This window comes from Ovis aries, chromosome 3, assembly GCF_016772045.2.
Source record: "Ovis aries strain OAR_USU_Benz2616 breed Rambouillet chromosome 3, ARS-UI_Ramb_v3.0, whole genome shotgun sequence".
In the NCBI taxonomy this organism is placed as follows: Eukaryota; Metazoa; Chordata; class Mammalia; order Artiodactyla; family Bovidae; genus Ovis; species Ovis aries.
The window spans coordinates 61,134,472-61,278,650 of NC_056056.1; the positions used below are offsets into that span (position 1 = coordinate 61,134,472).

General features: G+C 45.0%; 2 protein-coding genes across 6 annotated transcripts; both read right to left on the reverse strand.

The window, feature by feature from the left end:
* Positions 1-5,728: 5,728 nt before the first annotated feature.
* Positions 5,729-7,288, reverse strand: LOC101108040 (interferon regulatory factor 6-like). Its single transcript, XM_042245253.2, is given in 2 exon segments — positions 5,729-5,999; positions 6,002-7,288. Coding segments are annotated over 2 exon segments (1,284 nt in total). The 5' UTR covers positions 7,020-7,288; the 3' UTR covers positions 5,729-5,733.
* An 11,658-nt stretch (positions 7,289-18,946) lies between these two features.
* On the reverse strand, positions 18,947-76,481 carry ST6GAL2 (ST6 beta-galactoside alpha-2,6-sialyltransferase 2). Of its 5 annotated transcripts, none has more exons than XM_042246090.2 (6): positions 76,132-76,481; positions 46,809-47,715; positions 40,211-40,308; positions 38,480-38,581; positions 33,979-34,153; positions 18,947-23,638 (listed from the first exon to the last, which is right to left on the reverse strand). In XM_042246090.2, exons 2-6 carry the CDS (start codon positions 47,665-47,667, stop codon positions 23,385-23,387), a joined length of 1,488 nt encoding a protein of 495 aa, XP_042102024.1. In that variant the 5' UTR covers positions 47,668-47,715; positions 76,132-76,481; the 3' UTR covers positions 18,947-23,384. The 5 variants fall into 5 exon arrangements, with proteins under 5 accessions (XP_042102024.1, XP_060269856.1, XP_027822581.1 ...); XM_060413873.1 differs by lacking the exon at positions 76,132-76,481 and adding an exon at positions 75,738-75,997; XM_027966780.3 differs by lacking the exon at positions 76,132-76,481 and adding an exon at positions 75,618-75,742.
* Positions 76,482-144,179: the final 67,698 nt, after the last annotated feature.

The following is a 144,179-nucleotide window of genomic DNA, read 5'->3' on the forward strand; positions in this document are numbered from 1 at the left end:
TCATGTTTGACTTTGCAACCCCATTGAGTATAGCTTGCTAGGTTCCTCTGTCCATGGGATTCTCCAAGCAAGAATACTGGAGTGAGTTGCTATGCCCTCCTCCAGGGGATCTTTCCAACCCAGGTATCGAACCTGTATCTGTTGCATCTCCTCCACTGGCAGGTGAATTCTTTACCACTGAGCCACCTGCGAAGCCCTAAGCTTACCTAAGTTCAGTTCAGTTCAGTTGCTCAGTCGTGTCCAACTCTTTGCGACTCCATGAAACTCAGCACACCAGTCCTCCCTGTCCATCACCAACTCCCGAAGTCCACTCAAACCCATGTGCATTGAGTCGGTGATGCCATCCAACCATCTCATCCTCTGTTGTCCCCTTCTCCTCTTGTCCTCAATCTCTCCCAGCATCAGGGTCTTTTCAAATGAGTTAACTCTTTGCATCAGGTGGCCAAAGTATTGGAGTTTCAGCTTCAACATCAGTTCTTCCAATGAATACCCAGGACTGATCTCCTTTAGGATGGACTGGTTGGATCTCCTGGCAGTCCAAGGGACTCTCAAGAGTCTTCTCCAACACCACAGTTCTAAAGCATCAATTCTTTGGTGCTCAGCTTTCTTTATAGTTCAACTCTCACATCCGTACATGACCACTGGAACAACCATAGCCTTGACTAGACGGAGCTTTGTTGACAAAGTAATGTCTCTGCTTTTTAATATGCTGTCTAGATTGGTCATAACTTTCCTTCCAAGGAGTAAGTGTCTTTTAATTTCATGGCTGCAGTCATGTGCAGAAGCACGGTGGCTGCGACAATGCAGGAGCGGCTGAGAGGAGCTACCCCACATCCAAAGTCGGGGCAGTGGCTGACAGGGGCTACCCCATGTCCAAGGTAAGGAGTGGCAGCTGCACTTTGCTGGAGCAGCCATGAAGAGATACCCCATGTCTAAGGTAAGAGAAACCCAAGTAAGACAATAGGTGCTGAGGGAGGGCATCAGAGGGCAGACAGACTGAAATCACAATCACAACTAGCCAATCTGTTCACACAGTCCACAGCCTTGTCTAACTCAACGAAACTAAACCATGCCATGTGGGGCCACCCAAGATGAAAGGGTCATGGTGGAGAAGTCTGACAGAATGTGGGCCACTGGAGAAGGGAATGGCAAACCACTTCAGTATTCTTATCTTAAGAACCCCAGGAACCATATGAAAAGGCAAAAAGATAGGACACTGAAAGATGAACTCCCCAGGTTGATAGGTGCCCAATATGCTACTGGAGATCAATGGAGAAATAACTCCAGAAAGAATGAAGGGATGGAGCCAAAGCAAAAACAACACCCAGTTGTGGATGGGACTGGTGATAGAAGCAAGGTTTGATGCTGTAAAGAGCAATATTGCATAGGAACCTGGAATGTCAGCTCCATTAACCAAGGCAAATTGGAAGTGGTCAAACAAGAGATGGCAAGAGTAAACATCAACATTCTAAGAATCAGTGAACTAAGATGGACTGGAATGGGTGAATTTAACTCAGATGACTGTTATATCTACTACTGTGGGCAGGAATCCCTTAGAAGAAATGGAGTAGCCATCATAGTCAACAAAAGAGTCTGAAATGCAGTACTTGGATGCAATCTCAAAAACGACAGAATGATCTCTGTTCGTTTCCAAGGCAAACCATTCAATATCATGGCAATCCAAGTCTATGCCCTGACCAGTAATGCTGAAGAAGCTGAAGTTGAATGGTTCTATGAAGACCTACAAGACCTTCTAGAACTAACACCCTCCCCTCCCCTACAAAGAAAGCTTACCCATGTAGAGTACATTATAGTGAAGAAACTGTCATTGGAAAAGGAGCATAAAATGGCTTCTGAAATGTCTATAAGGTTTAAGGATCTTTAAAAAGTCTAGTGAAGATGTAAGATGCCAAGGAGTGAAGTATTTTCAAATGCAAATTAAGTGCACGAATTTGTTTTTCACTTGCATGATTCCTCAGTCACAGTAAGACCTTGCCTGAGAAGTAGCAGAGTTACAGAGGGGTGATGGGGCTTTCCACTGTCCCTGAGTGAGTGCGGCGAGTGTGTAGCGATGGAGGGGCATCACCCTGGCCTCTCTCTTTTTTATAACCATAGGCAAAATAGATGATTTCCTTTTAGTTACTATTTCTGTGCATTCTAAGCTAGATTTTTTTTTTTTTGAGCTGGAGGATATGATTAACCTGTCAATAGCCTTTATATATTTTTTATAAAATTATAGTAGTTGGTGCACATAAAATGATAAGTTGAGTATCATACACTCTTTTTCAGAAATCTTCCGATTTGATGCGTGGAGCTGGGCTCTGAAGGTGAGGAGATGCTTCTGTCGTTTCCAGGAGCTCAGCTCTGATAACTGATGTGTGCTTCTTCTTCTTCTTCTTTTTTTTTCTTTTGAAGATTTTTTTGATGTGGACTATGTTTAAAGTCTTTATTGAATTTGTTACAATAGTGCTTCTGTTTTATGCTTCGGTTTTTTGGCCTCAAGGCCTGTGGGATCTTAGCTCCCCAACCATGAATTGAACCCTCACCCCCCTGTGCTGGAAGGCCAAGTCTTCACCCTTGGGCCTTCATGGAAGTCCCCAACCTCTACTTCTTTAAAAGACATTTTCACGCATCCTTCCCTGTGGCATTTCTCCTGTAGGTACCAAGTCTTGGAAGTTTTGGCTTTTGCAAGTTCAGTAAATTGAATAATTACCCTCCTTAAACCTGACATTCCTGTTTGTGATTATTCCCTATTTGTCAGGGTTTTTTCTAAAAACAATATTTATTTATTTATTTATTTGATTGTGCCAGGTCTTAGCTGTAGTACGTGGGATCTAGTTCCCCAGCCAGGGATCAAATCCTGGCCCTTGCATTGGGAGTATGCAATCTGAGCCACCAGGCCACCAGGGAAGCTCCTGTCAGTGTTTTAAAACTCAGTGAAGTAAGTAATCATGCATCATAAAGGTGGTGGGTGGGCAGAAGGGCCTGGAAGTGGGAAGTCTGGCTAATGCACGTTTCTCTTGGGTGGTGAAATTGAATTCATACTTTGTGAAGTTGAGCATTCTTCTTTGCCTCTTTGGGTCTCCGCTCTCCCCTTTAGCGTGCACTGTGCATCTGCGTTCAGCTCCCTCCTTGGGGCTAGTGTTCCTTCATCTCACAAAGGTCAGACCCCTTAAGAGGCGGTCTTCCTTCCTGAGGGCTTCCCCGTGCGCTCAGTGGTGAAGAGTCCACCTGCCAATGCAGGAGGCCTGGGTTCGATCCCTGGTCGGGAAGGTCCCATCCCTGGTCGGGAAGGTCCCCTGGCAAAAGGAACGACAGCCCACTCCAGTGTTCTTGCCTGGAGAATCCCATGGGCAGAGGAGCCTGGTGGGTCACAGTCCATGGGATCACAAGGAGCTGGACATGACTGAGTGACTTAGCACACACATGTTACAGTCTGTGGGATCACACAGAGTTGGACACAACTGAGCACACACACACGTGTTACTCAGAATAGGCCCCACAGTTTGGAGACACAGATGCAGATGCTAGAAAAGCTGAGATGTGCATTTTAACATTTTCTGAAGATTCAAGTACATCTGGCTAGAATGTGCAGGAAGAGACTTTCATTTGAGCTCTGATTTATCCAGTGATCTCTGGGCCTCTAGTGTTAATAATTGTTTTGAACACTGCTCTTCTCTTTCAAGTTGCCTTTTCAATCAGCATTTGTACAGCTGCATCATCATAGCCATTTGTCTGCTGCTCTTTCAAGTTGGAACATTTCAGGCCCTCTCTCTTTTTATTTTGTTTTTTAGAGTCAGCTTTGTGTTTGCAGTGTCAAGATTTACATTTGAAAGAAACAAGCAGTGAAAGGAGACAAGATAAAAATCAGTTTCGCAGAGATCCCCTCCTCCCTTTTTTTAATTGAAGTATAGTTGATTTACAATGTTGTGATAATTTCTGTTGCACAGCACAGTGATTCAGTTACATTCAGATAAAGTCTTTTTTTATATTCTATTCCATTATGGTTTATCTCTGGATATTCAGTAGAGTTTCCTGGACTATACTCTAGGACCTTGTTGCCAAGGGGGAAGTGGTAGGGGAGGGATGGGCTGTGAGTCTGGAGTTAGTAAATGAAAACTATTACATACAGAATGGATAAATGATCTCTCATTTTCTTTGAGTTAAACTTCACATGAAAAGACTCCTTCCTCCCAGTGCAGAGGGCCCAGGCCTGATCCTATATGCTGCAACTTAAGATCCCACTTGCCGCAACTAAGACCTTCGTGTGTGTGCATGCTTAGTCGCTCAGTCGAGTCTGACTCTTTGCAGTCCTAGGGACTGGAGCCCGCCAGGCTTCTCTGTCCACGGGATTGTTAGGTAGTTAGAACAGGAAAAAGGAGTCCAAAATGGCGGTGGCTAGAAGACAAGGAAGGGAAAAGCCCACGAAAATAGAACAAAGGACTGTCCAAGGATCAGAGTGAGGACCTCAAGTAGAACAAACGGCACTCCTGGCCAGCCCAGTTTACATAGGGCAGGCCCAGGGCGGAGGAAAGAACATATAAAAAGAGGAGCCAAAGGGCCAGGGGCCTCTCTCCCATGCTTGCGTGCACTCTCTGTCTCTCTTTCTCCCTTTCTCTCTCACTTCTCTGTGTGTCTTTTGGGTTGGCATGCCCTCATGCCTCATGGATGTATTTTCCTTTAATTTTCTAAATAAAACTGAGCTGTAACATGGAGCTGTAACACGGACTGTCTGAGAGCTGTGATGCGCTGAGGGCTTTAATGTCTGTCGCTTCAAATTTTTGTTGTGACGAGACAGAACTAAGGAAATTACATGCTCCCCTGACAGGATTCTCCAGGAAAGAATACTGGAATGGGTTGCCATGCCCTCCTCCAGGGGATTTTCTCAACCCAGGAATCGAACTGGCATCTTTTATATCTCTTGCATTGGCAGGCAAGTTCTTTACCACTAGCACCACCTGGGAAGCCCAACTAAGACCTGGTGCAGCCAAGTAAATAAGTAAAATATTTATTTATTTATTTAGGCTGTGCTGAGTCTTAGTTCGGAGAAGGCAATGGCACCCCACTCCAGTACTCTTGCCTGGGAAATCCCATGGACGGAGGAGCCTGGTGGGCTGCCGTCTATGGGGTTGCACAGAGTCGGACACGACTGATGCGACTTAGCAGCAGCAGCAGCAGCAGCAGCAGAGTCTTAGTTACTATTCAGGCTTTTCTTTTTTTTTCAGTGCTTCAGGGGACTTTAATGAAAGCAAAAAAAAGAAAAAAAAGAAAAGTCACAAGAACAAGGCAGAAGGGTTCTGTTCCAGGCAGTTTTGCCTTATACAAATAGAATGAAGTCATCAAGTCAGAGTCTTAAAGCTGGCATTATTTCAGGCATCATTCTAACTCCTTCACTTTACAGCAACGAATATGAAGCCCAGAGTTTAAATGACTTGGTTCAAGGTCACCCCATTGGAAGCAAAGCTGCAGTTAGAACCCTGTTGTCCAGACTCCAGGCTAAATCTCCTTCTATTGATACTACATGATACTACCTTGGGAGGTTTAAAGAAGAAGAGGAAAGTATGAAGGGTGATTTTTTTCATAAATTAAATCAATTTTAAAAGCTAGGCATACTTGGAGAGTCAGAGACTACTAATATTGTTAGAAGGAAGAAAGGCTTGAAAGCTGGTTAAATCTGAAAAATAAAAACTATTCATGTAAAATATTGTAAAAAAAGGAAGATGGTATTCATGATTACTGGGTTGGCAGGGCAGCGGGCAGTTGCATGCTGGGGCCGGGCTGCATGGGCTGCCAGCTTTCCTGGGTTTGCAGGATGCGGTACAGCTGCTTCAGATGAGCAACGATGTTATCCTTGATGTCTGGAGTTGATATCTGTAGGCAGACACTGCCACCATCAAAGGATCGTGTGAAGTCACCAGAAAACATCCCATAGATCATCCGAGCCACCACCGGAATGACCTGAACCAAGATGAGTTTCCTTTTCTGGGGTTTCCTATCTTTTGTCTCTCAATCAGGTTGGGGGCAACAAGTGATGGGGCACATGGCCCAGACCAGTACACCTTGCACTGGCACAGCCTGATGGCATAGATGGTGTGCCTGCTGACCTCCAGAATCAGTCCTCTATCCATGACGTCTAGCAGCTTGCTGGTGAACAGCTTCTGCTTCTTATTGGTGATGTGCTCTGGCCCTGGGAACTTGACCTGTTCCAGGCTGATGGGACCAAAGAGCTCCTCCTGGTCAGGCATGGGACCCAGGTCCCCATAGAAGAGCCAGCAGCCTTGGGGGTTGCTCACGGTCATGGTCTGCCCATACTCCTTCCCACGGTACTGAAACTTGATGTCCAGGTCAGTCGTTGGGAGTGAGCTGATCCACAGCTCTGGAGAGCTATAGAAAGGCTGTATAGGTGCCTGGGGCACTTCCATCTCCAGAGGTTCCGTTTTGGGCCACACTGCTTCAGGGCTGCAGTTGCCCACACTGCAGTTGCCCGCACTGGCTGGTGCTATGGGAGAACCACTGATGTTCAGGAAGGGGAAGGTGTCCTGGATGGGGACGTGGTGCTGTGACTGGTCCAGCTCATCTTCCTCATCTTCTTCATCCACATCATTGTCTTCCTCATCCCAAGGAGCAGACCCAGTGGATCCTGGGTTCATGATCAAGCCCTGGGGTTGGGGGATGTCACACACTTGATATATCTTCACTGGGTTCATGGGCACCTCCTTGGTGCCATCATACATCAGGTTGAATTCTCTGCTCTTGTTGAGAGCATAGCGGAGTTGGGCCTTCTGTTTAGCTGGGTCAGGGTCATCCACCCCTTCCTGGTACTTCCCTGTCTCCACAGCCCAGGCCTTGAAAATGGTGTTTTCCTCCTCTTGCTGGGGGCTGTGCCGGGTGGCATGTTTCCAGGGGATCTGGAAGCATTTAGAGTCCCTGTGTAGCCAGATGAGCCCTGGGTACAGGCCACTATCCACTTGGGCCACCAGCCAGGGCTTCAGCCGAACTCTGCAGGGGTGGAGGGCCATGATATAGATGAGCAGGTGGTGTATCCACAGGAATCTGAGAGCTGGGCCTCAAGTCAGGTTCCTGTTCTCTGGGCCACCCAAAGGTTCTGTCTTCAATCCGGCTGCCAGAAGTGAATGTCCCTCTGAACCAAGTCCCCAGGTACGATCACCCACCGCCACGGTGCTCCTCGACCCGCAGGGCGAGCAACGCCTGGCTGTGCGCTGGTAGGGACTGCGGGCTCCTCTCCCTGCCCCAGCGCCGGCCCTCACCTGCCCGGCCCAGGTGAGCCTATTCAGGGTTTTCTCTAGTTTCGGGGAGTGGGAGATACTCTCTTGCAGTGCCAGGGCTTCTCACTGTGGCGGCTTCCTTTGTTGCAGAGCAAAGGCTCTAGGGTACATGGGCTCAGGAGTTGAAGCTCCTGGGCTCTAGAGCACAGGCTCAGCAGTTGTGCACACGGGCTTAGTTGCTCTGGGATCTTCCTGGACCAGGGATCAAACCCATGTCTTCTGCATTGGCAGGCAGATTCTTTACCACTGAGCCACCAGAAGTCCCTGAATAAAATAAATAATGATAATAATAAAAGAACGTCGGGCACTCCTTCTGTTTACTTCCAGAAAATTTCAAGGGTATGATTTTAACAATGCTCTGTTTTTCTTATTTTCTTTTCCTTTTAAAAAAACATGAACATAGCTAATAGTGGGTTGGAGAAGGAAATGGTAACCCACTCCAGTGCTCTTGCCTAGAGAATCCCATGGACGGAGAAGCCTGGTAGGCTACAGTCCACGGGGTCGCAAAGAGTCGGACATGACTAGGCGACTTCACTTTCACTTTTCAATTATTTCATTGTATCAAGTAAACATTCAGAACCAATGCCTGGGTGACATGCTCCAGACAGTTTTAACAGGAAAGGCACCTGTATTTCAGTCCATCAGGGTGACCAGGTGTACTTTAGAGAATGATGGTGTTGCTTCTAAAGGCTGTTGTTTATTCCCCTGACAGCACAGATTCCTATTTTTATAATAAGAGTTTCCAACTGGTGGAGGCATTGTCTTGTCCAGATAAAATTAATATATCATGAGAAAGTTCCAATGCTGGGAGTAAAGTGTCTAGTGGAAAGGGCACTTCTTAAATTTTTACAAAGTAGGGGAAAACTCTGGTTACCGAGGTGAGGCTCATGGTGGGTAGAACTCTTTGGGAAAAGAAAGATCTTGGGTTCCATGTTGATCTGTTAAAATAGTTCAATGGCATAGTCAAGAAGGAATTGAATAGATTCAACTAAAATTAAGTTAGAGATGAAGATAAAGGGAAGAACAGCACCTAGACCATGGCGGTGATGTGATGTGGATGGAACCACCCAGAGACAGACTATAGAGTCATAGGAGAGGGCCAGCTTTGGAGGAGATCCAGAGTTTTATACAGAGCAGAGGTGGAATCAACCAACAGAGTCAGGTTGCAGGTACAATCAGAGTCAGGAAGAAGAGTCCTAGAGGGCTTCATGGAGGAGGTGGGAATTGAGCTTGGTCTAGTGTGTGTGTGCGTATAGTTGATCAGTTGCGTCTGACTCTTTGTGACCCCATGGACTGTAGCCCTCCAGGCTCCTCTCTCCATGGGATTTTCCATGGAGTGGGTTGCTGTTTCCTTCTCCAGGGGATCTTCCCAATCCAGGGATTGAACTTGTGTTTCTTATGTCTCCTGTTTGGCAGGTGAGTTCTTTACCCTGTGCCACCTGGGATGCTCTCAGCTTGGTCTTAGTGGATGGTTAGTATCTGAGCACCTGGAGGGGAGAACAAAGGGAAGGCACAGGAGACATGGAATGAGATGAATAAAGCATGGAGGTGAGCAGGGGTCTATGTGCTTGTTTCAGGCAATCCTGATGAACCCAAGTGATGAATTCAGAACCGCTCCCTGTGGAGGAGTCACCTCCACCCTCCAGGAGCCCAGGCCTGGAGGCAGAGGACAGACAACAGAGGCATGAGCTCAGCCCTGTTTCAGAGGAAAGGCTGATCCACAGCAGCGGGAGGGGGAGGCCGATGGGGAGGGCTCTGTGGACGGAGGGACGTTCAGTCGGGGACCGAGCTGGGCAGATGATGGCAGTGAAGGGTGGGGCGTGGGAACAGTGAGATCAGAGGCGCGGAAGCCATCAGAGCTTAGCCCAGCCTGTGCACCACCCAGAGAAAGGCAGCTCCCCCCTTGTCCCTCCCTAGGAGGCAGGTGGACAGAGGCCAAGCTGGAGACATAGGCTCAGCACTGGGCTCGCACCTACATTTCATTAATCCTTAAATAGGTCAAATCCCTTTCCCACCGTCCATGGGGTTCATCGATTTTTGTGGTACAGAATTTCACTGTGTTACAAAAAATCTATTTCCAATTTATAAGAGCAAGAGATGAAACAGCTGTTACTCAGCTTTTCTTTATTGACTGAGGAAGTGGAAAAAAAGAAAATGCTTCAGAAAACAGGAGAAGAGGAGGAAATTGGATGGATTCTTCAAACCATAGATCCCACAGACAAAATCTTTTCTTTATCTCCACTTTCCAAGTATTTAGTGCAGGGTCAGGGGGCGAGGTTTTGTCTGCTTCTATTTCATCTTTCCCAAGCCTGTTTGACTCGGATGCTAGAGGTGAGTTGAGCGGGTAATTTATGCTTTTGGAAGAACATCAAACAGATGCAAGTAGCTCATTCCATCCATCTCTGAAAGACAGGCAGTTAATTAGGATAGGCCTGCAGCTTTGATGTGAGGCAGAAGAATCATAAGGAGTTCAGAAGTTCTCAATTCAGAGACATTTTCAGAAGGAGAGCTAGCTCACAGTTGTGCTGTGATTCCAAATAGCAAAAAGAGCTGGACCATCCAGTCAACCAGATCTGAGAACCATGGCTTTAAGATGTGGGTAACTGCCTGAGTGCCCCTCCCTAAGGAAATGGCAACTCATGCCAGTATTCTTGCCGGGAGAATCCCATGGACAGAGGAGCCTGGTGGGAGTCAATAGGGTTGCAAAGAGTTCAACATGACTGAAATGATTTAGCCCGCATGCACATAGCTGATTAACAACCTCGTGGTAGTTTCCGGTGAACAGCAAAGGGACTCAGCCACACATGTACAGAGACACAGGGATTTTAATGATGTTGCAACTTTGCCATCAGCTTGTAGGTTGAGGAACCTTGATTCTGTAAGCCCATCTTACAGTTAATCCTAGCCCGAGAGGAAAAACCTTCATTATGATCCCTAGAGTCTGGAATGTTGGAGCCTGAAGGCGTTTGTTTCCAAGAGCCCACAGTCCTGCAGGAGGATTTGTCCTTTTTACTCACAAACAGAACACCTGGCTGTCTGGGTTTTTCTGGTTTCCTAGTAATTCTGTATGAGTTTGAGTGCTGCCTTTTCCATTTCTACAGAAAAAGGCATTGATATTTCAGTAGAGGTGGCATTGAATCTGTAGATTGCTTTGACAAGTGTTATCATCTTGGAATTTTGCTTCCGGAACATGTTTTTTTCAAGGTGTAGATTATTGAATTACTTGAGTTTTTAATTTCATGTTTCCATAAATACAACCTCACACTGATGACTAATCTTTATCTACCAAGCAGCATGTTCAATGACACTGTCGACGTGTCAAGCACATGTAATAAGCTTCATAAGCTTCAAATGGCAGTTACTGCCAACATAAGTTACAGGGGAAAATCAACTCTCAAAACCTTCCGATGGAAGCAGAACATATTATGCCTTTAAAAATAGATGTCTTTTCACAATGGTTCAGAAATTTTCAAATGGAGAGAAGAAATTCAAAAAATTGTTTACGGAGGTGTCAGATGTTCATTAAATGTCATGTAAAATTAGCAGGATGATAAATCTGATTCTGCAGCTCTGGAAAAAGTACAAGGAAATCTGTGTTTGGGAGGAAAGTATATAACCCTGCCCCCCCCACACTTGTATATGTACATGTGTATATAAATTATATATGTAATTTATATAGTTATTTTTATTGTATAAGTAAATTATATGATTATGTATATGTATTTATACCTTGTATATGTAATTTATACCTTATCTCATTTCTGATTTTACAATAGCCAAAGTATTTTAGCTTTCCATCAGCCTACTCTGAAATTTTGCAGCAAATTATAATTTATATTTACAATACTAACTTTAATAAACTTTCTAATTTTTCCATTTAAGTGAATTTCTTACTTACAAAAACTTTTCTAGTGAACATGATGTCAAATGATGTTATCAAAATATTTCAATAGTTGTGATCAAAAGAGGTTGCTAGAAAGATACAGAAAAAAATCTTTGCTAGAAAATAGTCTCGTTTTTGAGGAGCGCTTTTGGTTGCTTGGGGTACTAGTCAATCCTTGGTTGCAAGAGATAGAAACAGACTTAGGCAAGTTCATCAGAAGAGGAAGGATGTTGAGCTGTTGATGACAACAGTGAGAGGGCTGAGTGAGAATCAGCCTTTTTTAAAAAAATTGGAGGATAATTGCTTTACAACGTTGTATCAGTTTTTGCTGTACAACAGTGTGAATCAGGTACATGTGTATGTATACCCCCCCTCCCTCTTGGACCTCCCTCTCGTCCTCTTCCATCCCACCCTCTAGGTCATCACGGAGCACTGAGCTGAGCTCCCTGTGTTTTGCAGCAGCTTCCCACTAGTTATCTGTATGTATGTCAATGCTGCTCTCTTGATTCGTCACACCCTCACCTTCCCCTGCTGTGTCTACAAGTTCATTCTCTACATCTGCGCCTCCATTTCTTCTCTGTAAATAGGTTCATCAGTACTATTTTTCTAGATTCCACATACATGCATTAGTCAATAATTGAAAATGAAGCAACTGACAAAGGATTAATCTCCCATATTAATCTCAGAGAGCTCAGTATTAGGGATGTAGTCCTGAGAAAAGTAGGAGGGGGGGCTGTGGACGGAGCCCAGCTCGGGGCCACTGGTGGCCTGGCCAAGATGCTGTCAGGGCTCATGTCTCGATGATCTTGCGGACTTTGTGCCACAAACGCAAACCTCAGAGTCCAGGGGCAGAACATGCAGTTGGTCAGTGCACGGGTGTGTGCCCACCCTCCCGGTTGTAGGCTGGGAGAGGAAGCATGCATTGTTGCCAGTTTCCCTACTGCTTCCCATGAAAACTTGTAAGGAGGAATTCCTTCCAACTTGAAAGAATATGTGAATCAGATGGGCACATCCTCAAAACTGTGAGCTATTTCCTGCACCCACACCTTTGATTACTCAGCACCTGCCTAAACCTTCCTTCTAACCTCACACTTTTGAAGTGACAGCTCCCACCTGAAACAACATGGCCCTTCCCCACAGGATCCAGTCCAAGCCACCATCACTCAATCAACCAGCTCCAGGCATCTCAGGAGACACAGGGGTTTCTGCAGCAGTTGTAATGCCCTTGGAATATTCTGCAACTTATAGTCACAGTTTCAACATGAATATCACTAGAATACCTGTTATGCCAGGGCTTCCCAACCTCCAGAATCTAGTTCCTGATAATCTGAGATGGGGCTGATGTAATAATAATAGAAGCTTCCCAACCTCCAGAATCTAGTTCCTGATAATCTGAGATGGGGCTGATGTAATAATAATAGAAATAAAGTGCACAATAAATGCCATGTGTTTGAATCATCCTGAAACCATCCCTGTCCATGGAAAAATTGTCTTCCATGAAATTTGCCCCAGGGACCTCTGCCTCATACAATGTGGGGAAGAAGGCAGGGAAGAGAAAGGAGACCATTAAAAAATACGAACAGATGCTCCTCCGGGCAGGGAAGGAAGCATGCACATAGGCCACACTCCCATTCCATTTTCCCGGGGATAACTTAGCTTTTCATTTGCATCTCAGCCTCAGTAAACTGGCCTGTGTTCAGGTGTCACACAAGGCGTGGCAGCCTAAGGACCAGGGGTCGTCTGGGCTCCATTCTCTTCTTCCTGCCCCCATAGTGTAACAGCTCCCACTGTCTCCTCCATGGCAGGACCATGGTACCCCAGCAGACTCTGCAACCTCTCTTCTCTGCTCACTTTTTTGACCAAATGACCTGAGAACACAAATGGCTAAGATGCTGGTGACATTCCTGTGTCCCCCATTGGAAGCCTTCCTCTCTTGGTTAGGAAGCCTCCAAACAAGAAAAGCACTGGGACTTCCCTGGCAGGCCAGTTGCGAAGTCTTTGCACTTCCAGTGCAGAGGGGGCATGGGTATGATCCCTGATCGGAGAACTAATTCCACATGCCTCATGGTGTGGTCAAAAATAATGAATAAATAAAATTTTAAAAATGAAAGGTTTAAAAAGAAACAAAAAAAAGCACTGAACTGCAGTAATCAGCAATAAAAATATTTCACCGGGTCTGTCGAGAAGGCCAAGCTTTATCTTGACTATTGGACTACGGGCTCCAATTAGGCTGAGAATTAAGTTGACAAACAGTAGGTTTACAGAAGGGTGTGCAGATTCATGGGCTTCCTTGATGGCTCAGACAGTAAAGAATCCACCTGCAATGTGGGAGACCTGGGTTCAATCCCTGGGTTGGGAAAGTCCCCTGGAGGAAGGCATGGCAACCCACTCCAGTATTCTTTCCTGGAGAATCCCATGGACAGAGGAGCCTTGTGAGCTACAGTCCATGGGGTCACAAAGAGTTGGACACAACTGAACAGCTAAGCACAGCACACAGCACAGTGCAGATTCTTGCAGGCACGTGGGAGCCTCCGGAGGCCTCGGTGCTCATACAGCAGGTTGAACAGAGTTTCCGTCGTGCGGAAGAAACTAAAATACTGAGGCTAAAGGAAGGTCAAGGTCAAACTTCATCAGAGTTTGTACAGATTACTCTCCACCTCGACTCCCCTTCTCAGGGAATGGGAATGCTTCTTTTCTCCTAGAACCAGAGGGCATCATTCATAGCAAAGCTTCATTTCCTGCCTCCAGGAGGAAAATAGGTGATCTGAGCACACTTCTTGCACCTGCTGTCTTTCAGGTGCCTTTAGATCAAAATGATCCTTAAGCCAAAGTGGTCTGTTTGGAATGGCCTATTCTGCTAGCCTCAGACATGAGGCGTGATCATAAGATGGGTACCCTCATTTTCACCTTAGAACTATTTATTTTGGCCAAGGATGAGAAAGCACCACATACTGATGACTGGTTCACCACATACATCAAAACCCTGGACAGCATCCCAAACTTGTGTTAGCGCAAGTCTGTGTGCCCACACACAGTGAGGCCAAGCAAATTGAAACATTGGAGTTTGAAGCAGAGGTTTGTTGCAGGGCCCTACAAGCAGAAGGGCGGTTCATGCCCTAAAAAGCCCCTAGCTCCCCCAAACTGCCTGAAGGCTTTCAGCAAAACACTTTTAAAAGCAGGTAAGGGAGAGGGTCTCAGGGTGTGTGATTAGCTCGCCCACAATCCTCTGATTGGCTGATGGGGAGGCTGCTGGTGGTGTCACAGGGTGAACATCGTTAGTCCTTAGGCTATAGGAGGCCTGGGCTGTGTGTTCAGGGTCTCATGTAGTTAACACCTTCCACTTAGTGCTCAGGAAACATGCATCAAATACTGCCGTCTATGTATTTCAGAGGAGCTGCAGCAGAGAATGTGGGGGAGGGGTTCTGTCCCCACCCCATCCCCAAGGCCCTATGAGTCCTGCTCAGTAGCTCCAGCCACTGCCCCTCATGTCCTCTGGACCACACTCAGACCTGAGATCACACGCCCCTGCTGGGACACAAAGGGATTGAACCTGGGTCTCCTGCATTACAGGCAGATTCTTTACCACTGAGTCACCAGGGTATAAAGGCTCAAAGTGGAAGCTATGTGTTGTTCCTCCCACTCTGCAGGTCTGTCGGCCAGTTCCTCTACTGGCTTCTCCTGGGTGGTTCCAGGGCTACATGCAGCTGTGGAGTCACCCAGACTGGATGGTTCACCTCATCCCCACCTCTGATAGATGGTGTTAGGCCAACAGGCCCTGATGTTTCTTGTAGGCCAGCATGACTGAGAGACAGACACTTCCTCTTTGACTACTTTCAGCTTGCTTTGCAGCACTTGCTCTGCAGATAACTGCTGTACTAACAGTGCAAATGTTCAAAGAGAGCAGAAAACTGTAAAGAAGAGGAAATAATAGGAACTGAGCTATTGACAACACTCCCCCGTTTGCCGATTTATTCTGTTCAGTGAGAGTTTGTGCAGATTCTGACCAGCATCACTGAGAGGTGATTAGCTCCTTCCTGGGGGCAATGCAATGCAGATCTCCTTACAGCAGGCACAGATCCTTTGTAGGCAGGAAAAGGGTCAGAAAGAAGAAAAAAAATTTCTTTCATATTTACCTGGGCTTCCTTATTTCATGCAAGAGGAGGATTCCTGTTGTACTTTGTTTAGAGAGAGTTGAAAACAAATCATCCCCACAAAGACATAGTTTCATTTTACTTTAAAATTTAAACATCTGAAACGTCTGTGAAAAAGCAAGCATCTGCTCTGTTTAGCATCCGTGAATGTCCTCTTCTATTAATTATTTAGATATATTAGACTGAGGAGATCAAAATATAAAAATAATAACAAGACCAGCAACGATTCATTTCGTTAGCTATCAGACCCTGTGCTAAATAATTTACACACACTGTCTAAATTAATCATTGCAATAATTCAATGAGTAGGTGCTGTTATGACCTCTTTTTTCACACATGAAGAAACAAACGTCAGAGAAAATAAATGCTGTACTCAAGGTTGCCTAGCTAGTGAGGAGGTAGGCACGGACCTGGTCTTTCTCATCAATAACATGATCCCGTGCTGTTGGTGGTGACATTACAGGGTGCTGGGTGCTGAACTTGCCTGTATAGCAGTGAGCGTCTGGGGGTTCTGATCCCCACCACATCTGGATCAATTAAATGAATAAAGCAAAGCAGGAGAGGGGTTCTCTTCTCTGACCAGCCACTCTGTTTGATGCTCATCTCTTCCCACTAGACCACAAGATCTCCTGAATACTGTTAAAATTTGTTTTTTTGTTGTTATGTTTATAGATCTTTTAAAAATATGTTAAGTATCAGGATAAAGATAAGCTCCTCATTTTCTCATCATGCCCATGCAGAGATAATCACTAGTTAATTATTTGGGCACTTAAAATTATTTTTAAGTCATGTATGTATTTATGTATGATATAAAGGTCTTCCCCAGTGGCTCAGATGGTAAAGAATCTGCTTGACAATGCAGGAGACGTGGTTTCTATCCCTGGGTCAGGAAGATCCCTTGGAGAAGGAAATGGCAACCCACTCCAGTATTCTTGCCTGCAGAGGCAACTATACTGAGGAGCCTGGTGGGCTACAGTCATGGGGTCACAAACAGTCAGACAAGACTTAGTCACTAAACAGTAACAACAGCAGCCATCAAGCGCGGCGGTCTAGCGGGCCTAGCAGCTCAGGGGTAGGTGGGGAGGCCAGGAACACTGAAGCAGCACAACAAAGTGAACAAAGGCCGAGGGCCTAGAAGCTTGGATTGGATCTTGCTCCTGCAGCATATCAGTTTTCCATTTTTTTTTATTGCAGTATAGTTGCTTTGCAATGCTGTGTTAGCTCCTGCTGTACAGTAAAGTGAATCAGCTATACATATACATATATCCTTTCCCTCTTCAGCTTCCCTCTCACCCCCAGCTTTCTCATTTTTGTTGTTATTTTGCCTTCCAGTCTCTACAAATTCCCCTTATATCCATTGATTTTTCTGTTCCTTTGACTTTTGTGATCATTTCACGTGTAGTGTCTCATTCTTCAAGGTGGTTTCTCCAGCACAACACCGAGGAGTTAGGATGGGAGCTGTGTATGTGTTGGGGGGAGTTTATGGGATGTTGGCTTTCTCTTTGCATATGAGACCTGCTCCTTCCACTGGGCTGTGACAAGAGATGGGAAGTAGAAATTGCACTTGACACACGCAGCTCAGGGGTTTAGGAGTTTTGGGGGTATTTGAGCAGCAGAGTAGTGTCGCAGGGAGAAAAGGCTCTAAAAAGCCTGACACAGGACTTCCCTGTTGGTCTAGTGGCTGAGACTCCACGCTCCCAATGAAGGGGGCCCAGTTTCGATCCCTAATCAAGGAACTAGATCCCACATGCCAATAACTAAGACTTCGCATTCTGTGAGCATGCCGCAACTAGGAACCAGGGTAACAAAATAAATATATAAATATTGAGAAGAAAAAGAAAGCCTGACCTAAGAGTCCCAAGTAGAGGCTTTGAGTCAGATGGGTACTGCAAGCTGGACTCTATCACTTTCTGGCTGTGGGGTTGCAGGCTGGTGAATTAACCTCTGTAATCCCAATATTCTTGAGGCTAATATTATAACTACCTTAGAAGGTGGTTTGGGAGGACCACCTGCCCGCCATTAACACAATGCTTGCCTAAACGAGCTCTTGTATTTTGTATCTAAAATTGAGACTCTGCAGATCCTTTCTGTAAAGAACCAGATAATACATATTTTAGGATCGGCGGCTATTAGGTCTCTGTAGCAACTATTCGAATCTGTATGGAGTAGCCATGGCTAAGACGTCAACACGAGTGTGGCTGCAGCCCAATAAAACTTTACTGACAAAGGAGGCTGTGGGCTGTAGTTTGCCAACCCCTGCTCAGATGAAGGCTCAGCGGAGATTTGCCGCCAGAGGGCTTCCCTCCTGCCAGATTCTGTATACCTGGGGTTTTGTAAGCACAGCATGGAGCGCCCAGGGCTGTCTCCCCTGGCACCTCTAGCCTGAGGCAGGTGGAGTTGGCCTCCTGCTCCCCACTCTTTGGCCTCATCTTTGTCCCAGGCCGCCTCATCTCAGCATCCTTGCAGGGCCCCAGCTCTAGTATTCCCGAATCAGGCCTGCATTTCAATGACCTGGAAGCTGGCATCTTGCACCTTGTGGGGAAAGAAAACTGATGGCGAGTTACAGTGTGGGTTCCCTGTGACTTAGCACATCACTCAGAGGGAATTCAGGGCCTCCCGGCTGCTCACGTCAGTCCTCACAGTCAACCCTGGACACTTCCACTCCAGGATTCCTTCACATTCTAACCGGAAAATCTCTGGGAATTTCCTTCCGGGGGCCTAACTAACTAATTTCCCTTCATGAGGAAAGGGCAAAGACACTAAGGATAACGTGACATAGTAGTGGGTAAGGTGACTTCAGTGGCTCCAGGCCTCTCTCTGCTGCTGCTGCTGCTGCTAAGTCGCTTCAGTTGTGTCCGAATCTGTGAGACCCCAGAGATGGCAGCCCACCAGGCTCCCCCATCCCTGGGATTCTCCAGGCAAGAACACTGGAATGGGTTGTCATTGCCTTCTCCAAGGCCTCCTTCTAACCATTCATTTATCATGTGTGCAGGCATCCTAAGTTGCTTAGTTGTGTCTAACTCTTTGCAACCTCATGGACTGTAGCCCACCAGGCTCCTCTGTCCATGGGATTCTCCAGGCAAGAATACTGGAGTGGGTTGCCATGCCCTCCTCCAGGGGATCTTCCCGACCCAGGGATCGAACCTGTGTCTCCTGTTTCCTGTATCGGCAGACAGGTTCTTTACCACTGAGTCACCTGGGAAGCCCTTATTTGTAGTCTCTAAGACTAAAAGCTCTGTCATGCTGGTGACAATAAATTAATCAATGTGCTGGCCTTTAAGTAACATTAGGACCCCTCTGCCTAATTTTGCCTTTTGTGCTGGAGGGCTTCCCTCCTGCCGGATTCTGTGCACTTGTGGTTTCCTGAGCATGGCATGGAATGCCTAGGGCTGTCCCTCCTCTGAATTTCATGCCCAATCTCCTGGTCTGGCAGGTAACCCGCAGGTAACTACCTGTTTCAGGCCGGGTGTGTCCAGGTTCAGAGCGGGAAGGCCTGCTGTCCTTACTCCTTTCACAATCTTCCAGTTAGATCTCGGCTCTGTGCCATTTTTTTTCTTGAGACGCCTCATGATTTTGCCCCTCATTCATTACTTTGTGCAACTTCTACTAATTAAAACAGAGACGAATTTAGACAAATGAAAACATGTTTTATTTACAGGGAAAAAAGTCTGTACATTGTGTACACATAAAAATATACAAAACCAAACTAGAAAATATCAAAGTGTTAAACTGTGTACAAACACGTTTAAAAGGTGACTCCTGGAAAACCTCAAGCCTTAATTCATGTTGAAGAGTACACATTTCATTTTAAAAAGTATCATACAAAAAAATTCCCAAAGCTGTTAAAAAAGTTGACTGGTTTCCAAGGATTTTTTTTCCAAGAAAAATTTCACAAGGATTTTTATCTAGACTATAACATGATGTGTGGTGTCATAAATGTTAGGTTTTAACAGTTCTGATGCAGTTAATTTGTGTGAAACCTAAGCTGGGAGACTATTTTCCATAGATCCAAATGAGCATTTCTTCCCCTAATCTTGCAAAAACCATGAATTCTAGATCAACTTCTCATCAAAGGTCAGAGTTCAATTAGGTTTCTGATGAGGACACAACCGTTAGGTTGTAGTTCTACCCTCAGAGCACCTTGTAAATATTTCTGCCATACTTTTTAATGTAGCCAAAAGGTGAGAGATATGAGTGCATGGGAGAACTGGATTTTTTTGTTTCACAGAAAGACATATAACATTTGCTTACTTCTCTTAAAAAACTGGTGCTTGCATAATTTAAAAAATTTATTGTCAAGGTTTTAGAAATAAAGTTTGATGAAAAAAAATGTTTAAAAGCAACCATGTATGTAGATATGTATATATACAATTATATAACTATATCTACATGCACACTTGTTATAACAAGAGTCAGGACTGTATCAGTATCTTTCATTCCTTAAATTCCATTAGCCTGAGCTCACAGAGAAATTTTCTGTATTTCTTCTTACTAAAAGGCTTCAGTTACTTAATAAAACAAGAATCAGAACTTAGAATTTATTCCCTCAACCGATTAATATCTTTCATTTACCAGTTGTATAAATAATGCCTGAGAGACAGACACACAGACACATGCAGAATAATTTCATGATGGAAATATCTGGAGGATAACACCCAAGTGTGAACTCAGGCACACTTTCCCTAAGCACTGAATGTCTACAACTGCCCTCATTGGCTGTGGAACCTCTGGGTAAGAGTCGTCAACGATCAGAAAGTGAGAAGTCGACATAGGCAATCTCGTTGAATATATTCAGACACCACGTGGCTTGCACACTCAGCCACGGGTTTCTCGGTCATCACCCTACCTCCTAGCTCTGCCTCTCGCCATAGTTAAGCAGCAGTGGGACCGGGTCACTTTGGGCACCACCCTCAACCATGCCTAGTGCCTTGATCTCCAAGAGAAAGGCTGGAGAGGGTGCTTTCATCATGACATCATCTGTGCACACGAAATCCTCCATCACCTACCATCCCTCACGTGATCCTGACCTCACTCTACACCGCCAGACTGGACCTAATTAATTCTGTGGCTGTGAGTGTTCCCATCCTTAAGGGACAGCCCACAACATCAGGAATTAATCTGTTCCACCAGAAGGAACTGGCTCATGGTCATGTAACAGAGTGACCCCAGGTGGCTTTAAACACTTTCATTTCCCAGCTTTGAGAAGGCTGACCATTACTTCAGCATGGCTTTGTCTAGATGCTACAGCTACTGTGATGATGATACTGGGGAGCCCAGGGTTGATTAAAGGAGGGTGTGGGACATGCGGGGAGGGTGGGGCTGAGGTTCCCTGTGGCCTGCATACTGTGGACAATGACAGACCCTGGGACCGAAGCTGAACCAAAACCCCTCGCCAGCCCTGACGGAGGAGGGTACTTATGTAATCCCTTCCTGTCCACCTGTGGGCCTTTCGCCCTTAAGGTGATGCATAGGGCCAGCACTGGCATCCCTGGGGCAGCGAGGATGCTCTACCTATCAGACCCTCCCTTCCTACCTGCGGAAGGGCTGGAGAGCCTCAAGGGGAGGACCTGGGACCTGGACTCGAGTGAGTTGTCATGTCTGGTCAACATTTCATTGTGACAACAGCAACAACAAAAGATGGAATGAAGTTACCTCAATAAGTGACGCAGTCTTCAGTCCTGAGAGAGAAGAAAGGACCACCTAACGGCCTCAGTTTATGGAGCATCTCTTTACAGCAAGGGTGGAAGGTCTGGAAGGGGTGAAGCCTGAAAGAAATGCAGTGGGCACCATTTCCTTTAATTCCTTCATGGAAAGGCCAGCTGCTTATTGCCATTTGTGTATTTAGAGGGCTTAATCACTGTCTGCAGACATGAAGAGTCAACACATCAACTATAACTGCCTAATAGTTTCAAGGAGCTAAACAACTTAAACTCTTAAGCAGAAGAATGCCCAGCCTGCAATGTATGAATACTTGTACCACGTTGTCTCAGTGTTTTTAACAGACCCTGGTTCCCAAGAGTCTTTAAGGCCATAATAAATCCAAAACCTTTAATTAAATTTTCTTTATCCTCTTCAGTCTTTCTTATAACCTCTGTGAGCTAAAGGTACATTTTAAAAGTGCATGGGTTACAACAAAATGTATTTGGAGGCCTTTGAAGTGTTTTCTGGGGCTTCTGAACTTTATCTATGCTGACCCGCCAGCAAATTTCCTTTTGCCCAGTATCTCATGCCAGCAGAAGGGGCTGTTCTGGACACAAGGAGGCCCAGAGGGAAACCCAGAAGGAAGATGAGTAAAGAAACTTCAGTGTCACGGCCATCTGAGGTCAGAGCCTGCACAGTGTGGGAAGGGCCCAGGGTCACCCTGCACCAGCCACTTCCCAGCGTCAGGACTCACTGGACACTGCACAGGGCTGTGTCCCTTCAGGAAACGAGGGAGAAAAGTGGCCTGCTCATATCTGCTTGGATATTAGTTGGCAGGCTGGACAGAATTATCCACCCCTTATCATAAAGCTGGAAGTGAGGCTTTCACAGTAGGCTTATAGTGGATATTGTCACAATCAAAGCTTTTCAATGACCCCAAATTCACTGTGACAATAAGCCACAGGAGATGTCTGGGACTTGGCCCGATTTCTGCTGAGTAGGCTGACCAGAGAGGCCAGTTTCTGTCAACCATTCTTGCTCAGGAAAAAAAAAAAAAAAATCCTGGAACAAAAAAACCTTCTGTACTAAACTTTCCTGATGTTGACACACTTGTGGAGAACACAATTAATGAAGCTGTGCCTGTTCTGGCCAAGAAGTTGTAACTGGACCGTTGAGATAGGTGTTGGGTATGGACTGAAACTGTACGTTGAACTAAGGTATTCCATGTTTCTGGTTTACTACACGTATGGAGAAAAAAATTTTATGCTTTTGTGACAAAAATTGAGATTACAACAAAATGAGCTGCTACAGCTAACATACTTGGCTGACTCTCCCCTCTCACTGTCTTTCCCTCTGAATCATATACTTTTGTTGTTGTTGTTAAAGAACAGTGCTTTCACGCAAATGTATTTAATTATATGGCTTTGTTACGTTACTGACGTACAACAGATCTGTGAAGATGACGGTGGGATTCCTAACCATCTGACTGTAGGAAGAATTAGCGGAAGTCAGTGTAACACCGTCAGGATCCCAACAGATGATATGAACCTGCGAGGAAAACACATGGAAGAGATGGGTGTGCAGCCATAGAAGCACAGGGGGCCGGCTCTCGGCTGGAAGGACCCCCCCCCCACCTCGGGGAGTCCTAACTGTCAGTGCCTGTAGACACGCAGGCTGTGTGGAGGGCTGGCGGGTGCTGAGGCCAGAAGAGCTGGGGCCTGGGGCCGTGCTGCCCACGGCCACCTGCTGCCCCATTCCCTGCGCACCTGCCGCGATGTTCCTGCGTGCCCGGAGATTCTAGTCAAGCAAGGAAATGCTGCAGGAGAGCAAAGTGCTTCCCCTGGGTGCTGCCTGGAGCTGGCTTCTTCCTGGACTATCCAGGAAGGGGGCTTCATGCTTTTAGAAATGTGTCCTCATACACAAACCGCAAAGCCTTCGGTGGCAGCTGGGAGCAGAGGTGGAGAAAACACCTCACAGGATATCCTGTGGGGTCTGCTGTTCCTATAAACAGGTCTGAGTGATAATCCAGACGTTCGTCATCAGCTGTGGGCTCTTTCACGACAAATGACACACAAATGACACCGCAGATGTGTCAGGCACTGTCCCGAAGCAAGGCTGCTGCCAGGTACAAACCACGTCATCCACTAGGTGTGTCAGCTGGAAGGAAAGACCAACATTCTGGAGCTAGTTATCCATTTCTTACACATTTTTCCCCCCTAGTTATCCTTGAAAATTTTTCTTTTGTATCTTTCTGGAGTCTGTTTCTTTGAATTCCATTTCTATGTTCTGAATAGTCGGACACACTCAATGGCTTAGAAAGGGAAGGATCCCTGTGGTCAGCACAAAGTCACAGCTGCAGACACGGGGTCACGCCGCCTCCAGGGTGCCTCCAGCATCTCCGCGATGCAGAGCCCGGCCGGCCCCTCAGGCACCTGGTGGGCAGCGCACGGCCTGCAACCCGGGCAGCACGACCTTGCCTTTGCGGTGCAGGTCCCCATGGGTGCCCACGTTGAGCCGCTGCACCAGCAGCTTCTCGTAGAGCAGCGGGTGGTAGGCGCCCAGTGTGCAGGCGGCGTCATGGTAGGGCTCGTGGTAGTGACACAGGTCTGTCTGCCGCACTGATGGGACGTATTCATACACGTGCACCTCGCCACACAGGTTCATCATCAGCAGGATGCCTGGTGGGGGAGGGGGAAGCAGAGCCATGAGCAACTCGGGGAGGGGGAGGCATCAGTCCTCAAGGGTGGCGGATTCCTCCGTCGTTTCTTCCTTGTCTACGTGTCTCTCTGTCCTAACCATGTATCTGCTTAGAGTCTCTTTCCCACCAGACAGCAGAGGATTTGAGGGTGAGGGCTGGGTCACTTATCCATCTTCTTGTCATTAATAGCATGCACAGTATTGGTGGAGAGTTAAGGATCCATGTTTGTTGAATGACTATAAGACCTATTTTCTTTTTTTTAATTTTAAATTTATTTTTTAAATGAAGGATAATTTGCTTTACAGAATTGTGTTGGTTTCTGCTCAACATCAACATGAGTCAGCTATAAATATATATATGCCCCCTCTCTCTTGAACTTCTCTCCCACCTTCCTTCCCATACCACATCTCTAGGTTGTCACAGTCTTGGTTTGAGTTCCCCGAGTCCTATATGACCTACTTTCTTAAGGAGAAGTAATGGGGGGGGCATTTTTAGATGGGGTGGAGGGTCACAATTGGGGCAGGAGATACCTGCTTTGTGCCCCCTGCCTTGTCAGCTTCACCTTGTGACTCTAGCTTCCAGTGAGTGGCATGTGTGAGGTCTGGGGACCGGGGCCATGCTAAGACACGATGCTATTACACATTCACCCATCCAGCTGACCCTGGGGACCTGGGAATGAGAGAAGAAAAGACCAAGCAATCAGACTTAAGCAGAGGACAGTTGGGGCCAGATCTGCATCCCCAAGTCCGAATATACTGTCTCATTCCACACCCAGGTCCACCTGATTTACAACAGGAGGACTGTGATGTAACAAAGAAATGTGTGTAATGTGAAAGAAAATTATTATAAAACTGTTAAAAGGAAAGAGATGGAGACACAGAGTTCAAGATTCATATTAAAAGTGTCTTTCTCACTGGAACTATCCATTTTAAAGTTTCTTTGATTTCTTTTTTATTTTTAATATTTCAAATAGCTACAAAACTGCATCATCATAAGAGGAAGTCTCATCTGGATCTATGCTAAAAGGGTGTTATTTTCCGAGCTCTGTTATTTTCCCCATCACCTCTGTTAACACTCTTTACACTTGATCTTAGCTGAAAGGGTGAGAAGCGATGTAGTAACACCTTTTAAACTTAAAATTATGTATGTGTGTGTGCTAAGTCGCTCAGTTGTGTCTGATTCTGCGACCCTATGGACTGTAGCCTGCAAGGCTCCTTGGTGCATGGGATTCTCTAGGCAAGAATACTGGAGTAGGTTGCCATTTCCTTCTCTCTTTTAGGAAAGGATAATCCTCGTTATGAAAAAGACATGAAATCACACAATCAGTTCCTGTTATAGACAAGGCTGGTCTGCAGAGGACAAGTGTATTTCTAAGTAATCAACTGTGTTTGCAGCATGACAATGCTCACAACTGGGCAAAGTCCAGCACAAGGGTCTGAGAGAGCAGTGGGAAGGGCTTGGGGATGCAGAGAAAGATTCCTGGGGGAGGTGAGGGCTGAATCTGTAGGCACCACCTGGGTGGAGGGGGAGGGGAGACAGGATGACAGAGAGGACCCGGTGTCCTGTTCAGAAGACATCAGGACAGGCCTCGACGGCCATGAAGCTGCTTGTGGCTGCAAGTAAACGGTGCTCCTTACAAGAGACACGGAGATTCTTCAGGTCGGCTTCTAGGAAGTCAAGCTGTTCCCAAGAGCTATGTGGAAACACCAAGTCCCAGCTCAGTACCCCTCCTTCCTCCCAGCTCTGCTGGCTCCCTCCTCCCCGCCCCCTTCCACGGGCCCCTCAGTGTGACCCAGATCCGGGTAGGGCCAGAGAGAACCAAGAACCAGTGCCTTCATATATAAATATATTTCAAAACAACTCTTAGAGCTTCAGAACTACAGAAATTTGCTACATATTTCATGGCCATCCCAACTGAAGGCCGACAGAGGTTTAGAAGTAGGGTCCTTATCTTGAGTTATCTGCATTCTTCCTCCTGGTTTTTGCATCTCATTTTGTGTTCTTGTATGAACTTGCTTCCCTTGTGGCTCAGGTGGTAAACAATCCTCCTCCAATGCAGGAGACCCAGGTTCAGTCCCTGGGTCTGGAAGATCCCCTGGAGAAGGGAATAGCAACCCACTGCAGTATTCTTTCCTGGAGAATTCCAAGGACAGAGGAGCCTGGCTGTAGTCCATGGGGTCACAAAAGAGTCGGCCATGACTGAGTGACTAACACACACACATATGAACTTGTGAGTTCCTGTAACCACAAGCCTTGGTCCAGAGCATTCTAAAATTTAAGCTAGGGCCGATTCTGCCCCAAGTGTTTAAATGACAGGCAGTTGTAGCACTGATATCAAATCGTCAGGGTTACACCTTCAAAGGGAGGAAAAAATCAGTTTGCAACTTGTAGAGTACATGTGAAGGGTGGACAAGATTTAGAAAACCAAGTGGAGAATATTTTTAATTATTTCAAAAATTTTCAGACATCGTGGTCATTTCATTTAGCATAGCATAGCATATACTCTGCTTTTTAATTTACCAAGCCGATACTACACATAAATTTGAGTTTAAATTTAAACTCTATCATATAATAAATACTGAACATCATTATGAAATGTGGTTAAATCTGCACATCACTTTTCACAGGAGTTTAGAGTACTTAGCCACACATTAAATCCTGAAATGAAACTTCTGCATGTGTTGCAAAGAGGAAGTGGGTGGACCATGATGTCTGGAGTGCGTACCAGCCCTGGCACAGCTGGGGGCTTGAGTTGGGAGATGGGGTGTGAGGAGGAAAGACTGCAGGAGGTGGGGTTGGGACCACACTGGGAGGGACCAGGCCGTTAGGCACTGTTGGAAGCCTCTTCAGTTAAACTCACTCTGTATTCAACTGGGCACAGGCTGAGGACTGGGATTTATAAAAAGTTTCTTTAAGAAAAAAAAAGTAGGGTTTTCCCTGGTGGTCCAGTGGTTAAGAATCTGCCTGCCAGTGTAGGTGACACACGTTTGATTCCTGGTCCAGGAAGATCCCACATACCATGGGGGCAACTAAGCCTGTGCGCCACAACTATTGAGCCTGTTCTCTAAAGCCTATGAGCTGCAACAAGAGAAGCCCCTGCAATGAGAAGCCCGAGCCCCACAACTAGAGACTGGCCCCCGCTCGTTGCAACTGGAAAAAGCCTGAGTGCAGCAATGAAGACCCCACACAGCCAAAAAATAAATACGTAAATCTTAAAAAAAGTAAACTAAACTAAAGAACGAATGTTTACATTTAAAAACAGGTGGCAGGCCCATGACCTACCATCCTGAGGATGACTGAAGAGAGTGTCTTCACTATGGTCTGAGACAGACGCCTGCACTGCCAGCAGCATCTCTTCTGACCTGCGATGATGCTGCTCTATCACCATGGTGACGTCAACGCCAACAACACGTGGTCCACAGACATTTTCTCTGTGCTAAGCTGACCAGGGACCAGGTCTGAGTTCCCCAGCCTGCCTCCAGGTTTGATGACTTGCCAGAGGGACCTACAGGACCCAGCAGAGAGTCAGTGATTTATTACAAACCTGGCTCACACTGTCCAGACTCCAGAAGGATGCAGGTGCTGGGGAGAGGCCCCACTGCTGCAAGAGCATCTGGGCACAGTGACCCACCCTGTCAGAAGGGAGGGTCTCCCCAAACCCAGGCTCCCAGAAGCCAGCCAAGGGTCAACCCTGCAGGCAGGGGTCCCTGGTGGTCAGCAGGCAGGCCAGCGAGGCTGCAGCCTGTCTGCACAGATACCCTGTATGTCTAAACTCACAGCATCACATTGTTCCTCATCATTCCCCGAAGTCAGACCCATATGGGGAATTCACATCTGGCTACACTAAAAAAATTTTTTTTCATTTCCTTTCTTAGGACTGCTCAGGATTACCCCCAGAGCAAAAATGAATACAAATCATCTCATGCTATTTTATTCAGTAAAGAATTTTTAGAAAAATCACTTAAGGAACTTTTATGTTACATAATTTCATTTATGGACTATCCAAAATAACTGCTTTCAGCACTAATAAAATTTTACTGCTTTCAGTGTGGAGCCAGACTTTTTGATAAGTGGATCAATATTTAGACACTTTTTAATGTATTTTTCCAAACCAATCAAATGGGCATGCAGGCAGTTCCTAAAAAATCTTTGAACATAATTCATGTTAAGTTTTTTGGCCAGGTTTTACAAATGAGTAGGGATTCATTTGAAGAAAAAAAAGTGCAAATTTTTCTGGGCCATTATGACTCAAGAGCCATTCATTTGTCAAATTATATGTTTTAAAATATTGTATAATTCAATATAATTATCTAACCAATTAAAAAGCATTTCCACTGGTCTTAATAAAATGTCATAGTCTATGACTCAGCTTAACAAGCAGTATGTACACTTATTCATTTTTCCAAAACCTGGATAAAAAGCAAACTTCCACCTGCATGTTTGCATGTTATGTTCAGATGACCACAGATTCTGAATAAACAAAGTTCTCCTATAAAAACTCTACTTCTGGGGCTTCTTTGGTGTCCAGTGGTTGACAATCTGCCTTCCAATGCAGGGGACGCTGGTTCAGCACCTGCGTGGGGAACTAAGAGTCCACATAAGCAACTAAACCCCCTCCACATCCACAACTAGAGAGCCCACACCCTGCAACAAAGACCCAGCCCAGTGCAACCAAACAAACAAACAAAAAAGAAACCCAAACCTCTACTTTGCAGATACATAAGATGTGTTTGATGTGTTAGAGTCTAACAGAATTTAATCATTTAGACTTTAATTGTGATCACACCAAGTTATCTTACTTTGCACCTGGCAAAATATTTAAAATGATACCCCAAATTGTTAATAGAATTTTCTCCTTGATGAATGTATCTTTTTAACATGGGGCAAAATAAGCCATGGACATAAATAGAACCTAATGCAAGTGATGGCAAAAATATAGGCTCTCATCAATTTCAGGTTAACACTTGAACATAATTCACATGTCAGGTAAATGAGAACTTTCTGAGAATATCCAATAAACCCTGCAAAACATGTTTCTGAATGAGGGGTGAGGGTGAAAAGTTAAGGGTACTGAATGTGCTGGTCTAATGGAAATGTAGTAGCTATTCTGTGGTTTCTCCATAAATTCATCATAAGATGGAAAATTATGAAAACTGTACTTAAGATTACTGAAGGAGAAAAAATGACATTTTAAGCAACATTTCCAGAAGATATCTGTGATTAAAATGTGGTTTCTATGGGGATGAGATGAATTGGGAAATTGGAGTATATATACTATTGATACTATTTATAAAATAGATAACTAATGAGAACCTATTGTGTAACACAGGGAACTGTGGTGAATGGGAAGGAAATGGGAAGGAAATACAAAAAAGAGGGGATATGTTGTATGGTAGAAACTAACAGGCTGTAAGGCAATTATACTCCAATAAAAATTAATTTAAAAAAATCAAAGACAATATTCACAATAGCTCAACAAAATGAGTTACTTAAATTGTAAAAAAAAGTGGTTTGGAAATTTGCATTTCATGTAATAAAATAATAATTTAACAAGCATCTACTATATTAAGTAAAATCAGGTAATGCATGAATAATACTTGAAAATCAATTTTTTAGCCCATTTATATTGTATTATTTGATGGTAACATACATTCAGGATTCACTGTTTACAGGGAAATGTAAAAAGTTGTTCCTTGTCAACATAATAAGGATTAGTTTTACACAGTCATGTATAGAGATGTTAAGCAGCTTATTATTTTGAGTTAACATGTTATTATTTTGTGTTACCATCTGAGTTTGGATGATATATTGGAAAATTAGAGTCCTGAATGCAAAATAAAGTGGAAAAGAAACAAAGTTATGACTTGTTTTTAAGCATATTATTCTTGCCTGTATATTCAATAGCCTGAAATTACAGCATTTGCATCTGTGAAGTCTAGAAATAGTACTTATGCTATAAACAATTGAGGCTGCCTTTTCCAAAGGTGTGAGGGGGTGTTGGTGGTTTGTACAATGAAAGCATTGTCGACCGTAGGCTAAAGCAAGTTCCCTGTCAGTGCTGGTCAGGCTGGTGCACCAGGCTAGTCTGCCTGACATGCTCAGCCTGGAGCCCCCTGGGGTGAAGCTGGACGGCCTCCTGCATCAGAGGGCAGAACCATCCAGCCAGGCTTCAGGACTCAGGATGAACTCACACACCTCCCACATATCAGTGTGTATGAAGGCAATGTGGAAACCATGGAATTCCTAGGAAATGACTCTCCATCCTCAGCCGGGCCTCAGTGCTGTCAGAACCACCTCCCAGTACCGGGTAATGAGAGAAGGCCTCCAGCATCCAGACAGGGATGAAAAAGAGAGATGTTCTTGCCATGTGAACAAGTGGCTCCCCGTGGACTGAGGGGAAGGGTCCTGACACTGAGGAACAAATGTTCCAAAGAAATGGGTCCTGTGGAGCATCCAAATTACCTGGATGTATGCTACTTCTTTCTATAAAAAAAGATTTTTTTTTAATGTGGACCATTTTTAAAGTCCTTACTGAACTTGTTACAATATTGCTTCTGTTTCATTTATTTATTTATTTATTTTTGCCACCTGGCATGTGGGATTTTAGCTACTGACCAGGGATTGAAAGCATACCCCCTACACTGGAAGGCAAAGTCTTCATCACTGGACCACCAGGGAAGTCCTATGTTACTTCCTTTTAATTAAAAAAATATAAAGCACAAAAAACTCAGGTTGGTGCTCTGTGATGACAGAGAACAGTGGGATAGAGAGCAGGTGGGAGGAAGAACCAAGAGGGAGGGGATACATGTATGTTGCTGTTTTGTCCCTCAGTCGTGTCTGACTCTTTGTTACCCCATGGATTGTAGCCCACCAGGCTCCTCTGTCCATGGGATTTCCCATGGACAAACATACTGAAGTGGGTTGCCATTTCCTTCTCCAGGGGATCTTCCTGACCCAGGGACTGAACCCAGGTCTCCTGCATTGACAGGCAGATTCTTTACTACTGAGCCACCAGGAAAGCCCAGATACACAGATGCTGCTGCTGCTAAGTCACTTCAGTTGTGTCTGACTCTGTGCGACCCCATAGACAGCAGCCCACCAGGCTCCCCTGTCCCTGGGATTCTCCAGGCAAGAACACTGGAGTGGGTTGCCATTTCCTTCTCCAATGCATGAAAGTGAAAAGTGAAAGGGAAGTCACTCAGTTGTGTCCGACCCTTAGCGTGGACTGCAGCCTACCAGGCTTCTCCATCCATGGGATTTTCTAGGCAAGAGTACTGGAGTGGGGTGCCACTGCCTTCTCCGAGATACACATATACATATAGCTAAAACAAAATTCTACTCTTAAAAAAAAAATACATGTGCCATGCATGAGGGGTAAGCATCTCTTTGCTGCTGCTCTGGACAAGGGGATGTTACACAGAGTACATCTCTGACGCACATAAGGATGTCCTTCTATGACCCGGAAGTACAAATACGGCCTCTGGTCAGAAGTCAGGGAAAAAGCAGTAAGTTGGCACTTCCTATAGTGATCAACATACCACACCCTCTCCTCAGCACTCATATACACCTGGGAATTTATCTTAAGGAAATAGTTTAAAGGGAAGAAAAGTCTGCATGTTCACGTATAGAATAAATTATAGTATGTATTAGAATTGACATGTGGATGTAGTGACAATGCATCAATACGATGGATAACATCAAACGTCTTCCGTCAGAGAGGTCCCTGCCCACAGAGCGCAGCGTCCAGTAGGAACTGGTTGCTCCTCCAAAAGTTCCTTTTCTTCCTGCTGTCCTTCGTAACTTTCCCTGTGGTGATGATGGTCACCATCCACACTGCCCAGGGCCATAGCCACTGGGAGCACGGGACTTTAAGAGCCTGAAATGGGGCTCAAGCACTGAGGGAGACATTTTCCTCCTGTTTAATCCTAATTAACTTACACTTGAGCAGCCACCGGTGCCTAAGAGCTGCCAGCCTGGACAGAAGGGAGCTAGAAAATGACCACAGGTATGAACTGGCCCCATAAAAAGGTGTTGCTATGACTCTCCTTTCTCCCAGGAGCATGAGGACATTCACAGGAGCAAGTGACTCGCCTGCGACTGGAAAGCTAGCAACATCAGAGGACTGTCATTCAGCTCAGCCCCCACTCCTGAAATGACCCCCAACTGCAGTTCCCTTGTCCTGGAAAAGAAGCCACACAGGCAAGCAGTGTCCCTGAAAACTCTAAATGCTCAGCACATAGCTGTGAAAGGAAGCTGGCCACAAGTGGCAGGATTTCTTTCAACAGGGAAAACACACGGGAAATGTTGTTCCCCTGCTATGACTATGTCAGAGGAAACTTTCAAACTTCGCTTCGGTGGTTAAGTGCATCTGAGAGCCCCTACTGTGCTCCCAAGCTCTTGCTGTGATCAGATTTTCGCCACAGGAATTCCCAGGGAGACTTGATCGGATGGCCAGGTTCTGTTATGCTGTCTCAGCATCATTCCATCCTGTTCCACGTTCTTCCCTAGGTCAGCAGGATTCCATGACACCACACGAAAGACAAATCATAGTCCACCCTGGTTTTTCTGACCTATTCTAATCCCAGATGTCTGTGCCTAAGACTGACACTTTGTAGTTTGTTCCACTCATACTGGAGCTCCAGAATCCTTATGTGGTAGCTTGGATTTCTGTATCTAACGTGCCACTTGTGGTTATAATATAATTACATATCTGTACCCTTTGCTCTGGGAATTTTGCAGTGTCTCCTAGCAGAATACCCAGAGTAATCTTTCACTCACAGAAAAAACAGAACACAACATGGACTTCCCTGGTGGCACAGTGGCTAAGAATCCACCTGCCAATGCAGGAGACACAGGTTCGATCCCTGGTCCAGGAAGATCCCACATGTCACAGGGCAACTAAGCCCGTGCGCCACAACAAGAGAAGCCACTGGAATGAGCAGCTTGCGCACCACAACCAGAAAGTATCCCCTCTCTCCACAACTAGAGAAAACCTGCATACAGCAATGAAGACCCAGCTCAGCTAAAAATAAATAAATACATGTTAAAAAAAAACACTTTAGAATCTGACAAAGTGCCTTGGAAACAAAGTGCATCAAAGGCATGACGTAAAGTGGGTGAGGGAGCTCTGCTTAAGGAAAATAACATGCAGTCATGAATTTTGTCTTGAATTCTGCATAAAATATTTCATATTATTATAATACCTCAAAACTGCTCTAAACCCACAAGCCTCACTTTGCATGCTTCTTGGGCATGTATTGCTGACCAACCCACGTCACTTCCATAAACGTTCCTTTAGTCATGGTTACCACCTGTGCAGCCCAAGTCAGCGTGCAGGTTGTAAATTCATCAATATTAGGGTAGAGACTGCTATCAGTGTTTTATGGACAAAATTCCTATCCTGTGTTCCACTGCAGCTTTCATACGCCAAGGGGAGCTAAGGTCTTCCTTAATATCACCCTATTCAGGTACCACCAAGACAATAACAGGGCAAGAGGCTGAAACATGGGAAAAGAAATGGGTTAAGACCACATTTGAGGATAAAAACCTGACTGCAAACAATACACTAGGCCACGTGTGATGCCTTTGTTACATGAAGTCTATTATCTGGTGGAGAGAGTGGAGCTCAGCCCGAGAATCCTGCTACTCAAAGCCCAGACCCACTGGTGACCTTGCAACCCTCAGGGGGTGGTCCAGTGGCCATGAAATCCCGTCCTCGACCTGGCCCCACATCAACAATGTGCATGCGAGTGGTGGTGGTTCTGGACGGCCCTGGGGTCTCCACCCCTTGAGTCTGGGGGCCTCTAATGGCTGTGACCCACAGAGAGTCCCTCAGGCTTCTGCCCTGAGAAAGCCCGCTTCCACTTCCTATCACTGGAACACCTGCCAGGAGCCCTGAGCTTCCATCAAGAGTCCAGTTACCATGAGGCCACCACCTGCAGGCACATGGTCATCAGTCCAGCTGAGCTATACCCCCAAGGCGTTCCAGCAGATGGGCCCAACAGGGGAGCAAGGTCACCCCATGGGGCAGCTGAATGGCCACAAGTGACTCCATGAGTCTGGAACAAAGGGGTCACCTAGCTGGGCCCTTCCTGACCCACTCCACCATGAGAGAAAATGAAGCAGTTCGTTTCAGACCTTGGAATGTTGGGGTAGTTTCTTACTCGCCCGTAGAAACTGAAACAGAGTCTTTGCACTCTTTTTACTGAATCTATCCCCCCTCTAAAGACACCCTCTAGATGTTCTTATATAGCACAAATGTACATTCACTTAGCATGAACCTTCACCTGCGGCTAGTCACCCAGCCTGACAGTCACATACCGATAAAGCCAGAGGATGGTGGGTTGGGTTGGATCTTCTCCTTCGTGTTCTCCTGGATGATGTCCCAAAGCTGCCAGATAAACTTGGGGTGAAGAATGTAAAATGGCTGGTTCGGATTTCTCTGACGATGCTGGACATACGGTGTGAACAGGTTGTAATCTGGCTTCTTGTACCACTAAGAGAAAAACACACAGTCAAGGCAGAGGTCCACACTGTGAAAAGGAAACCGGGAAGTGCTGGGGTTGTGGGTATTTAGAGGCTGGGGATCAGGTTGGGAGGGGGGTTAGGATGCCCCTTCTCTAGGTACTTCTACACTGGATGAGGGGTGAGTGAGTATAGGGGCTGGGGTCCAGCCTGGGGGACTGGTGCTTATTCTTTAGTAAAATGAGAGAGAAGGGCTAGAGCAAGGTCAGTGGACTTTTCTAAAAGGGGCCAGGTAGTAAAAGAGGTTTGGGGCCATGGGGTCTCTGCTGCAACTCCTGGGCTTCACTGTTTACTTACATGCAAAGCAGCCACAGATGGTACAATATGTGGCTGTGTTTAAATAAAACTTTATTTACAAAAACAGAGGCAAACAAACAAACAAAAAAGAAGTAAAGAAAAACAAAAATAAAAAGAAGGAAAAAAATGAAAACAAAAAACAGGGTCAGATGGCCCATGGCCATGGTTTCAATCACTGTATTTCAGAAATATGCTTTCCCCATCTAATGTCTAGTGCAAAAACATGTCAGCTGTTGCCTGGGTTGGGGCCAGGTCTGGGAGGTGAATGAGTGACACACAGGACTCTGCAATGATGGGGAGATTCTGTTCCTTCGTTGTGGTGCTGAATACAGGACTGTATACATTCACTACTGCCCAGCAACACATACATGTACAAAGATTACACATAAATGATTGTATGAAACCTCTTCATGGAGGGGTTGGTGGAGGGGCTTATGTAACTCAGTGAAGCTATGAGCCATGCTGTGCAGGGCCACTCAAGACTGATGGGTCATAGTAAAGACTTCTGACAAACCGTGGTCCACTAGAGAAGGGAATGGCAATCTGTCCCAGTATTCTTGCCTCAAGAACCCCAGGAAGGGCATGAAAAGTCGAAAAGATAAGGCATCAGAAGATGAGCTCGCCCATGCACTCCATTGGGTGGCAATGAGTTGCACACAACTTAGCAACTGAACAACAACAATTATATGAAAACATACACACTAAGGTTGATTTTTAAAAAGTCTTCAGAAGCATCTCAGGCGCCACCAAGAAGCGGGGTTTGGAGAAGGTGTGTGGGGAGGGGCTCATCCGGCTGACCGTCCCTTCAAATAGACACCTCGGGCAAAGTACTGGTGTTTCTGCTCAATGGCGTCTGACACTTTGCGACCCCATGGACCATAGCCCATGAGGTTCCTCTGTCCATGGGATTCTCCAGGCAAGAATACTGGAGTGGGTAGCCATCCCCTCCTCCAGCAGATCATCCCAACCCAGGGATCAAACTTGGGTCTCCTGCATTGCATGCAGATTTTTTACCTTCTGAGCCACCAAGGAAGCCCAGGCTTGTATTACGATCCTACTTAACAGTCCCTGGTTGAATGTGGTCTGTGGCTTTAAACATTTTGGGAAGAATAATTTGAACTGTGGCCCCCAGACCCCAGGGGCAGTGAGAGACAAGCTCAGGGTCTTTTCCACCTCCTCCAGACCCTCATGGAGCAGAAGCAGAGCCTAGCCTCCCAAGAGCAGCACAGTCACTGCCCCTGTCTATTGATCAGACAGCTCACGCCCTGAGCTGGGAAGCTTCCAAATCAGGAGGAAACAAGGCCCATAGCCAGAGACTCTCATGGGTCCAAAACAGCAAGAAAGCTGTCAGAACTTAAAACCACAGAACCTCAGACTGGAAGGAAGCTGACAAGTGCAAACATCCACTCGATGCTGGTTCTCGGTAGATGGTGTGTGTGAGAATTGATTAGAGAGCTATCTCAAAATCACAGGTGGAGGCTGGATACGGCTGGATTCCTGGGAACAGGGCTTTGGAGATGTGTGGGATAAGACTTCAGGAGATGCTGATGTACACTCCTGGGTGAGAATAGTTATAGCCATGCCAGGTGTGTGTCCAGCCTCTGTCTCAGAATGCACGGTGACAGAATGCTTCTTCCAGAGGGAACAGTCCACCATGGGCGGCTCTTTTGGAAAGTTGCCCCCCAATAGGGCTGAAATCTGTTCCCATCTTCATCGGAGGAAGCTGGCATCCTCTGGGGTCACGGAGAACAAGTCCACAGCCAGTGGCACAGCTTACAGCATTGCTCATGGGGATAAAGTGCAGCCTATCTTCCTAGCCCCCTTTCAGAACAAGTAGACTGGCTTTTCACGCCAGGCTTCCCCAAAGTACAGAGGCTGTGAATGTAATTCTCTTATATATGTATTTTTTTTTCAAATAAAGAGCTGACTCACTGGAAAAGACCCAACTCATTGGAAAAGACCCTGATGCTGGGAAAGACTGAGGGCAGGAGGAGAACGGGGTGGCAGAGAATGAGATGGTTGGATGGCACCACTGACTCAATAGAAATGAGTCTGAGCAAACTCTGGGAAATGGTGAAGGACAGAGAAGCCTGGCGTGTGCAGTTCATGGGGAAGCAGAGTTGGACGTGACTAGCGACTGAGCAACAACAACTTACTTTTGGCTGTATTGGGTCTTTGTTGCTATGCACAGGCTTTCTGTAGTTGCGGGGAGCAGGGGCTACTCTCTAGCTGTGGTACTCGGGCTTCTCATCCAGGTGGCTTTCCTTGTGGAGCACAGGCTCTAGGTCACCTGGGCTTCAGTAGCTGCAGCACCTGGGCTCAGGAGTTGTGGCTCCCAGGCTCTAGAGCACAAGTCCAGTAGTTGCAGAGCATGGGCTTAGCTGCTCTGTGGCATCTTCTGGGATCAGGGATCAAACCCATGTCTTCTGCATTGGCAGGGGGATTCTTTACCCCTGAGCCACCTGGGAAGCCCACTCCCTTATAGTTTGCTGGCTGGCAAGAGTTTTTTTTGCCTTTTTATACTGCTCACGGGGTTCTCAAGGCAAGAATACTGAAGTGATTTGCCATTCCCTTCTCCAGTGGACCATATTTTGTCAGAACTCTCTGCCACAACCTGTCCATCTTGGGTGGCCTTGCACAGCATGGCTCATAGTTTCATTGAATTAGACAAGCCTGTGGTCCATGTGACCAGTTTGGTTAGTTGACTGTGATTGTGGTTTTCATTCTGTCTGCCCTCTGATGGATAAGGATAAGAGGCTTATGGAAGCTTCCTGATAGAAAAGAAGGTCTTGTTCTGATGGGTGGGGCCATGTTCAGTAAATCTTTAATCAAATTTTCTATTGCTGGGTGGGGCTGTGTTCCCTCCCTGTTGCTTGATCTGAGGCCAAACTATGAAGTGAAGTGAAGTTGCTCAGTCTTGTCCAACTCTTTTCGACCCCATGGACTGTAGCCTACCAGGCTCCTCTGTCCATGGGATTTTCCAGGCAATAGTACTGGAGTGGATTGCCATTTCCTTCTCCAGGGGATCTTCCCAACCCAGGGACTGAACCCGGGTCTCCCGCATTGTAGACAGACGCTTTACCATCTGAGCCACCAGGGAGGCCAAACTATGGCGGAGGTAATGAAGATAATGGTGACCTCCTTCAAAAGGTTCCATGCACGCACTGCTGAACTCAGTGCCTCAGACCCTGCAGCAGGCCACTGCCAACCCACACCTCCCCCGGATATTCTTTGGAAGGACTGATGCTGAAGCTGAAACTCCATTACTTTGGCCACCTGATGAGAAGAACCAACTCATTGGAAAAGACCCTGATGCTGGGAAAGATTGAAGGCGGGAGGAGAAGGGGACGGCAGAGGATGAGATGGTTGGATGGCATCACAGATGGGATGGACATGAGTTTGAGTAGGTTCTGGGAGTTGATGATGGACAGGGAAGCCTGCGTGCCCTAGGGGTCACAAAGGCAGGACTGAGTAACTTGAACTAAATAATCTTGTTTATCCTCTCTTGTATAAGATTAAGAAGGTTTGGAGGCAGAAGCCAAAGAGCTGCACACTTAGGAAAAAACTGTGACAGGCTCCATTTCAATAGTAATAAGTTGTGGAGTCACAAAGCTTAGCCTGTCCCGCCAAGAACTTCCCATTTATTTCAAAATATCTTTTAACAAATGGGAAGGTGATGTAATTGTGCTACAATGGAAAAATTCAGCATGTAAGCAGGCCAATTTCCGGTATGACTAGGACTTTCCTAGCATCTAGATGTTGTACGTTTTGTTTTTTTTAAGTCCTCCAGAACAAAAACACTTGATAGTCAGAGAGCTGATGCTCACCATGGAGCTACTGCAACTGGGAGTCAACCAGTATGAGCATACATGAGTTTAATTAGCGTCTATGATCAGTTTCATTCTGCCTGTCCAAGTTCAGTCCCTGACTTCTTCCTGTTATGTATCAGTCAAAGGTACCGTCTGACCTGCAAGGGTCAGGGCACCAAGGAAATACTCACCAGGTTAAGATTTGCAGAATAAGGAGCTGGGTCCCAGGCCACCAAGATGACATCTTTATACAATGCACTGTCCATGAAGTGATAGCTGGGGTTGGTTAGAATCTGCAAATATATACAAAAATCACTGCAAAGTAAGGGCTTATGTCTTCAGAATCAGTATTTTTTAAAAGGTGGAAACTTGTCTTTTATGATCTTATTTGTTTTTGACGGTGCTGGGTCTTGGTTGCTGTGCAGGCGTTTCTCTAGCTGTGCTGTGAGGGCTTCTCAGAGCGGAGGCTTCTCTTGCTGCAGAGCACAGGCTCCAGGGCATGCAGGCTTCAGTAGCCGTGGCGCTTGGGCTCCGTAATTGCAGCTCCCAGGCTCCAGAGCACAGGCCCAGTAGTTGTGGCATGCGGGCTCGGCTGCTCTGCAGCATGCGGGATCTTCCTGGACCAGGGATCGAACCTGTGTCTCCTGCATTGGCAGGTGGATTCTTTATCACTGAGTCACCACAGAAGCCCAAGAAGTGAACATTTAAAAGAGGAATTGGAAAAAAATGTTCCTCAGATTTTCTGGGGGAGGGAGAGAGGCAGGCTTTACATACTAGAAATTTAGAAAATATCTGGAGAAAGGGGGAGTGGGTTCCTTTTTTAAGAAAAGAGCCTGCAATGGACCCATCTAAAGATAGCAGCTCTGGATTGAATCCCCTGGCTCCTTGGCTACCCCAAAAGCCTCTTCCTCAGTGGCTTTCACAGGTCATTGAGGGTGAGCTGCAGACCTAGAAGAACCAGAATCTTCAGGTGCCCCCCTGTGACAAACAGCCTCAGAACAAACAGCCCAGAGATCTGGAGACTGGAGCCCTCTCTGGCCCTGGGTGAGTCCTTCAATTTCATCTGCCCATCACCTTTTTAAAACTATAGTTTGGTGGTGGTGGTGGTGGGTGGGGTGGGGGGGGGGGGGGGGCAGGGGGAATGATGCATTGATTTGTCTCAGTTTTAAGACACTCTTCTTCACATCTTAGTATTTCTAAAGTTAGGGTGTATCTCACAGTGACAGGTGTCTTAATTTGCTGGAGCTTATCTTCTCTTTGAAAAGCTGTCATCAGACAGAAGAGGAATCTTCAATCAGTGGCGTCTCTGAATTCAGGAAGCAGGGCCTGACTCTCACCTCTCTCAGGCTGCGAGCCCAGGGCCTGATGCAGAAAACACACCTTTTTTTCCGATAAGAAACTCACTATAAATTTCTCATCACTCCATTTTTTACATATAGTTTGAAATGCTAGAAATTGTTGTGGTTTGTTCTGAGAATAATTTTGTTATGAATTTTGGAAAACATTCTTCTTAAGAACACACAAAAAAGAAACATCCTTTTTAAAATTTTCAAATGACAATGACAAAGTGAAATTTCTGAGGTGTTCTGCTGCCTCTTGAATTCTGTATCTTTGCCTTTCTGCCCTCCACCCCTGATTTATTCTGTTTAACTGCCTTTTTCACAGTTCACAGCACTCAGTGTGCTACCTATATATATTTCTACCTCTACCCTGATTTTTCCTTTTGATCTTATTTACCGCTTTTTCCCCTCTTCACGGTGGCACACATGAATTCCCATGTCTCTGCATTTTTTCTCAGTAATTCTTTATTATTACAAAACCCCGAGATCATGGTCATGGAGAGCTGGGTGATTTCTCTTCATTCACCCAGTTGAGCTATTTACCGGTAAAATGTACATCCATGAAAAGTCTACCCAGCTTACCTGGGAATTAATGATTCGGATGGTGGTTTTATTTCCGACATCTTTCTCGTAGCCACGTGTAGGAGCAGAGTTAAACCTCAAAACCGCATCGTGGGAATCTGAGGGCACACACGTGACAAAATGACTTTTTTGCCTCTGCATAAAAATCAGCAATATCTAGGAAAATATCTTAAAGCAAATCTTTCAATACCTGAAACTAACTGGACCCCAGTAAAGTTCAGACACTCCTCCCCCCCTCCACACACATTGTTCGGTATACTGTTTATTTAGAATGAGATCCTGGCTGGGGGCGAATAAACGTGAAACCATATCAATCCATTACAAGTCGTCCTGCAACATCTAAGTTATATTTAGATGCTTGGTGTGCATTCACAGTCTTTAAGGACGTGCTTTATGTTCGCAGGAAATGTCAAGATACGTGTATGTATCTAGACTGCTCTGTGGAGTCTCATGTGATTCCTAGAAACAGGGCTGAAACCACAGTTAATCAGCAATAGGGAATTTCTATGGGTCTTCTCCAGTTTCAAAACAGTATGGAGGTTCCTTAAAAAACTAAAACCAGAGCTACCATATGACCCAGCAATCTCACTCCCGGGCATATGTCAGAGAAAACTCTAATTTGAAAAGATACAGGCACCCCAGTGTTCACAGCAGCACTGTTTACAACAGCCAAGACATGGAAGCAACCTGAGTGTCCACCAACAGATGAACAGAAAAAGGCATGGTACATCTATACAGCGGAATACTCCTCAGCCATAAAAAGGAATGAAAAATGCCATTTGCAGCAACATGGATGGACTGAGAGATCATACCAAGTGAAGAAAGTCAGACAGAAAAAGACAAATCTATGATATTTATATGTGGAATCTTAAAAAATGATGACAGATGAACTTATTTATAAAATGCAAACAGGCTCACAGACATGGAAAACAAGCTTATGGTTACCAAAGGGAAAGTGAGTAGGGAAGGGACACATTAGGAGTTTGAGATTAACAGATAGACAGTACTATATATAAAATAGATAACTAATAAGGACCTACTGCATAGCACAGGGAACCATATTCAATACCTTGCAATAACCTATAATGGAAACGACTCTGAAAAAGAATATATGTATGTATAACTGAATCACTTTGATGTACACCAGAAACTAACACAGAATTGTACATCAACTGTATTTCAAGTTTTAAAAAATGATATATCGTTTGTAACACTGTATAAGGGTCATTTGGAAATTATCAGCTCATTAAGTCATGCAGATCTTTCAAATATCTATGCATTTCATTATAAAGTACCAAATATCATATATATCACCATGGATATCATCACTTTTTAACTTTGGGAAGCTTCTAAGCTCATGGTTGAAAGCTTTGTCCCTGGCAATGAATACTGTCGGTTATGTTCCTAGGCTTACTTACTTCCTTTTTGAGAGAATACCTGCCGAATGTCCAAGTCTAAATTAAGTATATCTGTCTATCAGTCATCTGTCCCAAGTATAACTGTGTTTCGTGACAAAAGGGGCTTGTTCCACTCACAGCTCAATCACAAAAGTGCTTTTCCACCGGGGGCTGGTTTGCAGAAATGCTTTCATTGTTATTTCCCATTTGGTCTTAAAAACACATGTACTTCAAAGACTGAAATCTAATAAAACCAATCATTTTTACTGCTTCATCAAGGACATCCATATTTGGAACTGGCACCCTTTCCTGTTACTGTTAAGCTTGGCAGCAAAGCATTGCATGAAGGCTAATACCATTGGTTACCACTGCTTTGATCTGTTTTATCCACTGTTGCTCCTGCATCTTCCTATTCAACTGCCAACAGCTAAAAGGACCTGTGAGTACTATAATGGAAATAGTTCTCACCTTGCGAACCCCTGAAAGGGTCTTGGGGACTCCGAGTGCAAGGTCACACACTCTATGAACTGCTGACCTGGGGCAAAAGTGGGGTGGGCTCCAGGCACCGAGAGGTAATCAGGGTGGGCACCAGGGCCAGAGGTAGGATGCTAGCTCTCCTGGACCAGTTCTCTCTCTAAACCATGCCCCCTCAACACAGTCTCCATCTAGAGGTAAGGTGAACAAACTGAGGAGGCCAGACAGTGGGTGCATTTCTAACAGATTATGTAGAAACTTCAGATTAATCGATCACTGCAGCAAAAGCCCCAGTTTTTAAAAGCTGGTGTTCTACACTGAAAGTGTTAGTTGCTCAGTCATATCTGGCTCTTTGCAACCCTATGGACTGTAACCCACCAGGCTTCTCTGTCCATGGGATTCTCCAGGCAAGAATACTGGAGTGGGTAGCCATTTCCTTCTCCATGGGATTTTTCCCAACCCAGAGATCAAACTCTGGTCTCTTGCATTGCAGGTGGATTCCAGGAAAACCCTGTTCTACACTGAGATGTGTTTTAAGTCTCAGAAGGACTTGACAAGGCACAGGGCACAGAAAGGTAATCTAGCTTCACTCTTCTGGAAGTGGCATGAGTTTGAAGAGTTAAGAGGTCAATTTTGTGGAGGACATAGAGAGGCAGGGACAGAAACTGAACCTCCTCCAGCTGTCAGGGAGCAGAAGGGACCAGGATGGGAGGGGGAGTGTGCAGAGGACGAGCTGTGAGATCCATCAGACGGATCTTGCCTGGCTGTGCCTCTCCCAGATAATCGCCTTAAAAACTGAACTGTCCATTCACATTTAGAAGGAGAGGAATGGATCAGACAGGAGACAGGAGAAGAGAACATAGAGTCAGTCATTTCTGGAGGACACATTTCCAGGCAAGAGCCACTTGACGTTGACCTTGAGAACAGAGCCAGGCTCAGTGCATCACTGGGGAAGATGAAAACCCTGCAGGGAGCAGCCGGCCAGAAGGCGCAGCAGCATGAAATCCAGCCCCAGCGGGAATCTGCAGAGGGAGCCCACGCCCCAGCCTCTGGGGAACAGCCTGCCAAAGAGACAGTTCTTCTTCCTCCCAAACCTGCCACTCAGGTCTTTCTCACCTCATTGTGACTTTCACAATGTGCTTGCTCCCATCTTGGCTCTGGAGCAATCTTTCCCTAATGAGACCCTGATCCATCACTCCTCCACTTTAAGATTTCAGAGCTCTGCACCAGGAAGCCAGGGATAGAGTCGGAATTTCTGAGACCCAGACTGGAGTTCAAACCTGGTTCCATCCTCTGTGTCTCTAGGTGCATCAGTTTCCTTTATCTACAAAATGGGAATAATCTCTGTCCCACGGCATCACAAGGCTGGTTAACACATAAAAGCATGGAGGATGGGAACTTTCCTGCAGTAACAGGGAAGACCCTACACATTGCTGTTGTTCAGTCACTAAGTCGTGTCCAACTCTTTGTGGCCCCAAGGACTGCAGCTTCCCTGTCCTTCACTATCTCTCAGAGTTTGTTGAGACTCATACCCATTAAGCCGATGATGCCATCCAACTATATGTGGTACCTACTATTATGATCATTATGTGAAGTTTAACTTGTGGAGAATGACATACGAAAGCATGGGGCTGACCTGCCAGTGGTCCAGCTTATCTATTGGCTCTTCACCCCTAGCCCCTTGTGCTGTCCCTCATCACCCACACACTGAACTGCTTTTCTTGTCCACCTGCTCTGCTGGCCTTCAGCCTGGATTTACCTCCTCAGACATCAGCCCTCGAGGGGTGGCCAGATCCCAAGGTCATTTCTTCCCTGTCTGTCTACGCGTCTCTCTGTCCTTCTAATTGTGATACCAGAAGTGTCTCTTTATAGTCTGTCTTTCCCACCAGACAGCAGAAGATTTGAGGGTTAGGGCTGGGCCTCATCCGTCTTTCCATCACTGGTGGTGAGCACAGTAGCTGGTGAAGAGTTGGGGACCATGGTTGTTGAATGACTATACGACCGGCTTTCTTGCTTTTTAAAGCAATGGTAACAGGATGCCAAATTCCAAGTTCACCCAGGAAGACATCCCCTCTCTGCAAGGCTTCTCTCCATCCTCCCATTTCCCACACACTGGCCGGAATCTGAGTTTCAAGGAACAGTCTTGATCTCGCATTCCAGGCGATGCCTGTTAGCTTAGGGCAGGCATTTCTTGTCTAGAGCGTGCTTCCCCAGGATGGCTGCTAGTGAGCTCACGAATAATTGTTATTTACAGAACAGGTGAAACAAGATCATCTCATGACTCTAGCAATGGGTGTTCCATGTTTCCAAGACAGTTCAGTTTGCTTTTTAGTAACATATTCAAAGTGGAGGTGTTTACAGCTGCTACACTGTTCTCAAAAACAATGACAAGGTATGACTCAGTGCAACAGAACTGGGGAAACGCCATGGTATCGCAGCAGCCAGGAGAGGGAGCTGCTGAGGGGACAGCTGCAGGCAACCCTGGGGCACCCCTGGTTCCCTTGGGGAGGGGGCTTGGGGAGATTTTCTAGCTCTGCCCTCATAAGACCACAACCTCCTGCAAGTCTTCTGATCTTCACTTAGCCAATTCACAAGTACAATAGATGCTTAGGGGTTAAGATGAATTTAGTTAAACAGTACAGCATGCCCTATTGGTGGCTCAGATGGTAGAGAATCTGCCTGCAATGAGGGAGACACAGGTTCAATCCCTGGGTCAGGAAGCTCCCCTGGAGAAGAGAAAGGTTATCACTCTTATATCCCTGCCTGGTGAATTTCAAGGACAAGGAAGCCTGGTGGGCTACAGTCCATGGGGTTGCAGAGAGTCAGACACGACCGAGCCACTAACACACAGCACGCCCAACTCCAAGCTTCCTGAGGAAATTGGCTCTGTGACTTTGTTCTCATCAAGAGAGGTGCTAACAACTGTGTGCTGATAAGTGTGTGTACATTCAGTTCATGTCAGCACCTGGCATCACGAGGGCCGATGCTGAGAGATGCCAGCTTATGAAAAGGAAAGGCTTCTTTCTTGTCTTTACAAATGGAATTGTGCTATATTATATATTCTTAAAAAGGCAGACACAAAACTGGATTCAAAGGAAGTGAAGCAAAACAATAGAGAATTTTAAAAAATTTCCAAGTGTTTGTTCTTCACGTACCTTTCTATGATTCTAATCATGAACCTTTGTGTGAGCGCAGATGCTGTCAATTAAATCTGGTTGCTAGAAACCAAGAAAGATATAACTGACACATCGTGTTCCCCAGAAATATGACATTCCCAGCGCCATTCACACTCTCTTCTGAATTCTGAACAGAAAAGAATTTATAAGACTCTGGTCGAATAGAAGAGAATTTACAAGACTCTGGTTGGGGATATTTACGCCCGAATAAAGAGTGAGGGAATTCTGCCTGATGGATGAAAACAATGCAAACCCACAGGTAGGAGGCAGTGGGGCTTAAAGCAAAGCAAAAAAAAAAAAAAAAAAAACCAAAAAAAAACCCACCAAAAAACCAAGAGCAAGTTGGCGCCTGCTTTAAAGCATGCTGGTTAAATTCCTCCTTCCGTGATTAATCATGTCCTGGGAACCAGAGGGAAGTGTGGCTTTACTTCGCCCCAGGGGCCTCTGAGCCAGAGCTCCCTCCTAATTGGAAGCAGCCGCTCTGCTCAGCTCTGGCCGCAAGTTTCTGTGACACTCGGACAACGTGATTATGAGCCTGCTTAATGTTAGCACGGGGACTCTGGGACTCCAGGCCACAAGCCCAGGCTTGAGCTTTGTTTTTTTTCAACTTCTTAAAAATTTCAGATTCTGCCTCATTGCCAAGACCCTGTGGGAGTAGGTCTGGGCTGTGGAGCCTAGTGATGGGGCATCAGCCACTCCTTGGGAACATGGAAAATGCCCCGGCCCCAGAGATGGCAATGACTCCTTTCTGTCCAGTGGGCAGTGACCCCTGCAGATTGTGTCCAGGGAGGCTGAGCTAACACCATCCGCCGTGAGGAGTTACAGGGCTGTGGTTGTACATCTGGCCTCGAGGCCAAGGCTGCGTCCAGTAGGCACTTGATTTCTTGGCACCTGGTACAGAAACCTGCCCAGAGGAGGGGCCTCGTGTCTGCCAAAGGAGTGGAGGAGCTACCGGGTCACCGCTGCTGCAGCTGGCTGGGCTGGTCATTGGGGGTGTCGAGGGCCTGAAACTAGACCGCAGTTTCTTGAGAAGAAGGGACTCTGTATCTAGATGCGGGAACCCTCCTGAACTGCCCACCACCAGCCTGCCCCACAAATTTGGGGCTCCAGGCTGCAACAGCAACCCTTACATGCATTTCCAGCCAGCCTACCTGCCTGTCCAGTGGCCTTCAGGCTTCCCAGCCCCCACAAGGGCAGGGAGGAGGCCTTAAAATTAACCTTTCTCTTTGCAGCAATGCAGGAGACACAGGAGATACAGGTTCGATCCCTGGAGAAGGGAATGACTACCATTCCAGTATTCCAGTAAGAATACCTAGTCCACTATTCTTGCTTGGCGAATCCCATGGACAGAGGAGCCTGGTTGCCTGCAATCCATGGGGTCCGAAAGAGTCCGATATGACTTAGCGAGTAAACAACAATAAAAGGAGACCTCTGCGGGATCCACCTGGGTTCATTCGGTCCCAGGGAAAGGAGGAGACCCAAGACTCTCCGGAAACACAGTGTCAGACTGGCCACCCTGGGGGTGGCGCTCGGGTGGCCGCGGGGACCCACCTATCTCCTCTCCCAGAGATGAGTTGAGGATGGCGCCTGCCGACGTGACCACGGCGCAGGTCCGGAGCCCGCGCGGGAGCAGCCGGCTGAGTGGCACCGGAGGGACCAGCGCGCGCCAGCCAAGCGCGGAGAAGGGCGGTTCAGTGCCGTCCAGGGTGCGCACCTGCACGCGGCCCCGCAACGCGCACAGCAGCTCGGTGCGGCTCCGCCCCGACGCGCGGCGCCCCCGGAAGCGCACGCCGTGCTTGTTGGCACGCAGGTAGGCACCCATGGCCTTCTGCAGGCGCGGGTGCAGCATGCGCGCCGACGCGTCGCCCTTCCAGAGCCGTCTCAGCAGGGCCCGGGACATGGACGAGTACAGCCGCTCCCCGTCCTCGCCCCCTGGGCTCCGGCTCTGCCTCCGGGGCCCCCGCTTCGCCCGCCGTCCCGGGGCTGTGCGTGGCGGCCGAGCCCCTTCTGGGCCTGGGTCTCCAGGGGAGAGGCGCCCCGAAGTGCCCGGAGCGGGGTCCTCCGGGGGAAAAGCGCTTAGGGACATTCTCCCTGGCTGGGCCGAAAGAAACTCTGGCTCACGTTCAAAGCCATCTCCGGCCCATGTCCGCAGGGGACCGGATGGGAGTCCCCGGGGAGACCCCCGCCGCGAGTCCGCGCCGTCGGGCAGGCCCTCTGAGGCCCCCATGATGGCCCGCTGCCTCCCTTGCACGGGCAGCAGCCTCCGGGTCTCCAGGAAGGAGAAGGAGCTGGGCGAGGGCTTGGCAGGGCTGCTGTCCGTGAAGTAGAGGAAGATCACCACAAAGAGGAGCCCCCACGCAAACACCCCGCAGAGCATTCCTTGTCTCCATTGCTTCAGGTGCGGTTTCATGGCAGGCCCACGGGGTCAGCGCTTGTGTCCCAAGGGGGCGGGCTGGACCTGCAAACAGAGGGTGTCACAGTGAGCCACGCAGGACAGCGCTGGGGACAGTCCATCCTAGAGGGTCTCTGGGGACGGTTGGAGGGAGCATCAGAAACCAGGATGGCCTGGAGCTCCGGCTAAATTCAGCACTCATATACCCCACTCTGGATGCCTACAGAACAAGAAGTCACATCCCCTCAGCCCAGGGTCTTGGGAGAGGGGAGGTGAGCTCGGTGTACCTTGGAGAACTACCCAAGGCACCTTGGTGATGTGTCTGCCTCCCCACCACCGTGACTGGCTAATTCTCCCCCTCTGCCCTGCTTCCCCGATCCCTCCCCGCAGCTGGTTCCAGGTTTCAGTTTGGGGAAGCTGGCAGCAGGCCTCAGTCGGGTCGCCCTCTCTCATCAGAACACTGGCTCAGAGCTCAGATCCTGTACAACAAAGGGCCAAGTGCTTCTAAGGGAAACTTCTCCACAGTGCCCCAGTGGTCCCCAGTATGTACAGTGCCCCGATAGTCCCTAGTAAGTGATGACCCAGCCACTGAGGCTGCAGGGGAAGGTTATGTTAAGGTGTCTGTGGACCTCAAAACACCCCTAGATGTTCACCCTCATCACCAGCCTCTGATAGAGTAAGATGGAAAATATCGAAATTTTAAATAAGGGAGCATATGAGGAGATGGGAGCAGATGAGGTTTTCATGCAAGGGCAAGGGTTTTACTTAGTTAAGAACTGAAACCAAGTGGGCAATCCCTAGATCAGTGTGGTCACCTGAGGAAGCTACATAGAGTCTCTTGTGGAAAAAATGATGTGCCAGGGTGTGAAACCCACACGCCTTATGGCCCTGTAGCTTACAGATGGACATGGGTCCTTCGCTCTCTTCCCACAGAGAGGTGGGTCTGGGTCTCTCCCATTTGAGCAGAGGGAGTGCTCTGACCAGTTACCAGGCTCAGGTCCAGCAGCTTCCATGCCCTGCCTTTAAAATGCTCACGAGAGAGGAAGTAGTCACCAGCAGAAGCAGACATCTCTCCATGGACTGAGAGATGCCCAGCTGAGCCCTGGGTGTCCAGTTGTCCCAGCCCACTACCATCCTGGACTCCAGCCCAGTGGAACGTTCAGATGATTCCAGTTCTGTCCAGCCTCTGGCAGCAGCTGCAGGTAAGACCCCAAGCGGGAACCCAGTGGAGCCAGTTAACCCTCAGAACCAGGTGTGATAAAGACACTGGTTTAAAGTGATAGAGGTTGCTCTTATGAGCCACAGGTCTGGAGCTGATTCGTTACATCAGAAACGATCACTGGAACAGGCTCTGCTAGAAAAGCCAGATGAGAAGTTCCCCAGATGCCTCAACAGTCATACACCCTTGAGACAAGTCCAGCCTCTCAGAGGGATTATGTGAAGAGAAACTTTCACTGAAGTGTTTTTTAAGTTGTGGCTTCTTAACAGCTGCTGTCTGCTTGACACATCAAAGCAAGGCTGTAGATTTCCTTCACAGCCACACATCAAACCCACACATAGAGCATGGTCTCACCAAGCCAGACACACTCATGCCAGCGAACAAATGTACAAGAAATAGAGCCAGCACTTGCCCTCTGTCAGACTCTGTGCTCACTTAACGTGTTTCCTTCATTATCTTATTTGGTCTTCCCAGCACCTACTCAGGCTTCACAGGTGGCGCTAGTGGTAAAGAATCCACCTGCCAATGAAGGAGACATAAGAGATGCAGGTTCAATCCCTGGGTTAGGAAGAGCCCCTGGAGGAGGAAATGGCAGCCCACTCCAGTATTCTTGCCTGGAAAATTCCATGGACAGAAGAGGCCGGCGGGCTACAGTCCATGGGGTTGCACAGAGTTAGACATGACTGAAGTGACTTAGCACACACCTAGTAAGTAGGAAACACTGCTATGTCCATTTTATAGAGGAGGGCGTTGAAGCCTGGAGAGGTTAAGTAACTTGCCCAAAGCTACAGAGATAGCACGCAGTAGACAGCACCAAAAAAGCCACCTGCTCACACTTTTAATGCTAAGTTCTGACTCCATCTGATGGTACCAGATGAGGCTGTCTATACTAAATATGCCAAATTGTGGGACTCTGAATATACATTTCCATTCCTGACAGTCTTGGCAATGTCCTGGTGCTGGAAAAATCTCAGGGCTCACCACCAAGTTCTGTCCGTAACTCCTGAGGGACAGCCAATGAGCAGCGTCCCCAGACAGACACTGCCTAGGGACCACACCAAGCAGAAACTGCTAAATGATCTTCCAAAACCTGTCCACTCAGGAGCCCGCGCTTCAAACTGTGATGCCCCAGCCTGATGATCGAAAAGCTGTTTCCAGGATCTCAACATTTCTATTAGCAATCACAAAATTACCCTTAATAACAGTTATCCTGTGTTTCCTCTAGCTGAGCGCCATGCCACATTGCTCTGACACCAACCACCGCAGCTAGCAGGGCCCCCACAGGGAAAAGACTCAGTCCCACGTGATGGCCCCACTTCAGACACCAGCCTGGAGTGGGCTCCCCAGGCCACCTGCACTTCTGGCAGTTTGGCTATTGATCTGGGGGCTCCCCAGGACACCCTTAAGTTTGCAGATTTGCTAAAAAGACTGGCAGAACTCAGGAAAGCACTAATATTAATATAAACCAGTGATCACAGTCTCTGGGAAAGGGATACACAGAGTTTGAGGGCTGGGTGGGGGTTGTCCCAAGGGCAGAGGTTTCAGGCTCTCTGTACCTGGGGTCTAGGAATGTCACATGAGGGACATGCATGTGTTGACCAATCACAAGGCTCCACTGAGCCCTGGACCCGAGTTTAGTTGGGGTCTCATTAGGTGGACAGCACTGATTGAATACTTGGCCATGTGACTGAATTCAAACTCCAGTTGCCTTCCCATCTCTAGAGGTCAGATTGGCCCAAAGCCCCCACCATCTCATCACTGGATTGGTCTTTCTGGTAATTGCCCCCATCCTGGAAGATTCACCAAGACTCACCTCTTTAGCACAACAAAGACCCTCTTATAACTCAGGAGACTTCAAGGGTTTTAGAAGCTCCATTTCTAGACCTGGGACAAAGACCAATTCTTTGTACTACAGTAAGGCAGTAGTAGCTAATTTAAAAGGCAGTCTTTCTGCTCCTGGCTGGAAATCCTCATTACTGCTGGCTGCACTGGGAATAGCTTTGAGCTAATCCTGGCAGGTCACTAAAGAATAGGAAACAGGGAGGTGGGAGGGGGGTTCAGGATTGGGAACTCATGTACACCTGTGGTGGATTCATGTTGATGTATGGCAAAACCAATACAGTATTGTAAAGTAAAAAAAAAAAAAAAAAAGAATAGGAAACAGAAGCTTCTTATTTCAGCATTTGCTTCAGAGTCAAAGTGAGGGGTGTGCACAGGGCTGGCATTGGCAAACCCTTGACTTCCTGAGGAGGAGCTGGGGGCCGTCACAACACCATTCAGCAGGGTGCCTCCATTCAGCAGGGTCAGGAAGCCATGGGAACTGTGCTGGGAGGGGACCTGCCACATCCCATGGCACACTCAGGGCATCACACGCACAGCCTGCTTTATATGGATATGCCTGACTCCCAGCAGAAGACTCGAGAAACCCTTTCCCTCATGGCGAGGTGAGAGATGTGAAAGGGAGGGATGTGATGAGAGGCTGTCTGGGGACTCGAAAGGAGGAAAGGAGAAGCCCTGCAGGATGGATGGAGCTGCAAGAGGCCAGGACCCTAGAGGATGTGGGGTTCCCTCCACAGGTCTCTGGGAGGTGAAAGTGTGGGTCTGTGAGGCTTTGGACGTGGAGAAACAAACATCATCCTAAGGTACAGGATGACTTCTCATCAGCTGAGACTTCCGTGCCTGATGCTTGGTAATAACCTGAAGGCATGGGTTCGCTGCCTCCGCTCTGGGTGAGGCTTCAACTGTTAATAAACTGCAGCTGTGCCTGCAGCCTCTGTCGCTGCAAATCTCTGCTGCCAGTGAAGGAAATGTCCTCCAAATGATGAAATCTCAAGGTGGTGCAGATCCTCTACTAGCAACAGACTGCAGAAATCATTTCATGTGTCATGGTACCAGTTACTGGTACTTTTGCAAAGATTCAGGACACACAGGTGGAGGATGCTGTCAGTGTCAGAGCCTGGATCAGTTTTTGCCTTAAAATAACCATACAGCCTAATAGGGTTTCCCAGGTGGCTCAGTGATAAACAGTCTGCCTGCCAATGCAGGAGATGTGGGTTCGACCCCCTGTGTCAAGGGTCGAATAGAAAATGGAATGGAAAATGGCAACCCACCCAAGTATTCCTGCCTGGAGAAACCCATGGACAGGGAAGCCTGGAGGGCTACAGTCCACAGGGGTCGCAAAGACTTGGACATGACAGTAACTGAGCACATGGCCTAATAGGAAGAAATGTTGGATAAATGATAGAAAAAACATTTTCCCCCCATTAGTATAGTACACCTGAAATGCTGTGATGATACAGCTCAAATGGATAGTGTCTGTAACTCACTGACCTATTTCCTCATCAGCAGGGGGACATGAATGGCACCAGGGACATATGAATAGAGGCTCATCATACAAATCACTGGTCCCTGGGCAGTGATGAAAAGGGGCTCCTTGATGGAGCACACACAGCCTTTTCTGGAATGGTGTCTTTGACTGAGGCTGTTGAGGTCCTGCTGGCCAGGTTGAGGAGCATGGCCTGTGCTGTGTGGATTTCTCTCTTTTCCTTTTAGGATTCCAACATCAGCATCTGGCTGTGCTAGGGCATAAGTTCCAATTGGGTGCTCTCTGCCTATTTCAACCAATTTTCTTTGTTCTTATCTTTTGCCCACTTTCTGTCACCTTTGTAGCCAAGCTTCTGGGAAACGTAACATGTGGACAAGGATTAGAGACAAAACAAAAAAAGTGACCCTCTGCGAGAAATCATTTTGATGCTTCTACCTGCTCTGGAATTCTGATGCCCAAATCTTATGTACTAATCTCAGAGAAATGAGTCCCATTTCTGCATGGATGTTCCACAAGTGCACAGAGTATTCAAATGCTCCTTCAAGTCATTCAGAAAGAAATCACATTCTCAAAAAGGCACAATTTTATGATAAGTTGTCTGATTAAATTATGCAATGTAAGCGCCGGCCCAGACCAACACCACGACGCAGCTGAGGATTGCGTGCGTTTGTGCTCAGTCACTCCAGTCGTGTCCAGCTCTTTGTAACTCTATGGACTGTAGCCCACCAAGCGCCTCTGTCCATGGGATTCTCCAGCAGCTGAGGGAGCCGAGGGTTAATACCATCTTATTAAGGCTAAAGAGAAATTAGGGCTTCCCTGGTGGCTCAGTGGTAAAGAACCCACCTACAAATGTCGGAGATGTGGGTTTGATCCCTGGGTCAGGAAGATCTCCTGGAGAAGGAAATGGTGACCACTCCAGTATTCTTGCCTGGAGAATCCCATGGAGAGAGAAGCCTGGTGGGCTACAGTCCATGGAGTTGCAAGAGTAGGACACAACTCAGTGATTAAACAATGACAACAATGAAAGAGAAGTTACTCCTGGGCTTTGCTTCTTGAACACTGTCCTACCTACCCCCTGAGGTTGACAAGCTTGGTTGCTGGTTTTCTTGAATGGAGAGTTTTTCTTTTTTTTAACACACACGTTGATGGATGATGCCTCTGCCACAGCTGCCATTTGGCCAGGTTTTCTCTCGGTTTGAGAAACTCTTGTGCCCTTTGTGTGTGTGTGTGTAGTTGTCTAAAACCTAAGTATTTGTTTTAACACTGAGATGATAGTAAAGAAGGCGTGGTGTATGAGCTACAGCGAGGCACTCGTGCATCTTAACAGCCTTCAGGAGTCATTTTCTTTCAAGAACCATTTTTCTAAAATTAGCTATCATCACATCTTCAAGAAAACACTCAGCCTGCCAAGCACAGGAGGGGGCTGCCCTGGAGGGAGTGCTCCTGTCTCTTCAGCACCTCAGGCCTTCCCTTCACAGAGGACCCGCTTCCTCTTTCTCATTGTTTATAAATGTGAGGAATCCTCAAGGCCAGTAACAGTCCACTCCTTAGGGCATCCTCTCTCATCTCAGCCCATTCTTAGGCTAATGTCGGAAGAATAGAAAGGAAAAGGTCAGCCAGGTCGAGCAGAACTCCTGGTGGGAGGTTAGCCCCTGCTCCGTCTCTCTCTTACCAGCAGGAGGGCAATTCATCCTCAGAAGGAAGGGCACCCCACTGCTGGCGGCTTCTGGTCAGTGATCCCAGGCCCTCAAAAGGATGCCGCAGTCCCTGACGGGAGGAAGGATGGTACCCGGGGCTGGACCACCGGAGGGAGCTCGCTGGGCAAACATGTAAGTTACAAACCTTAGCACCAGGCTTCCCCTCAGAGCAAAATGTGGCGGCTGGGGCAGTGTCAGTACGGAAGAGCGTGATCCACTTGATATCCTATGAGCGGCTCCCAGCAAAGGAAACCCGTGTCATGGGGTCACGTTAGGTCAGGCAGGGGCAGGGGGGATTATGAACAGCAGATGTCAGGGGGGTGGACCAGACCAGCATCACTCACTGCTATCAGCAGATGCCCCTACAAACCAGTCACTGTATCTATACCGTTTCATTTTAATTCATTCTCAGTTTTACCCACTCCTGTATTCTTACCTGGGAAATCCCATGGACAGAGGAGCCTGGCGGGCTACAGTCCATGGGGCTGCAAAGAGTCGGACACAAATGAGTGACTGAACACACACAATGTTTATAACAAACTCCTTACAAACGTTATTAATCTCATTTGGCTCTGAATGTTTCCCTTCCTCTACACCGTTCCAGAGTCCCATCTTTTTCTATTACATCTCAAAGCTGGAGATGGTGCACCTTGCTTAAAATTTTAATGAAATTTTTTTCCTCTCTTTGCCACAAATACCATGCTGAATTCTAGCCTATGTCCCTGCACTGGTGGGATCACGTGGTCCCCTAAAATCCTGTTTCCCCTAACATCCTTTTTTATGTTTACAGAATCCACAGAGCTCTGAGCTGGCAGCCACTAGAGAGCCTCACCCGGCTGGCCAACCACATGAATTCCGCCCATCAGAAGGGGAGGCCAGCTCCCAACACTTTTGGAGGAGCTCCAGGTGTGGAGGTCCCTGATCCCTGGGGGTTTGCTCTCTCAGTAGGAAGACAAGGTGATGATTCTGACTGCCTTCACTGTCCCAAGATGGGTGAGTGGACAGAAGAGCGACTGGGATTGAAGTCATACTGGTTCCTTCCAAGAGGAAGGGACCAGAGGTGGACCCTGAGGGACAGAGTGGAGTGGGGGCGGGGCTCAGACCCTTCTGGCCAGGGTGGTGAGCCTGGCTGTCTGGTATGCACACAGGCGACCAGGAGTGGTGGGATGCCCCTCTCACTGGGACCATCTTCCTCAGCAGTTCAAGATCTGTCCTCTGGCAGCAGGGCAGATGGAAAATGGTTGAAAAGGCAGAGACTTGTTGGATTTAAAATGGATAAGCAACAAGGACCTACTTACTGTACAGCAGAGGGAACTCTGCTCAATGTTATATGGCAGCCTGGATGGGAGGGGAGTTTAGGGGAGAATGGACACATATGTATAGCTGGCTGAATACCTGAAACTATCACAACACTTTTAATCAGTTATACCCAATAGAAAATAAAAAGTTTAAAAAAATAAGAGGCAAAGGTTCACATGGGCAAGTGGCACTGGGCAGTTTTAGCTCTCAGAACTTTCTGCAAGGCGGGTGGCAGGTGGTGGCAGGGCAGAGGGGTTGGGAAACCTGTTTCTGGCTGTTCAGAGATGCACAAGCTGCCTGCCAGCTGGGGTCTCTGGCTGCCTGAATCTGCTTCGGACACAGTGGTCTGTTTGTTTTATGATAATCAGCATTCAGATATTTACACTTTATACCAGTAATGTGCCAAGGCTCATGGCTGAAGTAGCTCCAACATTCACAGTGATGGGAAGGATGGGAAATGGCATACTGCATGGGGATGTAATGTTTCTCCCAGATTCGCGGTGAAACCATCAGTGGCTGGCAGGTGGTCCTCACGAGGAGGCCTCCAGCCAGCAGGAACCCTGCTTCCTCAAGAAGTGCAGGCCTCCCTTCCTCGTCTGAGAGGGTCCGGAGCATCACCGGTAGGAGACGGGATGCAGTGGTGGGGGATGCTGGCACCACCCAGGGGCAGCTCAGGGACACTGCCCCCGAGTCCAGACTGTGGGTTGGACAGTGAGACCCACGACTCTACAGTGTGTAGCTGACCAGAAGGCCCTGAGGTCGGACAGCCTGTTCTGAGCCTTCTTGTCATGTTAGATAAATCCGTTAAGCCTCAGCTTCTTCATTCAACATGCACCATATGTGTCCTAACCCTCATTGGTCTACAAGACTCACCACAGTACCTGGCCCACAGTGAGAGTTCAAGACACAGTAGTTTTCAGCTCAGGTTTGGTATTGTGTAAAAGTAAAGAAGTAACACCGCGCAGACATAGAGAATAGACTTGTGGACACAGTGGGAGGAAGGAGTGTGGGACAAACTGAGAGAGTCGCATAGACATATATACACTATTATGTGTAGATAGCTAGTGGGAAGCTGTATAAGGGAGCTCAGCTCATGCTCTGATAACCTAGAAGGATGGGTGGGGGTTGAGAGAGAGATTCAGGAGGGAGGGGTTATACATATCCTGGTGGTTCAGATGATAAAGAATCCACCTGCAATGGGGGAGACCTGAGTTTGATCCCTGGGTCGGGAAGATTCCCCTGAAGAAGGGAATGGCCACCCACTCCAGTATTCTTGCCTGGGTAATCCCATGAAGAGAGGAACCTGGTGGGCTATGGTCCATAGGGTTGCAAAGAGTCAGACACGACTGAGCACGCAACACTCGCCCAAGAGCCCAGAGAAGAGGGGGCTTCGGAGACCCCCTCTCAAGAGTCTTCAAACACCCCACGAGGCATGTGCACTCCATCAGAGTGCATGTGGGCAAAAGCCACTTCCTCAAACTCCAAGCTCACTGCTCTAGCTCTGTCTGCACAGAGTGTGAATAAATGTCAGGGAAGCACTGAGGCAAAGTGAAGCTGCAAAGCAAACCCAGCACATGCTACTGTTTATATAAAATCTGACAACTCCAATACAAATGGCAGATAGAAGCTCCTTTGAGGAGGGAGGGAAGGGCCTGGGTGAGAGGAGGAGGGGCCTTAAGTCACCACTCAAGCATGTCTGAAGTAAAACGGCAAAATATTCACAACCGTGCAGTCTGAGTTTGGAAACACTATTTCTGTTTTACACAGATTTCAAGTATTTACGATTTCAAACATAACAAAATTTGTTAAGATAAAACTTGTCCTGAAAGTTGTAAGAATAAGAACTCGTTAATTGTGTTTATATTTATGTTTCTGTTTCCCGATCTCTTTGGGTCATAATTCCTGCCAATACATCAGCACAAAATATAAATCTGACAGTGAATTCCAGCTTTGGTGAGGACTTTCATGTGACAACGTTATCAGTCTGGAAGAGAAAAGCTCAAAGCTAAAATGATTTATGGAAGCGTAAAAGAGCTCTGAGCTCACAGCAGGCTGTGAGAAAAACATTAATTTTTGTTTTAAAACACACATACACACTTATCATGGAGTCAAACAGGAAATCAACTTGAAGATTTAATATAAAGCATGAGACCTTAAAGACACTTCTCTGTGTGGAGCTTTCAACTCTGCCCTGAGCTTCAAAGCCAAGTCTTCCATCTGCAGACCTCACCTCAGCAAAGGTGCGAGGGGCTAGGGTGGACTCAGTGGACCTCAGGAAAATCCAACGAGGTCTGGATGTTTTTGGTCTAGCCTACTTCTCCAGTTTTCAGTTTCAGAACCAGTAAAATGTTTCCAGGCTATGAAATAGTTTCTGAAGGTTCTCTGAGTTTCGGCCACCCGTGATAACGTACTCTAGTTCCTACCCGCCTCTGGTCACTGCCGGTCGCTGGGTCACTGTGCCCCGGCTGAGAGCTGCACAATTGTTCCTGCATCTGGTGTGTGCGCGCACAAGCCCGGTGCTGATTTTCCATTGCTTCATTCATTCATAAACTCCACAGATACCCGCACACCTGACACGCGCTGGTCCAGGTATGCGATGCTGAACACATCAAACACACCCCCACCCCCCGCCCCAGGCCTAAAGTAATGTGGGAGGGAGAACCAAGTTCACAAGTCTGGCAGGATGCTAGGCATCCTGACTGATTTTTTTTTCCCCCCTTTTGCTGTACCTTCCTGAATTCACAGGGACAAAGAGCAGACCTCTGACCCAGGATGACTGTCACAGAAGAACTAGCAGCACTGTATGTTAATTCTCAGCTTTTAAGTTCAAAAGCTGTATTCCAAGGACTGTGGAGGGGAGGACAAAAATTTGGAAGAATACTTTCTGAGCCGGTTTTCCCTTGCCCAAAGGGAGGTAAAAACTATCCCTGGTGGCTCAGATGGTAAAGAATCTGCCTGCATGCAGGAAACCCTTTCTGATCCTTGGGTCAGGAAGATCCCCTGGAGAAGGGAATGGCAAAACACTCCAGTATTTTTGCCTGGGAAATCCCATGGGCAGAGGAGCCTGGCGGGTACAGCCCATGGGGTCACAAAGCGTCAGACACGACTGAGTGAGTAACACACACAGGCTGATGGAAAGGAGAAGGGGAGCTGAAACAGGAGAGTGAGACACTCGAATTACAGCTTCTGCGGAGTTGAGATAAAGCTGCATTTCTTGAGCCCCGGGGATGTGGGCTGAAGATGCTGCATCAATGGGGGGTTGTGACGGTGGTACTGCTTCTATGATCTCTCCACCCCCAACCCCTCACCCACTCAGCCCCTCTTCTCCCCAGTGAGAGGAATCCATGGTCTAGGGAAATGCGGCACGCTACCTGTGGATACAAAGCTGGACGTGGTCACAATGAGAACAGGGGTCCCAGGGCTGAAGTGCACGCCCTTGTTCTGTCTTCTCCTGTCATTAAGAAATGGAAGGAGATGGAAATATCTAAAACCCCACAAAAATCTCTCCTACTGCAACACATTCCTTGTCATCTAATGACACTAAATAGGCTGAACCATATTTTACATCCACAATCTGATAAAGTCCTGCAGCTGAACAGAGTGCTGCAGAAATTGAACAGGAGGAAAATTAAGAATAGAATGACTATGCTGTAAAGTCTACTGAGTCATCCTCGCAGAGCTCAAGGTATCTTGGGGAACACTGGTGCTCCCTTGTTCATCGCAGGATGGGTCTGAGGTTGGCCCTGGAGCAGATGACCACAAGGTGGCTCCCAGGGCTCCCAGGGAGGACCTCCAGGGTATGTGTTCCCGAGAGAAACCCCCGGCAAGTGGAGAGAAGCATGGGTGCCCCACGTGCTATGGTGGGACCTGCGCTCCTCAGTCAACCTGTGCTGTCTCTGTTCTCTTAGCTGGAAAATTAGGAGACAGCCGCTCTGAATGTCTCACAAGGTGTTCGTGGGGACAGATGGAGACTGGGAGCCAGAGGGTCGTGGAGCCGGAAAGAGCCTTATTATTGTGCATCCTCTTCTCTTGGTGGTGAAGACACAGAGGTTACAGAACAACACTTCTGTATGTGGTGCTACATGTACGTGAAAAATGAGAAATGGAGACAAGGGATGACACATGGGAGACAATGAAGATGTAGAGAACAATGGATGGACACCAAGGGGGAAAGGGCCGGGGGGGGGGGATTAACTGGCAGATTGAGGTCAACATAGATACACTATTGATACTAAACAGAAAATAGATATCTAATGAGAACCTACTGTAGAGCACAGGGATCTCTACTCAGCGCTCTCTGGTGACCTCAGTGGGAAGGAAATCCAAAAGAGGGGCTCTGTGTATACATACAGCTGATTCACTTTGCTGTAGTCGCTCAGTTGTGTCCTAGTCTTTGCAACCCCATGGACTGTGGCCCGCCCGGCTCCTCTGTCTGTGGGATTCTCCAGTCAAGAATACTGGAGTGGGTTGCCGTTCCCTCCCCCAAGGGATCTTCCCAACCCAGAGATCAAACTCTAGTCTCCTGCGTTGCAGGCAGATTCTTTACGGTCTGAGCCACCGAGGTAGCCCATAAAATAGAAAGCGAATGAGAGCCTATACTGCATTGCACACAAAACTCTACTCAGTGTTCTGTGGTGACCTAAATGGGAAGGAGATCCGAAAAAGAGGGAACATATGTATATATATTCGCTTTGCTAAACAGCAGAAATTGACAAAACAGTGTGAAGCAACCATACTCCAACAAAAATTAATTAAAAAAATGAAACCTCCTGGCATCTGCTCCAGACTTGAACCAAAATCCCAGAGGCAGGGGCCACGTGCCTGCATTGAATGTTGGCCCTTGGATGGCTGCATAAGTGAGTAAAACCTCAGGGCAAGAGAGAGAACAGGCACTGCCCTCCCATGCGGTTAGGAGGTGGTTTGGCAGGAATCCCAAACCACCCACAGAACCACCCACAGATGCTTGTGTGACCACAGCTTCCTAATCCCCTTCACCTCTCCCCAAACCAGCCACGCTCACCTTGACCTGTGCAGCCCTGTGCAGCCCTGGACCCCACAAGCGAGACTGGGCTCCCAGCTGAGGCTCCCTCTGTGAGGGCCATTTCCTCTGCAGGAAAATGGGGGCTGTCACCTCGGGAACCAGCTGGGGCACCACCCTTCCCTGGTGCTTCCTGTGCTACCCAGCCCTGTGTCTGTGCCTGCTTCTCCCACTGGTAAGGGGCTTTTAACACCTGAGGCACAGATACATGAATAAAAGAAACAGCAGAGTGTAATTATACTTACAAAAACTTTCCCATAGCGTTGAACACTACTGTCTTTGCAAATCATACCCAGATTCCCATTCTACAGAAGGAAGATGTTAAAGAGCTAAGTCATAAACACCAATTCTCTCTCCTCTGAAAGGCTGAGTGCCATCACACAGCTCAGCCGGTCTTCCAGAGGATTTTTATTAGATTCTATACAGTCCATGTGCTTCCAGGCATGGGTGCTCCCAGAATGGTAACCCCTTCTTCCTTTTTCCCTTTTCCACACTTGCTACTGGATTCTGGAATGGTCTATGATAAATACAGCTTGTAACAAACCTTTCAAAAGGAACTTCTCTAAATGCCACCCCTGCTCAGCAATGAACAGATAAAAGTTTTTAAATTGGCTCTCAGGCAAGGGGAGTGGGGAGGAGACCTGATTTTTAGCATTGGCCTTTCTATGGTGTAAATATTCCCACCACGGCCAATTTCAATCTACTTATGTGTCCTTATTGAACTCAGAGGTGGGAACAGACACAGAAGCTCATCTCAGTATTTTTACTACACAGATGCAATAGATGCAGAGGACTCCTGAAAGAGAAAAGGCAGAAGGTGTGATAAAACTGTTAGGAATCGATGAGTTTTGAGAGCTGACCATCTTTGTTTTTAATATAATTTAATAATCGGCTCACAAAATTCCTGGGGGCTTCTCAGGTGGCTCGGTGCTAAAGAACCCGCCTACCAGTGTAGGAGACACAGAACATGTGGATTCAATCCCTGGGTCAGGAAGATCCCCTGGAGGAGGAAATGGCAATCCACTCCAGTATTCTTGCCTGGAAAATCTCATAGACAGAGGAGCTGGGCAGGTTCAGTTCATGGGGTCACAAAAGAGTCAGGTATGACTAAGCGACTGAGCACCCAGCACAGAGTTCCTGAACGCTGGCAAGAGAGCTGCAGAAACTGGGGCACCGCACCCCTCCCAGAAGGCTATTCTGCAAGGGTATTCATGCCAGGGTGAAAAGGAGAGTGAGAAAGTTGGCTTAAAGCTCAACATTCAGAGAACGAAGATCATGGCATCTGGTCCCATCACTTCATGGGAAACAGTGTCAGACTTTATTTGTGGGGGCTCCAAAATCACTGCAGATGGTGACTGCAGCCATGAAATTAAACGACGCTTACTCCTTGGAAGAAAAGTTATGACCAACATAGACAGCATATTCAAAAGCAGAGACATTACTTTGCCAACAAAGGTCCGTCTAGTCAAGGCTATGGTTTCTCCAGTGGTCATGTATGGATGTGAGAGTTGGACTGTGAAGAAAGCTGAGCGCTGAAGAATTGATGCTTTTGAACTGTGGTGTTGGAGAAGACTCCTCAGAGTCCCTTGGACTGCAAGGAGATCCAACCAGTCCATTCTGAAGGAGATCAGCCCTGGGATTTCTTTGGAAGGAATGATGCTAAAGCTGAAACTCCAGTACTTTGGCCACCTCATGCGAAGAGTTGACTCATTGGAAAAGATTCTGATCCTGGGAGGGATTGGGGGCAGGAGGAGAAGGGGCGACAGAGGATGAGATGGCTGGATGGCTGGATCACTGACGCGATGGATGTGAGTCTGAGTGAACTCCAGGAGTTGGTGATGGACAGGGAGGCCTGGCGTGCTGTGATTCATGGGGTTGCAGAGTCAGACACAACTGAGAAACTGAACTGAACTGAACTGAACTGAATAAGATTCATCTTCCGTGACTTATGGAAACCTCTGGGCAGCCTGTTCAGTTCTGGAGGTGACACTGAGTGGCCTGGCTGCATCTGACCAGCTGCCTGTGTTTAAGCCTCGCCCGGTGGTAGAAGGGGTAGAGCTCACAGGCTCCAAGTGTGCTGCTGTGTCAGTGATAAACCTAAGAATGACCTGTGTGCTGTGTGCTATGAGTGCCTCAGTTTCATGATGAGAAACCGAAGTTAAGAGTCCATGGGACATCAGTTGGGCTAACTTCAAAGGCACACAGCCGGGAACCCTACAGGAACCCGCGTGCAAAGGGCCAGCCTTGGTTTCCTGCTCCCCTGTCTCTGTCTTGAAGGTCTCCAGAGTTGTGTCTTTGATTCTGTGTATTCTAAGTGAAGCTGAAAGGGAGACCAGGACCATGGAACGTGTGCTCCAGCAGAACAGAGGTGGAGAATATGCGGGCCCCCTGTGCGACCACCAGTCCTTGCTACTCATCCACGTCCAGCAGCTGAGTTTTTGTGTGGACATAAGTTTTCAACTTTCCTGGCAGCTCAGATGCTAAGAAGTCTGCCTGCAGTGCAGGAGACTCATGTTTGATCCTGGGTTGGAAAGATCCCTTGGAGAAGTAAATGGCAATCCACTCCAGGATTCTTGCCTGGAGAATCCCATGGACAGAGGAGCCTGGTGGGCTACAGCCCATGGGGTAAAAAAAGAGTCAGGCACAGTTTAGCAACTACAACAGCAACATTAAGAACATAGAATGTATAAACCCAAGAGTGAACCCAAAGGTTAACTATGGACTTTGGGACATTATGATGCATCAATGTAGGTTCATCGGATTGCAACAAATATACCATTTGGGGGTATGCGGATAATAGGGGACGCCGTGCATGTGTGAGGCAGGAAGTCTTCATATGTTCTGCTCAATTTTGCTGGGAACCTTAAGCTGCTCTAAAAGTCTGAATTTTTTTTTTTTTAAAGTAGAACAGAAAGAAGAAAAGAAAAAAGAATAACGACCACAAGTTCCTCCAAAGTGGAGGCCTGGAATCTGAAACTTAGTCTGTTGGCTCCAGAGATCATGTCTCTCACAGCGACTGCCCTCTACAGTTTATAAAGGGTCTCCCCATACTGTCAAGTCCGTGCCATATGGGTTTCAAATTAAATGTCCAGTTCTGACCTCCGGTGCACTGAAAAGAAACTTTTCACAGCTCATAAATTGTTAGCACCTGCTATAATAAAGTAAGCATCAGTGTTCAAGTTTCCAAGCAGAGGTCAGGGACTGAAATCCCCTGCCGCGCCCCCACAGTGCTCTTGTAGGTATGTATGCAATGAGGTGTGTGTCGGAGAAAGAGATGGAGACGGAGGCTGATGGCAGGAAGCACGGAATCCAGCACAAGAAACCTCATCCGCCCTCCCTCAGGGGAGAGTCTGGGGGCTGCGGAGACTATGACAAGAAGCCAACTTAGTTCTCTTCCTAAGAAGGAAATGTCTGGCCTAGGCACGTTCCTGTTCCCAGACTTGTTAACTGTGGCCAAAGAGCGTGAACCAGGGACGGAGTACAATAACAACCCTGTGAGATGCACAATTCATGGAAGGAGTGTCCTCGGCCCCTCTCCTTGACTCCCCAGCCCTGAGGATAAAGAGGCAGTGGGTGGAACTCCACTGCTTGATGGCAACAAGCCCAAGTCTGCCATGAAAGGAGCGACTTTTACTCAACAAATATCTACAGGATCTGCAGGAGGAATGTTTGAGATGGCGACACAAAGGCAGACTAGATAAGTTCCCACATCTCAGAGTCTTTTTTTTTCAATTAATTAATTGATTTGATGGGGGATAATTACCTTACAATACTGTGATAATCTTGCTATACATCGACATGAATCAGCCACGGGTGCACATGTGTCCCCCCATCCTGAACCCGCCTCCCACCTCATCCCTCCGGGTTGTCCCAGAGCACTGGCTATGGGTGCCCTGCTTCACGCATTGAACTTGCGCTGGTCATCTGTCTTACATATGGTAATATACATGTTTCACTGAGATTCTCTCAAATCATCCCACCCTTGGCCCCTCCCACAGAGTCCAGTGTTCTTTATGTCTGTGTCTCCTTTGCTGCCCTACATGTAGGACCATCGTTCAGTTCAGTTCAGTTTCTCAGTTGTGTCCAACTCTTTGTGACCCCATGGACTGCAGCACGCCTGGCTTCCCGGACCATCACCAGCTCCCAGAGCCTGCTCAAACTCATGCCCATCAAGTCGGTGATGCCGTCCAACCATCTCATCCTCTGTCGTCCTCTTCTCCTCCCACCTTCAATCTTTCCCAGCATCAGGGTGTTTTCCAATGAGTAAATTCTTCGCATCAGGTGGCCAAGGTATTGAAGTTTCAGCTGCAGCATCAGTCCTTCCAGTGAATATTCAGGACTGATTTCCTTTATGATTGACTGGTTTGATCTCCTTGCAGTCCAGGAGACTCTCAGGAGTCTTCTCCAACATCACTGTTCAGAAGTATCAATTCTTTGGTGCTCAGCTTTCTTTATAGTCCAACTTTCACATCCATACATGACCACTGGAAAACCATAGCTTTGACTAGATGGACCTTTGTTGGCAAAGTAATGTCTCTGCTTTTTAATATGCTGTCTAGGTTGGTCATAGCTTTTCTTCCAAGGAACAACTGTCTTTTAATTTCATGGCTGCAGTCACCATCTGCAGTGATTTTGGAGCCCAAGAAAATAAAGTCGGTCACTGTTTCCACTGTTTCCCCATCTATTTGCCATGAAGTGATGGGACTGGACATCATGATCTTAGTTTTTTGAATGTTGTGTTTTAAGCTAGCTTTTTTACTCTCCTCTTTCACTTTCGTCAAAAACCTCTTCAGTTCCTCTTTGCTTCCTGCCATAAAGGTGGTGTCATCTGCATATCTGAGGTAATTGATATTTCTCCCAGCAATCTTGATTCCAGCTTGTGCTTCATCCAGCCTGGCATTTCGCATGATGTACTCTTCATAGAAGTTAAATAAGCAAGGTGACAATATACAGCCTTGAGGTACTCCTTTCCCAATTTGGAACCAGTCCATTGTTCCATGTCCGGTTCTAACTGTTGATTCTTGACCTGCATACAGATTTCTCAGGAGGCAGGTCAGATGGTCTCGTATTCCCACCTCTTGAAGAATTTTCCACAGTTTGCTGTGATCCACATAGTCAAAGGCTTTGGCATAGTCAATAAAGCAGAAGTAGATGTTTTTTTGGAACTCTCTTGCTTTTCCTATTATCCTCTCTATGAGGCTGAAAGTGAAGACCCCCCGAACTCCGAGGGGACCCCCTCCCCTGTCAGCTGCCCCTCACCCATCCTGATACACAGCTCAGATGGACAGAGCAGGTGCCTGGCCTCTACACCTGGGAGACAGATCATCTTTATTTACCTGTTTGTCAGGTTTGCTTGTGTTTCAGACAGTAAGGAATCTGCCTACAGTGCAGGAGGCCTGTTCAATTGCTGGGTCAGGAAGATCCCCTGGAGAAGGGCATGGCAACCCACTCCAGTATTCTTGCCTGGAGAATCCCACGGACAGAGGAGCCTGGGGGCTACAGTTTATGGGGTTGCAAAGAGTCTGACACAACTGAGCAGACACACAGCACAAACAAGGGAAAGGCAGGACCTCTTGTAAGATCTGAATTATTCATCATCAGTTTCTAGGAGGCCACAAAATTGTCTTGACTTTGAGGTTCCCTGCCAGAGAGTAAATCTTCTCAAGCAGTCTAAAGCAGTTGGAAAGACGAAAACCAAACAAACAAGCAAAACACTCAGCCCACTGCAAAGGTCAAGGCTGAGTTCACACCCTCTCCTGAAATGTTGGGATCCACTGGAAACCAGCTTCAATAACCCATGGTTCTGAATTCCCAGAAGAACACAGCACAAGTTGGTGAGCTAGTCTGATCACAGGCTTAGGCCTTCCTGACTGGCATCAGAATTTCAGAACCCAGTAAGAGAATTTTCTACCCACTTTCAGTTATCAAAGACCTTGTCCAGGACAACAACATAATTAAAAAGTGCAGAGAAACCAACTGGTAGTGCAAACCTCATTAAGTTGGCACAGCATGACTCATGAGGAAAATTAAAAGGGCTCAAGGGTGTGCAGAGAGCTAAGGTCCTTCACAAAATGGAGCCGTTTTCACAGATTTTCAATTTTAATATATTACCACAAATGGCAGTAGCACTGAATGCTGTGGGAGTCAACCCAGGCCTGTGACAGTGGATGGTGCAGTGCTGAGTCGTATCTGACTCTCTGTGACCCCGTGGACTATAGTCTGCCAGGCTCCTCTGTTTATGGGAATCTCCAGGCAAGAATGCTGGAGTGATTTGCCATGCCCTCCTCCAGGGCATCTTCCCAACCCAGGGACTGAACCCACGTCTCTTACATCTCCTGCCCTGGCAGGTGGGTTCTTTACCACTAGCACCACCTGGGAAGCCCAAAGTGGATGGAGGTTCCTCCAAAGAGCTTCCTTTGCCAGGTGTGTATGTCCAGAACAGACCTGGGTCTGTGAGACTTTGTGGAGATGCCGAGTGTTGGTGGTGCTGGGGGTTGTCACGGGATGGAGCTGCCGCAGTGCCACAGGCAGCAACGTGGCTGCTAACGACCAACACACATGTTGTCATTAAAATCCACTTAACTGGATTATGAAAGCGATTTAAAATGACTTCCTTGGGTGAGAGGAAAGCCACGCTTAGGTACCTCTCTGTTCATTTGCAAGTCATCCCTTGTATCTTACGCATACTTTAATGGAGCAAGAACAGTTTATTCAAATGCTCCATGTATTTTTAAAAAAAACTCCACGTGCTTTCATTAAACTCCTGCAATGTTCTATTTACCACACAGAATCACTTGAAGTCCCTAACTTCAACCACTGACGACAGTCTTTATTTTCCATTGGAAAAGACTCTGATGCTGGGAGGGATTGGGGGCAGGAGGAGAAGGGGACGACCGAGGATGAGATGGCTGGATGGCATCACGGACTCGGTGGACGTGAGTCTGAGTGAACTTCGGGAGATGGTGATGGACAGGGAGGCCTGGCGTGCTGCGATTCATGGGGTCGCAAAGAGTCGGACACGACTGAGCGACTGAACTGAACTGAACTGAACTGAACTGAATGAAAGTGGAGAGTGAAAAAGTTGGCTTAAAGCTCAATGTTCAGAAAACGAAGATCATGGCATCTGGTCCCATCACTTCATGGGAAATAGATGGGGAAACAGTGGAAACAGTGTCAGACTTTATTTTTTGGGTTCAGAGTAATGGAAAGAGTTCCTTTAATTAACTGACTCACCCAGGGCTGCCCTGAGCCCTCACTTGACCTTTAGGGAAAGCAATGCAGAGCGCTTAGCACATAGAGGACGTAGTCTGGGAAGATGCTTGGAAAATACAGGAAGCGCCATATGAACTCTCATGACTCCACACGCAGCTGACCCTCTGTCCCGGGAAGATGCCCTTAGTCTGGGTTGCTGTCTCCTGCAGGGAGTGCTGGCAGAACGTGTAAGGGCCATGTGTGACACTCAGGCCAGGTGTGACACACGGGTGGGGACAGAGCACAGTACCGTCTCCGGCTTCCCACCAGAGGTGTGTGTCACCTTCTCCACCTGCACCGGGAAGGCCAGAACTCAGAATCAAAGCACCGCACTTGCAATTCCTTGTGGTCAGCTGAGACTTGATACTCTCCTGCCCAGGGACCTTTCCCAAATTTTAATATCTGCTCACAGATGATTCATGGGCAAGCAGGAAAAAAATGCAGCCCAACCACAACCACCGCCAGCTCATCCCTGGGGACCAGCCTTATTATCCCACCAGGGGCTGCTAATGTGTGTGCTCTGATTGTTAGGATTTGATACGTTTATGAATCCGAGATGAGTGCTTTTGTAAACTCTCCCTGGGAAGGTCCTACCCAATTTATTTACTAATTACCGGCCGACTACACATGTCCCTCACTTCTGAATGCTCTGTTAAAGAAAGGAACAAAGATGCCCAACCACATCTGGGATCATTATGAAAAGAGAGGCACTTTTCAGGTGTTCTCTGTGAGATTCAGGGAGGCATACAAATAATAGGGTTGAATGGTTTAAGTCTGACTTCCTAAAGTAGCTAACAAAATGTGAGAAAAGGAAGGCCTGCTCCAGACCCAATATGTTCCATGATGTCACTGCCCTGGCACCTGGAGATCATCAGATGCTCAAGGATTTGCTCAGTTGGTAAAGAATTGTCTGTAATACAGGAGACCCAGGTTCAGTCCCTGGGTGGGGAAGATCCCCTGGAGAAGGGAACGGCAACCCACTCCAGTATTCTGGCCTGGAGAATCCCATGGACAGAGGAGCCTGGCGGGCTGCAGTCCATGGGGTCACAAGCAGTAGGACACAACTGAGCGACTGACACTCACTTTTGTGTATCTTGGTGTGAACTTTACCATCTGTCCCCTGTTCTCCGCACACAAGCAAGGGGGCCTGTGACAGCCCCTGTGTTCTGTTCTCCCTACAAACTGCCAGACACTAAAGGAAGGACACTTGGTTTTGAGGTACACAGGTGACTGGACATCCCAAGGTACTTGACTTTAAGCAAAAATGTCCTTGGCAAGCACACAGGATAAACAAGGGGAATGTTGAAACATCTAACTGCAACCCTCAGTCCTGCTTTCATCCACCATATAAAAATAAAGTATAAAGCAAGCACACACACGCACACACCTGACCTTCCTCCTCTAATCCTGTTCTGAATCTACCTCCCCCTGCAGGGAGCTTGAGTTTTGATACCAGGAGTCCAGTCACCTGGCCCAGCCCAGCACCCTAGATGCCCTGCTGGAGATGCCACTGCAGGATCTGGTCCCGAGGATGAAACACATCCTGCACCTACCCGGGTACCCGAAGATGTTGATGCTGTAAGAACCCTCACACTACACACAGAGAGAAAAAAGCGCGTGTTCCCACATGCAGTCTTTGTTGCTGTGCAGTCGCTCGGTCATGTCCAACTCTTCTGTGATGCCCCCTGGACTGTAGCCCACCAGGCTCCTCTGTCTAGGGGATTCTCCAGGCAAGAATACTGGGGTGAATTGCCATTTCTTTCCCTAAGACATGGTCTACTTATAATAAACTAAGAGTGCAGTTCAAACCCTAAACATTTTTGAGATCTTCCTACTCCACTGACAGTGTGGAATTCTGCAGAGATCACTGATACAGGAAGAAGAGTGTTCTCTCAGTCAGATGGCCAGGGTTCTGATCCTGAGTTTGTTTCTCAGTGGCCGTGAATCCCAGCCAGGAATGTTTACTTGTCACAATTCACATTCTCTCTCCTCATATCTGACATAAAGTCACATCAGTCCTCGGATGTGTTCCTCCCGTATTTAAGTGTGAGTGCGTGTGAGGGTGTGCCAATGTGTGTGTGTGCTTGCATCGTCTTTTAAAAGATAGTCCTCTTTTTTTTTTTTTTTTTTGGCGCTGGGACTTCTCAGGGGTATAGTTTTCCCAATTGTAAAATATAATTTACATAGTAAGACCCTTCTTCTAATAAGAAAAGCGAATTCATTTGTTTAATCATGCACCTATTGGATAAACTGTATCATTTAGAAAACAAATTCCGTATTAATTGCACTTTTTCCTACCCATCTGTGGCCAGAGGTACATACACAGGTTTTAACACACTGCAAAAAAGCCATCAATAGACTTTCAAGGAAGCTACTTTTCACATTAATTTCTGATTCATGAAAGCTATTGGGGTACCTACAAGATTTACCTTTTCCCAAATGTAATTTAGAGCCAACTCATTCTATGCTCAGTCACTCAGTCATGGCCAACTCTTTTGTGACCCCATGGACTGTAGCCTTTCAGGCTCCTCTGTCCATAGGATTTCCCAGGCAAGAATACCAGAGTGGTTTGCCATTTCCTACTCCAGAAAGTCATTCTCAGTTCAGTTCAGTTCCTCAGTCGTGTCCGACTCTTTGAGACCCCATGAATCGCAGCACGCCAGGCCTCCCTGTCCATCACCAACTCCCGGAGTTCACTCAGACTCACGTCCATCGACTCAGTGATCCAGCCATCCAGCCATCTCATCCTCTGTCATCCCCTTCTCCTCCTGCCCCCAATCCCTCCCAGCATCAGAGTCTTTTCCAATGAGTCAACTCTTCGCATGAGGTGGCCAAAGTACTGGAGTTTCAGCTTTAGCATCATTCCTTCCAAAGAAATCCCAGGGCTGATCTCCTTCAGAATGGACTGGTTGGATCTCCTTGCAGTCCAAGGGACTCTCAAGAGTCTTCTCCAATACCACAGTTCAAAAGCATCAATTCTTCGGCGCTCAGCTTTCTTCGCAGTCCAACTCTCACATCCATACGTGACCACAGGAAAAACCATAGCCTGGACTAGACAGACCTTTGTTGGCAAAGTAATGTCTCTGCTTTTCAATATGCTATCTAGGAAAGACATTCTAGAAGCCACAATAATTAACAACATGCAAGAACCTGTACTTGAAAAATTTGTATAATTTGAACGCAGAAAACCAATTGTTCTAAAGTTAATACAGCATTCTTCTCTCAGGCTCAAATCTTAGAAGCAGCCTAGCATAGGACTAAGTATGTGAATTTTAAATTTCTAAAAACAAAGGCTTCTGATCAAGACACTGCAGGATTTTCTTTACGATGTATTCTCTAATGCTTTAGCCAATATATTTCTAAACATCCCAAGAGACTACTTTCTAGGCTTGCACTCTTTGACTCAATAACTCAAAAGTGTGTTAGTTGCTCAGGCATTTCTGACTCTTTGTGAGCCCATGGACTGTAGCCTGGCAGGCTCTTCTGCCCAGGGGATTTTCCAGGCAAGAATACTGGAGCTGGTTGTCATTCCCTTCTCCAGGGGATCTTTCCAACTTAGGGATCGAACCCAGGTCTCCTGCATTGCAGACAGATTCTTTACTGTCTGAGCCATGGGGGAGGCCTCAAAGCACAGGGGTAATTGTCTTGAATCTTAGCTTATATTTTTCTTTGGAAATGTCACTGCTGTCACACCCTGTGAGCCTGAATTTCATCCTACTACTGCATGAGCAGATATCCCAAATGGCCTGGGCCACCTTTCAGCTGTAACTCAAGCTTCTGTCTGCCTCCAGGTTCCAAAAGACACGAGCTCCAGGCCCTGCGCTTGCAGCCTGGACAACCTTCCAGAGCCAGCATGCCCGGGTGGGGCTGAGAGCTCCCAGTCAGTGCCCTTCTTCTTCAGAGTGGTATCTCATGTTGCTGCATGGCCTTTGGAGACACCCAAGTTCAGTTCACTTCAGTCGCTCAGTCAGGTATGACTCTTTGCGACCCCATGGACTGCAGCACACCAGGCTTCCTGGTCCCTGACCAACTCCCAAAACCTGCTCAAATTCACACACATCAAGTCAGTGATGCCATCCAACCATCTCATCCTGTCACCCCCTTTTCCTCCTGCCTTCAATCTTGCCCAGCATCAGAGTCTTTTCCAATGAGTCAGTTCTTCGCATCCGGTGGCCAAAGTATTGAAGCTTCAGCTTCAGCATCAGTCCTTCCAATGAATCTTCAGGACCAATTTCCTTTACGATTGACTGGTTTGATCTCCTGCAGTCTGTTCTCATGAGTCTTCTTCACCACAGTTCAAAAGCATCATTTCTTTGGTGCTCACCTTTCTTTACGGTCCAAATCTCACATCCATACATGACTACTGTAAAAACCATAGCTTTGACTAAGCTGGATGGACCTTGTTGGCAAAGTAATGTCTCTGCTTTTCAATATGTTGTCAAGGTTGATCATAGCTTTGCTTCCAAGGAGCAAGTGTCTTTTAATTTCATGGCTTCAGTCACCATCTGCAGTGATTTTGGAGCCCAAGAGAATAAACTCTGTCACTGTTTCCATTGTTTCTCCATCTATTTGCCATGAAGTGATGGGACCAGATGCCATGATCTTAGTTTTTTGAATGTTGAATTTTAAGCCAACTTTTTCACTCTCCTCTTTCACTTTCATCAAGAGGTTCCTCAGTTCCTTTCTGCCATCAGAGTGGTGTCATCTGCATTTGGAGACACCCAAGCCCAAGTTCAGACCCGGCTCTGTTCTCACTCTTGAGGCAGCCACTTCCTGCTTCTGAGCTCAGTCTCATAGCATGGCTCAGGTTATGGCCAAGGTGCCCCTTGATGCCCTGTGCAGACATAATAGCAGGGTGGGGCATGAAAAGTCTCAAAGCAGAGGCTCTGATTATTCTTGGCATCACTGCTCTCCCCAGGACTGTGGGCTGTTGGAAGGGATGTCCAGTATGGATAACTAAAGGTTCCTTCTCTTCTGAGCAGGGGAATCAGCTTTCCAATATGCCAGAAAACACAATTATCCATTCCACGCAATCCCCATGCTGGAAGACACCTTGGAGATAAGCAGAGTCTTCATCTGGCAGCCCTGAAAACCACGCAGCTCTGTGCAGGACTCGGGACCGAGAGGTCTCCCTGCTGCTTCATTCTCTGAGAAAGTCCAGTGCAAAACTGCTACCCAGTCCTCACACTTGTTAGAAACATCTGCCTGGAACTGGGGATTCTTTCCTGGAGAAGACCACAGTGGGCAGTGGAAAGCAGGAGGGGTATGGACAGGTCTATTCAGACAAGTCCCTGAGAGTGGGTGGCGGTGCTCTGATGTCATTCCATCCAGAGGGCAATTCCACGTCAAAGCAGGAGGGACTTGGCGCTGTGAGGCAGACCAGAACCTGCCTAGGGCCAATGGAAGACAGTAGGCAGACCACTGCAGGAAACCCAGCTTTTACCAAGTGGCAGGTCTAGACCTTGGATGTGAGGGCTGGACCAAACTACCGGCTGAGGACTGATTGGGCCAGTCTCACACCCTTTACATTAGGGCCACCACTTCACCCACAGGCCAGGTGTGTTCCATGCATTTTGAATTGCATTTCTGCCCCATCAATTTAGGGGGGCGCGACGGGGCTTCGAATTTAAGATCAGGATAGCATTTTTTAAGAGTCATAATAAATCCATGCTTCTGCCCAAGCCCCGTGTTTACACATAAATTGCTCAAAAGTAGAAAAATGGCAGATGTAGTAATCCACAGGCCGATGTTTATGCATAAGAGTAGCTGGTCACCTCTTCCAGCACACTCAGGGTTTGGACTTGACACCAACCCGTTAAGAACATTGCACACTGCTGTGTAAATTACACCTGCACAGTCCTGACTCCAAAATTAGTATCTGATTCTATGTAATTATTTCTCTTACTGTCAGTTGTCAATTTAATCCCCTAGTTCTTTTTAAAGGCGTGTCCAATGATTAAAATCGCAAAGCTTGACATACCCCTACCTTGAAGGCACTATCTTTGCTAAGACATTCAAGCAAGAAAAGTAAAGTAGTTCACTTAATTTAAGCAATTAAAAATTAAGATTATATAATAGAAGATCCAAGAGGGAGAAAAAACACTGTATACTTAGGTGAATATTAAAACAAAGGCTGTCCCAATTATTAATGCATAAAACATTTTTTATGCAAAAGCATCAAGAATGATACACCAAATCCAGACATTAATTAAAAGTTTCTCAAAGGTCAAATAGCTCCAAGTTTCTGGAAAGGAACTTGTCATTGGCTTACCTAAGCAATAGGTACAAAAGTATAGAAATAAATCGGTATTTATAGAAAGACTTAAGCACTGAGAAACACTTGGATAAACTGTAGACAGGATAAAACTCCAGTTAGTATAAACATTCACATACTTCATCATCTCAGGAAAAGGAGAATCTCAGAAGAAAAGAGCTCCAGAAAGAAACATCTACAGGAATTTCTCAGCAACCACTTCACTGTTCAACTAATCTCACAGGCTGGCCGCACATCCTTCCCCAGACCCAGCTGACGTATTCACCCCATGAGTAAACCTTTCTCTCTTAATTATCCTCATCAGAGACCGAGCAGAGCTGCCTGCTCTTCTCCACATAATAAATCCATTCATATATTTTCAGATGTGAAATTATATCAGCTTTGAATCCTCCAGTCTAAATATCCTCAGTTCTTTATCTTTACTTCCTAGATTTAACACAAAGCTTCAGAAGCTTCACCTGCACCAAGCAGAAAGGAATACCCCAGTTTACCTCACTCACAAAAAAAATTTTATCAAGAATTCCAACATGTTTGAGTGACTTTTCTTAAACTCAGCTGTAAAATTCAAGGCAGTTCTTCCATTAATTTCCAGCATTCCCCACTCCCTACTGCCAACAGTTTTCCTGATGCATTAGTGGGAAATGCGAGCCTTCAAGGGTTGGAAAAATTTTGGTTGCCAGTTTCAGAAAAATAGCAGGGTAAAAATAAGCTCAAGGCCACACATCATTTCTCCTTTTAGAAGAAAACGTCAACCCCAAGTTTGCAACAACAGCATTTCAATTTTTGAAACCCACGGGTCATGAATTTTATTTCAATATGGCAAAGTATGTCGACCAAAATTGGAAAAAAAAAAAGTAACTATCGAGCAACCTGCCCGAGGCGTTTAAAATGTGCAGAAAGTACTTAAAATGCTTTCGAGTCCCCCAGCAATGTCCTCACCAAGCATAGAGCCGACAGAGCTGGGGATCAGCTGGCCCCTTCCCGGTCAGAACGCCAACCGCACACAAAGCAAAGATTCCGACCAAATATGGTTTGCCTCTCCTCAATTTTTCAGCCTGCTCACTAAAAATACGTTCACAACCAATCCAGCCAAGCATTACTCTTCTCCCAAAGTGCTTCTCGGATTATAAAACAGCTTTGAAAGTTCAGCCTGACAAAACAAACACGGTACCGGGGGAGAGACCTGGAAGGCGTTTGCAAAAAGTCTCATTTAAATTCCTGGAAAGCACGGCTTCTCAAACAGCTATTCGGATCGCTCTGGAAGGAGGCAGCAGCCGCTTCGCTCCAGCCAGGAGTTTCACTCCGCTCCATCCCCCTGCATCGCAAAATCCGAAGGAGATGGACGTTGCATTTCGTACCCCCGAATGCATCAAATCTCCTTTCGGTACACGGTGGAAAGTGGGACAACTCCGAAGCCGCCCTCCTCGCGCCAGTGCGCAAGAACGAACACCCCACTGCTCAAGATTCACAAGATCCTTCTGCCCCAAACGTTTCAGTTACAGAAAACTAGAGATCAGTGCAACGCACTTTAGACTTTAAGAAGCGCAGTTGTGCCTGCGGATGGGGTCGAGAAGACAATTAAAGACATCGAGCCCCTTCCAGAGCCAAAATTAAAGATCAGGGTCACTGAGTCACCGGGGCAACTGTGTCCTCTTATCCCAGAAGCGCAAGTCTTCCGGTGGTCTCACCTCTCGAGGAATTCCTGCTTCTCCCCCCCAAAAACTGTCCTCAGCGCTCCCCCTACACCCCACCACAGGTCTGGGAGCGGGTCGCCGAGTCTAACTCGGTGCCGAGCTGCGCCCAGGCTCCGGCGACCCAGCGGCAGCCGTCTGGCACCGCCCGACCCCGAGCCCTCGGTCGCCCACCTTTTCCGTACGCCGCGCCTCCCTGCGCCCGACCCCGCGGCGTGGAGTCGGGGACGAGCGTGTCACATCTTCTTCTCCCGCGGCCGCTCGGGCGCGCGCCACGCGCTCCCACAATCTCACCGACTGGAGCAGAGAGCCGGGGCCCGGGCGCCAGACGCGCGCGCGGCTCAGCGGCTCCCGCAGCAGCAGCCCGCCTCCGCTGAGCAGCCTCCTGGCGCCGCCCCAGAGACCCGGCGGTCCGCGCTCGCGTCCAGGGCGGCCGGCGGGGTTTGCTCCGGTGCTGATCGCTCGGTGCTGGGCGGCGAAAACGAGCGCGGGGGACTCGGCCTCCGGGCCGGCGCGGTGTTGCGCTCAGCCAGCGCCGCGCGCCTCATTGTTCCAGGCGGCTCCCTGCTCCCAGCCCCCGCGCAGAGCCTGCGCCGCGCCCCGCCCCGCGCTCCCCAGCGCCCACCCCTTGCCCCCCGCCCCTCCGCCTCCGAGGCTTCCTCCGGCCTCCCTTCGCCGCCTCGCTCACCTAGCGGGCGGCAGCTGGCCTCGGGAAGTTCCGCGACCACTCCCCACTGCCGGGCCCCGCTGCCTGGGGGCTGCGGCGCAAAGGGTACAAGGTGGGCGCTCCCCGGCTGCGAGCCGAGCCCCGCTGGTGGCACAGAGTGATCGTAGACTGGGGAGTCGCGGCGGCCTGTAAAGGCACGCCTGTCCGCGCCACCGCTGCCAGCCTGCCCCGGTCCACCGAGGGTCACCTGCACAGGCTCCGCCCGGCACCGCGCGCCGCAGCTGCGGGCACTCGGGCCTGGCCGACGGCGGGGATGCAGGGACTAGGACCTGCTGTGAGCTGCGGGGCCGGGGTCGGGGCCCCAGACTCCGCGGAAGTGAGTCTTGGTGCGGCCCCGCTGCGACACACCCTCCCGCGGCGCCGAAGGCCGGGCTACCTGCGCGCGAGGCAGCGCCCGGGAGCGGGCCGGGTGGGGCGCAGGGGAGTGAGCGCAGCATCCTCCTGGCCCGCAGGCTCCCTTTGTTTCGCCCGCTCGGCCGGCTCCGGGCCACCACCGGGCCCTCGCTCCCGGAAACTCCTCGGAGGCGCCAGGGATCGGGGTTGTAGCGGGAGTGGCCACCTGCCCCTGGGAATTCCCTAATGCACCCTCTGCCCGGCCATCCCCGCCCGGCCGGCAAAGTTCGGAAGACTGCGGCCCCCAGGCTGCTGGCCCGGCGCGCGAACAGGCGCTGGAGCCGGGAGTGGGGCAACAGATCGGATGTCCCTCTGCCAGCGTGCGGAATGTCCATTTGTCGCCACGGCCCTCGTCCCTTCTGAGGGGACCGCAGCTGGTCCCTGGGACCAGGACCACCACGCGCTTTGTTTGCTGGTAAACACGCGCCTTTGAACTTCAACGCGCTCCCCGCGTGCGCGACGGAGGCGGTAGGCAGCTCCCCACCCTGTCGTCCACCGGCGGCCCCAGAGGGCTGTTGGGGTGGGGGTGGGGGAGCCACCTGGTAGTGGCCGTCTCAGAGGGACAGGTTACCCCCCAGCCCTCCATCCTAGGTCCCAGCAGGAGCTGACAGTTTGGAGACACAAATCCATCACTAACACTATTTTAAAATTCGTATGTACATTCATTGACCTAATTCAGGATTTTTAGACGAAAACAATGAACTGGATATCCAATCCATCCAATATTTACTGAGTGACTGCTGTGTTCCGGGACTCCGGGCTGGAGAAGGGGCAGTAGACAAGCAAGCTGAGTAGCACCTCTTTCCTGCCTTCAGGGAGTTTGCGGAAATTTAAACCGTCACCACGTGTTCAACTAAAACCGACTGGGCAAGACGCGCTGCCCTCAATCAACAGTGGGGGCCAAAAACGCTCCCCCTGTGTTTCCCCAGTTGTGGTGATGGTTTCTGACCCCTGGAGTTGGGAGGAGCTGCGGTGACGGGATCGTGCGTCACATGGGCTTAGAAAAGAGCCATGAATGTGAACCACCGACAATATGGCTGCAAGAAAGTGACCTGATGGGGTCCTGGGCCTGGTGGGGATGGGAGTAATGCAGAAAAATCCACCCCTTGTTCCCTGACAGAGGGGTCCCCAACCTCCGGGGTCTCGTGCCCGACTGTCTGAGGCGGAGCTGGTGTAAGGCAGTATAAATAAAGTGCTCAATAAATGTAACACGCTTGAATCCTCATGAACCATCCCCTACTCCAATCCATAGGAAAATTGCCTTTCGGGAACCGGGAAACTAGTCCCTGGTGCTAGAAAGATTGGGGACCACTGCTCTGAGGGACCCTGGCAGGTCACAGACTCTATGGGCCTTGATTTTCTCTTCTGCATAGTGCACTGAAGGGTACCTACCTTCCAGGTTTATCATTGAGAGTAGAGCTCAGGGACCTCCCTCGTGGTGCAGTGGATAACTAGCCTGCCAGTGCAGGGAACACGGGTTTGATCCCTGGACAGGGAAGACCCCACATGCCCCAGGGCAACTAAGTGAGCAGAAACTACCTAGCCCAGGTGTGAAACTAAAAGCCCAGGTGTGAAACTGAAGCCTGTGAGTCCTACAGCCAGGAAGCTGCAGTCACTGAAGCCCACCTGCCCTGGAGTCTGTGCTCTGCAACAAGAAAAGCACAGCAGTGAGAAGCCCCTGCTCCCACAACTAGAGAACAGCCCCTGCTCCCACAACTAGAGAAAGCCCACGGGCAGCAACCAAGACACAGACAGCCAAAAAATAAAAGAGTAGAGATCAGGTATTGAAATGTCTCCCTAGTGCCTGAAATGGTATGTCTAATAATTGTAGTAATTAATATATAATAGTAGCCATTATTAAAATCCCTTAACCATGAAATATAAAATAATTTATAGACTCTTCCTATAGTGTATACATACTTAAATGCTGCAGAAGTTAGTGCCTTGATTACCTTAAGGAAATTTTAATGAGAAGTTAAATAAGAGTAGCCAAATAACAATTAACTTTATGCTTGTAGAAAAATTATCACCTGCAGGCAAATATGCAAATCATTGTAAAATTTTAAGTGCACTTATTATTTATGGTTGGGTTAATCAATGAAGTGGGGCTAAATTGACTTAATTATTGTTTCCTAAGGAAATCAGAAAGCTAGTTGATAGACATAAAGGTATCAACTGATGATCGTTTCTGTCCAAGTGTATGGTAAATAAAATATTTTGACATGCTTTAATTGCTAAGAGGCATCTCAAGTAGGAACAGATTATTTAGTGTTATTTTTTATTAGTCTACAGATTTGCGAAAAATTCACTGGCTCTTCTGGCATTTTAATATTCCATTTCTTAAAAAAATAAACAAGCCAGAATAAATTTATTCTTAAGCATCAAAAACCCATTTGGTAATACCCATTTCCTCCTAATAAGCTGAATGTCCTTTTCTGTTTTTAAATTCAGGGTCCCACTATCCTTTTTCTTATCCAAAGTTGTCAGATGACGGATGTGTTCACAGGAAACATTCCTTCCCTCTTTTGAAACTTGTCCTTGATTAGCAGTCAAATCCAGAAGTTCCGTGAACTCCCATCTGAGAAGTATCTGGGTTTGGATAGGAAATGGGTAAATATTTTCTAACTGTATCATTGTTGAATTTGGGGGACTTGTTTCCACTTAACTACTGTTTGTAGAAAAAAATTGCTGTCCTATTATGCCATTCATTCTTACAATAAACCCACAGATTATCTGACAGATGTGGAAACTGAGGCTGACAGGTTTTTTTTTCTAGGATCATTTTCTTTAAGCATTATGTCTTCAGTTCTGAAATTTTCACTCTGTAAATGAAATTAGTACCTCAGGGAAGAAAATAACTTACAGACATGTTCTTCATATTTAATCAGTGAGACAAACGTGTGTGTGGGCCATGCAAAAATGAGTTTTGGCTACTCACTTGTTTGGGGTCCATTAAGTACTGCTAGGACTTCCCAGGTAGCTCAGTGATAAAGAACTCTCCTGCCAATGCAGAAGACGTGGGTTCGATCCCCGGACTGGGAAAACACTTAGCAAGCGTGCAAACCATGCTAGGATCAGGAAAACATTCTTTTCCTAACCAAGCTATTTTTTTTGTTTTCTTCTAATTGTCATTTAGTCTTAGAAATATTAATAGGAAGACGACCACCATTAAGAAGAAGCAGGCTTAGGATTTTGGATGGATGTTGTGGTTAGAATCCCAGACATGCAGGAGCTAACATCAGTGACCCTTCCATATTTTCAGATGGGGAGAAAAAGATCTTTCTTTTCATCAGTTGTGAGCTTCCCTAGTGGCTCAGATGGTAAAGAATCCACCTGCAATGTAGGAGACCTGGGTTCAGTCCTTGGGTTGGAAAGATCCCTTGGAGAAGGGAATGGCAACCCACTGCAGTATTCTTGCCTGGAGAATCCCATGGGCAGAGGAGTCTGGCAGACTACAGCCTATGGGGTCATAAAGAGTCGGACACAACTGAATGACTAACACTTCACTTCAGTAGATAAGAAGCCTGTACGGGAAGACACTGAGGCATGATTGTCTCTTGCCGCCATCCAGCTTGCATCTCCCTATCCTGGAACTCCAACTGGAAATGGAGCAGCCTCGGGCAGGGTCAGGGGGTCGCAGCCACACCTGCAGAACTAACCTAGGTGAAAACAAGTCAGGCTGTGAAAGAATTTTCCCTTTTGCAAACTTTTCCGTATAATCCACGACCTAAAATTTAAAAGGACAGGACTCAGAGCCCAGGGTTTGAGTCCCCTGCATCATACAGCAAATTCCCGCTGGCCCTCTGTTTTACACATGGTAAAGTATATGTCTCTAGGCTATTCTTTCTATTCACCCCACCGTCTCCTTCCCTTGGCCCACAACCCCATGTCCACAAGTCTGTTCTCTGTGTCTGCCTCTCCTTGCAGATGAGTTTGTCAGCACTCTCTTTCTAGATTCCATATATATGCGTTAATATACGATGTTTGTTTTTCTCTTTCTGTCTTACTTCACTGTGTGTAACAGGCTCTATGTTCATTCACTGTATTAGAACTAACTCAGAAATGACAACTTAGAGTGGGATGGGGTGGGATTGGGGGTTGGGAGGGAGGTTCAGGAGGGAGGGGACATATGTGTACTTGTGGCTTATTCATGCTGATGTGTGGCAGAAACCAACACAACACTGTAAAGCAGTTATTCTTCAATTAAAAATAAATTTAAAAAAAATTTTTTTAAGGACAAGACTCATCAGAGAGATCTGGGTTTTCCACCAACCCTGTCACCTTCATGAAGCTGTTTGAACCTTCTGAGCCTCCACGACCTGGTCAGTGATGCAAACTAAACCCACTTCACAAATACCTGTAGGAGGGGGAGCTCACTGCACAAGCTCACAGACATCCACAAGTGTACTGCACTTCACAGTTTATGTAAAGGCTTCTCTCCCCTCAACTCTGAAGTAGGAAGTGGAGAAGTGGGGGATTAATAAGGCCATCTAGAGATGGCCCTGTTATCTGAATTGGGGGATCATAATCATTGCTAACACTGATGTTTTAAGGCCTGCATACTAAGCCCTTTATAAATATTGACTCACTTAATATTAATAACAAGGATTTAAAAAACTTTATTTTGGAATAATTTCAAACTTAAAGAAAAATTAGAGAACTAATACCCTACCCCAGATTCCCCAGACTTTGGCACTTGACTGGGGTTGTCACATCCCCCATTGTTTCTGTTTTGTCCTGAAATGTTTTCTCCCTAGAGCAAGTTGCATCCATCGTGCCCTTTCCATCCCCCCAAATGCAGGTACTCTGAAGTGGCTTTAAGCCACTTTGCTTTTAGAAAAAAATACAAGTATCTGTCTTTGCAAACAGAAAGAAATCTTAGGAGGATTTTTCACTTTTATGAAAAAGGGCCAAAAGTGAAAGTTGTGTCTGGCATGTGCTTTGCACGAGTGGCCTCCCCAGGCTCCTTCCTGGAACCACGCTGAGCATCTCAGCATCTGGTCCCCAGGGCTGTGAACCCTGTCTGGGAACATCTATGTGCTTCTTCATTTATATCGAGACTGCTAGCAAGACCCATCGTAAGTGATTTCCTCGCTTTACACTGTTTCCACTTGTGAAAGCATCCCTGGCGATGAGCTACTTTCACGTAGTTGGGGCAAATCTATATTTTATTTTTCCAACAACAGAGACATTGTCTTACATAATTAGGGAAACGATATTATTATACTGTGATCTCATCTCGGACTCTATTCACATTTCACTAATTGTCCTGAGGAAGTCCTTTATAATAATAATAAGCAATATAATAATATGTTATTACATAATATACGTTTTATTATAATAAACAAAATAATAATAATGTCTTTTATAATAATAATAAACAACAGGGCCCAGGAGCCCATCATGAATCATCTGTTGTATTTCATTGTATCATCTCTTTGGTCTCTTTCATCTGAAACAGTTTCCTTAACTTTCCCATGTTTTGCACAGTTCAGATCATTTCTAGTGTTAAGTGCCCTCCAGGTGGGCTTGTCTGATGCTTCCTCACAATCAAATTCAGATTAGCTTCAGATTATGCTTTTTTTCTTTTTGGCCAGAAACACCCCAGTGTGACAGAGCATCCGTTTGGAAACTGCATACTGTGCTCATTCGTTCCAGTAACAATGAACTTAACTTTTGTTACTTGCTTAAGGTGGGGTGTGCAAGTTTTCTCCATAGTGAAGTTACTATTCCTTCCTTTATCATTAAAAGTAATTTGTGTCGAGATGCTTTGAGGATATGTAAATATTCTGTTTCTCCTCAAACTTTTCCTCTCCTGTTTAGGCCTCTGATTTAGATTCTCCCCTGCAAGGATGATGCTTTCCTAATCCCATCCATCATTAACATGGTGTGGTTGGCATTTTGCAACATGGAAGAGCTTTTTCTTTTTTCCCCCATTTCTTGATTTCATAACAAGCTTTTTATGCCAGTGTTTTTGTCTCCCTCTTTCAAAAGAGGAAACAGAAAGGTCACAGACAGAGAGAGCAGACTGTCCTGGGTCACACGGCCAGTGATCAGCCGCAACTTGGGCAAGAGGATAACTTGGAAACCATTTCCTCATCTGTGAAATGAGAGCAGTCAGCCAAGTCAGAGGGCTGCTCCATGTGACTTTCAAGTGCCTACCCTAATTGCACGTCCAGCAATTTGTTCAATAAACGGCTGCTCTTAGAGGGTGGAAGTGTGCTGGTTTGTAGATATGAAGACACAGGTACAGGGAGTGAGAAGGATGCATGTTACAGGGAGCCTTCTGACTATGAGCCCTCTCATTCAGCCACTGTTGAGTGCCAGCACTCTCCCAGGGTCCTGCAGACACAGATGCCAATGACAAGACAGGGGCTTCTGTGTTTCCATGGAGACTGAATGTACAGACCCATGACATCAGACCGCATCTGACAGTAACACTCCGCCCCACCATTCACAGCAGCTGGGCCACGAAGCCAAACCACGGCCTGTGGACACTCAGGCCCCACAGTCAGGGTTCATAACGGCTAGCTTCTCAAGTGTTTGCCCCACTTCTGACGCACACTGTCCTTAGGAAGCCAAGTATGGTCCCCTAATCAGCCACATAAGATGCCTGATTACCAGTTAGCCCAGGGCTGCAAGCTAAATGGGCTCAGTTGCTCCGTAGGTGTCCAACACTTTGCGACCCCATGAACTGTAGCCTGCCAGGCTCCTCTGTCCGTGAGATTTCCCAGGCAAGAATATTGGAGGGGTTGCCATTTCCTTTTCTGGGGGATGGTCCCAACCCATGGACCCATCCCACGTCTCTTGTGTCTCCTGCGTTGGCAGGCAGTTTCTTTACTACTGAGCCATCAGGGCAGCCTGATGGTTGCTGACTCCCTTACTATCACCAGCTCTGAATAAATAGCCTTAACTGGTCCTCATTTGGGTGGTCTTCATCTGTTTCCACATAGGGAGAGGGGAGACCCATCAGAAAGTTGCCAAGGACATGTAATTCCATCCTCGATCCTTAGAAGGATTTGACAAAGGACTGAAAACTAGTCGAGAAATTTCCTTTTTAAAAATAGTCCTCAGAGAACAAACGGCCCATATGTGATGTTTCTTTGATTACCTTTTCAGAGACCTTTCCAAACAAGCGAGCAGTATCATTAATTAGAACCTACCTCTGCTGCTGGCTAATTTTCCCATTGATTAGCTCTGCAATTTGTTATCTGTCTTTCACAAAACACTCATCATTTTAGGTTGAAGCAGGCTGCACCGAACACAATTACCACCGAGTTAAAAACAGCATTCTATTTCAGAAGTCAAAATCCTACATTCATTTAACATTTTTTCAGTCAGTGATAGAAATGGTACAAAATAGCTTTAGTTATAGAAACTAATGGGTAATAATTGCAGGAATTTAAGAGATAGCAGATGCTGAAAGATGTGGCTCAGATGGTTAAGAATCTGCCTGAGATGCTGGAGACCTGGGTTTGATCCCTGGGTGGGGAAAATCCCCTGGAGGAGGGCATGGCAACCCACTCTAGTATTCTTTCATGGAGAATCCCATGGACAGAGGAGCCTGGTGGGCTACAGTCCATGGGGTCACAAAGAGCCAGACATGACTGAACAACGTACTTTCAGGTTTTCAGGAGACAGCAGAAGCATGAATATGTAGTAGAAACTTTGGACCATTTTTTTTTCAATCCAACCCTATTTTTTTTAAAGAAGTACTAAGTTGTCTGATACTTCTCTTGTTCAATTAAACCTATTCTTTCCAACATATTTCTAAGTCTCCTTTAACACAGTTTAAGATCAATACTTACATTTATATTTGTTACTGATATTTGTCTGTAATTTTTTTTTTTTTCGGTGGTGTCTTTGGTTTTAGTATCAGAATGATGTTGATTTCATAGACTGTCTTTGGGAGTATGGAAAACAATATGAAAAAGAATGTATAGGTTAGGACTGAATCACTTTGCTTTACAGCAGAAATTAACACAACATTGTAAATCCACTAATTATATTCCAATTTTGTTCTGTCACTAAGTGGTGTCTGATTCTTTGCCACCCCATGGACTGCAGCACACCAGGCTTCTTTCTCTTCCCAGAGTTTGCTCAAATTCATGTCCATTGAGTCACTGATACAACCATCTCATCCTCTGCCATTCCCACCTCCTCCTGCCCCCAATATTTCCCAGCATCTGGGTCTTTTGTAATGAGTCAGCTCTTAGAATCAGGTGCCCAAAATATTGGAGCTTCAGCTTCAGCATCAGTCCTTCCAGCGAATATTAAGGACTGATTTCCTTTAGGTTTGCAAGATTTGTTCTCCTTGCTGTCCAAGGGACTCTCAAGAGTCTTCTCCAGCACCACAATTCGAAAGCATCAATTTTTCAGGGCTCAGCCTTCTTTATGGTTCAGCATTCACATCCACACGTGACTACAGGCAAAACCATACCTTTGACTATATGGACCTTTGTCAGCAAAGCGACATCCCTGCTTTTTAATACACTGTCTAGTTTTGTCATAGCTTTGTGGACATTTAGGAACAAACTAAAAGAGTTTTTCTCTCTGATTCATAAGTATTCTTTTATAGCTACCGTCAGTTCCCATTATTTGCCGTCATAATATCTTGGGGTGGATTAATAATGCTGAATCACAGCTCCAGGTGAAGTACAGGATTAGTTCCTGTAGGCTCTTGATTGTAGCTTTTTCATGAGGTGATCGATTGATAACCTTTTAAATGTGTTTCTCTTTAAAGACATCTGGTTTAAAATGTACTGTAGACCCATTAACACTGAATCACAACCGTGTGCATCGGGACATGCCTGAAGGAAACAGTGTTTCACACGTGGTTATAGTTTGCCCATAATATGTCTTAGCGTGTGTTTCTTTGTTTTTTATTCTGTTTGAAGATTGTTCATTGCTTGCTCTGTAGGTTTACACTTTTTGGCAAGTTTAAGAAGTGTTCAGTTCTAACTTTTAAATATTGTTTGTTTATTTTTTATTTTTGGTCATGCTTTGGGGCACGCTTCCCTGACCAGGGATGGAACTCATGCCCCCTGAGTCAGGAGCACCAGGTCTTAAACACTGGCCCAGAAGGGAAGTCCCCAGTCTTTTTTTAAGGATCTTTAATTTCCATCCTCTTTTTTGATCTCCTGGGATTCTGACAACATGGAAGTTAAACATTTTGGTATAACCCCACTTGTCCTTGAGACTCTATTCAATTATTTTTCCATCTATTTTCTGTATCATTCAGATGTGGTCCTTTTTATTCTTCTGTCTTCAGGTTCACTGACTCTTTCTTATTTCCTCTCCATTCTCTTGATGATCTCATCACTGATGAGCATTTTATTTTGGCTAGTCCACTTTTCACTTTTAAACTTTTTACTTGATTCTTCTTTGTATCTTCTCCATCTTTTCTGAGATTTTCTATTTTTAAAATTTGTTTTCCATATTTGGCCAGTGAAGCATGTCTGTGATGGCTGCTTTAAGCTTGTGTCAGAGAATTCTAACATTTGAATGTCCTCTTGGTGTTGGTTGATGTCTACTGGCTGTCTTTTCTCATTTAGTTGGAGATATTCCTGATGTTTTGTATGACAAGTGATTTTTAAAATTAAAACCTGGATATTTGGGACAGTATATGATTCAGGGTCTTATTTAAATGTCTTGGTAGGGTTCCTCTGACCCCTCTCCAGTGGGAGAAAGCGGATGTCACCCTGGGACTCCCAGGTGGTGGTCTAGAGTCTCCGTGTGACCTCCTTGGGGGCACTGTGGGACTCCTTGGATTTCTAGGTGGAGGTGGAGATTTAGGTGACTCCCCTGGCACTCTGCTGGCACCACCTTGGCACCTGATATACTGTTCTTTCTTAGTGTATTAAAAATAATAGATCTAAAAGTATTTCTCTGTCACCAATAAACTCACAAGCTGGGTGGGGAATGATGTATTTAGACCAAATAACTGTTCTGGCTGATTCTTTTCCTGCGGGAATAAGATAGTGCCATGAACAGAGACAGCCTTTGTGGATGCAGAGCCAGCAGCCGTTAGACAGAGGAGAGGCTCTGCTTGCAGAGAACTCTGCCAGCTGTTGTGGTTTGGTTTCCCCAGAAGCAGACTTTGAGACAAGTGCAAGTGGAGGTGACCCCAGGAAACATCCGTTCGGAGGGAGCCTGGGGAAGGAAAGCCCGTAAGCAGAGACAGCCGATAAAAAGAGCATCGTGAAGCAGATAACCAGAGTGGGCCCCCACAATCCATCTTGTGGGGTCCCTGGCAACAGCAGAGAACACTGAGCTCAGAGTGGAGCTGGGGTGTCTGATGTGCCAGTCTCCCTTCAAGGAATGCGTTGAGGGGTGGGTGTGGGTGGCGGGCAGTGTTAGTTCCTTGATACTGCCCAGAGGGACTCCAGCTGCCAGAGGAAGCCCCCAGGCATGGGGATCAAGTGGCAGCAGCTGGAGGTCAGCTTGGCGCGCTGCATGGCCAGGTCTGATGGGGGATGGGCAGAGCACCATCATGATAGCATCAGTACCACCAGTCCAGCAGGCACAGAAAAGCCCCCGGGCACATTTAAGCACAATCTGAAATACTCAATGAGAAAACTGCCCCTTTTAACTGGAGCCCTCCCTCTGTGATCCTGTATTTGTTGCAAGAACAAGGTTCAGGAGGGTTCTTATCTCCCTTGGGTCTCGTTTCAGCACCTCCATTGCCCTTGGTGAGAACGCTCCCTGTTCCTATCTTCTTCAAGGACAGGCCCCCATGCTCTCTAGTGACCCAAGTCTCCTCTCTCTGAGGCACCTTCAGACAAAGCCACGACCTGGAGCCACTGCCGGGTGGGGTTGGGGTCTCTAGTCATCACAGAGGTGTCCCCTCCTACGACTGTTCTTGAACTGGTCCCCTGGCTTCCGCTGAAGGACAAGCAGAGCCCCTCTGAAGATTTACCTTGAAAGGGAGAGGATTCAACCTGATGAGGGCGCCATGCGGATGAGTAAACTCACACCTGGACCTGGTGTTCTGTTTTATTTTTTAACAAATGCGTTTTATTTATTTATTTACTTTTGGTTGCATGGGGTCTCTGTTGCTGCTCAGGCTTTTCTGTAGTTGCGGCGAGGAGGCCCTCCTCTCTAGTTGTGGTGCTTGGGCTTCTCATTGCGATGGCTCCTTTTGTTGGGGAGCAGGGGCTCAAGGGTTTGCTGGCTTCAGTAGTTGCAATGTGTGGGCTCTAGAGTGCAGACTCGGTTGTGGCGCACTGTCTTAGTTGCTCTGCTGCGTGTGGGATCTTCTCGGACTAGGAATCAAACCTGTGTCCTCTGCATCGGCAGGCAGATTCTTTACCACTCAACCACCAGGGAAGTGCAGGACCTGGTGTTCGAATGCAGAATGCTATTCTGTCCTTTTCTGAGCCACTGAATGTTTTGGGGGAATGATATTGACTGCCACACTTTGGCATTGTATGGATCAGCTGAAAATATAATTGTTTAATTTTCCCTATAATCACATAGGATGCTTTCTGAGCTGGGAAGCACATGATGCTTTGTAAGAGGGAAGTGTCACTTCTGCTCTTTGGTTGCTGGAAGCCTTAGAAAAATGCAAAAGTATGAAGCTAATTTAAACGTGTGGAGGAGACTCTGTCCCCTGTTTCCTGAAAGATAATAGCAATTTCACCCTTTCTCCATGTTTTATCTTGGCCTGTAAGGTAAGAATATGAAAACCAAACAATGAAAATACTTTTAAATGCCTTAAGTTCGTCTGTCAAAATACTCACATGGTTGGAGATCCCACATAAGAAATCTGAAATCCATTTGAAGATAAAAGTTCCTTTTGAAATGATCTTCCTCTACCCCTTCTAGTGGCAGTCAAAAATGACATCGCTTTTGATTTAAAAAATAGGATTCGAAGCTAGTTTGGGAAACCAGGCCAATTCTTTCCCCAAATCTGGCTTTGCTTGAAAGAAAATATTTTTGGATGAGCACCAAGCCTTTTGCTGAATATTCTTTTAATGTCAGACCAAGCTTTAATACAAACAAGAAATTGGGTTTAGGTATTAATATATACCTCCTATAGCCCAAATTTTGAATGATTTTGCAAACTATGTTTTTTATTTAGCTTTTATAGTAGTTTCCCAGAGCTGCTGTAAAAAAAAAAGACTACAAACATTGTGACTTTCATGATAGAAATTTATTCTTTCCCACTTCTGGAAGCAGAAGTCTGGGATCAAGGTTGAGAAGGGCTTCCCTCTTTCTGAAGGCTCTGGTGGAGGGTCGCTCCTCACCTCTCTCATTTCTGCAGAATCCAGGTAGTCTTTTCTGTGGCTGCATCACTCTGATCTCTGCACTTCTCTTGACACTGGCCATTGAATGTAGGGCCCATCCAGGTCATCCAGGATGACCTTGAGATCTTTAGCTTAATTATATCTGCAAAGACCCTCTTCTCAAACAAGGCCACATTCATAGATTCCGGATATTAGGACTTGGACATAACTTTTTAAGGACCACTGTTCAATCCACTGGGGCTTCCCCGGTGATTCAGATGGTAAAGAATCTGCCTGCAGTGTAGGAGACCTGGGTTTGATCCCTGGGTCAGGAAGATCCCCTGGAAAAGGAAATGGCAACCCACTCCAGTATTCTTGCCTGGAAAATCCCATGGACAGAGGAGCCTGGCAGACTACAGTCTGTGGGGTCCCAAAAGCATCAGACAAGACTTAGGGACTAAACCAGGAACCCCTCTCAAGGTTTCCAAATGTCTGCTGTTCTCAGCTAGTGCAGGAAGCATCTTCCAGGAGGTGGGAGCAAGGTCTCAGTGCTGAGTCAGGACCTGGGAGGTGAGGCCTCGGCTAATTCCCCTCAATGCTGATTGGCTGCCCGGTGTCACATGACCACCCCACAAGCTCTGAGGACCCAGTGGAGTGAGTCGGGATGCTGAGCAAGGAGAAGATGGGTGTCCCTAGTTTCTGATCACAGTTCTCAGGTAGGGGGTCCAGGGGAAGGGACAGGTCAGTTACCAGAGGAAGTGTAAAGGAGAAGAATCTTTTCCACGTGGACCCAAAGCCAAACTCCCCAACTTGATCTACTCTTGTTTCCCAGGTGTCCAGACCCTGTTTCCTTGTCATGTCCACACAGCCTGATAATACTTCCCTTCTGGGGCTGTAGACACCCCAGGCCACCACTTCAGTCTCCAAGGAATAATGCTGATGCCACGTGCAAAACAGAATCTCATGACTGGGCTTCCCATGCTACTGGCCCCTGGAGAGAGAACTCAGCAGTGGGGCTGACAATTCTCTGGTCTGTGTAGCTGTGAAGGTGAGGGCTGGCCTTCCAGCTGCAGTCTTCTTTGTCTTGTGCACTTTCTATGGGGGAACCAATGTCTCCAGTTCAGGTCAGACTTCAGGATTCACGCTTCTCACTTCCATTTACAATTCCTGGGGAATCATTTAGTTAGAGTCTTCTTGGTGCTGTCACACTCCATAGACACGGCTCCTTTGGATCAACCCCTGCCCCTGGTGACAGCAGAGAGGGGTCATTTATAACGGGGCAGACAAACACCTTAAAAGACATCTCTTTACCCCATTACCCCTGTTACTGATGCTTACAAATGTCATTATTTTTTAAAAGTATGTATGTATGTGCTCTGTTGTGTCTGACTCTTTACGACCCCATTGACTGCAGCCTGCCAGGCTCATCTGTCTGTGGGATTCTCCAGGCAAGAATACTGGAATGGGCTGCCATTTCCTTCTCCAGCAGATCTTTCTGACCCAAGGATAGTACCAGAGATAGAACCTGCGTCTCTGGCATCTCCTGCATTGGCACGTGGATTCTTTACCATTAGGGCCACCTCATATTCAACTGGAATCTTGCTGACTCAATTTTGTTCTGGCATCAGGATGTCCTGTGTCTCCAGGGCTCTTCTCCAGCCCCAAGGATGTATGTCTTAATTGCTATTATCTGGAGCTTCTTATCACTTGGGGGGCTTTTAAACATCTGTATGCCGAGAGCACATGTTAGACCAGTAAAATCAAAATCTTAGGGGACGAGGCTCTGGCATCAGTATTTTGTAAAGCTTTGTAGAAAAGACACTTGGTGGAAAATCTCTGCAAAACAAATATCTGATAAAGACCTGGCATTGTGAATATTCAATGACCTTTGAAAATATAATGATAAGAAAAAAAAGAATCCAGTTAAAAATGGGCCAAAGTTTTGAGCAAAATTCACCATTGGTGGTGATGGTGGTGGCGGCAGAGGATCTGTAAAAAGGTTTTCCTCTTTATTAGAAAGTCGTGCAGAGGGGGACCGTTCTCTCCCCAGGTATTGGATGTTGCTCTGTGAAGACAGCCCAGATCTGCTCAGCTTTCCTGCAGCCACAAGGAGACAAATGTGAGAGTAAAGGCAACTGAATGGCAAACAGAAGGTGGGAAGAACAGGGGTCTCTGGGGACCTTGTTGTGACTCAATTTTCCAGTTGTCAGACTACCTAGCACCTGATTTCTCACTGTGTGGCATCATGGGAAGAGAGGGGGGTGACAGAGAATGAAACAGTTGCATGGCATCATTGACTCAATGGACATGAGTTTGCACAAGCTCTGGGAGATGGTGAAGGACAGGGAAGCCCAGTGCGCTACAGTCCGTGCGGTCGCAATGAGTCCGACATGACTGAGCCACTGAACAACAACAAAAATATATTCACTTATTGTTAAACACAAACAGTTCAAAACATTCTGATTGGAATCATTTTTGAAACAATGGCTTGAGTGCCTTGGTTTTTAAAAATATCTATTTAGTTATCTATTCGGATGCATTGAGTCTTGGTTGCAGCATGTAGGATATTTGTTGCATTATGTGGGGCGTTTTCCTTGCAGTCCACAGGCTCAGTTACTCCATGAGGATCTTTAGTTACAGGACCAGGGACCAAATCCGAGTCCCCTGCATTGCAGGGTGGATTCTTAAGCAGTGGCCCACCACAGAAGTCCCTGCTGTCTTGATTTTAACAATTAAGTTAGAAAAACATCGTCATCATAGGCTATACCTGAACTAGAAGGTTCAGAGCTGTGCACCGCACTGTCAGGGGTAGCTGCTTGCCTGGGGTTTGCTTCCAGTCCCTTCTCCAGCTGAAAGGATGATTCTGTCCCCACCTCCCTTGTCATCCTCCCACTGGCTTTACAAACAGGGAGGGCGTATGCCAGCCTTAGACATAACTCTTTATTCTCATTGCTTTTGTTGTCTAATTGGTTCTGGTGAGCTGGAACTCTTCCTTCTTCAGGTCAATGAGCTCCTGTTTCCAAGCTTTACAGTACTTGTGAAAATCTGAGGTTGATGTAAATGCTTGAAAGGCATTTGCAGGAAAGATAGATAGTTATAGCATTATAATGAAATGTGGTTTTCTCTAAAAGGTCAAACCAGACAATCTCATCCTTAGAATGAAGAAACTTGTATTAAAGTATTACATGATACAAATGCTAAATTCTAGAGCACTACATGCTACCATTTAAAGATGTTTCAGTGGGACCATTTACTGTACAGCACAGGGAATTCCGTTACTCTGTAATGACCTATATGGGAAAAGAATCTGAAAAAGAATAGATACATGTATATGTAGATACATGTATATGTATAATGGTACTGCCTTGCTGTATACCTGATACTAACACAACACTGTAGATCAATAATGCTGTTGTTCAGTCACCCAGTCATGTCTGACTCTTTAGGACCCCACTGACTACAGCATGCCAGGCTTCCCGGTCCTTCATTATCTCCCAGAATTTGCTCAAATTCATGTCTATTGAGTTGGTGATGCTTTCCAACCATCTCATCCTCTATTATCCCCTTCTCCTCCTGCCCTCAATCTTTCCCAGCATCAGAGTGTTTTCCAGTGAATCAGATCTATACTAGAGATCAACTGTACTTCAATTAAAAAAAAAAATCAAAAAAATGTTTTAGTTGCCAGGATCACGGTGAATAAAGGAAGTAGTAGAACCCCTCTCTTTGCTGCATTTTTCCTGTGTCCTCAGTTTATTCACTTTTGCTGATAACTAATAACTGAGCAGTGGGACTATCACTTCTGAGATGCATGAAGACAGGGAGCAGAGGCAAAGAACAGCTGAAAGTGTTCATGCTCATCAGATGGTTTGCATCTGCGTTTATAAACAAGAGACATGAGAAAACCAAGATGTGAAGGGCACGAGACACTGCCTGAGAGCAGTGAGCATCCTATAGAAGGTAGTCATTCATAATAGTCACATGTTTAGTGGATGGATGGGGGCTTCCCAAGTGACGCTAGTGGTAAAGAACCCACCTGCCAATTCAGCAAATGTAAGAGACATGGGTTCGATCCCCGGGTTGAGAAGATCCCCTAAATGTAGGCAAGGCATCCCACTCCAGTATTCTTGCCTGGGAAATACCATGGACAGAGAAGCCTGGTGGGCTGTAGAGTCCATAGGGTCTATAGTTCATAGGACTATAGTCCATAGGGTTGAAAAGAGACACAACTGAAGCGACTTAGCACACAGCCCATTAGTGGATGGACGCAATCCCTGGACAAAATGCTCCAGACTGAGATGTCCCTGATTTTCAGAGACCGGGTGGATGTTCCATGCTGTCGTCCTCTCCAGGATCACCCGCTTCCACGTGGACTCTGGCTTCCCATAGTATGCCCCTGGTTAAGAAGATGTCTGTGGGTCTCAGTGACCTCATCTAGTGAGTGGGACTGATTTCATAGGTTTTCATGGGACTAAACGCACAGATGTAAAGGAAGAATAGCTCTTGATATGCAGCAATCACTTGGCAGGTCATGTCTACTCTTAGTGTCAGCCTGAGTAATATCATAGTAGCATTGCGGATTACCAGCTGGGGCTGTTTTGAGGCTTAAGTGAGATGATGCACATGAATTACTTGGTCCAACGCCTGGTGGAGTGAATCCCCAGGGATGTTGGCTGTCAGTCTGTCTAGGAGGTGCATCCCAGTCCATCTCCCATCTTCCTGCTAGAGGATAGGCCAGTCCCCAGAGTGCCCACTCCACTGCTGTTCTATTTCTCTCTAACCCTGCGTCATTCTGTCACATAAGACACTGATTGCTTTTTAAAATTTTATTGAAGTATATGGCCTTTCCTGGTGGCTCAGTGGTAAAGAATCCCCCTGCCAAACAGGAGATGTGAGTTCGATCCCTGGGTTGGCTTCCCCTGGCGAAGGAAATGGCAACCCACTCCAGCATTCTTGCCTGGAGAATCCCATGGACAGAGGAGCCTGGTGGGCTGCAGTCCCTGGGATTGCACAAGACTCATCAGACACAATTTAGCAACTAACAACAGCAAGACTAGCTGATTTACAGTGTTATGTTAATTTCAGGTATACAGCAAAAAGTTCAGTTTATACATTTAGATCTTTTCCATTATGGTTTATCACAGGATATTGAATATAGTTCCTTGCATTGTACAGTAGGACCTTGTTGTTTATCCATCTTAATAGTTTGCACCTGCTAATCCCAACCTCCCACTCCATCTCTTCCCAAGCCAGACCTCCTTGGCAACCACAAGTCTGCTCTCTATGTCTGTAAGTCTCTTTCTATTTCATAGATAAGTTCATTTGAAGACACTCTGACTTTTATGTAAGCAACACAAGGCAGTTTTCCTAGAATTTTAGCTATGAAGAAAGATCCACTCATCAAAAGGTTGTGTTTGATGTTCCAAAGACCTGAGTGTTTCACTTCATGACAATTCAATGAAGGTAATTTGCTTGATTCTTCTTTTTCAGTTTCCACCCAGGTGTTTGGCTGCGCTCCACAGAGAGTGCCTGAATGTTGTTCCCTTGTCAGTGTTGAAAGCTATTTTCGAATATACTTGAAATCAAGTAACAAAGATGTATTATTCTGTAGCTCTTCCACTCAATACACAATCATATGAGTATTCTTGAGGAGTTTGTGTTTTACAAAACACATCTGGATGGTAAGTTACATCACAAGTCCCAGGTAAGTTTGATTCTCTGCCTTATCACCTCATCTCAAAGATACTTGACAGCTATTATTTGTCATTCTTTCCCTACTTTGCCTTTGTCCATTTGAGCCATGATATGAGATTGTGAAGAATGAAAAATGAAAAAAATTATAGATTAGAAGTGAGATGGTAGACTTGAAACAGAATAAATGTACACAAAATGGTAAAAAAAAAAAAAAAAACCCACAGAGAGACATTTTTCCCCCTTATGCTCAAGCTGTCTATCTTCATTCGGAACAGGGAGGCAAAATCACGGTTAAACAGTGAATGCAAATGTCACGCTTGCTGACTTCATTTAGCCTCGCTGCATTTATTAAAGCTTATATTTAACATCTTGCCTATCCAAAATATAACATATGGACACGTGGGTGAGGGCGCTATAAGAACCTTTGCTTGTGCAATCTTTGGTTGCAAAGGCTTTCAAAATAACCTGAATGTTAAATTACCATTTTAAAAATCTGACTTTTAAAAATCATTTTAAGAGGAGAGGAAAAACACCATAGCCAAGAATTTCTTTAGGTTTCCAAGATAGGCTAATGGGGCCAGGAGACCACTAGGGAGCTGGTGGGGGGAATTCTGAGATATCCCAGCACAAAGGGCATCCTAGTGGCAGGGCCAGGTAGAATCCGTGAAGTACTTTATGAGCTGAAGCTATGGTGCCTTTGAACTCTGCTGCTGCTGCGTCGCTTCAGTCGTGTCTGACTCTGTGCGACCCCATAGATGGCAGCCCACTAGGCTCCCCCATCCCTGGGATTCTCCAGACAAGAACACTGGAGTGGGTTTCCATTTCCTTCTCCAATGTATGAAAGTGAAAAGTGAAAGTGAAGTCGCTTAGTTGTGTCCGACGCTTAGTGACGCCATGGACCGCAGCCTACCAGGCTCTTCCGTCCATGGGATTTTCCAGGCAAGAGTACTGGAGTGGGGTGCCATTGCCTTCTCCGCCTTTGAACTCTAACAGGAGTTAATTCAAGTCATTGGTGTGTGTGTGTTTGAAATTTAAGAAACAAACAGATAATACAAAACAACCTCTTTATTTGCATCTCAAAAGGAAAATCTCCATTGACACCCTTGGGAATCTAGCCCTGGTTTCTGCAATGACTCTATAAAGCTTGCATCTTTTGACAGGAGACAGCTAATGAGTTTAGGTCAAAATCCACTGGGGAATAAGTGAACTTTTAAGTACATGGTTGGAGCCAGTTATAAGTCTTATGTGTGTGTGTGGTTTTGTTTCCCCAAATCCTCGTGTTTCTTTTTTTTTTTTTTTAAAGAATGAAATCTTTATTTTATTTCCCCCCCTTTTTTGACCACAACACATGGCATTTGGAGCTTTAGTTCCCTGACCAGGGGTGGAACCCTCACCCCTTGCAGTGGAAGCGCTATCTTAACCACTGGACCACTAGAGAAGACCCCCACCCCTGCACCCCCCGTCCCGGCTCATGCTTCCTTTTAATGAATCCCATATAAAGGAAGCCTTTATGAAGAAGAGGTGAGAAAGTCTGACAGAAACAAAGAACACAGCAAGTTGTATGAATGCTGTAGATCAACATTCCATTTTAAAAGTTCAATCTTATCCTAGTGAGAACTTGAAAACCAGAACTTCTATACACCTTTAAAATGTGTTTAAATAAAAAAGTCTGTTTTAATTATAGAAAAACTATATTCTCTGCTTTTGATATATAAATAGCTGCTGCTGCTGCTGCAAAGTCGCTTCAGTCGTGTCCGACTCTGTGCGACCCCATAGACGGCAGCCCACCAGGCTCCCCCGTCCCTGGGATTCTCCAGGCCAGAACACTGGAGTGGGTTGCCATTCCCTTCTCCAGTGCATGAAGGTGAAAAGAGAAAGTGAAGTCGCTCAGTCATGTCTGACTCTTAGCGACCCCATGGACTGTAGCCTAGCAGGCTCCTCCATCCATGGGCTTTTCCAGACAAGAGTACTGGAGTGTGGTGCCATTGCCTTCTCCATATAAATAGCTAGAACCTATAAATAGATAAGACTTCTTTCTTTATAAACATGCACTTGGTTGCATTTTGCTTAGATCATGAATGTGATTTCAGTGCAGTTATTGATCCAAGCTATTTAATTCCATTGTGCAAGGTTGCTTCTCTTCTTTGGGTGGCAGATTTCAAGAATTCAGAGAATGTCAAACATCAGGTCATGAATGGAGGTTCAGGTTGTTTGGTCTCTGGTGGGCATTGTGGTAGATACCCACAGGACCCTCCTGAGGTGCTGACTCTAGTCCTGCGAACTGAGCACAGAGCTTCTGCAGGTGGGTAGACTTGGATTTGACTTTGTCTTTTCCTGCCAGGAGCCTTGTGTCCTCAAATAAGAAGCTATCTTGCATCACTGTTGCCTTAAGTGTAAAATAGAAGTGATAATTCCTACTTTGTAGCGTTCTTTGAGCACTGAGTAAGGTTGTTGGGGTGAGTGATCCCTTTGAGTATCAGTGTCATCACGGAGACTGGGGGCCAAGGGACCTTCCGCTCCTCCCTGGGCAAGCTCTTCACCCGTATTCCACCTTCCTCCTCTCACCAAAGTGAAGGTCAGCACTTCCTTTGGGAGAAAATGCAAGGAACAAATCACACAGCTTTTGAGACTGGTCCAGAGAGGAGCCTTGGGCTGTTAGGAAATATTGTTGGATTTATTTGCTGTTTCTAACACCCATCTCCCTTTGAGGTGTTGACATTTTATGTCAAAGGTATAGTCTATGATTGGTCTCAAAATCCAGCCGTCTGTCTGTTGAGGGGAAGGAAGTGGTATTAATGCAGCCATGCTCATTTGTTTTCTGTTGCCTAGGGCTGCTTTGGCTGACAAGGGCAGAGTTGAGTAGCTGCCCCAGAGACCCTATGTCCAGCAAGTGTAAAACTGACCATCTGCCTCTTTAAGGAAAGCTATGTGACCCCTCAAATGGTTAAACATGCCAATGCTATACAGGCCAGGTCACTGCTGATCCATGCAGCTCTTTCTCAGACGGGAGTTCACAGCCTAGCAAAGGCCAACATCCAGCCCTGCTAGAACCAGCTACTGTGCTTCCTTGTTTTCATTCAGCCATTAAGTTGCCTGCCTCTTGGTGACCCCATGCACTGTAGCCCGCCAAGCGCCTCCGTCCATGGGATCCTCCAGGCAAGAATACTAGAGTGGGTTGCCATTTCCTCCTCCAGGGGATCTTCCCCACCCAGGGATAGAACCTGTGTCTCCTGCACTGGCATCTGGGTTCTTTCCTACGAAAGATCTGGATCAGCTTCAAAAAGGAGGGAGAATGTGAATTAGACTAGATGCTCAAATATGTCTCTGCATCTTGCTGTGGGTTTACTACGTTTATATTGCTTGGTTAAATTTTTTGATCATTGCAGCTTGGAAGAAACAAAGGCAACACTGTACATGGCAATACTGACTTTGCACATGATTTCCTAAAATGGGTTCCTCTGTGGTTACCTGATGTGTCTGTTCTGTTAGATTGTCCCTGTGGGGGACATTTCCTGACCTTGACTTTAAGTGTCAAGGACACTGAGTAACTTATAATGTCCTTCTCAAAGGACAGAAACGTGCTGATTCTCTGCTTGCTCTACACATATCCTATCTGATTTCATAGGTATTTATCATTTTAACTCCTAAACTTTTTTTTGCCTTCTGTGATAATAAACAAAGGTCACCAAATGAAAACAAAGAGGCTTTTTATTTATAGCTGGGACTTAGGCACCATCGCTTGTATCTTGGCAGAGACTCAAGACTCAAAGGCAGAGAGAAGAGTGGAGAAGATTTATGGTGGAATAAAATGCAGAGCTCAGGCGCCCTGAGAGAGGCTGCTGGCCATACATAAATGACATTTCCTTTATCAGTTCATCCCCTAGTAACACTTTCCATGTTAGAGAGTGGCTACTTTAAGTAATGTTGCAATGGACTTGGGGATACAGTTACCTCTTCAAGTTAATGATTTCATTTCCTTTGAACATACACCCAGTTTCTGGATTGCTGGATCGTATTGGAATTCTATTTTTAATTTTTTTATGAACTTCTATACTGTTTTCTGGGCTTCCCTGGTGGCTTAGTCAGTAAAGAACCCACCTGCAATCCAGGAAACAAGACTTGATCCCTGGGTCAGGAAGATCCCCTGGAGAAGGAAATGGCAACATACTCCAGTACTCTTGCCTGGAGAATCCCATGGACAGAGGAGCCTGGTGGCTACAGTTCATGTGGTCACAAAGAGTCAGACATGACTGAAGTGACTGAGCACGCAAGCATGCATGTACTATTTTCCATAGTGGCTGCACCAATTTACGTTCACACCAGCAGTGCACAAGAGTTCCCTTTTCTCCACACCCTCAGCAACATTTGCCGTGTTGACTTTAATTTAATTTCAGTTCAATTTCTGTTAGTTAAGTGTTGTTTAATTTACATTCATTCAGTTTGTCTTTGTAACATAAGGAGTTTATAGTGACTCCTCATCCTTATTTTGGATTTAATAGCTAAGAACTTGTGGGATAAATAGAGTGTGTATGTCTTTTCCTTTAACACTTGTAAATAGCAAAATAACCATGACCTGTGCTTCCTGCTTCTTCACAGAAATACCTGCACTCCTGATGCTTGTTAGGAAATGTCCCTCACCCATTTGTCTCAGGTGCTCAGTGAGTGGGGAGGGGAGGTACAGCCTCCAAATTTGCTTGGTCTGCATGCTTATGCCAAAGCACCCTGGACCAATCCGAATTTGTGTCTTGGGAATTTAAGCCAAGACATATGGAGAAATATAGGTAGTTGGAACTGGGCTATGCAACTAATAGGATGTTTCAAGAAAGGCCGTGAGAGAGAATGTGAGCCTGGAGGAAGGTGACATTATGAGAAACAAAAACTATGACTCACCAGAGTTGTGGGGGAGAGAAGGTGTTTGGGTGGAAGAGGGGGAGAACCAGCTGTTGGTGGAAGGACAAACCAGAGACTCAACAGGAGAATGAAGGGGACAGAGCTGGCAAATTGGGGGAAAACTCAAGCTTTTGAGGCTACATAATGTCTCAGGATCTTTGACATTTTATATTGTATATTTTATACAAAAATATATATTATTATCTGATTTCTTTATAATACTGCAAGGGGATGAGGTCAAAGATTTTGATTTGCTACTGTAGCATCACTGACTCAATGGACACAAGTTTGAGCAAACTCTGGGAGATAGTGGAGGACAGGGAAGCCTGGAGTGCTGCAGTCCATGGGGTCGCAAAGAGTCGGACATGACTGAACAACCGCAACAACCCCAAGGTAGAGCAGATGTCAAATACGTGTCGAGTCAGTAAAAACAGAGTTTATAACTTTATGATTCTGTATGAGTCATTTTTATTGATTTGGAGCTTGTGTTTATCTACAGAGCAGACCTTAGGTCTTAGGTGTGGACCAAGGGACTTGACCCTGCAAACTTACGAATCATTAAAAAGAAATAATAGATCAGATGGAGTTCAGTCCTATTGTTCAATGAACCCAATACTTTGCCTTTTTCATCCATGAAATCCATTTCTAGCAACTTTCTTGAGTTTGAGGAAAGGTAGAACATTACACTGGAGAAGGCAATGGCGCCCCACTCCAGTACTCTTGCCTGGAAAATCCCATGGATGGAGGAGCCTGCTAGGCTGCAGTCCATGGGGTTGCTAAGAGTCAGATATGACTGAGCGACTTCACTTTCACTTTTCACTTTCATGCATTGGAGAAGGAAATGGCAACCCACTCCAGTGTTCTTGCCTGGAGAACCCCAGGGGCGGGGGAGCCTGGTGGGCTGCCGTCTATGGGGTCGCAGAGTCGGACACGACTGAAGCGACTGAGCAGCAGCAGCAGAACATTACACAGGGACACATTTAGCCTTCCTGAAACATCCCTGTTAATGGATTAGCCCAGGTTTTTCCCCAAATGGATACTTTTGAGTAAAATACTGAGAATAAAAGGTGTAGTCATAGAAAGGATTGGAAAAACCCACTAATGATAACCAAAAGCATGCGATTTTATATATGAATGTGATAATGTCTTAACAAATTAAATTTTATGTTGAATAAAATTGAAAATGCAAGTACAAATTGAAACATGAATATTAATAAAACATACAGTTTCTTCTTAACATAGTTAAGAAATGGATTAACATAGTTCAGAAGAAACTCAAATTGTGCTCATGGGTATATAAGTGTGGACACTTAGTTATAAAATCTGTATTATCCCTTTCTGAAGCTCCTTGTTTTCAGGATAGCAATGTAATCAAAGGTTGAAAAATTGCCAGAAGTCTCTTAGTGGGAAGTTGGTAAGGTTGGCATAATTAATTCATATTTCTGTCACTGAGACAGGGAGTATTTATATGTCCAAACGTGCTTAACTTTCAGCAAAATATGATTCAAGTTAGATGAAAATGAAGCTGTACATTTAATCATATGAAATTCACACAAAACCATAAGATTATCGGATGTGTTTCAAAATTATGCAGTTGATTCTAAAACTGCTATGGTGTCAAATGCACAAACAAGTATGGGTTTTGTAAGGCAGTGTGCCACCATCGCCTTATCTATGGCTAGTGATTGGAGACTAGATTCATCTAGTCAAAGCTTTGGTTTTTCCAGTAATCATGTATGGATGTGAGAATTGGACCATAAGGAAAGCTGAGCACTGAAGAACTGATGCTTTTGAACTGTGGTATTGGAGAAGACTCTTGAGAGTCCCTTGGATAGCAAGGAGATCAAACCGGTCAATCCTAAAGGAAGTCCATTCTGAATATTCATTGGAAGGACTGATGCTGAAGCTGAAGCTCCAATACTTTGGCCACCCGATGTGACGAACTGACTCATTGGAAAATACCCTGATGTTGGGCAAGATTGAAGGCAAGAGGAGAAGGGGACAACAGAGGATGAGATGGTTGGATAGTATCACCAATTCGATGGACATGAATTTGAGCAAGCTCTGGAAGTTGGTGATGGACAGGGAAGCCTGGTGTGCTGCAGTCCAGGGGGTCGAAAAGAGTCCGACATGACTGAACTAAACTGAACTGAGTGATGGCCAAAAGTCTTCTAGAATAATCTTCAACTTCTGAAATTAGGACTTTTTCAGTAACAGAAGGAAAGAATAACTAATTAGCATGTGGCATGTGTGCTATTTTTGTTTAGCTAAAAATAAACACAAAACCCAAACATATATACATTTTTTCCTCCAAAAGTCTGTCATTATATTGATGATGCAGCTTCTATCTGAGGATGTCAGCTGATCAAGAAAGTGGCAAATGTCTGTGTTAAAGGAAGGAAGAGCAGACTCTTGCCATTGTCTTTATTTTCCACTATTTCATCTATAATCCTATTCTTTTGAACTCAGATACCTGTTTTCTGACCTGTTGATGTCACTGACTGAGGGGCTTCCTTTGGTGGGTTAGCATTTTGGCAATTAACAGCTTATGCTTCTCTCACTGGTATTGTGACTACATCTTTCAGAAATGTAGTTTTGTGGTTTTAGATGCAAATTCAATTCTGTGGGAGAGAAAACATTTGGAAAAATCTAGCCCTTCACTTTATGATTTTGCATATTGGAATGACTCGTGATCTGAATTTTGGATGCTGGACGACCACAGGTCTCATGATGTGCTCCGAGGATTTCATAATTAAAATGGATGACTTTTACCTCTGGAGTGTCACTGAGACTTTTAATACATCCAATTAACTTTTAGCATGAAAGCCAAAATTGCAAGAAGCAAAACAGTACACTGCATACCAGGTCTGCGTTGTTTGAAAATATTTAGAGATTATCAAGGAAGATAAGTTTTTGTGTGATAATGCTGTTTCTAGATTTTGCTGAAGTTAGTACTCTGTAACAATGTCTAGCAAAGCAAAGTAATGCTCAAAATTCTCCAAGCTAGGCTTCAACAGTACATGAACCAAGAACTTCCAGATATTCAAGCAGGATTTAGAAAAGGCAGAGGAACCAGAGATCAAATTGCCAACATCCATTGGATCATAGAAAAAGCAAGAGAATTCCAGAAAAACATCTACTTCTGCTTCATTGACTATGCTAAAGCCTTTGACTGTGTGGCTCACAACAAACTGGAAAATTTTTAAAGAGATGGGAATACCAGACCACCTTACCTGCCTCCTGAGAATTCTGTATGCAAGTCAAGAAGCAAGTTAGAACCAGACACGGAACCACAGAGTGGTTCCAAATCGGAAAAGGAGTATGTCAAGGCTGTATATTGTCACACTGCTTATTTAACTTATATGCAGAGTACATCATGAGAAACGCTGGGCTGGAAGAAGTACAAGCTGAAATCAAGATTGCAGGAAGAAATATCAATTACCTCAGATATGAGGAGGTACCACTCTTATGGCAGAAAGCAAGGAGGGACTTAAAGATCCTCTTGATGAAAGTGAAAGAGGAGAGTGAAAAAGCTGGCTTAAAACTCAAAATTCAAAAAACTAAGATTACAGCATCTGGTCCCATCACTTCATGGCAAATAGACAGGGAAGCAGTGGAAACAGTGACAGATTTTATTTTCTTGGGCTCCCAAATCACTGCAACCATGAAATTAAAAGACATTTGTTCCTTGGAAGAAAAGCTATCACAAACCAGATAGCATATTAAAAAGCAGAGACATTACTTTACCAACAAAATTCCATCTAGTCAAAGCTATGGTTTTTCCAATGGTCATGTATGGATGTGAGAGTTGGGCCATAAAGAAACCTGATTGCCAAAGAATTGGTGCTTTTGAACTATAGTGTTGGAGAAGACTCTTGAGAGTCCCTTGGATAGCAAGGAGATCAAACCAGTTAATCCTAAAGGAAATCAGTCCTGAATATTCATTGAAAGGACTGATGCTGAAGCTGAAGCTCCAATACTTCGGTCACCTGATGCAACAAATGGACTCATTGGAAAAGACCCTGATGCTGGCATATTGAAGGCAGGAGGAGAAGGGGATGAAGGAGGATGAGATGATTGGATGGCATCATTGACTCAATCGACATGAGTTTGAGCAAACTCTGGGAGTTAGTGATGGACAGGGAAGCCTGGTGTTACTGCCATCCACGGGGTTTTAAAGAGTCGGACACGACTGGGTGACTGAACTGAACTGAACTGAACAATGTCTAACTTACATGCATATTCTTGTAGTAGTTTTTAACAGAGGCTTTAAAAATGTTTATTTTATCAGAGTATAGCTGATTTACAATGTTGTGTTAGTTTCTGCTGTACAGCAAAGTGATTCAATTACACACATACACACATATACATTCTTTCTTATAATGTTATCCCAGATTATTGAATATAGTTCCCTGTGCTATATAGTAGGAGCTTGTTGTTTATCCATTTCCTCCTGCCAACATAGGAGACATGGGTTAGATCCCTGGTCCAAGAAGATCCCCTGTAGGAGGAAATAGCAACCCACTACGGTATTCTTGCCTGGGAAATCCCATGGACAAAGAAGCCTGGAGGGCTACAGTCCATGGGGACACAACTTATTGACTGAACAGCAACAATGACAAATATATACTAGTTTGCATGGAGCAGAGACATTATCGACCAGTTAATGAAACCACATCAATGTGTGTTACCACTGCAATGATGCTGACTGGTGGCAAGTGTCAGGCTGAATGTTACATTCCCCATTAATTCTCCAGGTAGTCTTGGGTCTCTCATTTACATAAACCTCTCACCTTGTTTGGGGATGTCATGTAGATACCATACTCATGCATTTGCTCTTTGACCTATATCTGAATATCAGCAGATAGATGCAAGAAAGAGTCAGTCTCCCAGAACATCAAGAACACCTCTGTGCAAAGGAGGAAGCTATCCTCATCCTCGTGGGGTGCATGACTGACCAGACAGCTCAACCTGAAGGTAGGAGATGTCCAGAAACACAGCCCAGACCTGCCAGATTCACCTGTCTCCAGGGAGCTGGGCCTGCTTTGTTGCTCCTGGGCCAGTCATGCAACCATGTCATTTGTCATCCATTCCCAAATATTTTTTCAGTGAAAAGAGGTGCTTTTTAATAAGTACACTTTGACCAGAGACTCAAACTGGGGCAACATCTGGGGGACCAAGAGGTACAGCTGAGCTAAGTCTGCTCAAAGATGGTGACTCCTGTCCGCCCGCATGCGGCTGTCTTCAGGGCTGGCTTGTCCACTCTGACGTGCAAGAATCGTGGTCTTGGGACTTCTCTGGCAGTCCAGGGGTTAAGACTTTGCCTTCCCATGCAGAGGATGCAGGTTCGATCCCTGGTCGGGGAGCTGGGATCCCACATGCCTCGTGGACAAAAACCAAAAACATAAAGCAGAAGCAATGTTGCAACAAAATCAATAAAGACTTTAAATATGTCCACATCAAAAAATCCTAAAACAAAAAAAAAGAATAGCCTTGTTGTTAGGCAATATACTGATATATTTATGATTGTTACTGTTGCTTGGCCACTAAGTTGTGTCCATTAGGGTAAAAGGGTGTAAATAAAAATATATGAGGCAGAAAGAGAAAGAGAGAGAGGAAGACTGAGAGAATGCACAAATCATAAGGCAAATGGGGAAAAATATAAAACATTTGGTGAATCAGGGTAAAAGGAAAATGAGAATACTGCTGACTATTTTGGCTTAAAATTTTATCAGAATTAAAAAAATTATATAGAGAAAAATAAATATAGATAATAAGTAAAAGACAGCCAACATGTGAGTTGCTGAAAAGGAAACCAAAATAACAGAATTGAAAAATGTATTTAAAAACATGGCCTTGGGGTTAAAGAAAGCACTTGTAATACAGCAGGAAAAATTAAGACAGGTAAAATGAAGCTTATTGTGTTCTTTTCTGCAGCAACTTTCACGGCAGGACAAAGACATTCTAAGAAATGAAGAACAAACTAAAGGTTTTATACTCATTTAAATGTCCTTCAGGTGTAAAGGCTACAGGCAAACGGTTTTGAACTTGTGCAAGCTCAGAGAAACATTGTTCCTGAGTTCACCTAAGGGCGTTATTGGAATTGGAAGGCACTCTTAGCTGACCCAGAGATGCTAAGAGAAACCACAGTGAAAGACATCAGTAAGCATCAAATATAAAAGAGTGAAACCAAGCCTAACGCAAGTGTCAGTGCCAAATACCTAGTAATGTGTCTATGAGGCAACGGATAAAATTAAAAGAGAGAAGGGGAAACAAATTGAGAAAAATATGTTTTATTTCTCATAACTGGAGTCAAAGGATCAATTTTATTTATTTATTCATATTTAAATAGCCTGGTATTGCAGTTTAACTAGACAGACCAATGGAAAACAAAGCCAATCAGAAAAATGCCCAGAAACTGACCCTAATTCAAATTTTGTGCATGATAAATGAAGAAAGACAAAATACTTAACAATTTGAGGTAATACTACTGGGAAGGCATCTGGGGGGAAAAAAAATGAAGGTAAATCCTACAACAGAAGTAAAATAAAAGCAACCTTAAAATCACAGGGGTTTAGTTTAATTTAATGGAACAAAGGTTTATCACTCATTCATGTTATTTGCTAGTTGTTAAGCTGATTGGACAATTTGCAATTTTTAGTTAGATCTGAAACAATTCTACATTTTTTTAGAGTTTATAAAAAAATTCTAAATCCCATATTCTCCCCTGAAACTGCTGCCTTCTCTGAAGTGGGTGGGGAGCCCGGTGATCTGGCGGTGCCCATTCCCTAAACTCGCTCTCCCTCAGGCTGGACGCTGACCCCTGTATTGTCTCCCCTGCCCGACCTTGGTCAGTAGGAAATACAGAGGCAAGAAGATTAGGCCATTTCTGTGCATTATTGCTGTTTCTGAGGCCTTTCCGAAAACCTCTGGCATCTAATCCTTTACTCCTCACTGGCTGCCAGCCTGCCAGGCCTCCAGGCTCTTAACTTGATCGCCCAGCTCCTGACCTCTGCTTTGACCTCCTTCCTGCCTCTCACCATTTGATTTATTTCTGAAGAAGCATCAGAGCCTGTTAGTTCTGGAAGGAAACTTAGACCCTATAGTCAAATCCTTTTGAGTTACAAAAAAAGTGAAACGGACTCAGGGAAAGGGAGAGCTCTCTGCTCATCTTGACCTCAGGGAGAGACTGTGCCCGGGCCCACCCCCAGCAGACCTGGATGTCAAGCCTGGTCTAGGCCCTTCTCAACCAACTAGACTCTCCTAAAAGCAGCTCTCTTTTAGATTTCATGTTATGTGTGTTGTGCACACACACAAAACTATAAGTGTGTGTGTGTTCATGTGAATTTTGAGTCTGAAATCAGTGTAGATCTTGCCTGTCTCTTGTACACAATGTTTTCTCTGAAGACATTAAACAGGAAAATTTGACCTGAGTAGGCAAACATCTATTGGCTGAAAAGGCACACCTCTGGTTTTTGAACATTCCAAACTATTTTTTTTCCCAAGTCTTTCAGAGTAAACTTAAGGTGAAATTGTTACCTGGTTTCTATCTTCTTGGCCACCAAAGCTCCTAAAACTCCATTCCAAAGAAATCATGATCTGTGCTGGATTTGTTAGTTAATGTGGCAGATTGTAAAAAGTAGAATTCATTTTGACTTTTAAACCTTGATCTGGGGGGTTCCTTGGTGAGCTTTCCTGGTGGCTCAGCTGGTAAAGAATCCACCTGAAATGCGTAAGACCTGGGTTCGATCTCTAGGTTGAGGAGATCCCCTGGAGAAAGGAATGGCTACCCACTCCATTATTCTGGCCTGGAGAATTCCATGGACTGTATAGTCCACGGGGTCACAAAGAGTCAGACATGACTGAGAAACTTTCACTTTAAGCCTTGATAGATATCTGCCTTTAGAAATGGAAGTTGTGTTTTTCTCCATGGACGTGAGCTTGAGAAGATGGTGCACTTGAATGACTTGGGGATGATGTTAAGTTCTTGTCTGAATGACACAGAGAAAAGTGTGGAAACATGTCTAAGAAAATAAACTGAATGCAGAGCCGTGCTTGGGGTCAGATGTGGCAGGTTCTCAAGAGAATGTGCTTATTCCAAAGCTTGGGCAAATTGTCCCGGTACAACCCTGACCACAATAGTAAAAATGGGGAAATTTCTGAAAACATGCCACTGGTGCAGAGGCATGGAATTTTTGCCTCTTCCAATTGGCCTTGTATTTGAGAATATACATGCTGGCAATGTGTTAACTTTTCCTTTCAAAAGTCATTTTAGAAATTTTAGACTGAAAAAAAAAGGCAAAATAAATTAGCACCTCCCTGAAATGATTCAACCAAACAAATCTCAGGATAGATTTCAGAAATGGAAGAAAAATATGTGGGATTTGAAAGTGCTGTATACAAAAAAAGGGACAGCGACTTTTGAAAATACTATTTCTCAATGCTTTTCATTGCTCAGGGGCAATTGTGTTTGATGTTTATGCTAATCGAATCAAAGCAACACAATAGGAGGATCATCACTCAGATTTCAAGGAAAAACACATTTGGGCCTCTCAACTCTGTTAGACCTTTTGATTTTCAGCTTTGAGAAGAAGTTACTTTGAAAATTGTAACTATTTCCTAGAATGGACTGCCATAAAGTAGATCCAGACTATCTTTTTAATGGAATCCATGGATCAAATATTATATACCAGGGTGAGAATGAACAAACTATTAGTATCATTACAAGCAACATCATGGATAAGCCTCATCAAGGAGCAGCTAAGTTAAATGTGACAGACATAACACAGTGTGAGTCCATTTATGTAAAACTCAGCAAGAGGCAGAGCTAATTTATGGGCTTGGGGTTTGGTTGCCATCGGAGGGCGGTGACAGGGAGGAGCACAGAGGTCGCTCTGCATTCCTGTTCTGTCTTACATCCTGTTTATTCTTCTAGGTGCTGGTTATAGAGGTGCACCACTTCAGTGAGAATTAATTGAGTGGATTACACTTCAGATATGTGTACATCTCTGAGTATTTTGTTGTTGTTGTTCAGTCGCTAAGTTGTGTCCAATACTTTGCAACCCCATGGACTGCAGCAGGCCAGGTTTCCCTGTCTTTCATTATCTCCTGGAGATTGCCCAAGTTCATGTCCATTGAATCAGTCATGCTGCCTAACCACCTCATCCTCTGCTGCTCTTTTCTCCTTTTGCGTTCAATCTTTCCCAGTATCAGTCTTTTCCAATGAGTCAGCTCTTTGCATCAGGTGGCCAAAGTATTGGAGCTTCAGTTTGAGCATCAGTCTTTCCAGTGAATATTCAGGATTGATTTCCTTCAGGATTGACTGAATTGATTTCCTTGCTGTCCAAGGGACTCTCAAGAGTCTTCTCCAGCACCACAATTCAAAAGCTCAGTTCTTCGGCACCCAGCCTTTTTTATGGCCCAACTCTCATATCCGTACATGACTACTGGAAACACCACAGCTTTGACTACATGGACCTTTGTCGGCAAAGTGATTGATGTCTTTACTTTTTAATATGCTGTCTGGTTTGTCATAGCTTTCCTTCCAAAAAGCAACTGTCTTCTAATTTCATGGCTACAGTCACCAACATACTTCAATAAAAGGTTACTGAATGTAATTAGTCTGATGTTTTTTTCCTCAGGATAGATGACTTTTAGGATAAATTTTTAAGTAAAGGCAATCCACATTTGATTAAAGAAATTTAAGTTGTAACTATAGTTCAGTTAGTTAGTTCAGTTGCTCAGTCGTGTCAGACTCTTTGCGACCCCATGAATCGCAGCACGCCAGGCCTCCCTGTCCATCACCATCTCCCAGAGTTCACTCAGACTCACATCCATCGAGTCCATGATGCCATCCAGCCATCTCATCCTGGGTCGTCCCCTTCTCCTCCTGCCCCCAATCTCTCCCAGCATCAGAGTCTTTTCCAATGAGTCAACTCTTTGCATAAGGTGGCCAAAGTACTGGAGTTTCAGCTTTAGCATCAGTCCTTCCAAAGAAATCCGAGGGCTGATCTCCTTTAGAATGGACTGGTTGGATCTCCTTGCAGTCCAAGGGACCCTCAAGAGTCTCCTCCAACACCACAGTTCAAAAGCATCAATTCTTTGGCACTCAGCCTTCTTCACAGTCCAACTCTCACATCCATACATGACCACTGGAAAAACCAAAGCCTTGACTAGACGGACCTTAGTTGGCAAAGTAATGTCTCTGCTTTTGAATATACTATCTAGGTTGGTCATAACATTTCTTCCAAGGAGTAAGTGTCTTTTAATTTCATGGCTGTAATCACCATCTGCAGTGATTTTGGAGCCCCCACAAAATAAAGTCTGACACTGTTTCTACTATCTCCCCGTCTATTTCCCATAAAGTGATGGGACCAGACACCATGATCTTCATTTTCTGAATGTTGAGCTTTAGGCAGCTTTTTCACTCTCCTCTTTCACTTTCATCAAGAGGCTTTTTAGTTCCTCTTCACTTTCTACCGTAAGGGTGGTGTTATCTGCATATCTGAGGTGATTGATATTTCTCCCGGCAATCTTGATTCCAGCTTGTGCTTCATCCAGTCCAGCGTTTCTCATGATTTACTCTGCATATAAGTTAAATAAGCAGGGTGACAATATACAGCCTTGACGTACTCCTTTTCCTATTTGGAACCAGTCTGTTGTTCCATGTCCAGTTCTAACTGTTGCTTCCTGACCTGCATACAGATTTCTCAAGAGGCAGGTTAGATGGTCTGGTATTCCCATCTCTTTCAGAATTTTCCACAGTTTATTGTGATCCACATAGTGAAAGGCTTTGGCATAGTCAATAAAGCAGAAATAGATGTTTTTCTGGAACTCTCTTGCTTTTTCGATGATCCAGCGGATGTTAGCAATTTGCTCTTTGGTTCCTCTGCCTTTTCTAAAACCAGCTTGAACATCAGGGAGTTCACGGTTCACGTACTGCTGAAGCCTGGCTTGGAGAATTTTGAGCATTACTTTCCTAGCATGTGAGATGAGTGCAATTGTGTGATAGTTTGAGCATTCTTTGGCATTGCCTTTCTTTGGAATTGGAATGAAAACTGACCTTTTCCAGTCCTGTGGCCACTGATGAGTTTTCCAAATTTGCTGGCATATTGAGTGCAGCACTTTCACAGCATCATCTTTCAGGATTTGAAACAGCTCAACTGGAATTCCATCACCTCCACTAGCTTGGTTCGTCGCGATGCTTTCTAAGGCCCACTTGACTTCACATTCTAAGATGTCTGGGCTCTAGGTTAGTGATCACATCATCATTATTATCTGGGTCATGAAGATCTTTTTTGTACAGTTCTTCCGTGTATTCTTGCCACCTCTTCTTAATATCTTCCGCTTCTGTTAGGTCCAGATCATTTCTGTCCTTTATCGAGCCCATCTTTGCATGAAATGTTCCCTTGGTATCTCTAATTTTCTTGAAGAGATCTCTAGTCTTTCCCATTCTGTTGTTTTCTTCTATTTCTTTGCATTGATCGCTGAAGAAGGCTTTCTTATCTCTTCTTGCTATTCTCTGGAACTCTGTATTCAGATGCTTATATCTTTCCTTTTCTCCTTTGCTTTTCGCCTCTCTTCTTTTCACAGCTATTTGTAAGGCCTCCCCAGACAGCCATTTTGCTTTTTTTGCATTTCTTTTCCATGGGGATGGTCTTGATCCCTGTCTCCTGTACAATGTCACGAACCTCATTCCATAGTTCATCAGGCACTCTATCTATCAGATCTAGACCCTTAAATCTATTACTCACAGATGACCATTACATCTACTACTGCGGGCAGGAATCCCTCAGAAGAAATGGAGTAGCCATCATGGTCAACAAAAGAGTCCGAAATGCAGTACTTGGATGCAATCTCAAAAACAACAGAATGATCTCTGTTCGTCTCCAAGGCGAACCATTCAATATCACAGTTATCCAAGTCTATGCTCAAACCAGTAATGCTGAAGAAACTGAAGTAGAGCGGTTTTATGTAGACCTACAAGATCTTTTAGAACTAACACCCTAAAAAGATGTCCTTTTCATTATAGGGGACTGGAATGCAAAAGTAGGAAGTCAAGAAACACCTGGAGTAACAGGCAAATTTGGTCTTGGAATGTGGAATGAAGCAGGGCAAAGACTAATAGAGTTTTGCCAAGAGAATGCACTGGTCATAGCAAACACCCTCTTCCAAAAACACAAGAGAAGACTCTACACATGGACATCACCAGATGGTCAACACCGAAATCAGACTGATTATATTCTTTGGAGCCAAAGATGGAGAAGCTTTATACAGTCAACAAAAACAAGACCGGGAGCTGACTGTGGCTCAGATCATGAACTCCTTATTGCCAAATTCAGACTTAAATTGAAGAAAGTAGGGAAAACCGCTAGACCATTCAGGTATGACCTCAATCAAATCCCTTATGATTATACAGTGATTATACAGTTGTAACTATAAACCCACTGAAAGGTTTGCCTGAATTTTGAGATTATTCTTTCAGACATTCACTGTGGGTTAATTGATTACCAGGGTCTTTCTTCACTAGGCAGGGATCTGAGGAAGCCACTTGCTCCAAATTCCAGTAATTCTAAGCATCTCACTGCAGTTTTAAAATGTTGAGTGTCAAAAGTATTTTAGATGTATTAAAGTCAAGAGTATTTTGCATAAAACTTGGAGAACTCACTGTAGGTTGCCTGGAGATGCTACTGTGATCTGGGTTTTATTCAGTCCTGGTTCAACCAAAGTGAAATTGCTTTGTGCTGATAGTATTTTATCAAGGGAATATATATATATATATATATACATATATATATATATATATATGTATATCAGCTAATGAAGGTCAAAGGCATTTCATTGTGCTTTCACTGGTTTCTAGAAACCTTCCAGCTCCTGGCATTGGATTCACCTTAGAGAGAACTTTCTGTCATCCAGGGACACTGTACTTTTTCATGAATTCTGTCCAACTTTCCTGAAAGCAAATAAGCAGAGCTGGTGAAGAATGGGAGCTTTGACTTGAAAGTCAGAGTATTAGTTGCTCAGTCATGTCCAATTCTTTGTGACCTCCATGGACTAGCCCACCAGAATTCATGGGATTCTCCTGGCAAAACTAATGGAGTGGGAAGCTGTTTCCTTCTCCAGGGAGGGTTGACTTGGCACATGAATAAAACTGGCATTAGTGTAAATGGTTATTTAAAACTAAAAATAGTTCAGATCGTTGATCCTTTCAATTTTGTAGAAAAAAGGCATTTAAAATCAATCTTGAAACAGCATTTAGTATCACTCCACAGTGTGCATGTATTATCAGGTCTGAAAACGCTTAGTGGACAGCTTGTGAGCTCTATCATGGTAGACCACTGCACATTCAAAAACCTGTCCATCATCTGGTGGTTGCTATAGCAACAGCCTAGTTTCAGCGAGAGAAACCAGATTTTTTGTGCCAGCTCAGTGGACCTCTGAGTTCACATCCCCCTCCCCATCCAGCTATAAACCGTCATTTCTGATCAGGGCAGAGCATGATACCAAGAGGCTCAATTCTGGCAGCTAGAATGTAGGGTGCCTCCTTGTCGCTGCCTCTTGGTCTATTTGCTTTCAAATTTGTAATGATGCCTTAGCAGGTGGATGTCTTGTAATTACTCCAGATGCCTTCGTTTTTGATCAAGATTCTATATTAAGAAAAGCAGTTTTATAACACTTAAATGTAATTTTGTCCTTTCTCTGCAGCAGGAGATCTCGTCAGCATGTTCTGGTTGTCATCAAGCCCCTTCATGCCTGGAGGAGGTTGTGATGCTACCAGCGGAAGTTCCTGCTAATGTTCTCCAGATGGGCTGGGCTGACGGTGGTTTTCAGACCGGAAGCTTGCTCTGAGCGGTTGGGAAGAGGCTGTGCTTGGCGTGTCTGATATGGGCCCACCGTCTTCCCCGGCTGCCACGTGTGGATGTAATTCTGAGTCACCACACTGCGATGATGGCTGTCTAGGGTCCAGTGAGAGAGCTCAGGGTCAGATACTGGAGCAAACCTAGTAGGCACTGTAAGTTTCTCTTTAGATCTGTTTAAGTGCCTTCAAAAGTATCCATTAAAAAGTACAGACAACAGAAATGTATGTTTGTCTAAAGAATCTATGAGTTGTGATATTTTTATCTCCTATTCCATTTTTCTACAACCACTGATGCATTAATTTAATAACATAATTATACCTTCACTTCAGTTCAGTACACACAGGCAAAGAATTATACCTACTATTCAAATTGCCCTAATTTTAAAATTCATGTTGTAATATTTTAAGTTTACAAGAAAGTTGCCAAATTAGAACAAAAAGTTCTTAACTTCATCAGACCTCTTCAAATGTTAACTTTTTCTGTAACCACAGTGCAATTATTGAAATCTCACTTATTAACTGGAATCCTACAGTAAGGAGCACTTTCCTTCCCCATCATCTGTATATATCTATTTATCTGTCTATTTATTTATCTATTTCATCTATCTTTATGTCTTCTGCCTATTTTATTTTATTTTTTTCACTTTTTCACTTTCACTATTTCATTTATCTTAATGTCAGTGTGGACTGACTATATGGACTCTCAGATATGTTTCATTCAAAGATATTTTCCTTCTGCATGTAATACTTATAAAATTAAGAATAAAAATAATTATGTGCAAAGTAAAAATGAAAAAAGTTAAAAGATATTCAGAGTTCTTCTTGAACTCTCCCTGCCTCAGGCCCTGGAATTCAGTCCATAAAAAAATCTGGTTTCTTTCATTGGAGAATAGTACTTGGAAAACAAAATCAGAGTGCTAGGTGAATTTTACTTTATTTTAAATATCAGAGAAATTTTTATTAGTTCAACTTTTTCTTGCTGTTAATAAAAATTGTGGTTTAGAATCAGAATTTATTTAAAAACTGTATTTCTAATACAGAATATTAAAAAATTTGAAAAATGGTTATTATTTCTTTTCTGATTCCAAAAGTAGTATATGTGCAGTGGGGGAAATTTTTAAATAGAGAAAGGTACAAATTCTCATTCTAGTGCTAATAGCAGTTAATATTTAAACATTTTTTCCTTTGGGTTTTTATACATTGAAATAAATAAGAAGCAATACTGTATATAATGCTTTAACCTACATTTTTTTTTTTAAAGGCTGTGCTGTGCAGGATGCAGGATCTTAGTTCTCTGATTGGTAATTGAACCTCACCTGTCATGTACTGGAAGAGAGGAATCCCAACCACTGAGCTGCAAGGAAATTCACAATATAATCTACTTTAAAAAACTGAATATAATTTTGAACACTTTACCTTCATATTAAAAATTCTCTTGAAACATTCTTTTAATGAATGTATAATATTGCATTGTACTAACACAGTTTCTTGAAAATTTATGAGGTTTCCCATTACTTAATTTTATATACAATCTGACAAATATTCTTATACATAAATCTTTGGCTCATCTCTATAGATTACATTTTAAAATAAAAATAATCATTTTATTATTTTTTCATACACTGGTTTACAAATATCATATTTTAATAACTTAATAACTTTTAAATTAGGGAAGGCATCTTCCTAGAATGCTATATAAATTAGTTACCACTTCTCAGAAGGCTGTCAAACTCAGAACCTAATTAGTCATATATCTCTAGCCTAAGTTCCCAGGATACTATATCTATATCTATATCTATATCTATATCTATATCTATATCTATATCTATATATATGAAGCCATAGTAGATATAGATAGGACCTCAACTGTATCTTGCTAAATCACACTAAAAGAATGGTTTTAGATAGGATGACAATTCATCTTGGGTTAGTACTGAGAGAATTCATATCCATTATGACAGGAATTTTACAATTATTATTCATAAAAAAAGCTGATAGCATTGCGGATGGATTTGTCATCCTTGATACATTTGTGAAGGATCAGAAATTTATTTTCAATCATTTAAATAGCCCTGAAGTGGAAATCCCAAAGCTGGGGTTCAGTCTTTAAGAAATAAACAGGTGGGTTGGGCCCGAGGTAGCTGTGCTTGAAGCCAAGTTTTATACAATTCAGTGTCTGAAAGAGTGCTGTGAGCTCTGGGTGCTATAGGAATCATAGAGGAAGAGTGTGTGTGGGTTGCACATTCCTGGACGTCTTCCTGGAGGCAGCTGAACATATATACAGCTCAACTTTCCTCTGGCAGTGTTGTCTGTACCTGGAGAAGGAAATGGCAACCCACTCCAGTACTCTTGCCTGGAAAATCCTATGGACGGAGGAGCCTGGTTGGCTACTGTTCATGGGGTCACAAAGAGTCGGACACAACTGAGTGACTTCACTACTATAGCGTCACATTAGGGATTAAATGAGAGAAGGAATCAGGGAAAAGATTTCATAATGGGGAAGAGCTGAAGTTTCTTAAGTGACGAGCCTTGTGAGAATCACCTCGCATGCGCCATTCTCTAAACCATCTTCTTTATACCTGAAGAACTTTCTCCAAAAATGGGAAGGTGAGAACCACCTGTAAATTCCTGAGCCTATGGCAGAGTTTTTTCTTCTTCTCTAACAATGAGGAATCAACAAGACCTGGATTATGAGGAGACTAGATGGAGGCTAGACGTCATCACCCGATACCATTGCTGACTCAATGGATGTGAGTTTGAGGAAACTCTGGGAGATGGTGAAGGACAGAGAAGCCTGGTGTGCTGCAGTCCATCGGGTCGCAAAGAGTCAGACACACTTAGTGACTGAACAACATCTACACCTACTTCAATAGCTATGCTCTTTCTCTTTCCATGGGAAGGATAGACTACTTCTAACATGGAGGATCTCCAAGTGAGGAATTGCAAGATATATATAGAAAACTATAGTTTATAAGTGACAGTAATCCATCTAGATTATTTCTACTTCTAGCCTTCATAAATCCTAAGATGAATCCATTTTCCATTTGCTAAAAGCACTTTCATCCCAGGGCCATGACATAGCTGAAGCAAAGGGGCAAGGATGTCCTTACTTAGTGATAACAGGTTAAACAGCCTGAGATGCTCATGGATATGGATGAAGTCACAATGGATTCTATAGTAATGAATAAGAGCAAGGAATGGACTCTTGGGCACTTAGTCACTCCTTGACTTCAGAGTTCCCCAAGAGGATGGCCAGGCCTAGATCGGGAGAGAAGCACACACTTGATGCCCTTTCTGTGTATTCATCAGCATTTCCATGGGGAGAAGGGAGTGGCTGCACCAGGGCAGACTTCTCAGAAGCAATTTTAAACCAGATGTCACAGGCTCAGTCTTGAAACAGAAAAGTCTTTTAACAAAAACCACACAATTACCTTCCTTCTTTTATTTTGTAGTGCTTAGTGAGAATTTGGAAGACCTCCCTGTGCTCTCATACATCTGTATTAAAGAAGGGCTGTGAATGGCGAACATAATAGTCATAATCATATGATAACATCTTAACCACATAAAAGCGTGCTGAGGCTTAGCAAGTCCATAAAGAATATGTTCCCTCTGTGTGTGTGTGTGTGTGTGTGTGTGTGTGTGTGTATGGAAATAATTACATGTATCCACTCTGAGTTCTTTACAACAAATTCCTTCCTGTTCTTTATCCTTTAATCTATCTGCCTCCAAATGTGGTTATTATATAAGATAACATTCTTGTCCTCAGAGAAGTTTTATACTTTTGTTAGGATATTTTAGGGGGATGGAGAGAGGAGAAAGACAGGCAAGCATATGACTATGATGCAGTGTTTTGTTATAATAAAAATATAGACAAAGACACTAGGAGCCTAGAAATAGCTTTGCCTCTGTAGGGGGTTGCTCAGCAGGCTTCATAAGGAAGAAACTCCTTGCTGTTGTTGTGTAGTCACTCAGTCATGTCTGACTCTTTCCGACCCCATGGGCTGTAGCCCTCCAGGCTCCTCTGTCCATGGGATTTCCCAGGCAAACATGCTGGAGTGGGTTGCCATTTCCTCCTCCAGGGGATCTTCCCAATCCAGGAATCAAACTTGCATCTCTTGCATGGCAGGTAAATTCTTTACCACTGAACCACCTGGGAAGCTCAAGTAATTCCTAGACTTTGTCTAAAAGGACAAGGAAAATTTGACACATGCTACAATGTGAATTACCCTTGAAGACGTTTTACTAAATGAAATAAGACACTCACAGAAAGACAAATAGTGTCATAAAAAGGAATGAAACTGGATCATTTGTAGAGATGTGGGTGAACCTAGAGTCTGTCATGCAGAGTGAAGTAAGTCAGAAAGAGAACAGCAAATATCATATATTAACACATGTATGTGAAATCTAGGAAAATGGTACAGATGAACCTATTTGCAGGGCAGTAATAGAGATACAGACATGGAGAATAGACTTGTGGACACAGAAGGGATAGGAGAGGGTGGGACCAATTGGGAGAGTAGTGTTCATATATATATACTACCAGGTATAAAATAGATAGCTAGTGAGAAGCTGCTATAGCCCAGGGAGCTCAGCTCAGTGCTCTGTGATGACTTAAAGGGATGGGAATTGCAGGTGGTGAAATCCAAGAGGGAGGGGATATAGGCAGAGTACATCATATGAGAAATGCTGGACTGGATGAAGCACAAGCTGGAATCAAGATTGCCCGGAGAAATATCAATAACCTTAGATATGCAGATGATATCACACTTATGGCAGAAAGTGAAGAAGAACTAAAGAGCCACTTGATGAAAGTGAAAGAAGAGAGTGAAAAAGTTGGCTTAAAACTCAACTCAGAAAACTATGATTTTGACATCTCATCCAATCACTTCATGGCAAATAGATGGGGAAACAGCAGAAACACTGACAGACTTTATTTTGGGGGCTCCAAAATCACTGCAGATGGTGACTGCTGTGAAATTAAAAGATGCTTACTCCTTGGAAGAAAAGTTATGGCCAACCTAGACAGCATATTAAAAAACAGAGACATCACTTTGCCAACAAAGGTCCGTCTAGTCAAAGCTATAGTTTTTCCAGTAGTCATGTATGGATGTGAGAGTTGGACTATAAAGAAAGCTGAGCACAGCAGAATTGATGCTTTTGAAATGTGGTGTTGGAGAAGACTCTTGAGAGTCCCTTGGACTGCAAGGAGATCCAACCAGTCCATCCTGAAGGAAATCAGTCCTGAATATTTATTGGAAGGACAGGCTGAAGCTGAAATGCCAATACTGTGGCCACCTGATGTGAAGAACTGACTCATTGGAAAAGACCCTGATGCTGGGAAAGATTGAAGGTGGGAGAAGGGGATGACAGAGAATGAGATGGTTGGATGACATCACTGACTCAATGGACATGAATTTGAGTAAACTCTGGGAGTTGGTGATGGACAGGGAGGCCTGGTGTGCTGCAGTCCATGGGATCGCAAAGAGCTGGACACGACTGAGTGATTGAACTGAACTGATAGGGCTTCCCTGGTGGTCCAGTGGTAAAGAATCTGCCTGCAATGCAGGAGACTTGGGTTCGATCCCTGGGTTGGGAAGACCCCCATGGAGAAGGAGATGGCAACCTTCTCCAGTATTCTTACCTGGGAAATTCCATGGACAGAGGAGCCAGATGGGCTAGCCTGGCGGGAGTCTTTGTGACCACGGAGTAGCAAAGAGTCGGGCACAACTTAGAGACTAAGCAACAATGATTAAAGTGCCCTAAAATGGAGCAGCTATAAATTTAATTGATTTTGTCATGTCGCGTTATATGTAGCGGACACCGTAGACCTGACAAAGGATGCTCTACCATATAAGAAGCCGAGTGCCAGGGTCTCTATCATCCTGCTGTGGACCTGCTGAATGACTGCGTGGAAGACCTTTTCTATTCCTCTGTGTCAGATGGACTTGTGGGTGAACCTAAGTTTTCATTTCTTCTGTTAACTGCCTCAGAGACCAGTCATTGGGTCACATGGTGAGCACACGTTTATTTCATAAGAAATTGTCCTTCTTTTTCCCAAGAATGCCTTTGCTATTTTACGTTTACACTGAAAGATTTAGTTTCTCTATATTATTGCTAGCATTTGGTGGCGTTACTATTTCCTGCTTTGCGTGCTCAGTTGCTTCAGTTGTGTCTGACTGTGCCACCCCATGGACTGTAGCCTGCCAGGCTCCTCTGTCCATGGGATGCTCCAGGGAAGAATACTGGAGTGGGTTGCCATTTCCTTTTCCAGAGGATCTTCCCAACCTAGGGATTGAACGTGTGCCTCTTATATCTCCTTCATTGGCAGGGGGTTCTTTACCACTAGCGCCGCCCAGGAAGCCTGTTTCTTACTTTTGTGTTTTATTAATAATAGTTGTGTAGAGGTAGTGCATTGTGGTTTTAATTTGCTCATCTCTATTGGCTGTTGACCTGAACATCACTTTATTTGCTGTCTGTATGTCGTCCTCTTTGCTGACGTATCTCTTCATGTCTTCTTTTGCCAATTTTCCAATCAGATTATTTGATTTTTCAATTGATGAGTTTTGAGAGTTCTCTATCTATTTTAGCCATGAATCCTCTGGTCCTATTTGCAGTTTTCAAATATTTCCTTTCAGGCTGTGGCTGTCTCTTTATCTTTTTTACAGGGTCTTTACAGAGAAAAATTTTAAAAAATTTCAAACACAGTCAGTTTATCAATTTTCCCTGTTACGTATCATGCTATTAATATGTATGGCTTGTTGTTGTTGTTTAGTTGCTCAGTCGTGTCCAACTCTATTGTGACCCCATGAACTGTAGCCCACCAAACTCCTCTGTCCATGGGATTCTTTAGACAAGAATCCTGGAGTGGGTTGCCATTTCCTTCTCCAGAGGATCTTCCTGACCCAGGGACTGAACCTGTGTTTTCTGCATTTCCTGCTTTGGCACGTATTCTTTACCACCACAGCACCTGGGAAGCCTATAGTGAATGATACCATATTGTATTGTATATTTGAAAGTTGCTAAGAGAATAGATCTTAAAAGTTCTCATTACTGGAAGAATCTGTAATTCTACATGAAAACAAACCAAAACAGTGGATATTCAACTTGAGACCAAACACATACAACTGGAGAATGCCTTTTCTCCAGAGGACAGCTCTTTTCGTCCAGAAAGCATAGGTGGTTTGAAAGAATCAGTTTCTAGGTAGGTTGATAATTCCAGGGTTCCGAGGAGGAGAGAGGGGCCTGCAGCCCCTGAGAAGGGGAAAAGAGTCTGGGACTCTCAAGGAGAAAAAGACAAATGTTCTCTTCTACATTGCTTTGTCTTAGTCTATATAACAATGTATAGGACATGTTTTGCTAAGAGCTGGACTCGACTGGGCGACTTCACTTTCACTTTTCAGTTTCATGCATTGGAGAAGGACATGGCAACCCACTCCAGTGTTCTTGCCTGGAGAATCCCAGGGATGGGGGAGTCTGGTGGGCTGCCATCTATGGGGTCGCATAGAGTCGGACACGACTGAGTGATTTAGCAGCAGCAGCAGCAGGACATGTTTCTCCTTAACAAGAACCTTCTGACTAATCCTATCATCTTAAAATGTATATTATGAGAGTGGGTCTGGTAAGATCTTTCTATTGCTCATTCTAATCTTGTTAATTTAAGATGTATGTTGTGGAAGTGGGTCTGAAAAAAGTATATAAGGCCTTAATAAGACTAGCTAGGGGGCCATTCTCTGATGTCGCCCTTCTGATGTCTATGTCAGAAGCTTTCTCTGTCCCTTTTCTTACTTTAATAAAACTCTGCCACGCAAAAGCTCTTGAGTGATCAAGCCTGGTCCTTGGTTCCTAAGTTAAATCTTCAGAGATCATGAATCTGACATCTTTCACTGCAAACTATCAGTTTAACACAGCCATTGATCCTTTCGATGTAGAGTGCAATTTCCTGTCTGAAAAGTATTTAGTGATGTTCTCATCGCCTCTTTAAAAATTATACATGAGATTATGTTAATGGCCATGTTCTTCATGCAGAACATCTGGCAATACTGGCAGACTGGATGGAAGATGGATCCTTGATAGATGTTCTACTTAGGGCAACACTTGGAGAGCACCTTGGCATTTGTCTCATCCTATGAATCTTAATGCTATTTTAATGCCATTGTTGGTTTAAATTCTCTTTTTCTTGGGTAATAAAAATGAAGAGAGGTAGTCCTAAGACGGCAGAGGAATAGGACAGGGAGACCACTTTCTCCCCCACAAATTCATCAAAAGATCATTTTAATGCTGAGCACATTCCACAAAACAACTTCTGAATGCTGGCGGTAGACACCAGGCACCCAGAAAGGCAGCCCATTCTCTTTGAAAGAAGGTAGGGCAAAATATAAAATATAAAAAGAGAGACAATAGAGTTAGGGACAGAGATCCATCCTGGGGAGGGAGTCGTGAAGGAGGAGAAGTTTCCAAACACCAGGAAACCCTCTCACTGGTGGGTTTGTGGGGAGTTTTGGAATCTCGGAGGGCAACATAACTGGGAGAAAAAAAAAGAGCCCACAGATTCCGTGCCTAGCCGCGACTCCCAGTGGAGAGGTAGCCCGGTCGCTTGCTTCCACCAGCAGTGAGTGGGGGCTGAACAGGGAGATGAGGGCTGCATGCATAGAGGGGGACCAGGCCTGAAGGCCCTGAGGACAATCTGAGGGAACTAACATGAGACAGCAACCCAAACTGTGGGATAGCCAGAGAGGAGAAAAAAAGAGAGAGAGAGAGAGAGAGAATTTTTCCACGAAAAGCTCTGAGGCACAGCCTGGCCCGCTCACAGAACAAAGGACTGAGCAAATACCAGAGGAAAACTGTGGATACCAGAGGCTGTGGACCGGCCCCTCCCCCTGCTGGAAGCAGAGAGGCAGGTGGAGGACAGCCAGAGCCAGAGGGCTAGGGGCAAGCTCGGCCCCAGAGACGGCATCCTCTACCAAACTGTGGACAGGTTCCGGGTTGCTAACCAAGTCTTCCTGGGATCCTGGATGGTTGACACCCGCCAGGAGGGTTGCAGTCAGAGATCAGCTCCCCAGAGAAGACACATGGCACACCTGAGACGGTGCTCTCGCGGTGCACCCAGGAAACCGAAGGGCTGGAACCCGAGAGGTGATAAGACGCACCGCCCTGCTGGGAGAGTGCGCTCGCCAAGCACCTGGTCGCTTGAGCTGCTCGGACCTGGGAAGGGCACGAAACACAGGCCCAACCGTCTGTGCCTTTGTGGAGTAACCGAGAACCTGAACCTGCTTAGACCCGGGAAGTGCATGCAACCAGGGCCCGTTTTAGACAGTTCCCCTCTAGAGCAACCTGGAGCCTGAGCAGTGTAGACTGGGAAAGCACACACACCATGAACGGGGGCAAACCCAGTATGGCCCAGACACTGCAAGCACTCCCCACATATGCCAGCGATATTTGTTTGCAGTGTTCCTCCCTCCCCAAAGCACAACTGAACAAGTTAGCCTAAATAAGTGACCACCTTCAACCCCTTGTGTCATGGCAGAAATTAGACACCGAAGAGACTTGTAAACAGAGGAAGCCAAAATAAAGAAGAGGGAACTGCTCTGGAAGTGACAGGTGCAACAGATTAAAACCCTGGAGTTAGCATTGACTATGTTGGAAGGGGCCTATAGACCTTGAGAAGAAGTACAAGCTGGAACAAGGAACTATCTGAAACTGAACTGATCCCACACTGGCCTCAACAGCTCCAGAGAAATTCCTAGATATATTTTAGTATTAAAATTTTTTAATTTTTTCAGTTTTTTATTTTTAAGTTATTACTCCTTTAATTTTCATTTTTATAACCTACTATTGCCTTGCAAAAAAGACCCTATTTTTAAAGCAAATTTTGTATATATATTTTATAATCTTTGTGATTTTTTTTTAATATTGTATTTTTGAGAGTCTAACCTCTACTCTAGATTTTTAATCTTTACTTTTTGATTTTTGTTATCAATTTTGTACCTTTAGAAATCCAATCTTCAGTACCCAGTTTTACTTAAGAGTGTGATTACTGGCTTGATTGGTCTCTCCCTCTTTTGACTCTCCTTTCTCTCCCCCAAGTCATCTCTATCTCCTCCCTCCCCTTTCTCTTCTCTACCTAACTCTGTGAATCTTTTCGGGTGTTCTTGGCTGTGGAGAACACTTGGGGAACTGATTACAGCAAGATCTGTCTCTCCCCTTTTGATTCCCCCTCTTCTCCTCCTAGTCACCTCCATCTCCTTTCTCCCTCTTCTCTTCTCTATGTAACTCCATGAACCTCTCTGAGTGTTCCAGACTGTGGAGAGCAATTAGGGAATTGATTACTGGCTAGATTGTTCTCTCCCCTTTTGATTCCCCCCTTCTCCTCCTGGTCACCTCTGTTTCCTTCCTCGCTCTTCTCCATGTAACTCTGTGAACCTCTCTGGGTGTCCCTCACTGTGGAGAATCTTTTCACCATTAACCTAGATGTTTTATAATTGGTGATGTATGGATGGAGAAGTCTTGAGGCTACTGTAAGAATAAGACTGAAAGCCAGAGGTAGGAGGCTTAAATCCAAAACTTGAGAACTCCAGAAAACTCCTGACTCCAGGGAACATTAATCGATAAGAGTTCATCTAAAATCCTCCATACCTACACTGAAACCAAGCTCTACCCAAGAGCCAACAAGTTTCAGAGCAAGACATACCAAGCTAATTCTCCAACAACACAGGAACATAAACCTGAGCATTAAAATACAAGTGGCCAAAAGACACACCAAACCCATAGACACCTCACAACTCACTACTGGACACGTCATTCACTCCAGAGAGATGAGATCCAGCTCCACAGACCAGAACACAGATGCAAGCTTCCCTAACCAGGAACCATGACAAGCCACTTGTCCAACCTCACCCACAGGGAGGAACCTCCACAATAAAGAGGAACTACAAACTTCCAGCATACAGAAGGCCAACCCAAACACAACAATCTAAACAAGATGAAAAGGCAGAGAAATATTCAGCAGGTAAAGGAATATGATAAATGCCCAACAAACCAAACAAAACAGGAGGAGATAGGGAGTCTACCTGAAAAGAATTCAGAATAATGACAGTAAAAATGATCCAAAATCTTGAAAACAAAATGAAGTCTGGAGAAAAGGATTGAGATGATGCAAGAAATGTTTAACAAGAACATAGAAGAAATGAAAAAGAGTCAATCAATAATGAGTAATGCAATAACTGAGATAAAAAAACACTCTGGAGGGAACCAACAGTAGAATAACAGAGGCAGAAGATAGGATAAGTGAGGTGGAAGATAGAATGGTGGAAATAAGGGAAGCAGAGAGGGAAAAAGAAAAAAGAATTAAAAGAAATGAGGACAACCTCAGAGACCTCTGGGATAATGTCAAATGCCCCCACATTCAAATCATAGGAGTTCCAGAAGAAGAAGACAAAAAGAAAGGCCATGAGAAAATACTTGAGGAGATAATAGTTGAAAACTTCCCTAAAATGGGGAAGGAAATAGCCACACAAATCCAAGAAACCCAGAGAGTCCCAAACAGGATAAACCCAAGGTGAAACACCCCTAAACACATATTAATCAAATTAACAAAGATCAGACACAAAGAATAAATATTAAAAGCACCCAGGGAAAAACAACAAATAACACACAAGGGGATTCCCATAAGGATAACAGCCGATCTTTCAATCAAAACTCTTCATGCCAGAAGGGAATGGCAGGACATACTTAAAGTGATGACAGAGAAAAACCTACAACCCAGATTACTATACCCAGCAAGGATCTCATTCAAATATGAAGGAGAAATCAAAAGCTTTACAGAAAAAAGCTAAGAGAATTCAGCACCACCAAACCAGCTCTTCAACAAATGCTAAAGGATCTTCTGTAGACAGGTAATACAGAAAGTGTGTATAAACTCTAACCCAAAACAACAAAGTAAATGGCAACTGGATCATCAGTTCAGTTCAGTTCAGTTGCTCAGTCGTGTCCGACGCTTTGCAACCCCATGAATCGCAGCACGCCAGGCCTCTCTGTCCATCACCAACTCCCGGAGTACACTCAGACTCACATCCATCGAGTCAGTGACGCCATCCAGCCATCTCATGCTCTGTTGTCTCCTTCTCCTCCTGCCCCAATCCCTCCCAGCATCAGAGTCTTTTCCAATGAGTCAACTCTTTGCATGAGGTGGCCAAAGTACTGGAGCTTCAGCTTTAGCATCATTCCTTCCAAAGAAATCCCAGGGCTGATCTCCTTCAGAATGGACTGGTTGGATCTCCTTGCAGTCTCAAGAGTCTTCTCGAACACTACAGTTCAAAACCATCAATTCTTCGGCGCTCAGCTTTCTTCACAGTCCAACTCTCACATCCATACATGACCACAGGAAAAACCATAGCCTTGACTAGATGGACCTTAGTCGGCAAAGTAATGTCTCCTTTTGAATATGCTGTCTAGGTTGCTCATAACTTTTCTTCCAAGGAGTAAGCGTCTTTTAATTTCATGGCTGCAATCACCATCTGCAGTGATTTTAGAGCCCAGAAAAATAAAGTCTGACATTGTTTCCACTGCTTCCTCATCTATTTCCCATGAAGTGATGGGACTGGATGCCATGATCTTCGTTTTCTGAATGTTGAGCTTTAAGTCAGCTTTTTCAATCTCCTCTTTCACTTTCATCAAGAGGCTTTTTAGTTCCTCTTCATTTTCTGCCATAAGGGTGGTGTCATCTGCATATCTGAGGTGACTGATATTTCTCCCGGCAATCTTGATTCCAGCTTGTGTTTCTTCCAGCCCAGTGTTTTTCATGATGTACCCTGCATAGAAGTTAAATAAACAGGGTGACAATATACAGCCTTGATGTACTCCTTTTCCTATTGTGAACCAGCCTGTTGTTCCATGTCCAGTTCTAACTGATGCTTCCTGACCTGCATGCAGATTTCTCAAGAGGCAGGTCAGGTGGTCTGGTATTCCCATCCCTTTCAAAATTTTCCACAGTTTATTGTGATCCACACAGCCAAAGGCTTTGGCATAGTCAATAAAGCAGAAATAGATGTTTTTTCTGGAACTCTCTTGCCTTTTTGATGATCCAGCAGATGTTGGCAATTTGCTCTCTGGTTCCTCTGCCTTTTCTAAAACCAGCTTGAACATCAGGAAGTTCATGGTTCACATATTGCTGAAGCCTGGCTTGGAAAATTTTGAGCATTACTTTCCTAGCATGTGAGATGAGTGCAATTGTGCAGTAGTTTGAGCATTCTTTGGCATTGCCTTTCTTTGGAATTGGAATGAAAACTGGATCATACTTATCAATAATTACCTTAAATGGAAAAGGGTTGAATGCCCCAACCAAAAGACAAAGACTGACTGAATGCATACAAAAACAAGACCCCCATATATGCTGTCTACAAGAGACCCACTTCAAAACAAGGGAGACATACAGACTGAAAGTGAAGGGCTAGAAAAAGATATTTCACGCAAATGGAGACCAAAAGAAAGCAGGAGTAGCAATAAATAAGAATACTCATATCAGATAAATACTCATATCAGATAAAATAGACTTTGAAATAAAGACTGTGAAAAGAGACAAAGAAGGACACTACATGATGATCAAAGGATCAATCCAAGAAGAAGATAAAACAATTATAAATATATATGCCCCCAACATAGGAGCACCTTAATATGTAAGGCAAATGCTACCAAGTATGAAAGGAGAAATTAACAGTAACACAATAATAGTGGGAGACTTTAATATCCCACTCACACCTATGGGTAGATCAACTAAACCGAAAGTTAACAGGGAAACACAAACTTTAAATGATACCTTGGACCAGTTAGACCTAATTGGTATCTATAGGACATTTCACCCCAAAACAATGAATTTCATCTTTTTCTCAAGTGCACATGGAACCTTCTCCAGGATAGATCACATCCTGAGCCATAAATCTAGCCTAAGTAAATTCAAAAAATTGAAATAATTCCAAGCATCTTTTCTGATCACAATGCGGTAAGATTAGATGTCAACTACAGGAAAAATCTATTAAAAATACAAACATATGGAGGCTAAACAACACACTTCTGAATAACCAACAAATCACAGAAGAAATAAAAAAAGAAATCAAAATATGCATAGAAATGAATGAACATGAAAACACAACAATGCAAAACGTATGGGATTCAGTACAAGCAGTGCTAAGGGGAGGGTTCACAACAATACAAGCTTACCTCAAGAAACACGAGAAAAAGCAAATAAATAACCTAACTCTACACCTAAAGCAACTTGAAAAAGAATAAATGAAGAACTCCAGGGTTAGCAGAAGGAAAGAAATCATAAAAATTAAGGCTGAAATAAATGAAAAGAAACAAAGGTGACCATAGCAAAAACCAACAAAGCTAAAAGCTGTTTTGTTTTGGTTTTTTTTTTGAGAAGATAAATAAAATAGACAAACCATTAGCCAGATTCATCAAGAAAAAAAGGGAGAAGAATCAAATCAACAAAATTAGAAATGAGAATGAAGAAATCACAACAGACCACACAGAAATACAAAGGATCATTAGAGACTACTATCAGCAACTATATGCCAATAAAATGGACAACTTGGAAGAAATGGACACATTCTTAGAAAAGTATAACTTACCAAAACTGAACCAGGAAGAAATAGAAAATCTTAACAAGCATGGAAATTGAAACTCTATCTTCCAACAAATAAAAGCCCAGCACCAGATGGCTTCACAACTGAATTCTACCAAAAATTTTGAGAAGAGCTAATACCTATCCTACTCAAACTCTTCCAGAAAATTGCAGAAGAAGGTAAACTGTCAAACTCATTCTATCAGGCCACCATCACCCTAATACCAAAACCAGAAAAAGATGCCACAAAAAAAGAAAACTACAGGCCAATATCACTGATGAATATAAATGCAAAAATCCTTAACAAAATTCTATCAAACAGAATCCAATGATATATTAAAAAGATCATATATCATGATCAAGTGGGCTTTATCCCAGGGATGCAAGGATTCTTCAACATTCGCAAATCAATCAATGTGATACACCACATTAACAAATTGAATGATAAAAACCATATGATTATCTCAATAGATGCAGAGAAAGCCTTTGACAAAATTCAACACCCATTTATGATAAAAACCCACCAGAAAGCAGGCATAGAAGGAACATACCTCAACATAATAAAAGCCATATATTATAAACCCACAGCAAACATTATCCTCAATGGTAAAAAATTGAAAGCATTTCCCCTAAAGTCAGGAACAAGACAAGGGTGCACTCTTTCACCACTACTATTCAATATAGTTTTGGAAGTTTTGGCCACAGCAATCAGAGAAGAAAAAGAAATAAAAGGAATCCAGATTGAAAAAGATGTAAAACTCTCACTGTTTGCAGATGACATGATCCTCTGCATAGAAAATCCTAAAGACTCCACCAGAAAATTACTAAAGCTAATCAATGAATATAGTAAAGTTGCAGGATATAAAATCAACACACAGAAATCCTTTGCATTCCTATACACTAACAATGAGAAAACAGAAAGAGAAATTAAGGAAACAATTCCATTCACCGTTGCAACGAAAAGAATAAAATACTTAGGAATAAATCTACCTAAAGAAACAAAAGACCTATATATAGAAAACTATAAAACACTGATAAAAGAAATCAAAGGTGACACAAACAGATGGAGAAATATACAATGTTCATGGATCAGCAGAATCTATACAGTGAAAATGGGTATACTACCCAAAGCAATCTGTAAATTCAATGCAATCCCTATCAAGCTACCAATGGTATTTTTCAGAGAACTACAACAAATAATTTCCCAATTTGTATGAATTGTATGAATCACAAGAAACCTCGAATAGCCAAAGCAATCTTGAGAAAGAAGAATGAAACTGGAGGAATCAACCTGCCTGACTTCAGACTACACTACAAAACTACAGTCATCAAAAGAGTATGGTACTGGCACAAAGAAAAATAGATTAATGGAACAAAATAGAAAGCCCAGAGATAAATCCATGCACCTATGGACACTTTATCTTTGACAAAGGAGGCAAGAATATACAATGGAGAAAAGACAATCTCCTTAACAAGTGGTGCTGGGAAAACTGGTCAACCACTTGTAAAAGAATGAAACTAGAACACTTTCTAACACTATACACAAAAATAAACTAAAAATGAATTAAAATGTAAAATCAGAAACTAGAAAACTCCTAGAAGAAAACATAGGCAAAACTCTCTCTGATATAAATCACAGCAGGATCCTCTATGACCCACCTCCCAGAGTAATAGAAATAAAAGCAAAAATAAACAAATAGGACCTAATTAAACTTAAAAGCTTTTGCACAATGATGGAAACTATAAGCAAGGTGAAAACACAGCTTTCAGAATGGGAGAAAATAATAACAAACAAAGCAACTGACAAAAAATTAATCTCAAAAATATACAATTAACTCCTGCAGCTCAATTCCAGAAAAATAAAAGACCAAATCAAAAAATGGGCCAAAGAACTAAACAAACATTCTCCAAAGAAGACATACAGATGGCTAACAAACACATGAAAAGATGCTCAACATCACTCATTATCAAAGAACTGCAAATCAAAACCGCAATGAGGTACCATCTCACACCAGTCAGAATGGCTGCTATCAAAAAGTCTACAAACAATAAATGTTGGAGAAGGTGTGGAGAAAAGGGAACCCTCTTACACTGTTGGTGGGAATGCAAACTAGTACAGCCACTATGGAGAACAGTATGAAGATTCCTTAAAAACTGGAAATAGAACTGCTGTAAGACCTAGCAATTCCACTGCTGGGCATACACATTGAGGAAACCAGAACTGAAAGAGGCACATATACCCCATTGTTCATTGCAGCACTGTTTATAATAGCCAGGACATGGAAACAACCTAGATATCCATCGGCAGATGGATGGATAAGAAAGCTATATATACACAATGGAATATTGCTCAGCTATTAAAAAGAATGCATTTGAATCAGTTCTAATGAGGTGGATGAAACTGGAGTGTATTATACACAGTGAAGTAAATCAGAAAGAAAAACACCAATAGAGCATATTAACGCATATATATGGAATTTAGAAAGATGGTAATGATGACCCTATATGGGAGATAGCAAAAGGGACATAGATGTAAAGAACAGACTTTTGGACTCTGGGAAAAGGTGAGAGTGGAATGATTTGAGAGAATAGCATTGAAATATATATTATCATTTGTGAAATAGATTGTCAGTCCAGGTTTGATGCATGAGAGAGGGTGCTTAGTGCTGGTGCACTGGGATAACCCTGAGGGATGGGATGGGAAGGAGGTGGAGGGGGGTTCAGGATGAGGAACACATATACACACATGGCTGATTCATGTCAATGCATGACAAAACCACTACAATATTGTAAAATAATTAGCCTCTAATTAAAAGAAATAAATTTTAAAAAATAGAAAAAAAATGAGGAGAAATGGTTCAGAAGAACTTTTTAAAAAGTCTATGCTTTGGCTTATATGGTAATCAATGTATGAGTGCCCAGTTGCTCAGCTGTGTCCAACTCTTCGTGACCCTGTAGACTGTAGCCTGCCAGGCTCCTCTGTCCATGGAATTCTAAAGGCAAGAATCTGGAGTGGGTTGCCATTCCCTTCTCCAGGGGATCTTTCTGACCCAAGCATTGAACCCAGGTCTCCTGCAGTGCAGGCAGATTCTTTACTGTCTGAGCCACCAGGGAAGCCCATGAATACTGGAGTAGGTAGCCATTCCAAGCCCAAGGATGAAAATATGCAGCTTGGAGTCCCTGAGTGCCTTTGGGCTCAGATGCCTGTTGGAAACCCCATTCCATAGCAGAATGGAAAGAGAACAATGAATGCTGAGATAGTCGTGACAAAACCCAGGGCCAGGAGGTAAAGTAAGCTTCACAGAATTGGGAAAACTGACAAATATTACATTTAGGAGAAAACACAAGCTCAGGGAGATAGCAGCAATTGTTCAGTTCAGTCACTCAGCAGTGTCTGACCATTTGCGATCCCATAGATTGCAGTATGCCAGGCTTCCCTCTCCATCACCAACTCCCAGAGCCTACTCAAACTCATATCCATTGAGGTAGTGATGCCATTCAACAATTTTATCCTCTGTCATGCCCTTCTCCTCCTGTCTTCAATCTTTCCCAGCATCAGGGTCTTTTCAAATGAGTCAGCTCTTTGCATCAGGTGGCCAAAGTTTCAGCTTTAGCATCATTCCTTCCAAAGAAATCCCAGGGCTGATCCTCAGAATGGACTGGTTGGATCTCCTTGCAGTCCAAGGAACTCTCAAGAGTCTTCTCTAACACCACAGTTCAAAACCATCAATTCTTTGGCACTCAGCCTTCTTCACAGTCCAACTCTCACATCCATACATGACCACAGGAAAAACAATAGCCTTAACTAGACGGACCTTAGTTGGCAAAGTAATGTCTCTGCTTTTGAATATACTATCTAGGTTGATCATAACTTTTCTTCCAAGGAGTAAGCATCTTTTAATTTCATGGCTGCAGTCACCATCTGCAGTGATTTTGGCCCCCCCCCCCCCAAATAAAGTCTGACACTGTTTCCATTGTTTCCCCATCTATTTCCCATGAAGTGATGGGACCGGATGCCATGATCTTATTTTCTGAATGTTAAGCTTTAAGCCAGCTTTTTCACTCTCCTCTTTTACTTTCATCAAGAGGTTTTTTAGCTCCTCTTCACTTTCTGCCATAATGGTGGTGTCATCTGCATATCTGAGGTCATTGATATTTCTCCCGACAATCTTGATTCCAGCTTGTGCTTCTTCCAGTCCAGCGTTTCTCATGATGTACTCTGCATAGAAGTTAAATAAGCAGGGTGACAATATACAGCCTTGACGTACTCCTTTTCCTATTTGGAACCAGGCTGTTGTTCCATGTCCAGTTCTAACTGTTGCTTCCTGACCTGCATACAGATTTCTCAAGAGGCAGGGCAGGTGGTCTGGTATTCCCATCTCTTTCAAAATTTTCCACAGTTGATTGTGATCCACACAGTCAAAGGCTTTGGCATAGTCAATAAAGCAGAAATAGATGTTTTTCTGGAACTCTCTTGCTTTTTTCATGATCCAGTAGATGTTGGCAATTTGATCTCTGGTTGCTCTGCCTTTTCTAAAACCAGCTTGAACATCAGGAAGTTCATGGTTCACGTATTGCTGAAGCCTGGCTTGGAGAATTTTGAGCATTACTTTCCTAGCATGTGAGATGAGTGCAATTGTGTGGTAGTTTGAGCATTCTTTGGCATTGCCTTTCTTGGGAACTGGAATGAAAACTGACCAAAAGGAATGGAACTGGGGCTTTTATAGTGATGTGGATGAACCTAGAGTCTGTCATACAGAGTGAAGTAAGTCAGAAAGAGAAAAACAAATACCGGATATTAATGTATGTATGCGGAATCTAGGAAAATGGTACTGATGAACCTATTTGCAGGGCAGGAATAGAGACGTAGAGAATAGAGAACATACTTGTGGACACAGTGGGGGAAGGGGAGGGTGGGACGAATTGAGAGAGTAGCATTGATATATATGTATATTGCCATGTGTAAAACTGATAGCTAGCAGGAAGCTGCTGTACACCGCAGGGAGCTCAGCTCAGTGCTCTGTGATGACCTAAAAGGGTGGGGTGGGGGCAGATGGGACGGAAGTTCAAGAGGGAGGGGACATACATATATTTATAGCTGATTCACATTTTTGTACAGCAGAAACACAACACTGTAAAGCAACTATATTCCAATTAAAAAAAATACTAAAAGGTAAAAAATAAGACAAAAGAATGCAGCAGAGATGCAGTGTGGATTCGGACAGACCAGAGACACAAAGCCTTTGCCGCTCTCTCAAGATGTCTTCTAATCCTAAAGGAAGTTTTTACGTGCACTTCTAAAGGATTGTGAGCAATGGTTTTATGCTTTTGGTGTGTTTTCCCATCATTTTCATCTTTCCATCTCCCCTGTTTAAACCATAAGAATCTTGCTGGAAACTTCTGCACTGGGAGTGCATTTCCATTCAGGCTTCCACCAAAGGGAACACAAAATCAAGGGCAGATTGAGGAGGTACCAGAGCCAAAGGCTCAAAGCCTCATTCCCCTACTACTGGTGGGGCCCCTCCTCCCTCTGCAACTTCAGTTTTCCTCCATGTTTTGTCATGTTCACCCCTGAGATCTGAGCTATCATTATAATAATCAAGAATGGGAGAATTGAAGTGTTTATCTTCAGTTGAACTCTACAGAGTGGTCAGTTTTTGATTTACTGTTTGAGGAAGACAAAATTGACTTAAGGCACCAATTTTCCCTTGAATTCAGATCTGCCCACAGTTTTGCAGGGTCATGATATTCTTGAATTTTTGCATGCATTCTTGAGAAATTCAGAGAAAGCATACACATTTTTCTGTGTGTGTCTGAATGTTTTGAATTTTAAAAAAATCAGTGGATTTTTACTGCAGGAAATATGAACCCAATTAACACTTTTTTTTCATTTACCACAAAATACTACAAGGTAGGTTAACTTGTACCTCAGTGTTCAAAAACTGAAGACCAAGATGACAAAGTAATTTGTTATTTGTCAATTTGTAAAAAGTATCTTTAAAAGATGGAAAAAAATCACTTAAAATGAAATGTTCAGCTAAAAATGATTTCTTTCTTGCTATAAATCCATAAATAAATTTCAAAAACTGTCATAAACACCAGCAGCACTTTTTGAGTTTATAATAATCTCTGATTACAACGATATTCATTTTCCTTGGCACAATTTGACACTTGTGCAACTGCTGACTTTAACAAAATGTTCACGGTATTAAATATTGAAAAGAGGCATTTAAAACCACCATGGAATTAGGCATAAAAAGTTATATTAAGGAAAACTTTTGATGGTTCTTCTGAAATCATTTAAAAATTAGCTTTTTATATGTGCCTCGTTTTTAGCACTTGACAATGGCAATTTTAAAAATTACACATAAAATTCTTCTTCAGCTAAGGCCATGAACAGAATTGGTTCTGAGTATCATAAACCAACTGAGGTATAAATCGTTGCAAAGTAGTGGTTGGAAAAAGCACTGTAGTAACTCAGTTTTAACTGCCTGATGACAAATAAGAGCCTACAATCCATGGTGGACTCCAGTGTTTCATAAATGTATAAGTAAATTTTGGTACAGATTTCTGATCTTTCTAGCCAGCCTCATAGTCCTGAACCCAAATTCAGCATTTAATTTGCTACTTTTGTGCTAAGCACGAGCCCTGCCCTGGGCAGAAGTTGACTGTTCCCATTCTCCTAGTGACAGCAGTGTTGTCTGAAATTTATGGTGGTGGCCATATTGTCAGCTGTTGCACTTCGTATCTCATTCCGTGGATGTGTTAATTCACTCACTCCAGACATGCAGCACTCAGTTGAACCATTTTGTCATTTGAACTTGTCGACTGAGAAGCAATTTCCAGCTTTGAGACATTTAATGTGATTTGTGGGTCAGTTGATACTTGGGAGGTGGTGGTCATTGGCATTCACCCACAGGTGACAATTTCAGTCAAAATCAGCCCAGTCACGGGTCCCTCTGCCAAATGGGTGGTTGCCCAGGAGGTCAGATTGTATCAGTGCAGACAGTCTCCATCTGTAGTCTGATTCACTCTGTGAACACGATGGAAGCAGAGGGGATCCACAGATGATGGTTACTAAAACATGAGCATAAGTGTGTGTTTTCCACTGAAAGGTGTCATTGTGGATGGTGACATTGCCTGTGGCACCAATCCATGTTTGTGAGAAGGCTTTCTGAGAATGCCTGTGGTCCAATGATGCCTGACAGTGAAGATGGTCAAACGCTGGCACCCATTGTCCAAGGGGGTGGTGGCATGCTGTATCACTGGACACACTTTGGGGAGGGTTTAGAAACTCTGGAGACAGAGATTCTAGACGAAGCTGGCAAGATCCTGAGAGACCCTCTTCCTTAGTCTGTTCAGGCTCCTTGAGCAAAAGTACTGGGTGGTTTAGGAAGAGCAGAAGTCCACTGCTCATGGTCCTGGAACCTGGGAATTCCAGGATCAGATTTGGTGTCTGTGGAGAGATGTCTTCCTGGTTCACAGACTTCTGTCTTCTCTCTGGGTCCTGGCATGACAGATGGTGAGGGGGCTCCACCCTCATGACTTGATTACCACCCAGAGTCCCATCTCCAAACACCATGTTGTGTGGATTTGGGGGTACACAAACAGTCCATTGACTGCATCCTTTAAGAATGACTGTCAAAACTTAGAGATGGTAAGTGTTCCCCCCACCATTAATATGCCCCCAGTCATTACAAGCCCATGAGAACAGTGACTATTTTTTTCTGCACATGAATTGTCATTGCCTGTAGCCCAGAAATTCACGAAAGCCTCTGTAAATGTTAGGACCCTGTCTTTGCTGATTGCCACCCACTCCCAGGAAAATCCACTATTGTCCAGCAAAATGAAAGTTCATTTTGCTTGTTTTAGTGCATGACCAATCAAATGAATAAGATAAATAGATAAAAATTAAGGTCCTAGCAATATATTCACCAAGTTATACCTTTTCTAAAACTTGCAAAGATAAACCTTTGATTTCAGTAGATTAAGGCCATTTTCTCTCTCCACCTTGTTTTTCCCATGGTCATCCTTTCTCATGTCAAAGGTCACTGGAGGGTTTGCAGGCACTTTGGGAATGCAGGTTAGGAGAAGTTCAGTTTAGTTCAGTTCAGTTGCTCAAACATGTCTGACTCTTTGTGACGCCATGAATTACAGCATGCTAGGCCTCCCTGTCCATCACCAACTCCCGGAGTTCACTCAGACTCACGTCCATTGAGCCGGTGATGCCATCCAGCCATCTCATCCTCTGTCGTCCCCTTCTCCTTCTGCCTTCAGTCCCTCCTAGCATCAGAGTCTTTTCCAATGAGTCAACTCTTCACATGAGGTGATCAAAGTACTGGAGTTTCAGCTTTAGCATCATTCCTTCCAAAGAACACCCAGGACTGATCTCCTTTAGAATGGACTGGTTGGACCTCCTTGCAATTCAAGGGACTCTGAAGAGTCTTCTCCAACACCACAGTTCAAAAGCATCAATTCTTCGGTGCTCAGCTTTCTTCACAGTCCAAATCTCACATCCATACATGACTACTGGAAAAACCATAGCCTTGACTAGACAGACCTTTGTTGGCAAAGTAATGTCTCTGCTTTTCAATATGCTATCTAGGTTGGTCATAACTTTCCTTCCAAGGAGTAAGTGTCTTTTAATTTCATGGCTGCAATCACCATCTGCAGTGATTTTGGAGCCCCCCCCAAAATAAAGTCTGACACTGTTTCCACTGTTTCCCCATCTATTTCCCATGAAGTGATAGGACCAGATGCCATGATCTTCGTTTTTTGAATGTTAAGCTTTAAGCCAACTTTTTCACTCTCCTCTCACTTTCATCAAGAGGCTCTTTAGTTCCTCTTCACTTTCTGCCATAAGGGTGGTGTCGTCTGCATATCTGAGGTGATTGATATTTCTCTCGGCAATCTTGATTCCAGCTTGTGCTTCTTCCAGTCCAGCGTTTCTCATGATATATTCTGCATAGAAGTTAAATAAGCTGAGGGACAAATACAGCCTTGACGTACTCCTTTTCCTATTTGGAACCAGTCTGTTGTTCCATGTCCAGTTCTAACTGTTCCTTCCTGACCTGCATATAGGTTTCTCAAGAGGCAGGTCAGGTGGTCTGGTTTCCCATCTCTTTCAGAATTTTCCACAGTTGATTGTGATCCACACAGTCAAAGGCTTTGGCATAGTCAATAAAGCAGAAATAGATGTTTTTCTGAAACTCTCTTGCTTTTTCCATGATCCAGTGGATGTTGGCGATTTGATCTCTGGTTCCTCTGCCTTTTCTAAAACCAGCTTGAACATCTGGAAGTTCACGGTTCACATATTGCTGAAGCCTGGCTTGGAGAATTTTGAGCATTACTTTACTAGCGTGTGAGTTAGGTGATGTTTAATCTTGTTTTATGGAGATCTATTTATGAGTTTCTCAGGCAGTTCTGTGCATTGCTCCACGATTGCCAGTTGTTCATTGTAAAACTGGCTTTGAGGGCTGTTACCTGGGCCAACTTACTTCTCCAAATGTAGTAAAGGAAGTTAGGGCTGAAGGTTTCAGGGTAAAATGATCCTGCTTTGGCTACCTGGTCTGGAAAGCGAGGAAGGGCAGGGTCAGAAACACCAACCATTTCCAACTCAAAAAGAATCTAAGATGAGTCATTGAGGGATAAAACTTGAAAAACCCTGAGAATTTAGTATTAGCCACTCAGTTGTGTCCACCCTTTGTGACCCCATGAACTGTAGCTTGCCAGGCTCCTCTGTCCATGGGATTCTCAAGGCAAGAATACTTGTGTGGGTTGCCATTCTTTTCTCCAGGGCATCTTCCCGACCTAGAGATCAAACCTGAATTCCCTGCATTGCAGGTGGATTCTTTACCATCTGAGCCACCAGGGAAGCAGGGCTCAGGTTAAAAAGAAACTTGACAAAGTTGTTCCCAAATTTAACAATGGACTAAAAAGGTATCTGACATTACCAATATTGAGTTGGAAAGATGAAAGGAACTTTTCTAAACTATCAAAGGCTCAAAACACAGTAGATCAGTGTTGCTAGAAAAATATATAGGGAGTGATATTTCTCTTTATTCTGTAGAAAATACCAAGTCATGGCCCTACAGTGGGAGGATGAAGAGTATATAGATTAAAAATAGAGGAAAAAAGCATCACAAAAGTTGCTAGGGAGGGAATTCATGAAAATGTACTATTTTACTGGATTTTATGGTCACCGTGGTGTTTGCTTTTAAATTTGTATTTTTTTTTCATTTGCCTTTCTTCATGCTCACTTTCATATTTGTCGTTTTTTAATTACAAAGTGACTCCAATTGTAAAATGCTTCAGACCCCATGAAATCCGGGTCTGCTCCAGGATGGGGCTTTGGACATTCTCTGGATATAGTTTCTGAGGCTTTAAGGTGGGTAATTTGGGACCTTGCTGGTGGTCCAGTGGTTAAGACTCTGTGTTTCTAAATGCAAGGAACACAGGTTTTGTTCCTGGTCAGGGTACTAAGATCCCACATATCATGTGGTGTGGCCAAGAAAGCATATTTTTTTAAGAAGTGGGCAATTGCGCACCTTCAGAGGACTTCTATGCGCCAGAATCAGATAGTTTCTGGCACATAGTAGTTGTTCAGTTGCTCAGTTGTGTCTCAATCTTTGTGACCCCTTGGACTGCAGCATATCAGACTTCCCTGTCCTTCACTATCTCCCAGAACTTGTTCCAACTCATGTCCATTGAGTTGGTGATGCCATCCAACCATCTCATCCTCTGTTGTTCCCTTCTCCTCCTGCCTCTGTCTTTCCTGGCATCAGGATCTTTTCCAGTTAGTTGGCTCTTCATATCAGGTGGCCAAAGTAAATCTTCAGCTTTAGCATCAGTCCTTCCAGTGAATATTCAGGGTTGATTTCCTTTAGGATTGACTAGTTCAATCTCCTTGCTGTCCAAGGGACTCTCAAGAGTCTTCTCCAGCACCACAGTTTGAAAGTATCAATTCTTCGGTGTTCATCCTTCTTTATGGTCCAACTCTCACATTCATACATGACTGCTGGAAAAACCATAACTTATTGGCACATGGTAGGCTTTCATAAATGCTCATTTTCTTTTCTGTCTTCTGAACTGAGGTGGTGTACATTCATGATCTTAATTTTGACCTTTACATCTTTCTCCCTGGCTAACTATCTTTTTTTCTCCCTAGAAACACCCTGAGTTCATTACGCTCCTGCCTGGTCTCTGCCGTGCTCTCTTCCTGTCTGATTCATCTTTGTTCTGCTGTCACCATGATTTTTCAGAAAGTTTGACCTGATCCAAGTTAAAAATCTGACTTTCTTAAATATCTTTAACGATTCCTTTTGACCAAAAGATAAAGCTGACATGGTCTCAGTATGGAATTCCAGGTCCTGAAATTGATTCTTGCCTATTTTTCTAGCCTGAAATGATGTCTCCCTCAAAACCTGCAGTTCAGGCAGCCAGACAAGTAAGAAACTTACTTCTGAGCTTCCAGTCAGTTCAAGTTCAAGAAATGTTCTTTCCCTGCCTGTAATTATTCATTCACTCACCCACTCGAAACAGCAATACTGAAACCATGCAGGACCCTGTGGGACCCTGGGCACAAAGTCTTCCAGTGTCCCCCATTTTCTTGATTATAGGAAATAGTCTTTATTCAACCTCTAGGTCCTTCCCTGAGTTCCAAAGGGCAGGTTCAAACAGTTGCCAATCAGGAAAGGGAGGGGATGCAGAGACAGGGGAGGAGCAGTTAAGAAACAACAGTGTAGTCTTGGGACAGATCCTGGTTCCCCTCCAGGAACATACACAGCAAAACGATAGAGCTGCTGTGCAGACTCTGAACCGCCCAGCAGGTGGGAGAAGTTAACTCTCTGTTGCCCACAAGCGTGGAGACCCCAGACTTGTTGGAACAAGCAGGTTGATGATGCTGACTCCCACTTACCTTACCACCTGCCAGTCAGAAGAATGTCCAGAACTGGCCACGCCCTCTTTGAACCATGATTACAACACTCCTCACGCCTCTGCAGGCAGGACCCAAAACTGTGGGTGTATTTGTGGTTCTTGGATGGAATATATACAGGATCAGAGTGGGACACACTGAGTCCACCACATGTGGCTAGTTTAGGGGTGACAGAGCTGTCAGGCCACTGGTGGCAAGACGGCAGCTTGGTATTGCAGTTCTCTTGTTCTGTGTGTTGTGTGTGCTATAGTGTTGTCTTGTCTGTCTTGTGTGTTCCACAGTGTTGTCTATGATTCTGGTGTCTTTGGCATGTATTAGAGATGGGTGGGTTTCCCAGATGGATCAGTGGTAAAGACTCTGCCTGCCAAGCAGAAGACATGGGTTCAATCCTTGGGTCAGAAGATCCACTGGAAGAGGGCATGGCAACCCACTCCCATATTCTTGCTTAGGAAATCTGATGGACAGAGGAGCCTGGAAGGCTATAGTTCATGGGATCACAAAGAGTTAGACACAGCTTCGTGACTGAACAACAACAACAGCAACACTTAATTCAGGAGACTTTGAGTGAAGCAGGTGACTTCAAAACCTGGATGGGCCTCATCCAATCAGTTAATGGACTCAAGAAAAAGACTGAGATCCCTGAGGAGGAAGGAACTCTGCCAGCAGACAATGTGGATGGATCAGCAGCTCTTCCCTGGGTTTCAACCTGGTGGGCCACCTTGCAGATCATGGGCTTGCTAGCCCAATGATCACATGAGTCAATTCATTAAAATAAATCTCTCTATATATATACAGACACATGCATCCTATTGGTTCCATGGGCCAATTCAAATATTATCCTATCTGTAAAATCTCTACAGCTCTGAGTTGGTTCTCATCCACCAGCCCCTCCTGTAACATTCCCTGACTCTCACTGTTCAGGACACAAGATTCACATTTATTTACATCCCTCTCCCTCATTAAACTGTGAGTAACTTGAGGATCAGGTCTCATCCATTGTGGAAGTGGCCTGAGACTAACATCAGCTGGTATTAAAAAAGATGCTCAATAAACATTTATTGAATGAATGAGGAAGATGGATGGATAAAAGAGTTTGCAGTTGCAATTTTCATGGTAGTTATAATGTCGGGTGCATGGCAAGTGATGGTGAATAGCTATGATATAGGCTGACACCGCAGGCTCTTATTTACCAGGTTACTATGAGCCAGACCCTTGCCTTGGCCCTAAAAATACCCTAGGACCTGAAAGAGCTCACACAAGTTTGTTTTTATTAAATTAAGGAGCTCTGCCCAGGAATCCTAGGACCAGCCATGTCTCAGGTTACTTCCCCTACTATAGCCCCTTCCCCCAGCCCCCAGCTCTTTCAGCACCGAGACAATGTAGGGCTTGTGCCCAGGCAGAAGAAGAAAAGGATTGAAGGTTATATCCGAGAGCTGGAGCCAAGGGGGCTACTGATGGAAGAATGGCTGCTGACACTTGTCAGATGCAGCAACCTCTCTCCTCTAACCCTCCCCAGCTCCCTATGAGCCTCAAGCTTTCCAACTGCTTTCAGTGCCATGTATTCTGAAATGATCATGTGGGCTAATCAAGCCTCAAGCAGGCCTTGGGGGAAGGCTGGGAGAAAACAGGGTAATAAATCACACGTTTTTGACACCATAGAGTTGAGAGAAATGACTAAAGCATGTTTGTAATTTATCTTCTCCTTGAAAAAAAAAAAAGAGTTATTTCTGGCAGTGTGAACATCAGATTTCTGAAAATAAATTACTGGCTTATTTGTCACTGAAGTTGTGGACGCATCAACATCCATAGGAAATTCAAGTCTTCTGGGCACAGCACCTTGGATGACAGAAGTCAGAGCAAAGATGGATCGCCCTGTTCTGGGCTTTGTGGCTTCACGGATCCAGAGGGAGACAGTGCCGGTGAAGTCACTTTAGGCTTCTCAGTTCTAATTCCTTCTTATGGGAGTCTGTGTGCCCAGAGGGTATCTGTGGCCCTGTGCTGACCAGTGGTCAGAAGTCTCAGTCAGTTTCACATAAATTTCTCTCCTTGCCTTTTGTCCTTTTATAGTTCTTTCTTGTTCATTTGCTAAGTCGTGTCTGAGTCTGCGACCCCATGGACTGCAGCGCACCAGGCTTACCTGTCCTTCATCATTTCCTGGAGTTTGCTCACACTCATGTCCATTGAATCAGTGATGCCATCCAACCATCTCATCCTCTGAGACCCCTTTCTCCTCTTGCCTTCAGTCTTTCCCAGCATCAAGGTCTTTTCCAATGAATCAGCTCTTCACATCAGGTGGCCAAAGTATTGGAGCTTCAGCTTCAGCATCAGTCCTTTCAGTGACTATTCAGGATTGATTTCCTTTAAGATTGACTGGTTTGATTTCCTTGCTGTCCAAGGGACTCTCAAGAGTCTTCTCTAACACCACAATTCAAAAGCATCAATTCTTGGGTGTTCAGCCTCCTTTATGGTCCAACTCTCACATCCATATGTAACTGCTGGAAAAACCATAGCTTTGACCTATATGGACCTGTGATTTTCTGATACACTCAGTCAGGTGGAGATTAGTGTGGGGTTGGGTAGTCACACAAGACAGACAAACAAGCCAAACCCCACCCCATCTTCCTGAAAGCCCAGCTGCTAGAACCTTCTCCAGCAGATGGCTGCAGATAATCAACCCAATGTCAGCATCTCCTTTTTGTGAGTCTGACCACAAAAGTTAAGTGAGGAGAAGCAGGACCTATGTCTCCTGGAGATCCTACACCCCTGCTCCCCACCAGCATGCCTCTAAAGAAGTGCTCAAGTGGGGCCTAGAGTGGCTGGAGTCGAGGCACTAAGCTGTCGGGCTGGGATGGGGAAGTGTCACTGGTTTAAGCTCTTTAGCATCTGCCCAGATGTGCTGCCGCTTTTGGCAAGTCCCCAGCCTCAGATAGATAGGACAGTATTTTTGGAAACCTGCTCCAAATCTGAAAGCACTCACTGTGATGAGAGAGCCAGATGGCAGCTCAGTCACCTGCCTCTGTGGGCCCTCCCCACAGCAGCACCCCCACCCCAGGTGTATATGAGCCAGGATTGCAGATCCAGGCTCTATGTCGTCTCCCAGCCTCTCCATCCCACGCCTCTCTCACCTCCCCTGCCCTCCTACTGCAAAGCTAGACTTGGCTCAAGGGATTTGTTCAAATGCTCAAGCAAAACTAGGATTCATTTTAATGGAAGGAAAGGGCAGTGGAGCTGAAGCAGCTTCACCTGTGGCAGGTGCTTGCTTCCTGGACCAGGAGCATCATGCCTGTGGTTCACTGCAGCTCAGCCCCATATCACCAGCGGCCACTGGAAGGTCCTCCCTCATTAACACCATGTGAGTTGGCCTCCTGACCTTGTATTTTCCTTTGCTGGCTCTGTGTAGGTGAGGTCACCAGCCTGCTCCCAGAGCCTTGGTCCACAGAGCATCTTTTACCTATGCTCTGAGAGGAAGAAATTGGAGCCACCCATGAGGGTCAGAATGTCCATAACTTTCCCCCACATTGAACAGTTACAGCAAGACTGCCTTTGAAAATTTTATTAATGATTGAGATGATGTTACAAAAGTGGCCTATAATTACCTGTATCTAAAAAATCCTATTGAAGAACAGAGGAGGAAATTAACCCAGTTTGCAGTTAAGGGGTCAATACATTTCATTATCTCAAAAGCTTAAGGCTTGAGGAAGCTATATTCAATATCCTATGATAAATCATCATGGAAAAGAATAAAGAATATATATATATATAGTCCACTGAAGTGATATCTATCTATATATTTATATCTCTCTTTATATATGAAAGTGAGTGTGAAAGTATTAGTCACTCAGTTGTGTCTGATTCTTTGCGACCCCAGGCTCCTCTGTCCATGGGAGTTTCCAGGCAAGAATACTGGAGTGGGCTGCCATTTCCTTCTCCAGGGCATCCTCCCAACCCAGGGATCGAACCTATGTGTCCTGCATTAGCAGGTGGATTCTTTACCACTGCACCCCCTGGGAAGCCTGCCTAACCACAACAGAAAGTCTTTTCAAATGGAAAAAAGCCCTCCCAATCTCACACACGCACTGTTTCTACCTTTGTGTTGGCATTTTTCAGGTGCATACTGTTTTTGACATTGTCACTATCACTGTGAACATGATTTTTAGATTTAATTTCTTAAATCTACACAGCCTTCTCGGAGAACTGCCAGAGGGAGGAATTTGGACCACTTGCCGAAGGGTGGGAGTGGGTAAGGAGAACAGGTGCAGCAGGATGTAGGTAGGGGTGATGGGAGCAGAGGGCATCCTGGGAGCTTGGAGGAAGCCTGTGAGAGCTCCTGCTGAATCTCCTAGGGGCCTGTGTTTCAGGACGGCAGCTTCAATGCATCTGGAGGGGGCTCTGTCT

Excerpts from the sequence above, each read along its gene's own strand:
- ST6GAL2 (XM_042246090.2), bottom strand. The coding sequence starts at position 47,667 with ATGAAACCGCACCTGAAGCAATGGAGACAAGGAATGCTCTGCGGGGTG. Across the intron at positions 40,309-46,808 it reads ATCTCTGGGAGAGGAGATAG|ATTCCCACGATGCGGTTTTG; the intron begins GTGGGTCCCCGC and ends GTGTGCCCTCAG. Across the intron at positions 23,639-33,978 it reads ACCATCCTCTGGCTTTATCG|GCATCCTGCTGATGATGAAC; the intron begins GTATGTGACTGT and ends CTCCCCCACCAG.